Here is a 121896-nt window from a genome sequence, read left to right as displayed (position 1 = left end):
GTTTTCAGATTTTGCAGAATTTTAGCATAAATTAAAACGCGTTTTGTTCGATACTGAGTTGTACTTTCCGAGTATTCTTCACAGACGGAAATATATCAGCAATTTATTTCCGCTCTTAATTTTTTTTTTTTTTTTTTTTTTTTTTTGTGATGTTGGGAGGTACTGGTCATTTGTGTTCTTGAATTTTCCATGGATTTTTCCTTTTTAAACGACACATGCGAATACAAAATACTTCCTTTTCTTAGATGCCACTGAAATTTGATATTCGTTCTGATCAGTTTCATATATCATATTACGACTGATTTCACAAAATGGTTCGCGGTTTTCTTTCTGTGTTGTAGAATTCTTTGAAATACTAGTATAACAATCTTATTTCGTGATCCCATGAGTATAAAAGAAATTATTTCCGCTGTGACTTAAAGAATGCTGCGGGAAATGGGGTTGGAGGAAAGTCAGAATATAAAGAATTTAAGTGAAAAGGCAGCTCTTTCAAATTTACTGTTTATACGCTTTTGCTAACATGAAATTCGTCATCTTATTCCCACTGTGTTTCTGGATCGTACTTATTGTAAGTATACCCTTTTTCTTTTAATTTTAATTTCTCTTTTTTATCAATTTTACTTGGAAAAAAGCCTCAGAAAATAACGTATTGTTTAGCCGACTCTTCGAAATTCGATTTTATTCGACATCTTTACTGAAATGTATTCTGAAAAAATATTATTATGTGTATGCTGCTCCATTAATATGTGTCCGTGACTTACGTTGGGATGGAATGCTACCAAATGTATTTTAAAATTCATTCAAAAGTGTAATTTAATGTTTTGAAATAAGAATTTAAAAAAAATAATCTGAGTGGTTTTAGATTTTAACGGTCCTTCGAAAGTTTTTTTTAATATGTGTCTGTGAGTTACGTTGGGATGGAATGCTACCAAATGTATTTTAAAATTCATTCAAAAGTATAATTTAATGTTTTGAAATAAGAATTAAAAAGTAATCTGAGTGGTTTTAGATTTTAACGGTCCTTCGAAAGTTTTTGTTAAGGTCTTTAACGCACTCGCTGAGCTAGCAGTCTGCGGTTGCACTCACTCTTACTAACTCTTTTTTTTTTTTTTTTTTTTTGTCTTTTTAGCTTTATCATTAACAATAATTTTCTTCGCACTTACGCTATACACAGGTCAACAGCAAAGTTACAAGGATTTTTAAAAGTAGCATAGCAGTTCCTGTTTAGAATTCCCAATGCAGCGTTAAGTGTTGGCAGTATTCATTTTTCTTTTTTTTTTTTTTTTTGCCCTATCTTCCTCCCCCCAGTCTTTTATCAGTTCATCATACCAATGTTCGGTTTTCTTATTAAGATGTCTTTACAAAACTGTTCTTTGTCTTTTTATTATAAATGCTTTATGCGTTTACTTTATTTATTAAATATCACGTTCTTGGCGGTTACGCCAAGTAAACTTTCATTCATCATCAGAATCACGAAATATTCAAAACAGTATATCTTTAGAATTTCTGATAGACAGTCTCGTAGCGCTGGAGATAAAAATATTTTATTCCGCAATCAAAAATTCTTTAAAGTTTTACAAAATATATAATAAAACAAATTCAAAATTCGGGCTTAAAAATTAAAGATAAATACTTTCTTCATTATAAAAGCATTAATTTAAAAGCATTGTTTCGAATTACTTCCTATAAAAAGGCTAAAATCTGGAATTTTATATTTAATGAAATTCAATTTTATACTATTCGTGTACATACTATATGCTTGTTTATATGGTCGCTTCACTTTAGGGGAAAATAGTTTAGGTTCTATAATTTTGATAGTTTTAAATAGAAGCAGGATTCTATATTACTTAATTCGCTTTTATTCCTCCTAAAAGGCCATCGGTAAATTAGAAAGAAATTTATAAACTGGATTTTTTATTACGAGTCTATATGAAAATAAAAATTTCGACCAATTTTACTAAAAATGCCACATGGTAAAATTTGTTATTGTGAGAAAATTTATTTGATTCATAGTTTTACCAGCAGTTTTCTTAATCTATGACTTTTAAATCATTTACTTCATTAATCTGTAAAATATTGCTAACTTTTGGGAGAAAAATTGGAAGATGTTATGTTTTACTGAATGGCAAAGTTCTGAGATTCTTCTATACATCAAAGTCTGTGGGAGATAAAAGTTTTACATTTCGCGCTGTGGTAAAACTTACCAAGGTGAATGAGTGATATATGTTATGTCTTACATATTTTTCGTTAAACTGAAAGAGGAACAAACAAATATAAAGTTTAAAATTTGGCAAAAAGACAGTCTTAGTTTGTCGTAGACTTTTTAATAAAACTATACTGATTTCGAATGCGATCCGACACAGGTCCCTCTTCTTCAAGAGTAAAACAAACTTTTGTATACAGTGACGACCATTTTATGTACAAAGTAATGGACGGAACAAAGTGAAAACGAACAGAGCGCATTTGTCGAGGAAAATAGCATTAAAATATGAAAACTTAAAATTGAAAATTTTGAAAGCGTTCGGAAAAACTAGATTAAATCTTAATCTTCCCCGTTTCACTATCATTTTCCTAGATAGATGGCCCCATATTAGATTTTGTTTTGTTCCGTCCATTGCTTTTAATATAAACTATCGTCTCTTCTCCCCTTTTCGCACTTCTTTTTTCTTTTTCTGAAGAAGAAAGAGGATTTGTATCTGAGCGCCCTCAATGCATAGAGTTTTATTCACAGTGTACACTAGACTAAAATTGCTTTTTGCATAATTTTATATCCTTTCCAATCTTCGCCTGCCAATTTCCGATGCATGATCACGTCCATACGAATTTTATAGTGTTAGAACATATGTTAATTCAAATTAATGATACCATATCGAGGCTTTAAAAAGAAGATTTTAGAATAAAAATTTTTTTACCCATACAACTAAATAAATAATAAAAATAAATGTCAGTGTTATAAAATTTCTCACTTTGCGATTATAAAAATTTGCACTGCCTTGTCGAAAGCTATAAATAAATTAAAATAGTCATTATTTGCTAGTATTTTAAATTCTCTTGACCAAGAAACTACACTATCTTTCAAAAGTTGAACACGCGACCGTAAAATCAACAAAAATGGAAAAGTAAAGATTTTGCACAAGATGTTGCAAATGCACAGGACGTTAGCAAATGCTTTTATGCATGAAAACAAACTTAAGCTCAAACATTATTTAAATTTCGTAATTTATAGGATGGCGTCATATTTGAGTCACTAACAAATTGATGTTTAAAGTTAAAAACAAGTCAAACACAGTTTAAAATGATAAAATATGTGACCCCACCGGACCTTCAAAAACACATTACGGCGATTGTCCATGTTTTGAATGAATTGATCAGCCATCACAGATGTTAATACAGTAAAAGTCCAGAAATCCACAAAGCTTGGGACTAGAGGTTGTGCAGATTTTAGGATTTCAGGACAGAAAAGATAAAGCATAATATTCAGACTAAAAGTGTAAAGTAAATAAGGCGTATTAGATACATTTAATTAAATTATTATATACATTATTGTAATAATTCATTAAATGCATTTAATTATTATTACATATATACATTGATTATATTATTGATTGTATTATACACTGACTACCAATAAGTATTTGGACACCTATGCAAATGACGATATGTACGGTCCCAAGGTACGCCACGGACTCCGCCGGTACATATCGTGTAGGAAACAGCATCGGCTTTAGTCGCATGCAAGATGCCTCACAGTTCGGAGCTCTCTGATTTCGAGAAAGGTATAATTATCGTGTATCACAAATGTGGCCGATCCTTAAAGGACATATCTAGCGATCTGAAGTACCCAATATTGACAGTAGCCTATGTGATTAAGAAGTGGAAGGTGAGGGGTGATTGTCGGAATGTGCCCCGAGTCGGCAGACCAACGAAACTGGGGGATAGAGACCGACGAGTGCTGTTCAGAGAAATTCGGAAGAACCGCACCTAACCGATAGCCCTCATCCACGAGGAGTTTCAACAGGCATCCGGGAGTATTGTTTCAATGAATACCATCCGTAAGGAAGCACATCTGCTTGGGTTTCATGATCGTGCTGCTGCCCATAAGCTTTTGATAACAAAGTCCAACCGCGCTGCTCGGTTAATGTGGTGCAAAGCACATCGAAATTGGACCGTAGATCAGTGGAAACGGGGTTTTTGGAGTGACGAATCAAGGTTCACCCTTTACCGGTCGGATGGCAGGGTCTGGGTCTGGCGTCTACCTGGAGAACGTCTCCTGCCAGAATGCATTGTGCCAACAGTCAAGTTCGGCGAAGGTGGAATTATGGTCTGGGGTGTTTCTCCTGGTATGGGCTGGGACCCTTGGTCCCCATTCATGGTAAGCTCAACTCCAACTCCGATGCCTACTGCACTATTTTGGATGACAATGTACTTCCTACGTTGTGGCAGTTTTACGGGTTGGACCCCTGTTACTTTCAGGACGACAATGCCAGTTGTCATGTTTTGACGTTAACCAAGGCTTGGTATGGTGCCAATGGAGTTCATCGAATGAACTGGCCTGCCCAGAGTCCAGACCTGAACTCTATCGAGAACCTCTGGGACGAGTTGCATCGCCGAATTCAGGGGTGCACTACCCGTGCAAATTCGGTGAAGGAACTTCTATGTCTTCTCCAAGCCGAGTGGAAGAAAATACCACTAGCTGTCATACAAAGACTTGTGGAAAGTATGCCCCGGAGGGTCCACGCTGTAAATATCTCTCGTAGAGGCTCCACAAACTATTGATTTTGAATAAAGTTAGTTTTTCCTTTCTATCACAGGTGTCCAAATACTTATTGGTACTCAGTGTACGTACACAGCGTCGAAGTTTGCCAATTCCGCCTCATGCAAAGATTTCCGGTTTCGGATTCCGGTGTTAGAATCACTGTTGCTATAAAATTTCAACAGCTTTTCTTTATTTTTCCTTATATCATACACAATCGTGTCGCAATTCCATACGATCTTGCTATAAACCGAGGAGTAGCACTTTCCTCCATCTTTTGCAGAATTTACACTTTTTGCATTACCGTCAATGCAACGTGTTTACGTTTTTCAACGTTGCAAGAAGCAGTAAAATCATGAATGAGTTTCTTATCTGTCACTTTATTAAAAACGGCTGAAATTTAAAATATTCTTATCCACAAAATATCCGGATAAAAAAAAGGCAGCACTAAACAATTTCGGGAAATAACAAAGCTCAGAAAATAAAACAACGGGAATCGTGAGCTTGAAAGAAGAGTTGAATCGTCTGCTCTTTTTTTAACCTCGATGCAGATTAGAGGGAAAAAACATTTATCATGATGTCAATAATTTGGTATTTCCGTTATGACTCATTATTATTCGGTAATTATGACGTCATTATTCGGTAAGTATTTTTCCTTCCATATTTTTTCGGTATTTGACTGTAGTGGCCATTCCTCCATGGGGGTAGTTTCCAACTGCCTGAAATTAGTTGGAGGAGTCAAGCGTGCAGCACGTCCAAGCGCAACCCAAAGATTTTTCAAGATTTTAATCTGAGGAATATGACAGCCACTCCATATGAGAAATACTTTCATTCTTCGAATAAACATTAGCGAAATGGGGAAGGGCATTATCATCCATAAGGAGAAAACCAGGACTAACCGTTGCAGCCTAGAGCCTCAGAACCGTTGCAGGCCTTCATCCCGACACTGCGCAGCCGTCAAGGGCAACTAAGTGCAATATCCCATTGAAATTACAGCACACACTCCTATCTCTGAACGCATGATGTTCGATGTTCTGGGCCTGTCCGTGAATCTCGTTCTTTCAAGATTCTTACATGTTTATCTTCGATTCCAAGGGAAATCTGGACTCGTCAGTCAATAAGACATTGCAACAATTTAAGACAGTCTAGTTCAGATTCTGATGACATCACTTTGAGCTTGTTTCTCTGTATTGGGCAGGTTAGTGGAGCAAAAATATATTTTACTCTGCACAGTCCCTTCCTGTGAATCCTTCGACACACGGTTCAGATAGATACTACCTTTCAAGCGACGCTGAAACCATGGATGTTACAGATATGAAGGTCGCTCGTCGATTCCGCTTGGGAACTATAGCAATATACCGATCTTCAGAAGGGATGGTAACCTTATTCGACCGGGCGCAAGTCTCCGAACCACTATTTCACTTGTTTGGAATTGTTTTCAAATTGGAGAACTTGCAGAAGGATCAACGTCAAAGAAAAGAATGATATCTTTGATTGATTTCCTGCTTCAATGCGTCTGATCTCGCGCCAGGGCTCATTATCTCCCACTCGTCTTCTTTCAGCCATAAAAACAGGAATATCATAAAAAACTACACTATGAAAGTTACAAATACTTCATCTCAGCATTTAAATAAACCTCCTCAAACCCTTCAGAATGCTGGTGTACCTTCAGAATGCGGTTTTTAGCCTCCCAAATTCAACTACGTTTTCGAAAATTGCTAATTTGCATTGTGTGCTTAATTTTTGGAAGCCAGTGTGTGTTCTGTCAATGCAACGTATGTAATTATTTACACTTACCTAATATTGTACATACATATGTTTATTTGTACATACATAATATTATTTCTTGTTACAGGATGGTAAACCAAAGGGGTATTACGGTGAGTGAACAATTTTATGGTAATTTTTTCTATACTTCTTTGTGGTTTTAAATTATTTTTTGTGGTATATCTTTACATACCACTGGGCGTTTTAAAACTATGGAACAAACTTTAAGCACTGACAGAGCAAATTGAGGGGAAGGGGAGCCATTTCATTACAGAATGAATGGTCGTTTTCTCGCCCAAGCGTCATTTGCAATGAAAAGACACAGTACAATTCCAAAGTGTAAAATAATTGGTTTTTCGACTCTATTTTAGAGTCATTAGGATTTTTTGAAGGAGGAAACATGAAAATGAGCAATGCCCTCGCCAGGACTCAATCATGGACTTCTCGAATACCCGCCAAGTGTGCTACCGTTACACCATGAAGGCATGCAGAAAGGAGGGAGAAGATACCTTATATATTCCCCCTTTTAAAGAGCGATTGAGGATTAAGGGATCCAATCCCCAAATCCTGGTGGTGAAGAATCATCATCCACCACCCTTTAGTTCGGGCGCTACTGTAGATTCATTAGGATTATCGAAACAGGAGATGATGAAAATGTGCAATGCCCTCGCCGAGACCCTAGCCTGGACCTCTCGAATACGCGCCGTTATACTAACCATTACACCTCGAATGCATGCTGGAAGGAGGGAGAAAATACCTCATATACACTCCCTTTTAAAGGGTGCCTGGGGATTAGGGGACCTAGTCGTCGAATGCTGGTGGAGAAGAATCATCATCCAGCACCCTTTAGTTCGAGTGCTGGATGAAGATCTGTCTGTCATTTGTTTATTTTGAAGCAGGAGACGTGAAAAATGAGCAATACCCTCGCCGGGACTCCAACCTGAACCTCTCGAATACGCGCAGAATGTGCTACCGTTACATCACAAAGGCATGCAGAAAGGAGGGAAAAAATACCTCACAGCATCATTATTATTCGTTTTCCGATCATGTGTGTACATACACACACGCACTCACACATATCTTATATATATGCGGCTTAAGTGCTTGTCGCCGATAGTTTATTGATTGCTTGCGTAACTGTAAATTGTTTTATTCCCCGTGCAGTGCAGCGCGTGACGAATATTATGAAAAAGCTAAGCCAGAAAAATTAAAAATACAAGAGCACGTGCACTTAACATTTAATAAATAAATTTAACATCTGTTTGTCGCCGATAGTTTATTGGTTGCTTGCGTAACTGTAAATTGTTTATTAAATATAAATATATATCTATTGTTTTTCGTGTTAGGCAAAACCTTCTTTCATGGGATAGGATCAGAATCCCTCACTCACTGTAATAAACTGGTTCTTATTTATAACTCCTACTCACAAACAGTAACCTTGATGAAACAGATCGGGAACAAGGGGTGAATCAATATCGGTTAGCAAGGTAGAAGTGAAGAGCGAAAAGAATTGAACGAACCGTGGAATCGGAATAATTGACCCAATCAAAAGGTAACTCCATGAACTGATTTCTTACAACTATATTTTTTTAGATTACTTAAACCTTACTTTCTACATAGTCTAACAATAAAATTCTTGAATAAAAATTTTTCAAAAATTTGGAAATCATAAAAATTAAACTCACTTTTAACCATGGGAGGATAAACATTCTTTTCTTCTCTAAACTGGGAACAGGAATTTTTTGGCATGCTTCCAACAATAGCACCAATTTTTTTCTTTTCGCGAAACAGACTTTCGCTCGCTCAGTAAAGTGAAATAATTCATGAACGAACAGTGGATCACTGTTTCTCGCACTTTTCCTACCAGAGCTCTCCGTGAACTATAAAACAGCTACATTTCTCTCTTCCGGAATCGGTGTAAAGTGAATCGGTTCTTTTAAACACTTCTGGAGCTAAACGACCAACTCTATTAGAGACCTGAAGTAGATCGGTGTACGAATGAGGAAAAGGCGCGTATAGTATCAACTGTCTTTGCGTTGAGTAATGTGGCATATGTGGAGAAATGCAAGGTATCCTCCAGCGTTTTACCGCTTAACGTGCTACCATGCTTCTCTGAATTAAAATTTTGTTTCAGTAAGTTCTACTACCAGTAAAATTTGTTCCATTCGTTTTGAAACAGCCTATATACCTTTTACAATATTGATTCCATAGCTTTTTAAAGTTTTCTTAAAAAATATGTTACATACAGGCCTTTGCACTGTAAAATAATTATTTCTATCAGCCTGCATGTTTGCGTGACATTAGGTTTTGCAGTTGTAGTCCAAATATCCCATTTAAAGAGTAAAATTTTTTATGGAATTATTTAAAGGTAATTGAAGTAACTCCTAAACGTAGTTTTATTTACTTAATTTTTAGTAACTTAATTTCTGAATATTATTAAGGGGTGGGTAAGATTTAAAATAGTTAAAAATCTACAAAAATTTTGAATTTTTCCCTTACATTTATAACATTAACTATATATTAACTTACTAACTTTATAATATTAAAGTTATAGTGTGCAAAAAACCATATTCAAATATTCTAAATCTAAAAGAGGTTGTACAGTCATAAGGATTTTTTTGGAAGCGGGAGATGTGAAAAATGAGCAAGGCCTTCATCAGGACTCGAACCACGGGCCTCTCGAATACGTACCGAGCGTGCTGACAACTGCACTACGAAGGCATGCTGAGAAGGAAGGAGAAATACCTTATAAAGTTATAAAAATTTTAATTTCCTTTAAATTTCGGAAATCTATATGTAAACCAATATGTTATAATTTATATATTTAAATTTTTATAATTCTAGTTATATGTGACAGCATTATCAACTATCAATGAACTGTGGATGTATATATATATATATATATATATATATATATATATATCTACTGAAAGCGCAGAACAAGATGAAGTAAACTCGCTTTCCTACCCATTGCACAAAAGGGTGATCAACGTCGTCAGAACCATAGCGAAAACGTTACCTTGTTTGCGGGGAGGGGGAATAGCAAAAAATATTTTAAAATCCTAAAAGATAATTTCAGTGTTACAAATGGAGATAAAACATGCAATGCTGCTTAATTTTAGGATTTTCAACGACTAACGGATTTTAACGTGCAAGACTTTAGAAAGTAAATTGTTTATATTATACACTGAAGTTCCACTGAATTAGGGACAGACACGGCTATGCAAATTTTACAGCGCAGCGCGGCATCTGTGCTCACGTGAGGAAGTTGTGGTAAATGCACATACAGCTAGTACTATGGTTGTTATTAATCAGTCGTTTCAATTGCTATAGAACTTCTGATTTAGACAGCTTTAATCTCCGGATAGATAGTAGACACTCGACGCATGGGCCATTCAATTTCCAAAATCCTCAGCGGGGTAGGATTTTCAAGATAGACAGTGTGAAGGGTATACCGAGAATACACGGATGGTGGAAAAAAGAGCTAGCCATCGAGCAAATTGCAATGGACAATTAACCTATAACAAGCGTGGTGTGAGATGGCTCAGCTATATTGTACATAGTGAACGAAGCCAAATATTAACTCAAATTACCACCCAGCTGAATCAGGGCGACAGTCGTACAGTCAGTAGAAGGAATATTTCAACGCTCGCTTCACCATATGGGCTTCGGAAGCCGTAGACACACGAGAGTACCTTGCTGAATGCATGCCATCAAGCTGCACTTCTTGCCTGGGCAAAGAAAATATAGAAAATAGACTCTAGTGGACTTGAAATGAGTAGCAAGGAGTCTCGATTTCGACTAATTAATACCGATGGGAGGCTGAGACTATGACGTCAGACTCATGAAGCTATGAACCCTGTATAGCAGATCGGAACTGTACAAGGCCATGGTTGCTTAATCATGGTCTGGGATGTTTTCTCTTGCTAGTGTTTGAGATCTTTGGTAGTTGTACTAACCTCCCTCAATATGATTCGGTACGTAGAGTTGCTGGGCGATCATCTCCATCCATTTATGTTGTCCTGTCATTCACACAGAAATGGAGTATCCTAACAAGACAACTGCACCTTTCACAGGACCACCCGGTTGGCTACTGCCTGGTTGGATGAGCGTTCTTCTAAATTCTCTGTCATAAATTGGCTACTTAAAAGCCATGACTTAAACTCTACTGAGCATCTTTGGTACGTTTTGGAGAAAGGTTTGAAATCTCATCACACAGCACTAGCGACTCTTCCTAAATTATAGACAGCTCTATCCGATGTTTGTCAAGCCATTCCCGTAGAATGCTTCTAGAAACTTATTGAATCTATGCTTCATCGTTTGGAAGCCATTATAAAGTCCAGAGGATACCCAACTCGTTATTGAATAGCTGTACCTAATTCAGTGGCACTTCTGTGTGTTTATTCTATTATATTTGATATTATGAGGCTGAAAATGCTTAAATGAGAAGAAAATAGTACCTAATGTGTACATATTCATATGTAAAGGTAATTTAGTATTTCTTATCAGCGTGTATTAAATATAAGTCTGAAGAAGATCTCTAAATACAATTTTCTCACAATGATTTTTTTTACAGTTCATATGTCTTGAAAATGCTTTATGCGTTGTCTCATTTTTTGTTACAACTGAGTGATATTTGGAAGAAACTATCTTATCATATGCAATCACATCATATGAAATCACACAGTAAATCACATCTCGTATATCTGTAATAAACATTAATATGCTGCAGTGTATGTATTTCTGGATATAAGTTAATTAACAAGTTTAAACTTGTGATAACATTTAATAAAAGGTGAATTTTTTGTCAAACTCGGTTTGAATTCACAAAGTCAAACGTTTAAAAGTTTCATTATTTATCACATTCAAAAATGCATAAAAAACGTCCTGAAACAAATTTGCATAACCAAATTTGTTTCAGGACTTTTTAAGTAATTTAGTGCAAAAATTAGAATAAGGTATTGAAAATTAGTACGCAAGGAACACTTTAAATACTTTTTTATCCTTTAGATCAGGGGTCCCCGACATTTTTGTCCCTAAGAGCACATTCTAGAATATCTGGACGGCGGGCACCGCTTACTTTTTTCAGTGTCAATACATAGTTGGATAGAGTTAATAATACATGCACATAAAAAAAAAAGAGAAATCGGTAGTATTTTGCTTCATGCTGGTATCCATCTGTGTTGGACGCAATTTCTATTTCATTAAAAATTTGAAAACTTTCATATAGAATTATATTGAAAATTGAAACATTTTTATTGCGATCGCACAGCGAAGGCCACATATTAAACGATCGGCGGGGACCATGGTGCCTGTGGGCATAGGGTTCAGAACCCCTGCTTTAGATGTATTATTACTAAAGCCTTTACTGTTAAGATTTTAAGAATTTTAGTTTTGAAATATTTATTTTTGCATTTCTGCCAATACTGGCTGCAAAGAAGTCCTCAATTCACGTGTCTTTGGGGACCCACCAGCGGCCGAGCGGTAAAGTCGCTGAACACTGTTAGTTCGGTCCGAGGTTCGAATCCGAACAGGCTGGCTGCATGGGAGTTTTCGTGGTTTTCTCATGTGTAACGTGTATAAGAGCCAGTTTCCCTTAAAAAGTGCTCCACGAAGCCATCTCTTCCCTTAGACAGATAGCCCTCGAGGCTTTCCCATAATCACACACACACATGTGTCTTTGGCTACTAGAACTTTTATGAGAGTGTCTAGCAACTATTCGCAGGTCTCTTTACAACTATACAAAATAAAAGTCTAAAAGAAGGGTTAAAATACCCTTTTATTCACTCAAACAAACACTCAGAGTCGCCCCTTCTCGGGCTTACAGGGAAGTCTTCATTTGGGCGTTAACTTAAGGTAAAAAATAAGAAACTAAACTAATTCTAACTAGCTAAACTTTAGTCGAAGCTATACAAAGATAACTAACCGAGTTGGACCATAATTAAACCTCACCGGCAAATACTAACAGGCGCTTAAGATTACTGCCATTCATAGTCAGATAGGGTTAAAGAAAAGACGTGGCCCGAAGGCAGAAAACGCTCTACTAAGAACTTCTAAGCTCTACTGAAGTGACTAAATTTTCCCGTTAAATACTGATACTGAAATCTCATTCTGGTAGATGCAAAATAAAAATTTAAAGGAAAGTTTCTCAAATTTGAAAATAGCCATTAGAAAATTAAAATAATCCCTACAGTCTAATGAAAAAGCATTTACTAACATTCTTCCCATTATTAATTATGATTCAGTGGATCAAACCACTCTATCAGTACCTCTAAAACAGTATTTCTCATCCTCTTCTGCTCCATACACCCTTTTTACCACTGCTATAGTATCCACTGCTATACACACCACAGCATACTCCTATTTTCCTAAACTCGAAAAATACATGCGCGTTTATTTAAATTTACATTATTTTTAATGTGCTTTTAAAATTAAATAAGAAAAAGTATAGAAAATGTTGATAAGTACCAAAACTTGAATTAAAAGTAGTTTTTTTTATAGCCTTAACAGATAAATAAAAGACTGAGTGCATGCCCCCTCCCCGAAACTACAAAATTTAGAGAAATTCTCCCCTGATTGAGAACCTCGCTCTAAGATTATCACGTTTTAATAGTTTTCTAATAATAAACATTTTCAAACAGTTCTGAATTTTTACAAGTCACATGAATATAAGTCACATATAAGAATAATTTTATAAGTCACATATAAGAATTTTATAAGGTCAAACTCTCTTTTTTTATATTCTTAAGAGCAATTCGTCAACTATAGACCTGGGTTTGAATTTTCATCCATAGCTACAGTCGCTTCAGTAATAATCGAAAAAATAGAAGTTTGTCTTAAAATTTTATTTGAGACCTATTATGAATTCATTCATTGCTTCATTAACTAAATGAATCAATTCACTTATAAGGTATTTCTCCCGCCTTCTTAGCATGCCTTTCTGGTGTAGTGGTCAGCATACTCAGCGCGTATTCGAGAGGTCTATGGTTCGAGTCACGGGGACCCCGCTGCTCATTTTTCATGTCTCCTGCTTCGAAATTATCTATTGTCTCTACACATTAATTTTTCTTTTTCTCTAGTTCAAAAATACTTCTTGTTCCAGAGTAGGCATTACACTTACGATTTCAGTTATTTTTCTCCTGTCTGTGAACATTTTTTCCCATTTATTATCATTTTGGATTTCATTAAGAAATTATTTATTCAGTGAAACCTAGCTTCGAGAATTTAATTCGTTTCTGAAAGCCGGTAACGTTCATAAACTGGAACAATTTAGCCATTAGGAACTAATGTAAAACTGATTAATTCGTTCCTGAAGCACAGATGATTGATTATTTAAAATTTACAACTGTACTTTGAGCACGCCTTCATAACCGAAAATCAACAGAAATAAGTAAATAGAAATTTTATATTAAAAAGAAGATAAACGCTATATTCAACAGATAAAATAGATGAAAATGTGATTTAATTTCACTAAAGTAAAGAGAGTGAACCTCGTAAGAGAAGAATGATGAGGAAGATGTTACTAGTTGGATACGAAATTCTCCTTCATAAAAAAATCGTGTAAATACCTTTAAGTGGCATCTTCTTTTATCTTTATTTATTATTTTATTATATTTTATTTTGTCTGTGAGTGCCATTCGACTTTGCGTGAGATTCACAGAGCCTCTATTTCACTCAAAATGTTTTCCAATGTGTTGCTATTGTCTGCGTTTTAAAATGATTCTAAAGCGAGACATGTAACAGTCGCTGTGCTGCAACTTGCTTTATCGGAGTTATATTAAATAAAAACATTGCATCTTATCCTATTTTGCACAAATTTCGGGGAACTGAACCAGGATATTTTTCTTTTCTTCCCATTCTTCTGAAGATATTTCTTGTACAATCGTTCTTTTGATGCTACTTCTGATGCTTTTGAAGTTCTTTTTTGTTGAGCTCATTTTTTATAACCTTATAGTAATTTCTTCATTTCTTCCATGTTTATTTCCTAGCCCATGGTTTTGCTTATAGATAACAAAAAATGTCCTAAGCGTCAAAGCGTTCGATGCTTTTGTATACAACTCAATTTCGCCATTTCTTCCAAGCCGAATTCATGGTCCTGTAAGTCACTTGTTGCCAGACTTCGTTAATAATAGCTAAGCAATGGTAAATATTAAAATAATGTTTTCAGAAGTCCCTCTTAGTTAGTCATGAGATACAGGTTAAATCAAAGCACTTTTGGGAGTTATTTGGCCGACTTGAGTGTTCATAACTCGAGACATCTTTTATCCTTCGAGGTGTTTTTTGTCCAGATAATTTGTTCATAAACCGAATAGTTGATGAATTGAGGCGCTTATGATTCACTGTACTTTTCATGTTAAGTCACCATTTATATAAATGGTCTTACTCAGAAGTTCTTTGTTCGTTCATTTTACCAAGCATAGTATATCACATTTTAAAGGATGGTGTGACGTTCAGACGTATGCACCCCTCGGACTTCCAGGTACTTAATGAGAACTATCTGTTTGTCAGAGACAGAATGGACAGCAGACCTTTGGAAGAAAGGTGCAGCGGAAACCCCCCCCCCCTGGTGTGGTTTCTGGACATAAGAGACTAATTAAGTTTCTTTTCCAGGTTGTAACAAAAACGAAGAGAGGGCTTTGTGTAATAGTTTTTGATGTTTTAAACGAGTGAAAGCAGATGCATATCCTAGCGTCATGGCCGCGTCAGCGGCTTTTGTTTGAATTATGGCTGTAATGATATGGTTATTTTTAATATTTATTCAAGAATTTCTTATTAAGTTTTTAAAATAAATATTTTAAAAGACAACCTGTCTTTCCTTTCACCCAACCTGGGTGTTCTGACGTTACAATGGGCTAAATGGGAGTATTAGACTTCCAAAAAAAAAAAAAAAAAAAATTATATGCTTCTAATTCCAAGGTATTTCTAATTAATCTGCATCGGCTAGAATTAATAATCAGGTTTTTCATTTGGAACGTTTGTGAGTTCCCACTGAGTTCATCAGAGATTTTAGCATGCAATTTTAAATTCAATTTTCTAGTTTATTTTTAAAGAATGTGAGTAAGGCTTTTGAAAATACACTTTTTAGAGCTTTTTTAAGTGTCTGTTACCTTGGCGGAATCTGTGAATTAAGATAAACTCAACCAACAATTTAATAATATATGTGCTAGCAAAAAATATTCTTATGTGATTAAAAAATTATATTTACAGTTGTAGTGATTTTTCTGTTGCACGTTTGTTATGCGGAGACCTCTCTTATAAATAAAGGACTACAAAGGTTTTTACAAAATATATGTGGTCTACTTAAAAATTCATTTACAAAATAATTCAACCATTTTGTCATCTAAGATCAAAAGGATACCGCAGTTTTGTTTGTGGATCAGAACCTATGTTTAAAGAATTTTTTTTCCAATTAAAAAAAAAGATTAAGAAATCTACAAATTTTTTATTTTGTACATTTTTTATTTGTTATAGTTGTTTGTTTATTTTATTTGTTTGTTTTTATTTGTTATATTTTATTCTAGAGCAGGCGGTTCTCAACTGGTGGCACGCAAGAGAAAAATAGGTGGTACGCAAAGAAGCAAAGTATTTTTAACTATTAAATTCAAAAATTAAAACCCCAAAATCCTGATTGAATTTTTTCCTCTAACACTCGTAAATTTATGCGATTTGAGATTCTTTGATTCTGATTCTTTGTTAAAGAGTGGTGATAATAGTACTTTGTAGTGGTGGTAGTAGTACTTTGTATTGTATTTTATAGTGGTGGTACTAAAGGTTTTCAATTTTTGTTTAGGTACGCGTTAGTCAAATGGTTGAGAACCGCTGTTCTAGAGGAATAGGCTTTGTAGCTTCTCGGACTCCACTACAAAATTCACCTGAAGGTTATATATAAAATTAAAGAGTTCTCACTTTTATTTCGATGACATATTCTAATTGAATATTTCAAAATACTACTTTTCATAACCATATGATTATATTACGTAGCTTTCCCTTAATTTTCTTAAATTTATATTTCAGGTGGGAAAGGAGTCGCGAAATTGATGGAAATGGCAAATCAGGCTGGCTTTCTCCATTACACAATCCATGTATGTTGCTGACTTAATTTTGTGAAAAAAATAAGATATTTATATATATATTTTTCATGGTGATTTTAATTCTAATTTGTTTGTTATTTAATTGATCAATTTGTAGAGTTTACCTCTGTAATTTACTTTAAAATCATCAAACCTAGTAAGACAGTCAGGCGAGTTTTCGCTCCATCCATGTAAAAGCAATTGTGTCCTGGGAAGGTTTAAACAAAGTTTTTTATCTAAAACTTTAAACTGAACAAATGCACGACTTGTGCTTATAAATTACATAGTCGTATCTTGCGGGATATCATTTAGGAGAAAGGGAATTAAAAATGTACGTTAAACAGATGCTGGAGACTACACGACAAATAGCCTTACAAACGTCGCAAAACGATCTCTGTGCTAGTGGGTTGGACAGAAATTATTTCTCTTCACTTAAACGGGGGCATTATCCAGCTTTGCAGTATCTCCAAGTAAATACTCCCAATGACGTATAGATGTCTGTTTTACTAGGAAATGAGCATATATCGAGTGTTTGAAGAATATTTAAAATGAAAAAAAAATCTACATAAAAATATAACATTTGGATCAAACAGCAAAGTGAATTGGCTTATTGAGATATAAAGATGTTTCATAATTCGCTCCGGACTTGAAAATTTATAATGTAATAACCATAAAAAATACAGCAAAAATGCGCATGTCAATACATAAATAGATTTTTTCAAGTTTTGTGTGTATCTTTCATGTTCTTGGTATACGTATCTCTGATAATACAGTAGACTTTAGTCTCAGTCGATAAGCCGGTCGGCTTGTTCGTTTTTCATTGCACAGTCAGTCTTCCTGCATTTACTATACCGCTCAAGAACTATATTGTTTGTGAGTGCTTCTGTTTAATGTTTCGTTCTAAATATATGCTGCATTATCACAATTGACACGCATTGAGAAATTTCTGAGATAAGGTTTTCTAGTATCATTCTTGCATTATATTGCTCCTTAGCGTTACGGCTGCTACCTAGCGGCTGAATGTAAAGTTGCGTTATAGAGGTTACGAGTATAATTTGGAGAGATTCTTTACGTGTTCTTATTACGGTTATTTTATTATAAATTTTCGAAACCTCGGGAGAAATGATCAATCACCTTGTATGAGCCTGTCAAAATTTAAAAGTGTTCAAAACTGAATTTAAGAATTATATTACATGTATGCAAAGAAATATGGTGAATGTTGCTACCGAGTATTATCCAGCGGAATGACACACATAAAAAGCAGCATATGAAATCTTAAAACAAAACATATGACGAGGTTTAACTTGTTCAGGACAGTTACTAAGTTATGAACAAAGATTGTGTCTTTTAAAGTCTTCTGTAAACCATTGATCAGAAATATAACATTAACATGAAATCTTGCTTCAAACCGAGAGATCCAACATCAAACTGGTGTTAGATCATACTTGTTGACATCGATGGAAATATGCAAGCTAGAGTTCGTCCTCAAGAGCATTATAATAATCTCTGACTATTGTTAGAACTTATTACAACGTTTAAGAAATGCGTACGGAAAATTGAAAGTGGTTAAAGAGGTTACATTTCCCATAACGGCATTGCTATCTGTCACACTTGACTTTTGGTACCGTAGTTTCTGCCAAATAAATATATTATGATGAATACTCATGGATCTTATTTTCAGAGTTAGACAGCATGTGACAGTTTTTTTTCTACAAAATCAAAATGCCCATGAAAGGAAGCATTTCAAATTCATTCAGGATAACGAAGCAACTATGCAGGGCAGCTAGAGACCCACGAAAGAAGAATTTCACAACTGCTTCATAAAGTAAAAGTACAATGGGATAAATGTATTTGAAATGGAAAAGCGAGTATTTTATCCTGGAATGTGTATGCGACAATGTGTTTTCTATTGTAATAATCTTTTTATTTAAACATTCACCATTTTTTCACCGCAGCATGATTATACTTAATTAAATTGAGACAAAATACAGTTACAGATAAAAGCATAGGAAACACATGGAAGCAGAAGTAATGGAGTCACTAGGAATCGTCCCCCCCCCAATGTTATCTGTTTAGGATGAAACGCTCAGTGACAAAAATTGAGTGCCATACTTAGGGTGCTGAATGTAAGTCCACGTCTGTCCATCCCATAGAACAACTTCTTCTTATCATAGAGTTCTAGCCAAGGGGGGCGCTAATTTTTTGTTGCCCGGAGCCGCTGCAAAAGTCCTGACCATACCACTTTTCATTCAATGGTACAAAATTCGTCTTAAATATCTTAAGACCCAGGCGTTAAGACCAGGACTCGGATATGGGCTATGTGAATCTGAAGATGACCGCTTACTTACTATTCATTACCACACCCCGATTAAATCAGTTTGATGACTTGGGACAGCTCTTTTTCCAGAAGCCTTTCATGTCGATTTTCCACAATTTCTTTTTTAATTGTGAATAAGCATTGGATAATTATTTAACCTCAGCTCCGAAGCCTTGTGGGTTTATGCGATAATCAGACTCTGAGCACTCCCGCGTTGCCTAAATTTCTGTTTAAACTCCTAAGTGGCTTTGGTAGTAAAAATCAAAACCATATTACGAAAACAGAAAATTTCCGTATTTTATTTATTATTAGAGGAAGTCAGTTTGAATTGAAAATTAAAAGAAACGTGCAACAAGTGTTGGAAATTATCGGTTCTTATAAAAATGTACTAAAAATACAACAACATACATGTATAAATGAATTAAGGGTAAAACGTAAGGTAACTTGATAGGAATTAACCATCAAAATTCAAATACCGTTTCAAAACAGATCTCAACAACCCTCAAACTGTAGTGTTCCCCCTTTCTAGCAGCAGTTCTTTTCTTTCTGTTTCATTCAATATCTTATCATAAAGTTATTAGTATTTAAGGATTTTACACAATTTATTAATTATTTTTTAATTTGAACAAATATTTTGTTTCAGTCTAATCTCTTATTCATTGTGAAATACTTTCAGAGCTATGATTTTAATCCATTCGTATCATGGGCCAAGTATGTAGAAAGTATCCAAGATAGAGACGACATAGGTAAGCGTTTTGAAAATATTATTCATTAGAATTTTAAAGTGAACTCCATTGGCTCACATTTGTTTTCGAACACTTGTGTATTTCAGTTTTATCTACAACTATCAGTTACTAAATACTATCAAAATGGCTTTATTTTTCTTTCACATATGTCTTTATTTTTGACAAATGACATTATTTTCCTTTCATCTATTTTAAAACCTGCTTGTTTTTAAAAAAGATTTTTAATACATTTTTGGTAAAAAATATAATCTATTCAAAAAGTTCTGAAAATGAACACGCATAAGTATTCGAACACTTTGATCAAACAATTTATATTTAATAAAAACGTGAAAATAACGGGGCATTCATTTTATTGGATAATCTATAACTAGAATTATGCTTTTGACTCACTATGACGTGGATTCAATTAATTTTTTCCTGTAAGAATGTTCCTTTTTGTTCCATTTTTCCGTAAGAACTGCTTTTAGTTTCACTCTGTTCCTTTGTTAATAATTTTGAAAGATGGCATTTACATTGAAGAGATTGATCGAAAACATTAGTATCCAAAAGATATGTTCTGTTTTGAAAGGTATCATAATTGGAAACATTGAGTTTGGTTTTGTAAACACAGGCACATGTATACTGGACAGACAATACATTATGGCCATCTCCTCAATAACGCGCTACACGACCTTTGGCCTGCAAAGAAGCAGCAACTCGCCTTGGTATGAACGCCACAAGTTCTTGGTAGATGACTGGAGATAGGGTGTACCAAATGTCTAAGCAGCGGTCAACACAAAGTCGAAATATTAAGACATGGTGGTGTTTGAGTACTAAGTTGCTGCTTCGTGACATCCGAAATGCGCAATATCAGGTTAAGATCCGGCCAGCTAAGTGGTCAGAACATTACTTGTAATTCATCCTTATGCTCCTCGAACCACTCCAACATAATTCGAGCATTATGACATGGGGCATTTTCCTGTTGGAAGATTCCACTTCCAGTTGGAAAGATAGACGCAGTGTAAGGGTGCATCTGATCTGTAGTTATGATCAGATAGTCCGCGGCTTTCATGGTCTGTTCTACCACAACTAAGGGTCCCAGAGCATCAACACCGGAATAACGGTCACCGCCGGATTATTCTGGTGGTGACGCCCAGAGTTGCCCATTAGAATGTCTCTCAAAGCATAATACCACCACTAACAGCCTGTGTATGACCTGCTGTAGGGGGGAGAGCAACTGTTCGCCTGGAAGACGACATATCCTGACACGTCCATCAACGTGATGAGTGAGAAATCGTGTTTCACCCAACCAGGCAACTGTCTTTCACTTATCTATGGTGCAGTCTCGATGTTACCGTGCCTTTTGTAGGCGTAGTTGACAGTGGCACTTGGTTAAAGGAAGCACACGAGTGGGACGTCTGCTGCGCTTTCCCATATCCACTGAACTGTGCTGGGCTGTTAGCCGAGCCACTGTTTGGCGCCGGATTTTGCTGCACAATCTCTGGTGTTCTTTTATTTGATGACGCGCGGAGACTAACACATTGGCGTCTATTGCTGGTTTCACCATCATTTATGCACTTTGCATAAATACTAACAACGGCAGATCTTGAATAACCTACCAGTCCTGCAGTTTTGGAGATATTCGTTCCGAGTCTTCGGGCCATTACAATCTGCTCTCTATCAAAGTCGCTTAGATCAGCAGCGTTTCCCATCACTCGCAAAAGTTAAAGTGCAAGCATGATTTCTTACCTTTTCCAGCAGTAGTTAAATGCCATTCCCACTTAATCACGTGCCCTCCACGGCATCCAGAAGAGTTCACTTAAAAATAAGGGGTGGTCTTAATGTTTTGGCTCGTTAGTATATACCAACCATAGTATTCTTCAACATAATAAATAATAAGTGAGCATTTTTAGAGAGAAAATATGTTAGACGAAATGCACACTTTACTTTCCCTTACACAATATTTAACTTTCGCATAGCACCGTGTCAAAATAAATATTGATATGAGCTCTGCTTACAAAATTTGGTCTAATGAAAAACGTTCTGAAGATACGGGTAACTATGAAGAAGGTTTTTTTTTATACTCAGAAATCACTTTCCAAAATTTGCTGATGCGCGAAATCGAAAGTGGAAATATTCATTAGCCCCCAAATTTAGAAAGACTCATAAGATAAAAAACTTCTGTCAGAAATTAAACGATGAAAAACTAGTGGCCTAGAAGAAATATAAAAAGTACTGCATGGAACTAATGAAGTAATATACCAGAAAGTTCCTGACAACTGGTTCAAGAATTCCGACTGTCATCGTAATCTAAGATGCAAAATGCTTCTAAAAATTCACTTCTACTAATTTGCCACTTAGACATTTTCTAAAGAATTTAGGAACTGTGATCGGTAGGCAATGTGAAAGATGTCATGAAGACGTTCAGAAAATAGAACAAAAGAATTAAAATAGATGTAATCTAACATGATGGGTGACTACTGCTGATTTCTAGTCGCAGAATGTGACATTGATTACAAAACTAAGTAATAACAGCAGGAGTTAAGAATATTTCTTATATTCAGTTTCAGTTTAGCATCAATGCGTACCATCTACTCTATTAATTCTGATAATTTTTTATGTTTAAGTTCAGTATTTCCATTTGTTATTTAGCATAATAAATGAAGATTAAATGCCAGATGTATTAAACTAATACGTGACTTTTAAATATAATACTGGGATTAGATGTATGTATTGTGTGTTGTGAATACGGCAAAGCACACTAGGGCTATCTGCCTAAGGGGAGGGATGCCTTCGTGGAGGACTTTCTAAGGGAAACTGGCTCGTATACACGTTACGCATGGGGAAAACCACGAAAAGGCCCATGCAGCCAGCCCGTTCGCGGGATTCGAACCTCGGACCGAACTACCAGTATTCAACGATTTTACCGCTCGGCCGCTGGTGGGCCACTACTGGGATTAGAAGGAGATGTTTTAAAAAAAGTAACATTAGTTTATGGTATTCTGTGTTACCTTCTTTGTCAAATGAAAGTATTATTGGATCAGATTTTCAGTTATGTAAGTACATTAGTGCAAAAACTAGAATGATATGTTAACTCAATATTTTATATCTTTTGCTTGAATATACCTCGACAGAATACAAACAAAATGCTATAAATTATGGTTATTCTCGCTTTCAAGAAATTGATTTAACTAAAATTACCCGTTTTTATTCAAGTGGCGGAAAAAATGTTTGACCGATGTAAGTGCATTCGCACAATGATAAAAATATTAGGGATACGAATTTTTATTTCTGTTTTTTTAAGTCTAGAATACAAAAGTAAAAAATCTGATGTGTACACCGCATGACTTCCTTGTACGGAATATTAAATTAAACGCATTTTTTTTCTTGCATTTCATTTAAACTTATTGGATTGAATTAAATGTACTTCGCCGACAGCGCATAAACCACAATAGAATAAATGCATTCTTTAAAATTCACTCTAGTATTTATTTACCATAGCGACACTCTGGCGCTAGATTCACTTAACAGTATTATATTTTGTTCATATTATAACTCATAATGCACAAAATTTATATCATTTAAAGAATAGAATTATCTAATCGTTGCCACATGTTCTATTCAAATACTATAATAAAGCTAGAATGAAAGAAATTAAGCAAACAAAACAAAAAAGAAACAGTTTTTCACAGACGATTGAGCATTTCTCATTTAATTAATTCAGTTCTCACTTCGAGAGAAGGTAAAAATACATAAAAACTCAAAATATCTATATTAAAAATTACGAAGTAAATCTTAAACACTTACTTCCTCGAAAAAATTCCAGAAAGAATTAAGCATGACTTAATTGGCAATAATAAATGAATGCGTTATCTTTGTTGTTGCGAAGCTAAGTTTCTCTAGATTGGTAACAAATCAACTAGTCTCCTGTTTCAAATGTAAACATCAATGGCCGCCATAAAAAAAGGCTTAGAGGCACTTAGACAACTTTAAAATTGTTGATAATTCTAAAAATATTGCATACAGATTTACTAAAGTCATAAAAACCTTAACCGGAAAATAAAAACAGCATAATACAATCATTTTTAAAGCAAAAAATGTACAATTTACAAAGATATAAGAGTAAAGAAACTGAGATCACTAAGCCGGATAACAGAGTGGATATATACGTATATAAATATATTTATATACGTTTGGTTGGGCCGATTGCAACCAAAATACGAGGTGCACATCTATATGTTATAGCAGTCCTATACACAAAATTTCAACGTTCTGAGGCTACTCGTTTTTGAGTTATGCGAGATACGTACGTACATACGTACGCACGCACGTACGTACATACGTTCGTACAGCCGCCGCAAAAAATTCTCTTCAGAATTAATTTTAAAGCAGTTTTATAATTTTTTTGAAGAAAAAGAGTATTTTATTCTGTCCTTACGTACAGATAGCACGCAAAAACATCGTTAAATTGCATTCGATAGCTATCAAAATGGATATTTTCGTTGAAATATGCTGCCTGAAACTTTTCGCGATTACAATACTTCCTTTTTACTTCGTACAAGGAAGTAAAAACATTAATCGGTTATACTTACCATTTAAATAAATTAAATATTTAAATCAAGCATGCATAAAATTACTAATGAAAAATACGAAAAGTATCATTAGAAGAATTAGCTGAAATATTCTACTAATTCTTCTAATGTTAATTGCCCAGGCTGTACGTAGACTGAAGGAATTTCGTTTAGAGGAATGGAGTAGTTTTTCGGTTTTTTTTTTTTTTTTTTTTTTCAAAATCCTTAGGTATACAGTGATTTTTCTCTTATTTTGGTTCAAGATGAATTGTGCAAAATTTTATGAAGCTCAAATAAAACTAGAACATTGTATAACTAACACAATCCCATGTAACGGTTTTAGTAAGAACTGGTACTCACTTTGTTATTGGTATATCTTTTTTCAGAAATGAGCTTTCGGGGGGGGGAGGAACTATCATTTTAGATGACTTCTTAACCGTTTTCAAAATATTCGCAAAAAACTAATAGACAATGCATTTAAATTTCGCTTTAAAAGTTTTATATTGTTCTGGAAAGCTCCACACTATTCTAAAGAGTAAACGAACCCTGCGCTATTTAACGATTTTGTAAGAACTGATAGTGGCAATGGAAAAACGCGACAACGGTGTAGAAATAGTAATATCTTTTTGTAAAACATAATTATAAATTCCTTGCTTAGCCACTGATGACGGGAGTGAAAAATTAGCGACGCGAGCCTAAGTTAGGTGACTTGAGCTCAATGTTTTAATATAAACGCCCTGAATATGGACCTCATGAGATGGTTTTCGAAATCTCATGGCAGTGATCTTCCCTTTGATTTGAAGGTCAAGTGTGCGAAATTTCATCAAGATTGAAATAGAACTGTAGATTTGTATGAATTTATAGTTAAATAATGAAAGTGCTTAAATGAAAAGGAAAAAATACGAACGCAAACAAACAAACGGACACTCTTCTCCTTTTAATTTGATGTTTAAGTGTGTAGAATTTCATCAAGATTGAAAGAGAACTACTGTCTTAAATAAAGTGCTTAAATGAGAAGAAAAAGATACAAACGCAAACAAACAAACGGAACTCTTCTTTCTATATAGGTGATTTTAATAAATCCAGCTAATATCATTTCACAAGTCTAGGCTAGTAATAAATAATAATTAAAAGAACATGTATTTATTGATTTTAAATCTCTTAGTATGTTCATTAATAATAGATTAATTTTGAAAGAAAAAATTAAACATCTTAAGCTTTGCTGAGCGATAAAACACTACCGCAATGAAGATAAAAGCATTTTAATTCGGCAGTGGCAATATATTTCTTTTAAATACCTGAGGTTTTTTTTATTAAATTCGAAATAAAAACGTATTATAAGTGGCAACATACTTCTTTTGCATCGCCGAGGTTTCTACACTCATGTCCATAAATTAAGGATAATTTGGAGTCACGCGGAAATCGAACTCTAAAATAAATATATCACCTGTAAAATCACTACACACATCTTCAAGAATCATATGCAAATTTCAGGAAGAAACCAGATGACACCGATGGTACGTCACAATGACGAGAGTGTAAGAGACTGATATATAAGGAATACAGGAAAAGAAGTAAAATTGTTCGCAGGCGCTTTATAAGCATTTCAGTGCAATAACCGAATAGTTATGACACAAAGGACGCATTTGGATGGTTTTTTACGTGGTAGAATTATAGGCCGTCTGGAATGGGGGCGTACCCAACTGGGAGTATCAGACGAACTTGAAATTGCCCAGAGTGTCATCTCCAGGCTTTAGCAACGATTCCAAGATGATGGTAATGTGAGTAGACGTTACAGCACAGGTCGCCAAAGAGTTACAAAGCCGAATGAGGACCGGTATTTGGCAGTTACTGCCAAAAGAAACAGGCGGAGCACAGCCTCAGACCTGTTTCGTCAGCTCTCTTCAGCCACTGGTACGACAATTTCAAGGCAGACCGTGTACAGATGCTTAGGGCAGATTGGTCTATATGCTCGTAGACCTGTCAGATGCATTCCACTTACTGCAACTCACTGTCGCCTGCGGTTAGCCTGGAGTAGAGAGCACGCATTGTGGACACCGCAACAGTGGGCTTGTGTGATGTTTTCCGACGAGTTCAGGTTTAGCTTGCAGTCTGATTCTCGCCGGACTTTCATATGGAGAGCTCCAGGTACCCGTTACCACCAAGAATGCATCATTGAACGACACCGTTACGGTGGTGCAGAAGTGCTCGTTTGGGTTGGAATTATTCTGGGTTCCAGAACTGACCTGCATGTTCAGATTGGAACCATGACAAGCCAAATCTATCGGGACGTCATTCTGGAACAACATGTACGTTTGTTTCGGGGCACCATGGGCGCACAATTTGCGTTTATGGATGACAACGCCCGTCCTCACCGTGCAAACATCGTAAGCGAATGTCTTTAATCGGAGGATATCACTCTTATGGACTAGCCAGCATTCTCACCGGACTTGAATCCAGTAGAGCACGTGTGGGATATGCTTGGCCGACGAGTTGCAGCCCGTCAACCTCCTTCTACATGTCTACCGGAACTTCGAAGAGCATTGCTTTTTGAGTGGTGTAATATCCCTCAAGATGAGATCGATAATTTGATACTCAGCATGCCTAGGCGTTGTACGGATTGTATTGCATCGTCTGGGAGACATACAATGTATTAACAATCATACCAACCATGTAATATTGGTTTTTTGTATATAGGGTTTTTTTTTTTTTTTTTTTTTGTAATTTGCTTCAGGGAGAAAAAATCGCTAATTTTTTTAATAATATCAAACACATAGCATCTTTTTTTGCTCTTTACCTTTTGTTTAATAAATAAGCTTTACAAATAAGTCAAATTTGTTTTGCTTCTAACTCTTCCTTTGCCTGATTTTGCATTATCCTTAATTTAAGGACATGAGTGTAATTAAATCTGAAACATCCTACGCTTTGCGGAGAGGTAACACAAAGTTCTATCGATGCCTAATGATACACGTCCTTACGGCGTAATATTATTGATAACGCAATATATTATAATTATACGATAGATTAAAAATAGGAAAATGAATTTTTTCAAATTTTAATTTTGTTATTTTTATAGTGAAAAAAATGTGTAAAATTTATGTTTGAAAATAAAGAACTAACCTACTTCGCTTTCTACAACTTTGTGTATAGGTATCTTAAAAGGCATAAGCCGTAAAGAAATTGATGAAATATTTGGAAGTAGCAAAGATGAGAAATCTTTAAAAATCATACATTATTTTGTCATTGTAAGTGAATATTTTTGAATTATTATGAAAAAATGTGATATTTTATTTTGAAATATTTAAAGTGAAAAGTATAATGCTTTTCATCTATAATATATACATTTGGTTACGTGCCATCTTGACATTATATTTAATTGTTATTCTTAAAAAACTTTTGAACCATATCTTTAAGAATTTTCTTTAAACAAAAAATATTTCTCCTTTTAAAGGAAATGAATGTGGTTAACATTGTTAATTTTTTCCTCTTGGTTAACCCTATGTATCTTTTTGTATGTTGCATATTTTATTATTTCTATAAAATAGTTTAGATTGTTAAATTGGTTATCGGATTCATATTGTATAGATATATGTAAGAAAGATAAAAATGTACAATCTAAATTAGCAATGGCCCCTTAATGTTTAATTTAATTTGAGTATTTCCCCTCTCTATTTTAAAAATAGTAGTATCTTTTTCTGCACTGCGTCATTTAGAGACTAATCCATGTCATATAACTCTTACTGTAATGGAATTACATGTTTGGCTGGTGATGTAAATGGAACTAAAACAGCCAATAGTAATTTTACAGCATTATTAATTTATGCAATCAAGTGCATTGAAAACCGAAACTAACTTATTTTGAATTAAGATTTAGTCCTGAGCGCAAGTCACTTGCTTTCTATGCCTCAGGCTAGATGGACCGCTGCTTGCTGCTTCTTATTTTACCCCCAAAAAAGAAATATTTTAAAATAGGCACGAATTAGAGTGACCAGTTATTAAAAACGTTTCTTTAAGATTATCTATAATATCATTATTATATTTTTCTTCATAATTTAATTTAATAATAGTATCTTTGTTTAATTACTTCATTTTTAGTTACTTCTAAATACATTCTTTAAAGAGTACTTTTAAATATGTGTTTGTGAAGACACAGAGAAAGTATGCAAAAGAACGTTGATATCAAAGCATAATATTAGTATTTCCCATTAATCTTTTAAGATTTTTACGTAATATAATATTGAAACAATTTTTATGTTCAATGAGGAATAATGCTCTAATAAAATATTTCAGATTTACGGATTGAAACATTATTTAAATCTTTATTTTGATTCCTAGCTGTTTAAATCTTTATAATTAAATATTTTATGATAAAAATAGTATCAGAAAAATATGTTTTATTTCATTAAATTAACAATTAATTATTAATTCAAATATTTAAATATTATATCTAAACAATTTCTCTTAAAATAAGCCTCCCTCAGACATTTTACTGCTAAAACTTACTTGTTTAAAAGATATACTTGAAGATTCTTGTTTGATGCCCAGAATTAATGAATTGTGAATTGCAGGTATATTTTCTTTTTTGCATACTTAGCTGTTTATGTTTGAAAATGCTTGCTTCAATGTGAGCCCGAAACGGTCAACAATTCGAGCATCTTGGCGTAGTAGGCCGGCTGCACACTATAATCTGTTACTTTAAAATAGGCATATCAATATCTAAAGACCCTCCTCTCTTTTACGATACTAACGTGAGACGTCATTACCGCACAGACGGAATTCCAGCAAATCAGAGGAATCGACCATTTTTTTGCAAAAGTTGTTGCGATGGTTATGAGTCATGGTTTGGGAAGAAGAAATGGCTTTGATGGAAATGGCTACTGTAAAGTAACAGATTGTGGTGGGCTCAGGTTCGAATTCCGAACAAGATGTGGATGTGATTCCATGAAACTCTAAAAAAAACTTCCTAATAAATAAACTATGCAACTGATACTACATTTTATTACGCACAAGTAGATGCGTATCCGGTGAAACACTTCGTTGTACATGCGTACCAACACAGCGGTCGACAGGGTTACTCCATCAGACATACAGTTGAGAAGATCCTGGACTATTGGGTATGAAGAGATGAAAGTACAAAACGCTTGAAGGAATGTTTATACTGTGGTTGAATAGTCATAAGTGGCATAAGCTGTTATACTGTTGCTAGGCAATTAGTAATACAAATTAATATTATTATGGAAACTGCTTTGAGGATTTCTTCTAAATATTCTAATTTTTCAAATTTACGTTTAGATGGCATGAGAACATATCATTCATAGTGAAGCAACAAACTGAAGGCACATTAACGCATGCACACATTTTTCCTGAGTAGCTACGGTTTAGATCCTTTTTGAAAGTTGTGAACAAAGCTAATGATTTTCACCGAAGCAGGTCGTTTCGACGCTGACGGTTCGACGCCAAAGGTTCGACACCAACGTTTCGACGGCGGGGCAGTTCGACGCCGTGCGTTTCGACGCAAGGGCAGTTCGACGCCATATTTTTTTTTTTCGTATTTGTATTTATTTTAAATGTGAAGTAATATAAATAAGTAATATGCCTGATTTTTATTTATTGAATTAGCGATTGTTTGCATGCATATTTGAAATAAATATATGTGTGTATATATGTGAAAGTGTTCTAGATTTTTGTTTGTGTCCCAGATTAGTGAGAAGCCCCCTCGCCAACGTCAAGGCCCCGGGACATGAGGGAGGGTTTTTTTTTATTTATTTATTTCACAAAACAGCATTAAAAAGGCAAAATACACAAATGGTAAATAAACATATGATTACAAAGTAGTTATATTATATTGCAGTCAAATATAATTACAGATAAATAAGATTACACATAAATAAGATTAGAGATAAATAAGATTACATCACAGAACTGTTATTATACTAATCAATTGCAAAGTTATGCGCCACACCTTTCAGGTATTCCATTATTTCTCGATTTTCAAAATCTTCATCTATTACTTTAATTCTCATATCAGCTCGCAGATACCTATTCCGCTTGTGCGGCGGTTAATCTTCACGTACAAATTGTTCATAGCATTGATCAATTGATTTTTGAACACGCCTGACACCATCCATGAATTCCCATAATGTCGGGTGGAAACACCAAATGATGATGACACCAAATTTATTTGAATGATGATGCAAACTTATTCTAAAAATAAATAAAAATACGAAAAGTATGGCGTCAAACAAAAGCAAAAAAAAGTATGGTGTCGAACTGACCCCGCGTCGAAACGACCTCGTGTCGAATTGACCACGCGTCGAAACGCTGGCGTCGAACCGTTGCGTCGAAACGTTGGCGTCGTACTGACCTGTACCGATTTTCACATCATATGGTTGTGACATTTCCAATAAAGCCACGGTGTAAACGCTCACTTATATACACCTTTCCCTAAATGAACAGAATTACTAAATTTTCTCAAAGTTTGTATTTTCCATAGCCTACCTCTTTTGAACAGTACGTTGATTATTATTACAGGGAAACGTATTGACCTACAAGTGTATATACCTTTTTATAAAGACGAGAGCAAGTAGTTTTAGCCCAGGATGGGAAATTGGTTAAGTAATTTTGCTGATTTATGAGGAGTATAGAATGTTTATAATTACTTTGTGAATTTTACTATGAAACCGTGACGCTTCTAACATTTTTACAACAGAATTTGAACAGCTTTTCAAAGGCGAATCAAGCCTTTAGCGAAAGCGAATGTTTATGAATGAGAAGGTGAAGAGGTTGCATTAGTTTCAGTAATACAAAGAATTTTAATTCTTATAGTTTCTAGTGCAATTGCGTCTGTTCCCGTTCATGGGAATTAGTGAGTGAGCTATCTCGAACAGTTAAAAGGTCTCTTCATAAAAGATCACAGTTTAAATTCCCTACTGTTACTTCTTTTTGCTAATAAAACGTTACTTGCTTTACTTAAGACTTAATAATTGTCAGAGACATATAAGCAGATTTCTGAAATCAAGCATACAATTCAGAAATGCATTTTGTTAATTGTTTGTGTGAGTGGTTTGTATCAATGGAAACTGCAGTATTCCTACTGAGAATGTCCACTATATTTCTTTAGAGTTTATTCTGTTGATAATTTCAAAGAACAGTTGGTGAAAAATCACACTTCATTGTTTAGTTTTTTTTCCTATGTTTCTCTCTTGACCTAGTTGGTTTTATTCCTTTTTAACTGATTTTACTGTTTGCTACAGACATTTTGCGAAACTCTAGTATTTTCAACATCCTTTTGAGTTTGATCTGTTTTCTGTCAAGTTATTACAGATTTTGCAAAATCATGTTGACGAGGTTGATCATTCGCAGGAAAACGGAGTTTCTTTTTTAATGCAATAGTGCAAAACTGATAAGTTTACTCACACTTTGAAACCTTTCAAAGTGTACTTTATGCGCCTACTGTTAAATGTATCCAAAATTACTAATTTTATTACCCAGTTTTTGATTCATAAATCACTACTCCTAATTTCGCTGACAAATGTATTCCTAGATATGAGTGTACAATTAATGTATTGTATTTCTTTTACAGTCTTTTGAAGTCCATGCTTCAGATATGTTTACAGTAAATGGTTCTGAATGGATTCTCCGCAGTAATAAAAAAAGTAAGTTTTTCTTTAAAGTATAAGCTTTAAAAAATGAGAAAGGCAAAGCATAAAAGGATATGCAGAAAGTTCAAGTCAAAAGGCACATTACTAGGTCTCATGAGTATCCATAGAACTCCTATAGCAATTCCTATAAGAGTTTTGTATAGAATGAACTATAGTACACTCTATAAGTCATGCATATAAAGAAAAGATATCTGCTATTAAAGTACGAGGCAATGTTTTGAGGCAACGCTTATCATTTGTTAAACGAAATGACTCTGAAACATATGAGCGCAAACATAGAATGGCTTCTTGTGATGAAATTTCTTGTGAATGAAGATGTAAAACAGAACGAAGTTTATACCAGATTTGAAGCACAGTACAATGAAGTTTCCTGGTCAAGTTGTATCAGTGATGCGATCGCTCTTCAAGAAAATTTGATAGTTTCTAAGAAATATAAAGTGAAGGAAGCAATACTGCGAGCAATAGTTTTGGTTTCCAAAAATTGCAATTTGAGGTTTTTTATTTCAATTATGAGAAGTTACTGAAGACATTTTATTTTTTTTTACTGCTTATGGGCTTATCCTGAAACTTAAAGGTCTGCAGATTTGTTCTATATTCACAAAACTACATTCACAAAGAATTTTATAAATGTTCCGTGAATGAAGATCGAGTATTCGTTCTTTTACAACTGGGAACTTGATTTTATTGAGACGTAGGAAACGAAATGCACGTAGTTTGAAAAATTAAAAATGAAGGTTATTAAAACTTGTGATGCTTCAAATAGGAGATGCCAAGAACAAAAAAAAAATGGATAACAATTGGAAAAGATAATCATTTTCAGAATATTAAATTCATTTGTTCAAATAATAGGAGGTGATTTTAAGAGAATTGCAAAAGGAATAAAAGTGTAAAAGGTTGCAGTTTCTGTAGATCATTTACTTCTATTTGTCTTCCATTCATCCCTAAACTCAGACCTATATTTTCTAAATGTTTCAAACAATAAGATTTTGAGGTTTCTTTGAACCCCGTGAATAAAATCAGGTTTTCAATTGTAAAAGAACAAATAGCAGATTTTTCATTCGTGGTGCTTTTAAAAAATTTGTGACTGTGCTTTTGTGTATACAAGAAAATCGCAGATCTTTAAAATTCAGAATAAGCAAACTCATATGGTATATTAAGCCGAAGGAAGTGAAAAGCCTTCAATAGCTCCGCAATCACTTCACCAGTTCCAGTTTTTGGAGTCCAAAATTACTGCTTATACTATTTCACCGCTTCATTTATAATCCTTAGAAGCTTCTGAAGTGTCCTGCAGAAACAGTTTTCACTCCATTCCTTTCGGAAGCACGGGAAAGCCTGTATCGAACTACACCACTCTTCTTTCAACGAAACACTACAACCTATACGTCATGCACTACACGTCTGCCGCACGGCAGCAAACAAGGTTTCATAATGTTGGACTAAGCTCCACAAAACTACAGTAGGTAAAATTTATGCTTATTTTGACTAATTATTGCATTAAATATTTTCATTATTTTACCAGAAAATATGCAGTTATAGGCAATATAACTAACATGATTCGTAAAAATATGCATGTTCGAATAAATCATTTAATAATTGCATAGAGTTTGGTTGATACTCAAGTTATTCTAAATTCTGATTATGTGGAAATTTGTTAAAAATATCCATAATTCAAGAAAATAATATCTGTAAAACTGAAAAGAAATAGGAATCATCCCTTGAATCTTACAAGTTTAATTTTCTTCATAGAAATTGATCTTCAAAATAATGTGGATGAAATTGTTACTGCGCAAAACCCTACTCTAGAGATGAAAGGAGCAGAAAAATTTACTATCCAGGTAAGTTAACAATTGAAGCTATAAATAAATACTTTATATATGCGCTCTAACATAAATTTCTAAAAAGCATCTGCATTTTCTTTTAAAATCTGTTTCAAGTATAAATTTCGGCTTACCTAAATGCTGAATAATTATATCTTTCTGCTATATCAAATTATTTCGCTCTATCTACAAAAGGGTTCTAGGGAGTTCTAGGGAGGTACTCATATGGCGTGTTTGTTAAAACATTAAAGATTATGCTAGGAAACAAGTTGAAAAAGCTGGCAACTAAAGTGGTTGCGACGTGAAAAGTATCCGTTTTTGTTTTATGAGTTCGCTAACTAAAATGATCATGTGTCTGGAAGCGTTATTGTGATACATAATCCATCCGGTCCTCCACCTCTCTGACCATCGGGTCATTTTCTTCTTATTATATTGCTCCAGTGATCAAGCACTAGCACACGTGGTAAGCAATTATGATAATTAACCTTGATATCACAAATTCATGGTAGAAGGTGTTCAAGTTGTTGAACAAAACAGCAAGTATAATCTTGCCTCTCTAGTTGCTGACTCATATTATTTGGTCTCAGAAATGTTGGTGCGTACCATTCAGAAGACTGCGCTGAAGCACTTTTTACTCAGAATGAGATTTTGTGCTGAATGATGCTTTAATTGCGTTTGTAATACATACGATTTCATTTCATACATTTCTTCTGCAGGGTGTATAGTTGCTCAGGTGGGGTAGTGGTTAGTGACCCTGTCTGCCATGCCGAAAGGATTGGTTTCGAATTCAAGAGGAAGCATGGAGATTTGTAAATGCCTGTACGTAAGGAGGAAATAAAGAATCACGGTGAGAAATCTCTGGAGTGGCCGATGGTAGAGGAAGAATCTGCGGAGCGATCCTCGGGATATTCTTCCTCGGAGCGGAAGCTTAGCAACTGGCAAGGCCCGGCAATACTAAATATATCTAGATTGGATGCAGAGATGTCGACCTTGTTTCAACCTTATTATATGTTGCCCTCTAGCAATTTAGGTCAAAAATTGTATGTTCAAGTGCGTGGCATGATTTTCCGGGAATCTTTTGAACAGCTTTATTCTGGAACAGATTTTTTATTCAATTTACATCAAATTACAAGTTGCAGCAATAGATTTTATATACATATTTGAAATTAATTTACTGGAGTAAAACAGAAAATAATTATTGGAGATTACTATAAAAGACAAGTTATTTTTATTCCTCCATATATGGAAATACTTTCAATTTTGATGTCACTAATCCAGAATGAATCGTGTAAATAAGCTTACATTAGTACTACAGTTAGTACTTAGTTAGTACTTTGGGGTACTTTAGTATTACAGTTAGTACTTTTGGGAAAATAAATAAAATTTCCGTCGTACACAATATTTTAAAAATGCCAGAAATCTTTCAAAGAATAATCACGAAATATCATAACTTCTTAGCATATGTATATATTAATACTGATCCACAAAAATTATTCCATTTGAAAGAGTGAAACTTGTAGAAAAAATTACAAGTAATGCATTTTTTTGGCATAAGTCTTGATAATCATTGAATTATGTCAAATGTAACTTAAAGTTTCTTCTCAAGTAATGAGCCCTGTCCTCTCAAAAAAACGTTGAGCGGCGGGGAATGTAAAGAATCCTGAAATGTTTATTATCTGCGAGGCGACATTACTATACTATAGGGACCATTAGATATTTCGGACCTGATTAGTAAAATCCTCATCGAAATTCGAGCAACAGTCTTCCAATAGTTACCTGTATATGCTAATGCAATAATTACTTGCCAACCGAGCTGTTCATAAAGTTAACTTGTAGAAGCTGTAAGGTATTTTGGAAAGGAACTGGATCCTCACTGAGATTCAAAACGAGATTTTTCAAAAATCAGTAGTGCCTTCGCCGGGATTCGAATCATGGATCTGCCAAATACTATCAGAATGGACTGATTACCGCTACCACAAAGCACGCACGGCGGGAAAAGAAGATACTTTTGTTTTAATATTATCTGCCGTTTAAGAATGACTGCGGGAAAGCACGAAACTCAGTCGACCGTCCCCTGTTATCTTCCTCTACATTTTAGCAAGGGACTATAGGTTCAGTCACTGTAAAAACTATTGCGATTTTTCAAAGCATGAAATGTGAAAAATCAACTGTGTTCTTCTCAAAATTCGAGCCGCGGATGTTCCATCTGCGCTAACATTTTACATCCCGATAACACACACAGGTAAATGAAATGATTCCTTGTAATCTCTGATCAAAATAAAAAAAAGGGGGGAATACTCTACAGTATTTTCAAAAAGTAAATTGAAAATCTTTGTAATTTTATAAAATATTTTCATTAAATTATAATCAAATCATTCATTCAGTCTCTTTTGTTTCTGGACTATGCATTTCTTAATTATACATGTAGACTAATGCAGCAGCTAGCATAAATAATAATTAGTTCATTATCGCTTACATTTCAACTGTAGAAGACTATTTGTTCAAATTATTTGTTGTTCAAAACACTATAATCTTTTGTTCATTTGTCTGATGTTCGAAATACTATCATCTTAAATGTTCGGACCAGCAAATTACATGTATCTGTGTGCATTTTTCCTGTGATATCACGTATTATAAAGTACAAATTTTCCGTATTATTTTCAGTTCGACTTGGGTCCCCAACAAGATACGGAGAAACTACGCAGTACTGCATACTACTTTCAAAACCCAGGTATACAAAGACTATCATTTTAATCTCTTCTCTCTTTGTGTTTCTTATTCACCAGAGAAACTTAAAACTGCAATACGAGTGAAGTTTCGTAATTTATATATATCAGTACTGTTAGGAACTACGGAGATACTGCATTCTTATTAGAATCTGCAATTATTTATTTTATGGGATTTTTACTTATTCTGGAACTAATAACCCTATCAAGCGTGAAGAAAATCATCTCTCTGTCTGAAGTAACTAGGAGCAAGGAAAAGGTTTAAATAATCTTTTTATTTAAACAGACTTGAGAAGACATACGCACATTCTTATGGTAGCAACATCAGCCACAGTTAGTGGAATGCAACTAAACAGAACAGTCAAATTTAAGTTGAATGTGTAAACAGCAATCAGAGACCACACAATTAAACTATAATTATAAGTTGGCTCAGTAATTCTAACTGGAACATCAAAATCAAGGTTTCGGGAACGATATAACGCAAATCCGATTTATTACAACTAACAGAGCTGGCAGGAATCGAGCAGCCAGAAACATGCTCTGTTTTAAAATCCCGAAACCTCAGTTTAAATACTAGCTACCTTATTTACATTCTGGTGAAGAATACAGAAAGGAGAAGTGCTGCTTCAAATCATACTAACTGAAAAATAAAATTAGTAACACAGCAACATTTGCTCTTTGATCTGGGATATTGTCAGTAGCCTACAGCGGGCTCCGCTTTTACTACTTATCTTGAAATTTAAGCGTTGGTTACTAGAGTTCAAAGGCGTATACACGCCATGCCATAACGGCGAAGCTAGTCAAGTTAATTTGGAAAATATTAAAGATTGGAAAAGCCGTTCGAGCTGTGAAGATATAGACAAGCAATGAAGAAGTAGATTGGCTGGAGTCTGTCGCGTGAGTGGTCACCAACTCAAGTCCAGACCCCGATTTTGGCGTAGATTTATGTCAAGATCTCAGTCGATTACGAGAGCAAACAGGTATAGGTCCCTCTTTGTCAGGAGCAAAAAAATCTGCAAGATTGGAAAGCAGTTGGCGTAACGGTCGTATTTATGCTCCACATCAGGGATAGTCAACCTGACCCTTACCACCCACTAGTGGACGATTTGAGCTTTCACGTTGGATGATGGAGGTTTCTGTCCGATAATGATCAAGGATGATCGAGACATGCATGGATGTACACCCCTTAAAGTTTAGTTCTCTTCTTGACCATTCCCCTCAGCACAATGCTCTCTTGTTTGCATATATTTATACGGCTTTGTTGTTTGTAAATGAATTTTCTGTCTAGTAAAAGTTTAATATTGTAAGTTATAGTATAAATAAATCCATAAATTTAACTATATATTTTTTACTAAACCTCCACTTAAAAACTGCATTTGCGCTATATTAAGTTATTGTGAACGTGTAGGCGGTATAGAAATTTTACTGCCTACAAAGTGTGCGGTAGGTATATCCCTGTTCCACAGAAAAGTACTCTCCTCTTCTGCTTTCATAATAACTAGTTAGTTTTAAACCTTAACTGATTAGTTTATAACCTTACAATTTAACGTCACCTTCTCAACTCAGTATTTGAGTATTTTTGAGCAGAGTTCGAAAACTGTGAAGTGCTTCTTTTGATAAAGTAAATTTTATCAAGCTATCATCTGTGTGCATTCAATCTATTACGAGCCCGTACGCGAGCAACAATAATACAATAAAAATCTCCTTTTGAGCTTTTGGCAAGGAAACATGGTGAATTAAAAAAGGGGGAGCCAGAAAGGCCTCAATGATAGCACCGATGGGATAAAACAAGTTGGACTACACCTACAGGAAATGAAAGAACTCTCGCATTAATTATTTGCATAAATCCGTTAAGAGTCTAGATATACAGAACTGTATTTTTATAATGCTGTGTAGTAAATAACATAAACATAATCATGCATTAAACTGTATACGTTTTAAAGATACTTCTGATATACACCGTGTCTACGAAAGTCCTTACCTGGTTTTTATTTCAGCAACCATTGCTCGCAGACAGATACTTCCAGACACAAAAATGTTTTCACTAACGCATTGATTCATGTTTTTGTATTTTTTAATTAAAAAATTGTATAAAATATGTAACCTGATGATTTTAACTATTGCCTACAATTTTGTTAAGGATATATTTAGTATGCCGTAGGAATTTTTACACGAGTAATTTATGAGTTTTCATAGTCTTAACAAGAAATTTTATTAATTTAAAAACAGCGCTTCTTAAACTTTTTTCATTCATGACTGTATCGTCAAGTTTCCTTCGCGACTCTAAATCCGCTTTGCCAGAAATTTTGAACTAAAGTAGCAGTAAAAAATGGAAATTAGCAGAAGAAATCAGTCTTTGGCAACTATTAAGGCCAGAAGCGGTGATTAGGGAGACACCTAGTAGGAAGCGTTTTATTACGGAGGCACCTAGTAGGTGACCACCGTTTACTTCCTATGAAGGGACAAGACAATTTAAATCCATGCCTTTTCTGAGATTTGAACCCGGGCCTTCTGTAGAGCAGTCAGAGCCACTAACCGCTTATCCGTCTGGGCGGCAGTCTCATTAATGTAATTTTAAATTCACATATCTGAATTTAAGACCCCATCATTTCGCTGTGTGACCCCATTAGGAGTCGCGACCCACAGTTTAAGAAAAGCTGCTTTAGAATCGTAATAATTGTAACAATATTTTAAAAATTCATTAAACGACAACTATTTATCAATTTTTAATTAAAGTAAATAATATAACGAGTTGGCTGAGTGACAATCCTAAAGCCTACCAGTGTTCAGTAGAACACGAAATCTATAAAATGCAAAAAAGATCTTCATTTTGAATATATATAATATGAACTAATAAACCCAAGGAAAAGACGGAATACTGTTGATGCGTGATAGCTATATAGGGTAGATCCATACTGAAAAGGAAGAATTCTGATTGCGTAGTGTACTAATAATGTTGAGTTCGTAATATCTAAGAAACTTGGCAGACGAGGCAGTTTCATTCGCATTAGCAGCTGACTTTAGTGGACACAATCACTTGGCGCTCTAGTCGTGCCTATTCACAGAACATTTACACTTTTGATATTATTGCGCTAGCAAGCAAGACAGCGAGATTATATCCTAACGGTAGAGGGCGAACCTGAAGTGCGTAGTTATGCAAGATGGAAGCACAGGAAGATGAAGGTTTTGGTTTGAGTTAAAAAGCTTCAGTTCCCAATTATTACGTCATAAGCGTCGCGCAAGCCATGCAAAATTGAATGATCTAGGAATGACGCACTCCAGAGAACTTATTAAGATTTTTAGAACAGAGAGAGAGAGAATTAAAGGGTTACTGTTAGTTTAAATTATAATTTTGATTTATATATTTTTTATCTTACATATTCCCCCTCCCCCTTCAAGGAGAAAACGGCTTGGCGACTGAAAAGCCTTTTTAGAAAAAAGCATCATAGCAGTAGCGAAACAAGGGAAATATTATAAAATTTGATATAAATAATTTTTTAAATAAAAAAATCTTGTAGATATCTTTTTTAACAATAAATGCAAATTCAAAATTCTATTGAAATTTAAAAGTCTTCAACTGTAAAAACACTGTAAGGAATGTCCTAATTTTTTCAAGAAATACTGGAAAAGTTCACAGTTCTGTAAAATATTTGCTTGAATATTAATCATAATATTTTTCCAGTCCTTAGCTGAACGTCTCTCATAAAAATTGATGTTGCCAATATAAAACCAAAATTTTCTTTTACAAATTCATGAAATTTAAATTGATTATTTTAAAAATATTACACATTTTCTTAATTGTAGAGCGATGTAAAATGAAATTTAGAACTTAATACATAGTAACAAAATTCAGTACAACAACAAAATAAACTTTGATGAAAATGGGCAAAACAGCGTGACTAGTTGCTGATGGCTGTGGTATGCTTAAATACAATTACACAATAGAAGCCTCTGTTCCTTAATAAAGGTAACTGGCTTCCAGTATTGTATAATTATCAAAGTTTATATTTCTAATTTATAGCCATAAAAATCTTCAACCTAGTTTAATGAAATGAAAAACAAATATGCAAAAATTAAAGATATATTAAATTCTACACTACCCTACAATAATAATATGGACCATATAATGCTGTGAACATAAAATAAGAAAATTAATTTCACAATTATAGCTGTTTAGAGAAGACTTTAAAACTTTTCAAATATAAAAATTTCAAAACATCCATTACCATTACAAAATTGCAAAAAATTTCAAAATTTTATAATGTAATTAAATTTTTATCTGAAACATCATTTGAAATAATATACTATTATTATCGAAATTACTAACTTACTTATTTTGTACAGACTGGAAGACCCCACAGCTTTTTCTTAATACGAACATTTCCATCTTATGGGCAAATACACAATAACGAATTAGTGTATGAATTTTCACCAGTTGTTCTCGCGGCAGTTATTTATAAAGGCCTCCGTTCCTTGTTTTAAAGGCAGCTGCCCTTTTTTAACTGCACTATAACATTCCATTTATTAAAAAATTACCACACTCCGTTATATTGGGGGGAAAAACCCTATTATATACGGGGGGGGAACTGGGAACCTTCAAAGTTTACCTGAACATATTTTGATCCGTAAATTTTAAAATCAGTAACATAATTCCACACTACTTATGATTCCTATAATACTACTCAAAAACACTATTTGTTTATCATATTTTATACTAATTTTCAAAATTACTTCAAGAATTCTTAACAACAACTCAAAATTTTCAACATAAATACAAAAATATAATTATTTACTTTAATATCCTTCCCTATAAATAGTTTAAATAGCTTAAAAATTCGTTACTTAATTTGCTCACGCATACTTGTGAAAATTTAGAAAAATTAATGAACAAGAATTGTCCATTTTTGCAGTAACAGCACAATTAAATTGCAGAAATTTTAACCAAAATTGAAATGAAAAGTATGGAATCCGCAGCATATTATATAATTTTGTCTCGTTATGAATTAAATTCACACGAATATAACAATTTTTCAGCTGTCAATTGACGAAGTACTATTCGAAAAAGCGGAGCACAAACTCAGATCGACCTTGAACCCGTTGTAATGCTGAATCTCCTTAAGCGGTAATTCACAGATTATTTACAGTACTTTTTTCCCCCTAAATACTATAGAGATGGCCGAAGCAAATTCAGTATTCCTTTTCACTAGACTTTCGACTTCTGAATTTATCGGGAGATTAATTTTATTCTGTAAACACTACTCGTGATTATTTTTTGAAGCACTTGCAAAACATCACAGCAGAAGTATAATAGGTTATTTTTTAAACACTGAAAAAACAAATTTGATTATTCAATTCTTTCACATTTCCTTTGAATTATCACAAAACGATGATTTGAACAGCTGACTAAATAAATTTTCATTGAGGTCTCAGGCTGCAGGAAACTATACTACCGGCTAATTGCAATAATAAACGCAAGGAAAAGACAGAATACTGTTGATGCGTAATAGCTATATAGGGTAGATCCAAAGAATATGTATCGTTCATATTGAACATGACGTTCGTTGGGTAGATCCATACTGAAAAGGAAGAATTCTGATTGCATAGTATGCTAATAGTATGCTGAGTTCGTAATATCTAAGAAACTTGGCAGTCGAGGTAGTTTTAATTCAATTTTTATTTGAAACTGATTTTTGTGGCTACAATCACTTGGCACTTTAGTCGTGCCTATTCACAGAACATTTATATTTTTGATATTATTGCGCGAGCAAGCTAGACAGCGATATTACATCCTAGCAGGGTAAATAGCGAAGCTGAAGTGCGTAATTATGCAAGATGGCAGCACACGAAGAGGAAGGTTTTTGTACGAGTTAAAAAGTTTGAGTTCCCAATTATTACGTCATCAGCTTTGCGCAGGCCATGCAAAATGGAATGATCTAGAAATGACGCAATCCAGAGAAGTTATTACAATTTTTAAAACAGAGAGGGAGAATTAAAGGGTTACCATTAGTTTAAATTATAATTTTGATTTACATATTTTTTATCTTACATACATACATATGTGTGTGTGCTTATGTGTGTCGGTCAATATATTTTACAGTAATCAGTATAAAAATGCTCGTCACGTAATCTCTTAACATCAGAAATGTTTTTCTAAGGAATATTTTGAATATTTTATTTTTACTTTGGTACACACACACACACACACACACACACACAAAAAAAAAAAAAAAAAAAAAAAAAAAAAAAAGAGGCTACTCAGATCACAGAAAAATTCAACATCCTTGTGATCTTTCCTTTCCCCAAAAAATGTCTATCAGGAACATCACAGGTTGAATGTTCATAGTCGAGCAACACACGGTAAACTCTGGTTTCACTGGTGTCGAAAGTCAGTCTTTAGATAGTATACAGTGCATTATTGCTATATGTATACACTGTGTAATGTCGAAGTTTTGAGTTCGATGAGTCCACTATTTTTCCCACTTCTAGGAAAGTTTATGTGGGGACATAGGGATGTGATTTGGACTGCCTTCTGCGCAGAGTGAAACATGGAGGTGATTGATGATGGTTTCGTTTTTGCGGTATGTTGAAAGTCTTGAGTAACATTGATTGCTGTTGTCGGTCTTATGCCTATCAAAGACTGTCGATGTATTTTAGAAGACCAAATCGACCAAATTGTTCAAACATTTTATCGCAAAGGAGTGCCATATGTATGAGAATGATAATGGGCATTTCACACAGCAAAAATAGTGACAGAGAGGTTTGAAGAACCTGCAAAGAGCGTAAGCATTTTTTGTGATCCTTTAATCTCAATATCATTAGGCTTTTCTAAAGTATGCTAGAGAACAGACGCTTTCCTCCTCAAATATCCTGGTAGTTCGGTCCGAGGTTCGAATCCCACGAACGGGCTGGCTGCATGGGCGTTTTCGTGGTTTTCCCCATGTGTAACGTGTATACGAGCCAGTTTCCCTTAGAAGGTCCTCCACGAAGGCATCCCTCTCCTTAGGCAGATAGCCCTCGAGGCTTTGCCATAATCACACACACACACCTCCTCAAATATCATGAATGAAAAGAACCGCAGTTCTGCAAGAGGGCATGGTTAGAAACACTTCTTATGATAGCGCAAGTATTGCATCAGATATTTCCAAGAATAATCACTGCATTATTGTCTTTGTCTTTGTCTTTTGAATGGTTAGGAGGCCTTACCACCAGTAACGATTCCGGAGCTTCGATTGGCGCTGCAAGACGAATGGGCAGCAATGCCTCAACAACTCATTGACACCCTCATTCTCAGCATGGGCAGATGCTGTGAGATGCCTAGCAGTCAGGGAAGATCATATCCCCTATTAAAGACCGGATGTTTCTTGCTAGACACCCATCACAGGGATGTTTCGGCCTTCAGTCGCATTGCGCTCCATGCTACTTTTTCAATAAAGCTTATTTTTATCCCTCTGATTTCTCTTTTAGTAAGTATTGCTTACATTACTCATGTCCTTACGTATTGGGGATCTTACGGTATTAAATGTGTTGATTTGGAAAGCTTTTGTACAAAGTTATATTGAAAAAAACCGTCTCGTCCTTAATTTTTGCACATCAGTGTATAATTGAAAAAATGGGCGTGTAACGCCACGCCTACTAGGCGAAGCTGAAGCAAATACAAAGGTATGTAGAATGAAAAAGCATCTGGGAGCTGTTTGAGCTGTGACAAAAGATATAACTAGCTGAAAAGTTTGCTTAATAAAGCATTTGAAAAAATAAACATTAAGTAATTTAAATTAAGTATGCTTTTGAAACAGGTTCAGAATGAAATGGATCGTAATTATACTGGTGGGAGTGGCTCAAATGAGGAATAAGTCAACAGTAACATATTTCTGGTGAATTTCAAGAGTTCTCGTACGAGAAATGTTAAAGTCATATAAATTAACAGTATTCACTAGCCTGTAGCTTCTTAATAAAGTATTCGAGATGCAGATTGACTCAACCAATCAGGTCAATCAGTTCTCCCAACCAATCAACGAATAATTTCATAAATAATAATTTTCGAATAATTTCGACCAATCAATTAACAATTTCTTTCTTCATGCTCTGTCGTATTAGATTTTTTGAAAAATATCCCTTAGGAAAAGTCTGTTACAAAGATTTTATTGTAAATATATATATATGAATGAACCAACAATTAATAAATTTCCTTTTTACAAAATTCACATCTTTATAATTACATTCAAAACAAAGATACATACTAGCTAACGTGATTTTTTTCAGATAATAAAGAAACTCAATTTGAAGTTATGTTATTGAATCCCGCACTTCACGTATACGTGAAAGACTCTGTTCAGAGTATGAAATACAGAATTATAGTAAGCGGTCTAAATTTCTTCATTCATTTAATAAGATTAATACTTAATATTTATTGCATTAAAACATTATTTTTTAAATCTTTTTTTTTTTTTTTTTTTTTTAGATGTATATTCTGGAAAAGGATGAAATGCTGTTTCCTGGAGCCTCGACTGATCTAAAAAATAGTAAAGGTTTGTTAAATTTTGCGAATAAATAGCATTTTTGTTCATTTATTTTATTATAAAATTTGCATTTCTTAAATGTAATATCAAAATTAAATGAAAGGATTTAAGACTATTCTTAAAATAAAATTATTTTATTAAAATAATAAAAAAATGAGGGGCATAATCTTGATTAAAAAATAAACCTAGATGTGTTCCAATTTAAGCTACTCATATTCTCATAGCATATAACAAATCAATGATTTATGCCTTCTCGCATTAAAGGCAACAGTGCAATTTATTCTTTTTTCGTCCAAAATACAGCGTCTTAAATCTTGTAAATTACTGTTTAATATAATGTAACATAAAAACACATCTGGTTCTATTTTTTATTTTTGCATTTTTGAAAATGATAAGAACCTAAGTGTAATGGAGTTATTGCAAAATTTATAACAGTTATAAATGCAATCATTTTAAAAAATAGCTTTAGTGTTGTCTTGCTTCTCTTTAAAATATACGTTGAGGAAATCAAGAAAGCCTTAAGTAGCCTTGGGTATCGAATGCTTAAAGGCAATATCTGTACTGCAAAAATAACTTTTTAGTCTATTTCAAACTTAAGCCTACATTATTGGAATCTGAATTTTATATTGGTTTATAGAAACAAATTTTAGTTTAAAGATACATGCTTCTTAGCTGTTTATGTAACTGCTTCCTTCCCATGAAGGTTTAGGAGAAATTCTTAATATAAACCAAAAAAAATGTTTGCAAAATTAATTTCATTATTGTACTGGCGATTTCCCCATCAGTTTTATTTTTTATTCCGGAATAAGTTATGAACATAAACTACAAAACAACTAATATATTGTAAAATACTTGGAAGTACTTCTGATGCATTTAAATATTACATTGTAAAATGAAATATTTAGATATGATATGAATTGAAATGTCATGATAATCATGAAAATGTAATAATTTAAAATGCTCGTATCTCTAATAAGAGCTGCTTTTTCAGTGATTCCTGTGCTCACAGAAATAACACATGAAATCTTGAAAGAAACTAGAAATCTGTATACAGAAAGTGCAGTAGAAGTATTGCACTCCTATGAGGTGAGCATCTCTAATAATCTCTAATTAGCATCTCTAATAATCCTATGAAGACTCTTAATGCACTCCTATGAGGTGAGCATCTGGCGCTTCTCTTTGCCAGACGTAAAATATAAAAACCTCTGATAAAAATATCCCTTAACGTGTGCTAGATGAAAGAAGCTTTGTTCATCTAAACAAACTAAGAAATTTTTTTGGATGATAATATTCTTAAAATGATGTCCCGTATGCATTAGAACTTATTATGCATAAGGTGGCGTAAATTACTTATTGTATATAAGAATAAAAGCGCAGCCACTAGCTTTACTCAAATTTATTTTTATTAGTAAATAGGTTAAAGATATTGCACTGGCTTTCTTTAATATGACATTAAGGTTCGAAATCTGCTTAACTGGCAGTGATCTTTCGCAGCAAAGATCCACAGCTTATGCAATCTGGTATCCTGATGCCAAGGAATAGTAAACGTTATTTGTTACAAAATATAACCTGTGTGTTCCAAGTTGAACTAACTATAATATAGATTCTGCTCTTGATTGGATCTCTGCTCAGTTTAATATACTAAATATAGAATAAATATACATCGTATCTACAAAAGTCCTTACCCGGCCTTCATTTTTGCAACTGCTGGTATACTTCACGTTATAGAAATGTTTTCAATGACGCAAATATTCCTGTTTGGGCATTTGTTTTCGTTTTGCGATTTTGCGTTGGTTTACTATAAATGTCCGCTTCACTTTTCAAACTGTTGCCACAAAATGTTAGTCAGAGTCCTGCATTATATTTGAAGAAATTAAAAAATGAAAAATCGGCAAAAATCCCCAGGGAGTGAGACTGCGTATCGGAAGTTCTAAAGATATGCTCAATTTGACACTATTTTGTAATAGTGTTAAATTGAACTGAATTTTATGGTTTAAGTACGAACAGCGTGATATTTAATAAATAAAGGTAAACAGAGAAAATGTTAAAAAACGTCCATTTGGACGTAATTTAAAATCTAAAACCTTTCAGTTTTTTTTTTTTTTTTTTTTTTTTTTGTTTTTCTATGATAAGGAGTACAAAGTTTCTGTAATATAAGTATAGGCCCAGAGAGAACGTATAAAAAGTTAGATTTAGTATTTTAAACCGACGTTAATTTTTCATTTAAAAATACGAAACAATAAGTATTTGCCTCATTTTAAACATTTTTTTTAATTGGAAATATATGTCTAAGGTCAACGGTTGTGATAATTAAAGCTGGGTTTGGACTTTTATAGACACGGTGCCCTCTGCGCTGCTGGCACTCTCCTGCCTAGGCTATTGAAATAAATTATTTTATAAAGTTCAGCCAAAAATAAAGAAATTAAGCTAAGGTATAACTTTAAAATGCATTGGATTGAAGCTCTTGTTGATTTTGTGACAGTGAAGGAGGCAATTCAGACGGATGTTTAATTAATTGCTTTCCAGGTTCAAAAAGAAAAGCTTTATCGCCAATGAAAAAAGAAATTATCGAAAATTGAAGCCAATGCCAGGAACCGTCCTAGAATACTAAACATTATTTAAAACTTATATTAGCTCTTAAGACTATGACAATATGTAATGATGCTGATTTAAAACAAATTATTACTGGTTTTGAATGTTTTCCGTCTTATTTAAATAGATTTCTTCTCCAAGATTCTAATCAATGCATTAAAATTTGTGATGTTTTTGGAGAGAGAATGTATTTTTTAATCATGTCCCTTAAGGCACCGGGCAAGGCATTTACAGCCTGATTTTAATGAAAATATAGTCTCAATATCTTACTGAAAGAAGTTGCTTTTTTTCATAAGAAATGACGAAAATAACTGAGGTGTACTTATTCAAATCTAATAGGTTATCCTTTAGATCTATTTTATGTATTATGTTACGTAACTTGTAGGGACATTAGGATTTTTTTGGAAGCAGGTAGGATGAAATATATGGAACTCCTTCAGCGGGAATCGAACCGTGGACCTCTGGAATATGCGCCCATCGTGCAGACCATCACACCACGAAGGCATGCAAAGAAGGCTCGAGGAACTTTAATTTTAATCTTTTTTATTACTCGCTTCTTTCACCCTATTTTTCCTGAGCTTTTAAAACTATTAAGTTAGATAAATTTCAGATATATATGCCTTTAAAATTTCTGTAATGTGCAAAGGAATCATGGCTGACCGAATACGTTGTTATGGCTAAGCGATGATGTATTTAGGCGGGTCGGAGTTTTGCTTTTAAATCCTATCAACTCAAATCCTGACATCAGAGCCAATATTAGATATATAAACAGCTTTAAAGATAAATAAGTTATTCTGCAGTAAATTTGCTTCTGTTTCTAAAATTGAATGAACGACAAAGTTAAAACTACTCTTCACAAAATATGAAGCATGTGATACTTATGATGTTGATGATCCCAGATTATTTGACCGAATGGTGTCAGATAAATCTTTACCATTTTAAAATGAGAAATAATGTACACGAAAAATAGTAAAGATAATTTATTTGACAGCTTCTTTCTTGTTGTATGGCTTCTACAGTAAGAGAAAACTTGTTGCAATTCTAAAACTAAGAAACTTGATTTATTTGAAAGAGAACTCTTATAATGTGAAAGAAGAACCGCACTGAACTACGACTGCCATACAGAATTAAGTATTATATATATATATATATATATATATATTCTTTAGGCGTGTGATTGAAATTCAGATGCTCCAGAAACAAAACTACACTAGGTATTTGAAAAATTTATAGAAAGCTATGAAGTTCTTACTTTAATTAACCAGTTATTATGATATTGATCTTTGTAACATCCGTTATCGTCACCAGAATGCAAATTAGCTGTGCGAGTATATTAATTGAGGGTTTTGAATCTCAGAAAAATAGTGAACTTCTAGCACTCGCATCGCATTGTTAGAATTTCTCGCCAGCTTTGTCTAAAAGCGATGTTCCGGCTTTGACATTTTCTAGCTAGCCGATGTTTTAGACTTTCGTGCCGGCAAAATACAGAACCAGATTGTAGCTTATTTCACTGAATGTGTAGTCTTAAACTACATTACCCGCATTTGATTTTAATTGTCTGTCATTGCTTATTTTCGAAGTCTTCTTTTTTTTTTAGTATTTGGTGAATATTTGAGACGTAGCGATAACTTGTTGTCTTGTCTTGTAAGGTCTGCAGGACTTAATTTGCATATCAATAGAAACCGTACTTCCTGTTACGCAATTTCTAAAAATTAGATAGACACTTTTCTGAGCGCAGCTGGTCCGCTTCAATCTAATTGTCTCTTAATTACCTCGAGTTTAAGCTCCTTGTGCTATATGCTACTTAATTGCATTTTCTTTGAAATAGGCTGAACTAGTAATCCAGAATTCTAAGAAATAAAGAGATAAGACTAAATTAAAAGTTTATTTACGCTACGACTTATAGTTGCCAGTAAAATTTAAAAAAACCTTTTTACGGCTCCTTGTGAGGACTTGGATTACAATAAAGCTTATAAAGTAAATGTAGTAAATAAATTTAATAATTAGAAAACTCAGCTTCAGATTTTTCGCAATTTCTAAGCATAAATACTGTTAAATGTCAGAAATCACTTACTAAAGCGAGTTTATATCGAAAGTGGGCAGGAAATTCATGAGAAAAAGGGCTATCTTAACAAACTGTCTCTCTAAATTTACATTTTGTTTATTATTTAAATCCCCCCACCTATTTTACATTCTGGTGAAGCTGACGGAAGAAATAAAAGCAACAGGAAAGAATTAACATAAAAATAACGTGTAAATTAAAATAACCTTGCAATTTTAAGAGAACATAAACGTTGGTTTAAACTAAATCTAATAAGATGGCGGCAAGTCTAACGGTATATAAAGCTCCATGAAAAGAATAACTATTTTTATAACATGTAAATAATATGTATAATATTTAACACGCACACTATCAGTACTGTACGCGATGCCGAATTTGTACCATTCTGCGATTTTTTTTAAAGCAAAAATAGATGGCTGTGTATATGGGGGAGTATGAAACTGTTGTTTTCCGTATGTACACAGCGACCAATGTTCTCTTAAAAAACATCGAAGAACTGCGGAAATACGTCATCGCGCACTGTTTCGGTATTGCCCACAGTAAACAATTTATACATTATCATTGCACATATGCCTCATGAGGCGATATAAATAGGCTACCACGTTTGGCGCTTTGGCGCACATATGGCGACTGGCATCCCGTTAATAGATAAATACTTAAAAGTATTCAATAGCTAGAAAATATTGAGTTCCGTATATCAAAAATGTTCACTATGAACATATGTAAATACAGAAGTAGAAGCAAATTAAAATGCGATGTAACATGCACGCAGTGGAACATTTCAAACTATAGAAGTCCTAATTAAACATATCATTTTTCAGATAATACTTTCCGAAGCAAATTACCGAATAGCTTCTTTACTAACACTTCCTGCATTAAAATAAAATTCCTTTATTTTTAATTTTTTTATTAGGACATAGCCATCAGCTTGCAAGATTATCGTTTTTATGATTTTTTGAGAAATTGGATCACAAAAGAGGATGATAATTATGGTACGTAATTTTGTTTTGTTTGTTTGGAGAGCATTTATATTTACCCTTAAACTCTAAATGCATTCTGTAATTTTAAAAAAATTTGTTATTAATTATAAAACCTTATGTTGCGAAAAAAACTTAGTCTTCCCCCTTTTTTTTTATGTTTTCCATTAGAGATATTGTGATTTAAAATTTGTTCATTTATTATAGGGCTTCTATTATATATATGTGATCTCATATTTATTTTTTTTCCCTTGCAGAGCTTGTCAGAGTTTTAATTAGTCTTTAAAAATAGCTATAGCCAAGGCCTGGATACCATCTAGGCCCAGAAGTTCCAGATCTAATGCTTCAGATTTTAAGTGACTACAAATCAGCCTGTTAATCCATATAAATTCCGTTTTAAGGAGACATCGTAGGTCCTCAAAAAATGTTGCATCTAAGACCTTGATCTGTTTGGATAAGCCGTTGGTCGTTACAATGGCTTTATAACGAACGTTACAGTGTAACATTACAACGACAAAAAATAAAATTAGCTATAATCTGTAATAATAATAATAATAATAATAATAATAATAATAACGTGAAAGAATGTAAAAAAGAATAGATTTCCTTTTACCTTCCATTTGAAATTAAAGACTGTTTACTCGCCTTATTTATTTTTCTTACTAGCCCAAAAGAGCTATTGATCTGAAACACGATTTTACGTCGATTCGCTTTAAATGTCGTTCACTGCAAATGTCACTGTTCATTCCAATCTGTTGTCATTCTGTAGAATGTAAGACTTTTATCCTTCAAATTTAATCGGTCTGTTAGAGATTAACAGCTAAGCTATTTAAAAAACACTAGATGTAGTTTTTAAGAATATTAGTATTTTTTTAATTTTTAACCTTATTGATTTAAACAAAAATACATTTAATTCATGATTTGTCTAACATTAAACATTTTCATAGAATTACAGTATATATTTTTTCACTTTTCAGATTTACAGAAGATGTACACTCTTTTGCAAAAAAATCGAAGCACCAAGAAGGACCTTTACGATCGTGACGAAATTTGGTATGCAAAAACATCTTGATCGAACATGCAAATGATCAAAGTTTCAAGGCAAATGAACAGGGATTGCGATCATAGCACGCGTTTCTAGTGCACAATTCACAAAGTGTAAAACCAGTAACAGTAGCGGATTTATTTATTACTACCATTGTAAATCCGTAAAGAAGCAACTAAAGATGCCATTACGACGATATCGAAGACGTTACAGACAACTAAACGACTTTGAACGTGGTCGCATTGTAAGGTACGTGAAGCTGGGTGGTCATACCGAGCAATAGGCATCCTGTACCTGCAGTGTACAGACACTGCTGTGCAAAGATGTTGGCAGCAGTGATTGGCTACAAAGAAATTGCCGATGAAATGAAGGCTCTGGAAGGCCAAGGAACAGAAAGAAGTCCGAGGCAAGATAGGATGATTGTTCGCCAGGCCGGAATCGCCCCAACGGTATCATTGTCGACTATTCAACGCACTACAGCCACGTCTATACCTCCCAGCCCACCAGCAGTCGAGCAGTAAAGTCGCTGAACACTGGTAGTTCGGTCCGAGGTTCGATTCCCGCGAACGGGCTGGCTGCAAGGGCGTTTTTGTGGTTCCCCATATGTAACGTGTATACAAGCCAGTTTCTCTTAGAAAGTCCTCCAAGAAGGCATCCCTCCCCTTAGGCGAGATAGCCCTCGAGGCTTTGCCATAATCACATACGCACACACTATATCTCCCATGGTACCGTCCACCATCTCACGACGCTTGTTCTGACGCGGGGTTACGCTCACATAGGCCTTTAAAACTTTTGCCTTTGACCCCACAACGAAGTGGTCTGGAGGGGTGTCGCAGCCGATTATCATGGCTGCCATAAGACTGGCATCGTATAGTGTTCAGTGATTAATCCCGCTTAACTCTTGAAGCAGATGACCACCGTGTTCGTATTTGGAGAGGATGGGGCCAGCAGGTTCCAATCAGCTTTTGTTTTACAAAGGCATACAGCCATAACTTCTGGTGTGATGATGCGAGGTGCTATTTCTTATGACAGCAGATCATCTTTAGTTATCCTCCGTTCATCTTTAACGGCTCAACGATATGTTGATACCATCTTGCCGCCGATTGCATTACCCTTCATGGCACGTTATCCTGAGGCCATTTTCCAACAAGATAATGCCAGGCCACATATACTGCTCGCATATCTCTGGACTATCTCCATGCATTGATACTCTTCCTTGGCCAGCAAGGTCACAAGAGTTTCGCCAATCGAGCATGTCTGTAACATGGTAGATCGCCAGATTCTGACACCACAAAATATCCCCGATCTGGAGCAACAACTGATGAATGCCTGGCAGAATGTCCCGCAGGATGACATTAGTAACCTCTTCCACTCCTTGCGTCGACGAATTTAAGTATGCGTTGCCGCCAAGAGCGCTTCGACTAACTACTAATTTGAACACTCAGCGGGTGATTGTGAGCCTTGAACAGGTACTATGACCTTGATATTTTAATCATTTTATTATCTGTGTATGAGCTATACACATATTCAATTTCATCAAAAACAACCACTTCCTTCATGGTGCTTCGATTTTTTTGCAAAAGAGTGTATAATGTTGTCATGTTAATCCAAATATATTTTCATCTTTGATATCAATACCTTTCTTTTGCGGAGAAATTGTTTGGAATTAATAAACATTTGTCTGAAAGGTTGATTTTGTTCTATCCAAATCAGAATTAATTGAAAGAATTATGTAATTTATTTTTGAATAACATTATGCCTTTCGGATGGAAATAAGCATGATAAAATTCTTTCCCACCTGCATCATAATTTCAGTAAAATATTCTTATTTCTTTACATTATGCAGTCCTACTAATAACCCAAGTACGTTTTGGAGGAAGCCTGTAATGGAAACAATGAATTTTTCCGAAAATGACATTTGTTCAAATGTACTGGATGAAATTATATTTGAAAGTAACTTTCTTTTTTTCTCTCTCAAAGTGGAAATCTCTTTACACGGAGCAGTTAAACAAGCTGTTCTTGATCCAGATTCCATTCTCAGATTTACTTCGTCGAAACTTATACCGCATGATATACATGTACGTAACTTTTTACAACTATAATTATTTATTTTTAACTTTATTTTTGGGACAATGAATATTATTATAATCTGGATGTTAAAACTGTATCAGTTACAAATATGAGCAACTTTTATAGCTTTTAATTTAGCAAATTGTAGATCACTCTATTGAGAAAGTGTACTGATATACAACGATATAGACTTATCTGAATGGCTCAAGAGTATTCCTCTTTGTATGCATGAAGTTCGCTCTGTATATAAGTACTGAAATAAGTTTACATTGCTCAATGTATGGAGCTATATATAACGAGTTCTTCTGCTAATGAAAATATATGTTAATATTATTTATAAAGTTTATATATGAAATCACCTTAAAAGAATTTATAAAAAGAACATGTTTCCTTTCAAATCAAAAGTAAATATTTTCCCAATTTTAAAATAATTAATAAATAGTTTTAAATTTTAAACAAACTTCTGTTAGTATAAGACAAGAATTCGGAATTTTCTGCAAGTTATTAGCTTTTTTAAACAATCAATAATTTTTCGTATTTTGATTTTTATCGTAATGACAAAATCTTTTCCCAAAACAAACAAAGGAATGTAATGAACTCGATTCATATTTAATTTAATTTATTTATTTAATATTAATACTAATTTTATGATTGCAATGAGCTTTAATTTTTAGATAATTCTTTAACATAAATTATTTGGTTTAATGATATTTTAACAAAATGAAAAAGTTTGAAATATTATGTGAATAACAGGATGAAACAGACATAAAAATGAGTAAATGTATTTAGCAAAATGGTACCAGTCAAAAAGCTTAATACAGTCAAAAGTCTTTAATCCGGACTCGTCGGGACTTCGGTGATTCCGGATTATCGATTTTTCCGGATTATAGATCATCAGTTTAAATCTGGTAAGATGGCATGCAGAAATTATAAAATTAAAAATATAAAACCGTAATTTATAAAATAATGAGCAATTATGATCTAAAGGGTATCAAAGTTTACAAAAAAAAGCTTAATATTTATTTGTTTACTTTATTAATCATTTCTTTCAACGCGCGCATGCGTAAAGCATACATTATGCATAGCCGAAATTAGAAAATTGCAACCAGAAAACTATTTGATTTGTATTCGTGATATTTATAATGACCAGGAATTTGATTTAAATCATATCAAAGACGAAGTACATTGAGATGAAATACTACATTTAATAAGGAATTATAAGCCGAATAAAATAAAAACATCTGCCCTGAAGATAACGATAGTGTTGACAGATCAACTTCCAGTTCATTGCGCGCCGCCACGTTCCCCCTCCCCCCCCCGCGCAGAGCAGCGTGAAATTGATAAACAGATTTCCGAACGGTTAGATAAACAAAGGATATGCCTTTATCCATTTTTTGGAGCAATTCCACTTTTTGTTTGATGGACATCGAAACATACTTTCGTTTTCGTAGATCCTTTGGGAGCTCCAGCATCGGAAATTCTATTTGACATAATCGAAAGTTCAAGCTTACTTTTATAAAATTGCTCTTACAGTCTGCAAAAAATAATAAGCCGGATCCAATTCGAAGATTAAGGAACAACGCAATCATCAACATTAACTGAAATAGACAATTAGATAATTTTAGCTTATACCGTCCGTTATACATTAAACGCGCAGTGAAAACGTATTCTGCGCTTGTGCACACGCAAATGCGCAGTCGTAAAAGTCTTACGCGCACTCTTAAACGCTTATGCGCATGCGTCAACGCGGCGCATGCGCAGAAAGTTCTTAGCTTTGAGGTCCGGATTATAGATTATTCCGGATTATGAGTTTCCGAATTAACGACTTTTGACTGTACTGGTTTGTAACAAACCCTCTGCTAATAATAAATAGAAAAATCTGCGAAATGCAATAAATAATATGAGGTATGCTCCCGCCGGGTAAACAATATTTTTACTGCTGTATCATCTTTGTTTTATTAAATGGCCTCCGTACAAAAATGTTGTAGGAATCCGGTTGATAGTTACCTTATAATTGAAGAAAAACCACAAAAATCCGTCATTAAGCTAGCCTCGTTGCTGGGTACTGAACATGTGAGTACTACTAGTGTTAACTGGTCTTATCCACTGGGCCATTGGTAGGCCTGCTTTTTAAGTATTAAGCTAATACATCAGAATCCTAAGAGAAAAAGAACGTATATTGCAAATACAAAATTCGGAATATTGGTAAACTTGTTATTAGTGTTACTGATCTTCTTGAGCTAAATATAATCCAGATTAGATTCATGAGTTCATCGGGGTCTAGAAGAAAAGAGTTACGTCTGTTGTTCAATACCTTTGGCATCTTATAGGTAACAGAAAGAATTTGTCCATATCCATCCCAATTTTGTGGGAGCAATACACCGGACAAAAGATGCAAGTCTTCTACTAATAACCACTCGAGAAGACTTTCGGCTCTATGGTATTTTTATACCCCATGCCATGAAGACACTAAACATTTACACATTCTCAACGATTCAAACCTGAATCGCCGTGATATGGGTCCGCTAAGCACAGTATTGATCAAAGCGCACATTATGCTTTGTCATACTTCGGTATGGTAGATGGATATCACTTTATACATCGTACTCCGGGTTGGAAGTGACTACGATCGCTCTTCAACACATTATTTGGAGATAGAAGCATTACTAACTGATTTTTTTCAGTTTATGTTATAGTTGAAAAAAGACAAATTTGTTTAAATAGTTATTATTGAATAATAATCCGCAAATTTAAATATTCTTTAAAATGTGCTGTTTTGCTTATTTATTCATACTCAGTAGCATTATACTTAAACTACTTTTTTGGAAACTTATATACTTGTTGTACGTTGTCTAATAATTTGTCCAAGAGTTTTATATTTCATTTATTTATTTATACGCTCATTTATTATATTTAGTAAATTAAGGATATATAAGAGAATCAAAAGTATAATTATGGAGACTACTTTTTTTGCCCAGTTTTTTAAACTTCAATATATTGCTGATAATTCAGAAGAATTTTTTATCTTATTTTTAATCTTTATTGTTTAAGGAAACAGAGGCACCTGCACCTCATAGATACTTCAACGTAGATAGAGAGATATTTCCTTTACGTTTAGGAAACACCACAGGTAAGTATCAACATTCCGTCAAACTAACAATAGTTTTCATATGGAAGAAAAATTACACAAAATATGACAAGAATTTTCACTCTGGAAACAGTATGCGATTAAAGTTATTTAAATTTAACATCAAGACATTTAAAAAGTTCTGCTTCTTTTCTACAGTCCATTAATAATTAGCTGATTTCTGACATAAATTGCACATGTTCGTGGATCATCACATGCAACATATTAGATAGTTCATATATTTTTGTAGTATAGTATAAATCAAAGAGTTTAAATTGAAATCCCATTAAGTTCCTTGATGAAAATAAACGCTTTAAGTCAATTTTTATTCTGCAGAAATGAGTTGACAAACTAACCTTCCCATAAAACCTACCCTGTTTTCTTTTGACCTGTACTTCGGATGCATATGAAGTTTTCACATTTATAGGAGTACGAAAACGTTCCATCACACTTCATTTTACAGTAAATCATTTAAAGCCTTTCATATCGGTGTTATATTTCCAAATTAATCGGGCCCTGTCTAAAAAATCAAATTTGCAACGATAGAAAAATTACTATCACAAACCATCAGAGTAAAAGAAAGCTGTCTAAGAAATTGAAAAAAAAAAAAAGGGTGGGAGAAAAGTGCTTAATAATAGCAGTGATAATCAGATTACGTCTGCCAGATAACTCTGCCAAAAAAAAAAAAAAAAAAAAAAAGATTTAAAAAAAAAAAAAAATTCGAAACGTTTCAGATTTTAAATTACGTCCAAAGGGGCGTTTTTTAACATTTTGTGTGTTACCTTTCTTTATTAAATATCATGTTCCTCGCACTTAAACCATAAGATCCAGTGCAACAGCAATATCGCAAAATAGTTTTAAAACGAGCATATCTTTAGAATTTCCGATACAGAGACTCACGCGCTGGAGATAAAAATGTTTTTTCTGCACAACGTTGCCATTGCTCGCTTTGAAATCCTTGAGTTTGTTAATCAAAAATTCGTCAAAGTTTTAAAAAATAGGAAATCGATCATAAAACAAATTTCAAATTTCAAATTTGGTCTTCCACATGCTCATATTCGTTGGAGGATTACGTTATTCAAAATTCGATGACTCTATGTACCGTTATTTTATGACAATGTGAGAAATATACATACATTTACGCAGATTTTCATTATTTAATTTCTTCAAATATAATGCAGGACTCTAACATTTTATGGCAACAGTTTGAAAAGTGAACCGACATTTATCCGTCCGACGCAAAATGCCAAAACGAAACTAATAGTCCTTCGGGATTCAAATCCCTTTGGACTAAAAAAAAAAAAAAAAAAAAAAAAAGTAAAAAAGGTTCTAACCGACTTTTATATGCGAAATTAAACTCTTTTATTGATTTTCATATATAACACAATTTCTTTATTTCTAATTATATTTATTCTTCTATTTACTATAATGTGCTTTTTCTATTCCATTTGCGGTGTGTTCTTTTTATCTTGAATACCGACCTCATTATCCATATTAAACAGTGAAGGCTTGTTAATGGCATTGGTCATCAACAGCCTTCACGTTGACCTTTCGACCATCACTGTTTCCGTGACGTTGAAGAGGCTAGGTCTCTGTTCTGGTCTCTACTGCCTCTTTCGATGATAGACTTTAAAAGCAGTGTCTTGATATCAAAGGACCACCGATAGATGGGCATCTGGCTCATACTCCAGTATTGTGCAAACACCTACTCATGGTTTATGTATACGCTGCTGGGCCTCCTGGCTTCAGACTATACTGACGTCCAACCCAGGTGTACACCTGGCGTCCAAGATCACTCGTTGTAGAGTAAGGATAACCAGAATCGTTCTTCTGATTCGTCCAAGGAAAAGTTTCCCTCTGGCCACCGCTTGCTGTCATCCGAACTCGCCTGATTGTCGCAACCACTGTTATATACAAGATGAACAGTGCTGACATTTCGGCCTAAACAGATAAAGATTTTTCGAAGTGATAAACCAACATTTCCGATTTCAAGGATTCTATTTCTTCCCTTTGTTATAGGTGCTTTCCACATACCAAACTGTAAGACGTAATTCGATTTCTAATGTCACATGTGGCCAAAAACAAAATTGCATTCTACTAGGTTTTTATCCATTAAAGGACACTGGAATATAAAATATACCGGAAGTTTGCAATTTTTTTATCCTCCTAAAAATGCTAACTTTTTTACACCAAAATCTGTGACCTTGAGTTTCTGATATTTTCTTTTGACTCTAAATGGCAAAACTGGTTAGTACTGTGCCTTAATGACAATATGCATGGAAGTATTACAAATACAGAGTATCTGACGTGCTATAGTCCGTTTTAGAACTCAACATATAGACGTGATTTAGATTATTCTGCTTGAAAGTCCCCAACACATTCTGGAAGCACTTGCACTGAACGTTCTGTGAACGTTCTTGTGCTAGTTGGGAGCCTATGAATGCCCCATATTTTGCAGTTATAAAATTAATGTATCTCGTTTAAAGATCCCGTGTTTGAAGATTCATAAATCGTATTAGAGGGGGGAATTCAAAATCTGCAATTATATGATGTATCCATGTCTCTTATATATTTACTATATTTCAATAAAAACTGATAATTAAAAGCAATTAAAAGGGTTAATCAGATAACCTAAAGATCAAATACGCTACTCAACACTGAAATTACAGATTCAGCATGGGAAAGCCGTAAGATTATGCAAATTTGGGATGTCGCGCACATTAGTTAAGACAAGCAAATTATCAAATCTCAAGTGCCTTAATTAAAAGCGGGGATAGATGAAAGAGGTTTAAGTGGTTTAAAGGAAAAGCATACGAGAGGTACCTAAGTACGAGATGTCACCACAAAGACCCTTTAAAGATCATTGGCTTGCATTTATGTTTATATATGAGGAAAACTACAAACACGTTATGCAACTACCCGTTCGCGAGGTTTAAATCTGGACTGAATGACCAGAATGTTCAGCGGTTTTACCTTCGATTCTCGGTAGGCTTTTTATATTTGGTTCTTAAGAATATAAAATATCTATTTTTTTTTATATACCTGTTTTCCATAATGAAACTAAAATTGAAACAGTTTTACTACTCAACCTCAAAATACGAAAAACACGTCAACCTTATTATTGGTGTCCACCGAAAACGTCGCGGAGAAAACAACGCAAGGAGAAAACGTCTTGGTACAAAACATCGTGGGAGAAAATATCGCAAAGAGGAAACATCGCAGTTCTAAAACATCGTGGTACAAAATATCGTGGTAAAAAATAAAGCGGTTCAAAAACTTTGCAGCTTAAAAATATCGTGGCAAAAAATAAAGTACATACAAATCATCGCATGACGATAACATCGCACACATACGTTTTCATGTTTTGAAAGTTGTAAATGCATGTTCGTATAAAGATCATAGAGCGCAAGAAGGAAAGAAGGATTCTTTTACTTCTATATTTCATATATTTGAACAAACTAATAAATTTTTGCTGAAAAAATAAGAAGGAAAGTTAAGCATTTAAAAATTGAAAATGAGTAGAAAATTAATGCCACTTAAAAGCTTAGAAGAACTTTGAATTTATATAGTTAATTAACAATAGACATTAATAAATTAAGCTTTTTTTTATAATGTTTAACTGATAAGTTTTCTTGAAAAATACAGTCTAAAAATGCTTCGAAAAAGAAAGATAAATAACTGCATGAGGTTATCTCTATAAAAATTGCTTAGTTAGTGATCATATTATTTTCTTTCACATTTGTTAATCTGATATTGTTTTAATGAAAATTATATATTGTTTTGTTTCCGTTTATTCTTAAAGTGTCGTTTGTCGTTTGTATATAGCGTGCAATCAATTTTTTAGATGTCGATTTGTTAGTTATGACGAAAGTCAGTTACATAATATGTCACTATGCGGTTTGAAAAACGCATGTATGCGATGTTATCGTCATGCGATGATTTGTAGGTATTTTACTTTTAACTACGATATTTTCGTCGACGTTGTTTTTAAACTGCGAAGTTTTTGAACAACTTTATTTACGACCACGATATTTTAGAACTGCGATGTTTTTCTCTACGAGGTTTTGTACCACGACGTTTTCTCCTTGCGTTATTTTCTCTCCGACGAATTCGTCCGCGATGTTTTTGCCGCGATATTTTCGGCTGTAACCTTATTATTCGCGTGTTAGATGTATGACAGATATCTGTCTATGCTATTGGTTAAAAATCTATCAATATACATTTAGAGTTTTTAGTAAAATGTACTTAATAGCTAATTATTTATTTTGCACTTTATAGCTCCACCAGGACATCTGGAGTCCAAAGTTCCATCAATGTTGAAACATCTGGAAAAAAACCGTATAAATGAAAAGAAGTTCGAAAATCTTCGACAATGGTTGCTTAATGAAATTAAGGCAGATTTTGAGGTAAGATAAAAACCGCATTTTTTCCCCCTCTAACCTAAAAGGATAGCTATCAGATTTTTCAATGAAAAGGTATTCGCTATCGCTTGCAACCTCCAGAATAAGGCATATAAAATAAGTATTCTATCTTATCAAGTCCCACGTTATTCCCTTTCTGGAATTTGAAACCGATATACCGAGGAATTCGTGCCACTTTGTATTCCATTGCCTCAAATGCTAGGCAATCTGTGACGCTTTATTCTGTGCTGTCTCTTATTTGGGATAGTTGTTGCTGGAGGTGAGCAAAAACTCTCTTTTATGGGCTCAGATCAGAACCGTTCGCTCATTGAAATGAGTTAGTTCTTTTTTATGCCGCAACGCTCACTAACAATAACTTAGATGAAAAAGATCCGGAACGATGGTGAATCAACAGCGGGTTAGTGAGGTTGGAGCAAAGAACAAAAGAATCAAACGAGCCGGCCGATCGGAAGTCAGACGACGCTGATACCTGAACTGGTTTATTTCGAATTACTTCTGTTTCCGAGATTCCTCTTTCCGCGTTTTTTTCAAAATTCTTCTGTGTGTGTGTGTGTGTGTGTGAATAAGTTAAGTCTTTGTCAGATTGAAGACGTGTCTTAGTTTAGGCTCCTCTCGAAATCTTTAGCTTCATTCCATTTATAATTCTGCTACAATATTAACTGTTATTTTCCCATCTTATGTTAATCAATGTGAATGTTTTAGACATTATTGAAACTAAAAAGAAGCTCAGTAATAAAGGTTATCAGTATCGAATTCAGAATAAAAATAAGGAAAACGTAGTTTATTAGATTTGTATAATTGAAAGAATTAAAAGCGCAATTAAGACCAAAGAAGTCGTCGTTTCAGAAGAAAGAACGCCGTTTTAAGAGCGAATATCTATTCTCAAAGAGTCCACCAGCAGCCGAGCGGTAAATTCGCTGAACACTGGTAGTTCGCTCCGAGGTTCGAATCCCGCGAACGGGATGGCTGCATTGGCGTTTTCGTCGTTTTCCCCGTTTGCCCCATGTGTAACGTGTATCCGAGTCAGGTTCCCTTAGAAAATCCTCCACGAAGGCATTCCTCCCCTTAGGCGAGATAGCCCTCGAGGCTATGCCATGATCACACACACACTATTCTGAAAGATTATAACTCTCCTTTATGAAGATTTTGGAAGAATATTGTTTTTTACTTAGGAACAAATATTTTAGTTCATTGTCAAAAATCATCGCAGAGTTTGAACACCTCTCTCTTTCCTTTTAAATACAGTATTAGCTTCATTCATGCAAAGATCTGAGATGGTAAGTATTTTTCGATTATTTCTTTCAAAAATTCTTTTTTTTTTTTTTTTTTTTTTATTTAAAATTTTTTTCTCTTTACATTTCGAGAGAGGTCAAGGTCCACTCGGCACCCTACTATGTAACCCCTTTAGGAAGAGGGGTAATGAAGATTGATGATTTCGCGGAAACAGGAACGTTTTTGACAACCGCGAAAACAGGAATCGCGAAAAAAGGGACACCATTTATTTAAGCTGAAGTTTATATTACCTAAAACCTTCTTTCTATACAGAACTAACAATAAAATTTGAGAATAAAATTGTTTCGAAAAGTTCAAAAATTATAAAAAATTAAACTCATTTTGATATAAGAGGATAAACATTATTTTCTTCCCTAAAATGAGAAGTTGGAGCGTCTCCAACTTCCTTCCGCTCTTTTTTAGCCCAAAGGGTGTAAGCACAGAAGGGCTATTAATTTCGTTTTGACATTTTGCATTGAAAATTTTAGATGTCCGTTTCATTTTTCAAATTATTGCCACCAAATATTATCGCCCTGTGTTATATTTTAAAAAAATAAATAATGAAGAATCTGTATAAATGTTTGTAGGTTTCTCGCATTGTGATAAAACAACGGAACGTGGAGCCATTCAGTTTTGAATAACGTTATCCTCCACCGAATGTGGGCGTCTGGAATATGGAATTTGCCTAAGCCTTTTCAAGGCTTATGCTTAGGCAATTATTGAATTTGGAATATGGAATTACTTTGGAATATGGACTTTGTTTTATTATCGAATTTCTATTTTGTAACACTTCAACGAATTTTTTATTAAGAAACTCAACAATTTAAAAGTGAGCAATGTGCGGATTCCCCCCCCCCCTCTCCAGCGCGCGAGACTGTGTATCGAAAATTCTAAAGATATGCTCATTTTAAAATTGTTTTGCGATATTGCTGTTGAACTGAATTTTATGGTTTAAGTGCGAAGAATATGATAGTTAAGAAATAAAAGTAACGCAAAAAACGTTAAAAAAAAAAGGCTCCTGTGGGCGTAATGTCAAATCTGAAAGCTTTCAGATTTTTTTTTTTTTTTTTCATTTTTAATTTAATTTATTTATTTATTTATTTTCCCAATCAGGCTTTCGTTCGCTTAGCAAAGTGAAAATGTTTGTGAACGAATAGTAGATGTTTACTCCTGGAACTCTTCCAAAAGAGCTGCTCATGAACTAAAACAGCTGTAACTCCGTTTTCTGGAGCAAATTCGATCAGTAAAGTGAATCGGTTTTTGTAATTTTCATTTTATTTTTAGTCAAAAGGGGCAATTTGCCCTGAAGGACTATTAATTTCGTTTTGACATTTTGCGTCGAAAACATTAAAAGGCTGTATCACTTTTCAAATCGTTGCTACCATATATTATTGCTCTGTCTTATATTTAAAGAAATTAAATAATGAAGAATCTGCATAAACGTATGTATGTTCCTCGCATTTTGATAAAACAACGGTACCTAGAGCCATCAAAATTTGAATATAACGTAATCTCCCATAGAAATGGCATTTGAAGCTCTAAATTGAATTTGAAATTTGTTTTATTATTGATTTCAGATTTTGTAACACTTCAAAGAATTTTTGATTAAAACACTAAACGATTTCAAAACGAGCAATTGCGAATCACCGTAGAAACAATTCAGAGAATATTAGAAACGCTACCAATGTCGAAAAATGCTACAAATTTATTAGTTTTTATTAGTTGTATAAGTATTTAAGACATCATTCTGTGAGCATACAACGTTTTGATTCAGTTTAGGAAGAGTCTTCCCAGTCTTCCACGATGAAACCTCAGTTGCCTTGGTCATTGTTGCAAATCTGCCCTTGGTATCTTGAGGCGATCATGTTTCAGAAAGTTCTTTAGTTTTTCCTGAAGTAGTGCAGAGAACAGATCTGACGCTCTGTTCCTCTCAGTTTGACTGAGATGCGATTGCTTGACTGCGAATATGATGCGAATTTCTCACTTCTTCAAAAGGCTTAGCAATTATTGCAATAGGCATGGACGCGTTGTGCTTTCCTCATCCCAGAAAAAACTTCTTACTGGATTAGGATTTTCATTTTCTGCCTAAGGAGAACTTGCAATTCTTCGAACGAAATATCATATTAATAAATATGTTTGTTTACTTTTTTTCTCTACCCATTTTTTTCATGCATAGACGCAGTTTCTGTACTTATGAGCCCTCTAAAGTAGAACAAATTTATCTCCGCATTTAATGTGTCTATGAAATGCAACAATATTCGCATGCATTTCGTAATGCGGTACCGAATTTGTTATATAGGGGCATTTTTCAAGCCATGTACGCATCTTTCAAGAAGAACGTTCTGTATGGAAGCACCACTGTATAAGATGATGCTAAAATACCTGGTAAAATTGTAAAAGCAAGTACAGGGGACCCAAATAAGCGGATTTCGTAATTTAATATGTGGTCAGAAACGGCACCTGTGAATGCACATAAGGAAGGTATGAACAATAGGTAAAGCTATGTAAAATCAAAAGAAACGAATATTTTAATAATTCATCTCTTTACAAAAGTTGCTTGAAAGTGCATTAATATAAGATGATATAAGATTCAGAAAAGTGGCGCGTGGATTGGCGTATTTTAGTAAAACCTCAAACATTTTATGCACATTCCAGCAGCAATGACAGGGCAGCCACCAGACCTTCATCGGACTTGTGTCCATAGATTTCGTTGCTCTTAATAAATTTCTAGAAGAGGCATCCATGGTGGCCAAGGGATATCTTCAGCCATCCAATGCAAACCACCAGTCCGGCAACTAGATCTTCATCGGACTTTGGTAAATATCCATAGATTTCGTTGCTGTTAATGAATTTTCAGAAGAAGCATCGATGATGGCTAAGGAATATACCCACCCAATCCAGTTCATTGGGTTTGTAAATAGCATCGAAGTAGTTTTCGATATTACTGCCGAAATGAACTTGCGCTGCAACATACTGGAACTTGAATCGTATGCAGCTGGAGCACTGTCGGAAAGAAGTTCATGCAAGATATCTTGTAGACAGATGAATGCTGTTGTTCAAGCAGCTGGGTAGAATGTATGATCCTACCAAGTAGTTTTGTATCATGCCATCGCAAACGTTATGGGGGAATCTTCTTTGATGGGCATGTGATCTCGTGTTATGTAGATTACCATGTACTCAAAGATGAAAACTGTGGATATCTAACATACCGCAACTTGCAAACGTAGCCTCGTAAGTGGATGATATGTACCAAAAGAAGTCCAGGATTTCTTGCAGCCAATTTTAGACACCAGCGGGCAACAGTGAAACGAAGATGATAATCGGCAGTTTAAATGCCTACACTCCCTGCAGCTCATATCAATGCATTTTTTACTCATTTAATATCCTCCAAACGTTTGCTTGGCTCTCATCCAACGCCTGTACAACAGCTCTCATGTGTTATATCAGGATGGCTTTGGAGTTCTGCGATATTTTTCTCTTTTTACGTCACACCTGTAAGCACGGAACGATCCATTATTGCATAGTTTTCGACGATATTTGATAATTAGGCAGTTGTTTATTCAGGAATCGTTCTCTATACGTCTGAACAGTTGCTGCATTTCCATTCATAATTCCATTGATAACATGCATGGCAGCGAGACAAGAGTGTTTTTCATTCGTGTTCCAATGCAAATCGCTCGAAATCCGCGCATTTACGCCAACGGACTGCTTTAAACTATTATTTTAAAAGTGCCCTGCATTACATCAGCGCGCCATTTCTACCTGTAATATTTCATTACAAAATACACTCTTTTGCCCCCCCAAACAAAAGGCGGCGTGAAGAAAGTGACTGTTTTTATAGAAATTAAATATGGGTAAATCTCATACACAGGTAATGAATAATTAAAAAATTCAAGACCATAGGACTTACTAGTGATGCTTATGTCAGTAATTGATGAAACATCCTTTTGGCGGCGATGCATGCTTGTAAACTCGTTCCTCAACTGTTGCTCTAGATTTGCGAAATTTTGAGGTGCCCGAATCTGGCGGTCCTCCATATTCTATACATGTTCGGTTAATGAAACTTTTGATGACCTAGCTGGACAAGAAACAATATCAATCGCTCGGAGAAAATCCAGAGAAATGCCAGCCATATCAGGCCCAGCATTATCCTGCTGATTCAAATCAGGATCCTGCTGACTGTCGTGTGGACAGTCAGTGCGTTCGAGTGACGTTTGCAGTATTTTAGTTTGGCATGCGATTTATAGAAATTTGATGAGTGTAGCAGATTGCGTGCCAATATAATTTAAGCAGAGTAAGAAAATACACGATTCAGAAGCAGGCGATATTTGCATGGTTGATGAAATTGTTATGGACAGTCAATATTTATTCTAGCATCCGGTATATATTCATCCAACTGTTAATTCAGGAGATTTGAAGATATCATTGTTTAGTGAATTGGTGAAATATTCTGAGATTACGTTACTGATGGATGAAGAGTTTACTGCAGGCACAGATGTTTCAATTATTATGATAGGAGATTTCAATGTAGACGTCGAACTAAATGAAAAGGAATTTGATTTTATGAAACATCATTTTAATATCAATATGGTGCCAAGTAACTATACGAGTACACTTGGCAATTCATTTATAGATTTAAGATTTACTAGGAATATAGGTAAGTACAGAAATATTAAAATTATATATCTTATTTCTCACATCATCGACGAATTTTACATAAGGCCATTTTGAATGAATAAATGTAATAAATTTAAAATAAAATAAATTCTATGTGTGTGTAAAATCTTTTATTTGTTTTATAACATCCTCGAAGTTCTTTTAATAATCCTACGCATTAAACATCAGCGATTCTTTAAACTAAATGAGAGAGCCTACCGTCAACTTTTTTTTTATCAATGATTATTTAAGAAAGTGCAGGACACAAAATGTATGGCAATCATCTACCGAATTTAAAATTCTGTTAGATTTATAAAGAAATTCTATAAAACTTAATCTGTTATTGCTATCGTGACATTTTTAAAAGTAAATACAATAATGTGAATTATTCCAAGTATTAAAAGCAAATTTAATACATGCTGCCTTTTATGGGGTGGTATCAAAAACTTTCAAGATTGGGTCTACGACAAGTCAAGAGATGGGTTATAAGACAACAAGGTTACGCACATAGTCACAGGGAACATGGACTTCATAAATCAGTGTGCCAAGAGATATTGTATGCGTGTATCGGTAATTGCGCCATTCGTGCTATTACGGCCATGTACAATACCACTTTTACGATTTCAACGTAAACAAACAGGGAAAGTGAAATTTTATGTTCATAATTTGGCAAATCTGCCTCCCAGATGTTGCACATGATGCAACAAATTTATGGTGACTTTGCATGAGACGTGCAAAGTGTTTTGAATAGCAAGTGAGCTTCAAAAGTAGAACATTGCTGGATGTCAACGAAAGATCAAGGCGCTAATTTGACACCATTGTGAAGATCCAGTGCGAATCACAAAACGTACTTCTCATGCTTCCAGAAATGGACTTGAGGACACATTCCAGAAATGACAAGAATGCATCGAGACTGTTTTGAATATGTAGGGTGCACAGGTACATAAAGAAAGTAGTTTCTTGTTAATAGCACTAGTGTAAACACTGCTGTCATCGTTGTTAATTTTATCTTTCTGCTGCCTAATCATACTTCTATTTCCTTTCAGTCATATCCAGGTAGGAATACCAAAGTTGAATTTAAAAAACTGGATCATCATTTCAGTGTGCGGACTAAGTACCACATAGATTCAGCTTTCAAAGATATTGGTAAGTATGATTCATAGTTCTTAAATATTTCATGATCAATACAAATTGATTTATTCTTCATTGAGTTTGTCTATGCTATGCGCTTTAACAGCTGATTTAATTTTCAGAAACATCATACATGTGTAATCTGAGGTTCAACAATTTCTGTTTTGTTGAAAATTTCTTCAATCATTCATTTATTGCTGTCCATGAATACATTTGAAAACAATCTGCTTCGGTTTATAATGATTTGTCAATTTTCATCTAATGATATTGGCTTAGTTCTATGTGCAGGTGCAAGCAGTAAGACATATTCGGATTTAACAAGAGCGAGATAAATAACATTTTCTGTTTCAGGAAAAGTGACATTCAGTTTCGCTATTTCTTTTTTATATGATTTGCGTGGCCAGCCGCCCGAAATGGTTATTATATGAAAAAGAAAGCAATATATATAATGATTTTTAATAAATCTAGCTGACAAAAATTCGAGAAACCAGCTAGTAATTAATAAAAACAGAAATGAAGAACTGCATTCTTTTGAAGTGCTTAGTTTGTTAATAACAGAATAAATTTGAAAGAAAAATTAAATGTTATCTTATGCTTTTTAAACGATAGCACACTTGTCATGTGGAAGATAAAAATATTTAATTTGGCAGTGGAAACACGTTTCTTTTAAACAGTTGAGTTTGTTGATTAAACTCCACATATAATGTGTTTTGTAGAGCGGCAACACACCTTTTTTATATCGTCGAGTTTTTGATTAAATCTGAAAAACAAATCTTTTACTCTTTATAGTCACAATGCCAAGTTTTTAATGCGCAGTTCCTTAGATTCCCACAAAATATGAAATAAATAAATAAATGTAAAAAATTCAAAATTCAGGCTTCGAGGTGTACATATTTGGGTGAAAGGCTTTGTGTGTTCAAAACGTGGCATCGTTTTAACAAAATGCGAAGAACATATACTTGCAGGTTCTTCATTATTTAATAATAGAGAATAAGTGGTCCTTTTTTCTTGACCATCCCACATGTATATGAAGCAGCAGAATTTAATCCTAGTCATAATCCAAGTAGAAGAGCTATCACTTCAAGTCTTCACGTATCTTCCAATAATTCTCTATATAATGTTGAATAACAAATAGCAGAGGCACATAAATTATATATCAGCTATAGGCACTTGATAGGTTTTGATTCTACTGCCAAACAGCAGAGCTTTCAATCTTGCTTTGAGAAATTAATGAACAGACATATTTTTCGAGCTTTTGCTCAGTCCTAATTACACAGATTTTTCAACACCATTGCATAAAATGAGTCCTCCTTATTTAGGATACTCAAATTCTGCCCATTGTTGACAGAAGAAACATAATTTGATCTCCTTCTGTAGTAGGTTTCAGCCTTTTGAATCTTGATATGAGTAAGTCTGATTTAGATAAATCAAAATTACAAACCTAATCATTTATATAACTAAGAGAGGCTCAGAAGCAACAGCACTTTCTATAAATACTGGATCACATAAGTAATGATGTAACGCATCCCTAAAGTATCACAATTTTTATATCTAAGTATCAAGTTCTGAGGGCATGAGGCACTAGTCTTAATTGCTGATGGACGGACATTGATAAATATTATATCTATAGGCACTAAGGATTTTCTCGATATGTTAGTGATATAGAAACAAATATGTGATTACGGCAGATTATGTGATTACGGCAAAGCCTTCGAAGATATGTGACTAAGGAGAGGGTTGCCTTCGTGGATGGCTTTCTAAGGGTAACTGATATACATGTTACACATGGGGAGAACCACGAAAACGGCCATGCAGCCAGCCCATTTGCGGGATTCAACCTCGAACCGAACTACCAGTGGCCAACAACTTTACCTCTCAACCGCTGGTGGGACCGAAATATTGGATAGGTACAACATATCAGATTTTGGTCTAGTCTGCTATAAAAATACAGCTCATAAGCTTTTTTTTTTTTTTTTTTTTTTTGGGTAAGTATGCAATTGATTAATGGTTTCCGGAAGATTTGATGCTAACTCAATAAACAGTATTTCTTCTATCGAATACCTAGAAATTTCTAAAAAGATAACTTTTTTAGCACAAAATTTGGTCACCAAACTCCAGATGACACCTTTCAGTAACCTTTTGTATTGTCCTTACTTTATTTGTTAAAATAATACAGTCAAAAGTCATTAATCCGGACTCGTCGGGACTTCGGCGATTCCGGATTATAGATCATCAGTTTAAATCTGGTAAGATAGCATGCAGAAATTATAAAATTAAAAATATGAAACCGTAATTTATGAAATAAAGAGCAATTATGATTTAAAGGGTTTCAAAATTTAAAAAAAAAAAAAAGCTTAATATTTATTTGTTTACTTTATTAAACATTTCTTTCAATGTAAGTTGTTTAAATTGCTTCGTTTTTTATGTGCAAATACATTCTCTTTAGTTCTATAAACAGACATAATTTCTTGTTCAGTTACAAAGTTCCGCTGTTCAAGTCCTATAATTGCTGTGTCGAGAATACCGACTAATTTGTCAATCGAAATTTTTTCGTTTTCAATAAACTCTGTCACTTTCTTCGCTATCGGAAGCGAATTATAATAACGAGGAATTTGATTTAAATCATATCAAAGACGGAGTACATCGAGATGAAATACTACATTTAGTAAGGAATTATAAGCCAAATAAAATAAAAACATCTGCCCTGAAGATAAGTATAGTGCTGACAGATCAACTTCCAATTCATTGCGCGCCACGGTGTTAAAGATAAACAAATGTTAAAGTTTAGATAAACAAAGGATATGCCTTTATCCATTTTTTGCAGCAATTCCACTTTTCGTTTAATGGACTTCGAAACATACTTTCGCTTTGTAGATCCTTTACATATTAGTAAATATATATGAGAAATTCTATTTGACATAATCGAAAGTTCAAGCTTACTTTTATAAAATTTCTCTAACAGTCTGCAAAAAATAATAAGCCAAATCCAATTCGAAGATTAAGGAACAACGCAATCTGCAACATTAACTGAATTGGATAATTTTAGCTTAGCTTATACCGTTCGTTATACATTAAACGCGCATTCGTAAACGTATTTTTCGCACGCGCACAAGCATATTCGCAGCCGTAAATGTCTTACGTGCATGCGTCTACGCGACGCATGCGCAGAAAGTTGGTAGCTTTGAGGTCCGTATTATGGGTGTCCGAATTAACGACTTTTGACTGTATAAGGTTAGCCTTAAGGCTAAAAAAGTAATAGTAGTAAATTTAAGAAAAAGAATGTGGGTACCTCAATAAATCTGATTTAATTTTTGTAATCAAAGGTGAGAGCCAGCATAAATTATATAGTTAACAAAATCCCTGTCGACATGTGTTATATTAATATGCACTGTCTCCTTCTCAGTCATATTAATTGTTCATATTTACCTTTGAGATTAGACACCATCTAAGATAAAATACTAATTTTTATACAAAGTTTCATTTCAAAGAATTTAGTCAGCCCACTGGTAGGAAAGAACTAAAAGCTACAGAATGTTGGCAGTCCATCTTAAGGGCTTTTCTCAAATGCATACTCTCATATAGTTACTAAATTTTTAAAATATTGATCAAACAAATATGGCCTTTTTTAAGTACTTAGATTTCAAATGTTTATATAAGTCTGTTTAATATACAACAAACATAAAAGAGAGCATCAGTTCTTTAAATTTTGGAAAAAGAATTTTTAATTCGATTCTGAAGATATACCATAATAAAATTAAAATAAAGAAAGCTGGAAGCCTTTATACTTTACATCTAACTGCTATATCATTTAATCTAGTTAAAAATGTTGAAAAGTTTCACAATTCCAAAAGCAATTTTAATATGAAGGCTAGCCAGCATCTTCTTAATCACATTACCTGAACTTGTATTGTGCTTAAAACAAAATCCTTTCAATTTATAAAGCAAAAGAGTCAATTAAATTTCACAAGGACTGGAGATAGCTTTTTTATATTTGATGTTTCTAACAAGCACATTTTAGGTAAAACTCTTTTACAACATACTGAGGTCAAATGGCTACCATTCACACAAAGGCCAACATATAAATTTTACTTGCATCTTTAAATAATTAAACAAATATGAATATATAATACAAAGAATTTACTTGTTGCTTTTTGTACATTATCCAATTTAAAAACTAAATTTCTCAAAGTAAAGAATTATTCCATGGATTTCCATGGGAGCAGCACACAGGATACGTGACCCTGGTCCTTGTATAATATTCAAAATATGTAAAATATCCCAAATTTAGATTTTAAAAATATAAAATTACAAGTAGGAATAAAATGTTAAATTTTGTATTTCATGCCTTTCCAGATATTGACAATTTATCTTACTGGCTAGCAATATCATTTAATACAGTTAAAAAATATAATACAAACCTGGAGAGTTTGTTACTGTTGTTATCAGGGTATAAATGAAGTGTGTAAAGAGAGTACAGTAAAACCCCGCTTAACGCTGTTTCGGTTTAGCGTTCTTTTATTTCAACCCGGGGATTCCCCGAAATTGTGCGCAGCACTACACCGAAAGAGTGCAGTTGTGTTTCTTGTTTGGTGTGGTGCTGTATGGACGCATTTTTATGATTGGAAACATTTGTTGACATTATTGTAAGTATAAATTTATATAATACTATAACAATTAATACAGTGACAAATATTATGATCTTTAGTTTTTATCATGGGTGATAGTAAAAAACAAGGGAAAAAAAAAAGCAACCAGAAAAAGCATTTCATTGGAAACTAAAATGCAAGTGATTAGAAGATTAGATTCTGATGAACGTCAATCTCAAATTAGTGCTGCATTGAACTCGGCAACTTCAACAATAAGGACAATTCTTAAGAATAAAGAAAAATTCTGTCATCGGCAACTGCAACTGCATCAAGCTCTGCAACTAGAATTACCCGTTCTAGGAATAACATTATAGAGGAAATGGAAAAACGACTGTCTATATGGATTGACGACGATGAATGCAATATGCCATTAAGCCAATCTATCATAATGCCTTCTTGACAAAAAGGCAGAAAATTAGAAACACAGAATAGACTAAATGATCTGACTGACTTAGAATTTTGTTTGTTTTTATAAGTATATTAATTTATATTGCTTTTATTTTTGTAAGGAATAAATGTTTGGTTTTATTTTTATTACAAAAAACATTAGTGAATTTAATACCTCACCAATTTTCTATCCATCTTTTCCTAACTCCATAATTTACATGTTAAGATAGCCTCGTTTAGCACTGTTTCGCATTACGCTCTACTTTGAGGGAACATATCCCCGGGTTAAGCGGGGTCTTACTGTATTTGTAACAGACAATTTACAAAATAAACTGGATTAAAATGATGTGAATTGTCACACAAACTTAAAAAAAAATAATAATAAATAAAAAATAAACAGCTGCAAAGAGGACCAGAAAATCTAATTTTGTAGTACATCAAAAGAATGATTTCTTTCACAATTCAGGAAAACTGAGTTTTTTAATTCTACTTTATTACTGAAATGATAATTAGATGCAATTAATTTGCTGAAATCTCTAACATACGGTTTGGAAAAAAAATAAATAAGTGATATTGTTCACCCCATTCTTTTTGGGCCGGGGGGGGGTAGTTCTTATATATAACACATTAAAATGAAGCCATGAAAATGTACAAAAAGATGAAATATATTATAAATTTACATATTTAAAATTTTAGATTATTTTTTAAATACATAAATGAAAAATGTTCCATATATGGTTTTCATAAAAATACTCTATATTAAATATATAATTTACACTGGTGCTAGGTCAGCTCCATGCATATAATCACCCAGAGCATAGATTTTCAGAAGATGCCAAGTGACAATAAAATAAAAGTACCTTTTACTTTGAATTATTAATGTGTTTAATTTATAACAGATGCTAAAAAAGCTGGAGATAGGCTTGTGTTAATGACATCTATGTTGAAAAAACAGAAAAAGGGGGATGCTTTATAACAAGCTTTACTTCTCCTTCAGTTTTGTAAATTAGGCCATGCAAGAGAAGAAGCATTCCGTGGACCAATTTTGTCTTTGAATCATAAAACGTATGTTGTCATTTCTTCCTTTGTGACTGGAAAAAGTCACATCTATATTGGCTTCAAATGTCTATAATAGATCAGCATAAATGATCAAACCATTCCTTTTTATATGAGGTGAAACCAAGAAAATGCCATGCAGTCAGCCTGAAACTAAACCTAAATTGAATTACCAGTGTTCAGCAACTTACATAACTCAGCAGCTGGTCGGACCACATGATGCACAGTGCACCATTTTGCAATAACTTAAGTCTTCCAGTATTTTTTGTACTACACTGTTATGACAGGCCACATATATATTTTTTTTAAATAACTTTATCATCCATTCATGATTTCTGCTCTTAGTTGCAGTTAATGCATAGGGTCTTCAATTCTTCATTTGCACGAGCATATAACTTTTATCAATTGGAATCATCTTCATTAACATCTTTTAGCTTTCAGTCAATGCCAAGTTGAATGCATGATTTTTTTATCAGGAACTGTATAAGAGCATACAGTTTATACTTCATGTCTATTACTTACTTACAAAGAAGAAAAGGATTATTACATGTTCATATGCAAGAATACTAAATTCTGGCAATATATAGAATTTGAGCACTGTATCCTAGTTAATATGAAATTTAATTGAATATTGTGTTAATTAAACAGAGTTCTCCTACAAGGGAGAAAAAAGTAAATAAATAAATAACCTAAATATCATGCTTAAAATAAAATCAAGCTAATATTTTCCAATATAAAGTTAATGAATTTGATAAATGATGTTAACACATATTTTTTTAATTTTAAGCTGTGCATTTAAAAAAAACTGGACAATTTTTTTTTCTTGTTCTAGTGAAAGTTTACCAAAATTGTATATAATGGCCTATCAGTAGTGGAATATTAAAAAACAACCAGAAAAGATTTCAGATCAGATTGTGGTAGAAATTAAATATGATATTTTTTGTAAATATAAATTATTTCATATATTTCTCAACAATCAGCATGTATTTGCAAAAACATTTCATCTAAAGTGTTAAAGATACTTCAAGCTTAATATTTCTTGCCTACTTTATTAGCATTAATTTGTGTTATATATTTTTTCTCCCAGTTATTCAGACATCAACACCTGGAGTAGAGATAAAACGAAAATGCATTAAATTGACATCTGCAGATGCTTGTGAGGAAGATCATTAAATTGTGAAAAAAGGATAGAAAAGAACAACAGGATCTTCAATCATCATGTAACATAAAATAAAGAAAAGAAATATATTAATGAAATAAAAGCCTTATAATTTTTTATTTTACAATGAAAGTAAACTACAAAGAAAATATATTTAGCAATACATATCAAAATATGCAGAAGTACCAGAATTCAAAATAAGTCATCTTGTATTCTTTGGATAACTAAATGAGAAACTAAGCTCTAGGGCATGCAAAAGTTATTTTAATAAAAGGAAACAATTTTGAAAATTTCAAAATAAGTACATCATTTTACATTACATTACATTTTTTTTTTTTTTTCATTATCACAATATACAAATGTTGATTATAATGCTATTACAAAAACAAAAATTACACATTCACATAAAAAGGGAAAATACAAAGGCTTTACTTCATAAAATATTTTTCGGAGGAAAAAATTCTATACAGTAATGCAATAAACATCACTGAATGATATACTATGAGATTATGACACGTAATTTTTTAGTACAATGAAAATTACAGAATATATGTTAAAACATGTCACTGATTCTTTGTCGCTTGCCGCCTCAGAAGAATGTAAATTTTCTCCTTTATCCAATCCTTGTTGTATGGAGCATATGTCATAGTAGACTTCTGGAAGCTTTGGAAATAATAAAAAATTCAGTTAATGTAGAATTCAAACAGATTTTAAAATCTAAATATAAAAAATTCTTTAGTAGTAACGGAATCAACTTTGGAAGCAAAATTTTAAAATACTCTGTTAAGAATAAAATATATATGCATATTTAAAAAACTCAGCTACAGTAGCAAAGATTGACATGCAAATATTGTTTAAAGAACTGTATAAATGATCAGTTTCCACATGATGTTATACAGCTTGTTCATTATGCATACGAGAATCATGCATTGCAAAGTATTTAAAAAAAAACCAGTGTTCTATTTCATAGATAGATAAAAGCTACTTATTGAGCGTAAATAGGTAGTTTTCGTGGCTTTTTACTTCTTTGTACAAAGTAAAGAAGTATTGTAATCACGAAAATCTTCAGGTGTCGTATTTTAATGAAAATATCCATTCTGACCACTATCAAATGCAATTTAATGATGTTTTTGCGTGACATCTGTATGTAAGGACAAAATAAAAGAAATTTTCCTGAAACAGGTTTGTGATATCATCCCCCTCTTCATCTACCGCCTCATAGCGAAATAACTCCAACATTTGTTGCACAAACACAAAACTAATACTAACCACAATACTAATAACTGAAATATATACAAAGTAATAAAAGTTAATTTCGGTTTCATTAATGGCTCCCACGAGCCTTCTCTATGACCTCTCTGTCGGGAACCCTCTTGGAAACTAAAACTTTTGGCGCCTTCAGATTAAGAGCCAGCACCCTCTATACATCTCGTTGGTTGGCGTCACCCATACATCACAAGGTTGCAAAAAGGATTTAAAATGGATTCAGAACAGACTTTTTTTTCATGATGTACGTATGTACGTGTCTCGCACAACTCAAAAACGAGTAGCCTCGGAAGACTGAAATTTGTGTTCCTGCCAAATTTTGTGTCAATCAAAGCAGTATTTGTTGATTTTTTTGCATTTTACATCTTCGTGCTTAACTTTTGGAAGTGAGTGTATTTTTCAATATTTTTCTATTTTTAACAAAAATATTTTGAGGTTTTGCATATTTGTTCCTTCTGGCGAAGTGAAAATTGAATTAATTGAATTAGAAATATATCTCTAACGAAATTTGACGCAAAAAGTTTAAATGAAATGCAGGAAAAAATGAGTATAATTTAATATTCTGTATAAGGAAGTCCCGTGATGTACATCAGATTTTTTTAACAAAGATTCCGAAACTATCGATATTTATCTTAAGTCGGTAAACATCATCAACATACAAAAAAAGAGAACATACTTTATCAATTTAAAATATAAATTTGAATTATTAAATAAGGATTAAATGATAAGCCAAAAAATAAAACCCAAACAATCTTCTTCAAATCTTTCTGTAAATTTTTTTGTCCTATTCTTCTCCTGTTTTTACTTCCAAAAACAACAGAGAATCACAAAGCTTCATGTAATCCTAAGCAAAAGCGACTATCGAAGAAATGTTCATTTTTCCCCATTGTTTCTTTGTTCATTTTTCTTCACTGTTTTATTTCATATTTCCTTTTTTTTTAAAGAAAATTTTCTGCAAAATTGTAGAAATTTTACTGCACTGCTGAAAAATTCCACAAGCTCATATTTTAAAACTAAGTTGAAGGCAAAAATATCACGATTTGTTTATAAAAACAATTTGAACTCGAATACTATGAAAAGAGCGAATATGAAAATGGCATGACTAACCATGATTGTCAGAAGAATGGTTATGTACATAGTTACCAGAATTTGGCATATTCTGAAAATTCGGCAATGTCTACTAAGGCAATTTGCATTAGCACGTAAGTACCTTTTGTTCTGAGTAAGATTATCTTACATTTAAAAAATTGCTACTGGTAATACTGCACTGAATTTAAGCTTAATTAATGCACAACAGAAGCAAACAGTTTTTGGCAATATGGACAATAGATGGATAATAAATCCTCTTAAAATGTACTCAATACTATATACGCTCACGTAACGTCTGCACTTTTTCCCCTAAAATTATATCACTAAAATGCACGTGTTGACATTACACGGGTTGTGCAAATGTCACACTTTTTCTCGTGAGTAATTTTGGGTGTAAATTTCATTTCAAACAGCCAAGTTAAGTTCTAAGTGGAAGAAAATAGCATAAGCAGTAAAAGTATCAAACTTAATGTTGTCTAATAGCTACCTAAAATTTACAAACATATATTAATATAAATTATCCTGCTTACGGTATCAACACTAGGCGCGTATCAGTTCGCACAGGAGCACAAATTAACCAACACTTGCAATTTTAATATTTACTTTTACACAAATTAAATAAACATTGGATCTTTTAATATCTTGCACACATTTTTTTTAAATCTTTTCTGACGCACTGCATGAAAATCAATTTCATTTCATCATTTACTGCAACCACCTCTCAATCACCTTGAATTGTGATGTAGGAATGTCTTCTACTTGTGCTATAGCAAGCGCTCTTATTTGGCACATTTCCCGTGTTACTGCCTACCCTTGAACACACGTAATCATGAACATTCATAACTACTTTTTTTTAATTCAGAAAATTGCATTCCGAACCACGAAACGCACATCTTGGTTTTGTTCTTTGATGCCAGTTCATCACGATATTAGCTCCAATCACACAAACACTTTTTGTCCTCCTTATATACTCTTGCTGCTGCTTTTTCCATTTTCCTGTGCTAACTGTAAGACTTTCAGTTTAAAAGCCGCTGTATTTTCGCTTTTCAACCACGCTACTTGCTAACTACCATGAATTCTAAATGATACTATGAATGAAAAGAGAAAGCTTGAAATATGCAAATGCTCTGAGGAGAAAGAAGGGGAAAGTAATTTCATTACAAAACAGTATTTCCTGGAAGCCAGTATGGTGAAAACCTGCTTGGATTGCCTTCGTTTATCATCACGTCTGCTGAGTGGATTGCTGGGGTCGATGTTATGACTGAAGAGCTGCACTAAAATGCAAGGAAAGTCTCTGCTTTCCATCCTGGTGCCAACCAAAGACAAAACAAATGCATTAAATATGTTTACTGACTATAGGGGGGGAAAGGCGATGTTAAAAAAATAAGTGAGAAATTCTTTAGTTTTTGGGGTGTGGACATTGTGTGGGTTACTTTTTTTTACATAATTTTTATCTGTAAAGTTGAGGTGCGGACATTACACGAGCGCATACGGTAAAACTTTGTTATAGCCTTCCGCAAGACTGAATCGGCAATCAACCAAATTATCTTGCCAAAAATCTGGCTGTGTTCTTATACGTCGCTACGTAACCATATATTAACAACAATGTTGCGCTTTCGCTCTCACTGTGTGTTCCAGGCACACAGCAAGAGCTATTATGCATTTTTGATGACGTTTTCAAATTTACACTGTTTATTCAAAAATTTAGTCACTGCTCTTTTGTGTGAATATAATAAATATTAAATTTACCAAGTAATGAGGTAGAGCCATATCATTTTTTTAAGAAAGAGGACTTTTACCTGACAAACAAGTACGTGAAAATGGCTCCAACACGAACTATGTTAACAACGAAACCATTTTAAGGGGCAATGTTAAAAATTCCATGACAAACCCATTTCAAGTTGCATTGTTAAAAGAAGGGCCTCCCTCCATGTTGGAAACTGGTACAATGGTTCTAGAATATCATTCGTCACTGATATTAGATTTATGCATTCTTGAGCAAGGAGTGATCCATGAAATAAATGTAACAAACAGCTTAATATATATTCAAAGTTGGAAGTTTGATAGAAAGTGCAAGTTGACTGGAACAATTACATGCAATATAATGATAATAAGGATTCTTTAAAATAATCTTAGGAAAACAAATGTGAGTATTAATGTTATTATTATAGTGTTGTTTATTTTTTCATATGCACTTCAACAGCATCATTGAAACAAATTTAAAATCGCCAAATATGGTTGGGTTGGCTATATCAAAGAAATACCAAACTAAGAAATATTAATGGCATGATAAAACTTAAAAAATAAAAAGATTAAAATGCAGAAAAACACTTCTGCAAAAGCATGAAACATAAACAGCATATTCTACCAGTAGTGATCTTTTTTTTTGGCATTCGGTTTACAGTGTTACGTAACATCAGGAAAGCATGGAAACAGGCTCACAATAAAAAAGGCAAATGAATAAAGAGATGAACTACTGTTTGACTACTGTTTTCATAGGAATTTTAATTTATATAACTTCAAAACAAGACATACAGACACCCACTACTTCAGACATACAGACGCTGCTGTACGACCCTGCTGACAACAATGGTTGTATTAGCTAGGAAGGCACCATATGATGATAGAGAACTACACGACAAGATTGGTTCACTGTGCTACAGGCTTTCAATGCTATAATAGTGTTGCTCACATTGTGATGCACAAATATTACCTATGTGCAATTAACAATAGCTTTAAACCCCATTTCACACCATCTGCAAAAGTAGAGATTTGTTTGAACAATGACTCATCACCAATCCAGCAGATTTCAATTACGCTGGGCTATTTACAAGCAGCATGATTTGGTTTGGTTTATTTGAGTATGGCAAAGCACTCGAGGGCTATCTTCCTAGGAGGAGAGATGTCTTTATGGTGTACTTTCGAAGAGAAACTGGCTCGTATACACATTACACATGGGGAAAACCATGAAAACGGCCATGCAGCCAGCCTGTTCAATTCCCGATTGAACTACCAGTGTTCAGCCACTTTACCACTTGGCTGAGGGTGGCCCTATTTTAAGGCAGCAATCAATATCTAACAACTGGATCAGCCACAGCAAAACACCTAATAAATTCTCTGATAGGTTAAATATTAAAATTTTGTATATCTCAATGCCAAGGTATCTAGAGAGCTAGAGCATGCTTTACAGTTATTTATTCTACACAGTCAAAAGTCTTTAATCCGGACTCGCCTGGACTTCCACGATTCCGGATTATCGGTTTTTCCGGATTATAGATCATTAGTTTAAATCTGGTAAGATGGCATGCAGAAATTATAAAATTAAAAATATGAAAATGTAATTTATGAAATAAAGAGCAATTATGATCTAAAGGTATCAAAATTTACAAAAAAAAAGCTTAATATTTGTTTGTTTACTTTATTAAACATTTCTTTTAACGCGGGCATGCGTAAAGCATACATTACGCATAGTCAAAATTATTCGTGATATTTATAATGACGAGGAATTTGATTTAAATCACATCAAAGACGGAGTACATCGCAATGAAATACTACATTTAGTAAGGAATTATAAGCTGAATAAAATAAAAACATCTGCCCTGAAGATAAGGATAGCGCTGACAGATCAACTTCCAGTTCATTGCGCGCTGCGACATTGGAATGGTTAGGTAAAATGAGAAGATTGAGGTAAACAAAGGATATGCCTTTATCCATTTTTTGCAGCAATTCCACTTTTTTTTTTTTTTTTTTTTTTTTTTTTTTTTATGGACATCGAAACATGCTTTCGCTTTGTAGATCCTTTGGCAGCTCCAGAATCGGAAAATCTTTTTACATAATCGAAAGTTCAAGCTTACTTTTATAAAATTACTCTAACAGTCTGCAAAAAATAATAAGCCGGATCCAATTAAAAGATTAAGGAACAACGCAATCTGCATTATTAACTGAAATAGATTAATTAGATAGTTTTAGCTTAGCTTATATCATCCATTATACATTAAACGTGCATGCATAAAGGTATTATGCGTCTACCCATGCGCAGAAAGTTCGTAGCTTTGAGGTCCAGATTACAGATCACTGCTGATTATGGACGTCCAGATTAATGACTTTTGACTGTATATGATTGCTGTTTATCAATAAATTATCTCACAAAGTTCAAATTGTACACAAAAAGCTAAGATTCTGCTTACACCAAACAGCTGAGATCATCCAGATTATCAATGAAGTCAAACAGCTGACTTATATCATAAGTGATTGAAGCTGTATTCGGATTCTGTCTTTTGAGATGGTCTTCAAATAGATGGCAAACACCTAGATGGGAAAATATTTATGTAACTCAAACTGAATATTAGAAAGTATACATCACTATAAAAGAAATTAATGTTAAAATTTCTTTGAATTGATTTTTTGACATCTGCATTTCATATGAACATAAATATACATATAAAGTATCCATATAAATATTAAAACAAAACAAAATGTCACAAAAAGATATCAACATTATTAATCATAAAGTTGATTTCAATTAGTAAGTTTGTAAAGTTAATTTATCCACAAATATAAAATATTTATTTGTACTTGTTTTTGCATATACAAGTTATATCATGTTTTGGCATTAAATATTTTACATATACAACAACCCACAAACATCTAAACAGATTTCATAATCTAAAATTATATGAATTTTTTATGTCTCAAGGCAGAAAAATAATCTGGAAATTCTGCATTTGCTCTTGATTTTAGCAATTTATTTCTGAGAAGTCAAGTATTCTTGACTCCATTATTATGGAGTACATATGATTAAGTGTGAGAACTAGTTCCACCTGTCTAGCTATGTGAAGTTCCAATATGTTTATGAGGATACTGTGACAACTGAAGTTCACATGGAACTGTTTTGAGAACTTGTGAATGAGTTAGATGATAGGAACAAACACTCGGCTGCTACCAACAAGATAGCATGTTATACAAGTGGGAATATACTCCTCAAGTGGGAATGGTTGAGGCAGAATTATTTTTCTTTGAAAACGTCATTTCAAAAGGATTGGCCTCCATCACTAGATTTGAAGCCACCTGACATTTTCCTGTACAGCAATCTTAAAGGTTAAGGTATAGAGGAACAAATCACATGTTCTTGATGAACCATGGCAGAATATCTGCTAAGATACAGGCAGTAACACCTGATATTCTGGCAGCAACACTCATGAATTTGCAATGGCTTGTTGAACTGTGTTTAGATGTTTGGGAAGATCATCAGCCATCTCTTATAATTTATTTTCATTTCTTACATACACAGCTTCAAATTTCATTTCCGTTCCATTTACCTTTTTTACACTATGTCTGGAGCCCTTTTCAAATCAGACACCCATTATTTCAGGCAGTTAAATTTCACAACAGTAACTTTAAACATTTCACAAATTATTTTTTCCCTCTTGAAGTCAAATATGCTATTCTCTTTTTTTCTGTCATCTTTTGCAACACAATGTTACTATAAAATGTGTCTAGTCTATGCATGTATTATAATTACACTTATAGCTTGCATATAGTATGCCACCCAATCGGTATAGTGGTTAGCATCGCTGACTGCTTACCCCCTTTATCTTGGTCTGCATAATTTACCAAAGTTTCACATCTGCATTTTGTTTCAGCAAATAAATTTTTGAAGAAAGTTTTATTACATCTAATTTAACAAACAAAAATAGCAATATGATCTTAATTACTTGCTTTCAAATAAATTCCGTGCATAAGTGCTATAAAAAATAAAGGCGGCAAAAAATTTACACAGATGAGGTGTAAAAATATATACTCCAAATAAAAAGGCAGGAAACATGAGTAAAAAATCATATATTATCATCCATACAATTAAAACGGATGCAGTAAAATCAGGAATCTTATAATACTGGTGCTGATGTCAGCCAGCACCAGTACTGTAAGAAGTTGCCTTCTGAAAGCTAGATTAAAAGCTAGTTGAAAGCTTGAAGACCACACAGAAAACTACAGCTGATACTTTCCGTCACAAAAAAAAATTATATTCTTTGGCCCAACTCATGCCACATAGCCCTCTCAGAACTGGAGCAGGATATTTAATTATAAATCCAAATACTTTAAACTACTCACCTTTCAATTCCTACTCAACTTTTAAAGCCTCTTACTCTACTGCTTTCTAATTGAGAAATATTTCTGTTAGTATTTTTGACAAGATAATTTTTTTCTGATTTCAATCCAAATACTTAAAGGCAAAGTTTGGCATGTTCATAGGAGGACAGGACACACAATGGTTGCATTTTAACTAAGGTGAAGTACCCTACATCTACAATGACCTGAAGTTGCACATTTAAAAATAAAAAAAGCTGCAGTACTGAATACATCAAAATAATTAAAGGGAAAGTAAATTCACAAAATGCAAAGAGATCTAGGGAAAATATTTCTTTCCATAGTTCAGTGTTTTAAAAATTTCAGCAGGTGAAATTTTTAACCCCCTCCCCCCCCAAAAAAATAATTAAAAAAAACTCATGAACCTCCTTCTTCCTTCATAATATAATCAGAATCCTGAAAAATTATTTTACTTCTAAAGAGTTTCAAGTGTTAACTTTACCTGGTAATAGTCTTGATGTGAACATTATTGAAGGAATAGGGAATATTTTCAAAAAAAAAAAAAAAAAAAAAAGAGTTCCTGAAGAAGGAATATTAGATTTGGATAAACTAATTAAAAGAGTCTAGAAAATATGGGATCATGATAAAAATCTGTAGCAGCATTACGAAGTCTTTACAGAAGGAATGCCCAACAAAATCTAGGAACTATTAAAAAGTCAAAGCTTCATACTAAAAACTGAAAATTTGATTAATAAAATTAAAAGCTTTATACTAAATATTAAAATATATTAATATTATTTAAGCCTTTGGCGGAGGATGCCTCGGTCACTGAACCATTTTCTTGGGATGGCATGCTGACAGAAAGCACAGTAGTGTTGGGACAGGCATTTTGCACTGCTAAGCCTAACTTTCAAAAACAAATTTGCATAAATTAAATTTGTGATCAAATTTTTCCAATTTTTGGCACATTATAAGAGGAACACTCAGGTAGTCAGAATAAACTTCAAAACTTTATATTTTCCTTGCCATTTGAAGTATAAAAAATGTTTTGCTACATGATACACAAAATACTTCCCTCAAATGCTAGCCAAATTTCAAAAGGAATGAATAAAACCCCTAAAACAATAGTGCATATACCCCCATATCACCAAAAATAAAAATTTAAATGTTCAGAAGCAGAGAACATCCCTATGTATTTATTCAGCCGGCACAGTTAACAGTCAGCTCTGTTTATTTACATTACTCAACCTGACACCCCCCATAAAAAATATAAAATTCTGCCTTGATCCCCCCATACAAAAATACTGCAATGGAATGAAGGTCAATAATTTTCATTTTTGGTAAATTCTACTATAACAGACATAAGGATACATCTAGTGGCAAAAAAAAAAAAAAAAAAGATACAAACTAAACATTCTGTCTAAAAATTCATATGTGGTATAGTTCAGCTTTGAGAAGGCAGCATTTCAGTTGTAGTTTCAGGAGACAATTCTTCAAATACAGTGAGAGGTAAATTTTTTAGTTGTAACAAAACCACAGTTGTTTCCTGATTTGATTTGGCACCGTTAGCACTTTTTATTTATTTTTTTTTTTGTTAGAAATCATGATCTCTGCTGAAATAGGTAGCAAAGAGGCAGTCTGGTACAGCAAAAGAATCATTTGAAAAAAGTACTATCGGCAAATATCATCTGTTTTTTAACATTCCTAAGGTAGTAGTCCAAAATTAAAAATGAATGGCTCCAAGGTCATACACCAACTTACCGCTGTCATACCCAACTTACCATTTAAAGGACATTTCATTAATGGCATACCTGGCTCTGTGATACAGTTGACAGCCAATACATATAACCCACCTATTTCAAAAGGGTTAAAATATATTTCATTATAAGTTTTTTGTTTGGAAATATCATTAAATGTAGTTAATGTATAATAAATTACCCTTAGTCATAGCACTGTGTCTTAAGCAACAAGGTTTTTCAGATATCCATAATAATTTGATATATCCATAATGTCCTTTTGTACCTTTAATTTGAACACCCCTAATAAATTATGCAGTATATTGTCAAATCATAATAGATTTACATGGTTACAATTGCATTTTTTTTTCTTTCTAAAAATATTCATTAAAAAGCACTAAGAACATTTTACAGCAGTTATAATTAATGATACTTTTCTAAAACAATATTTTTATATTTATACATTAAAAGCTAGAAAACATTTATGTTTTGTAGCAACAAACTAAATATTTGTCTTTTTAATTTACAAATTTTCCATATATTTTAGCTAACTTGCATGAACCTCCTTCTTTTTAAAGCATCTTTTCTAAGTTGTTTCAATAAATAAGTTAACGTTCCCACTAATCTCTGCTTTATCTCCTAATTAGTTAATGCCTCTCTGAAGCTTCAGCCTATTTCCTCTTCATTTTAGAATTTCCAAATTTTATTAAAGCATCTGTTATTCTAAAGAACTGCTTGTACTTAGAATGTATACAAGAAAATGTTAATTTTACTTCTTTAATAATATGAGTATTGATATTAAATATGAAACGATATAAAGTTAGGGCCCGTGCCAGAGCCAGCATGGGTGAATTTTTTAATAAGTTGTTGGTTTTCAACTTCTTTGTTTGCTTCAGTATGCATGTCTAGCATAAAGATAAGAAAATAAAGGAAAGGCAAGCATATTAAGAGAAACACTTCTGAGATCAAAAGTAGAAGATTCCAAGAATTTTTTTCACTGTTCTTTCAAAAATTTTCCATGAAACACATCCATTACATGTTAATACCATGAAGACATTTTTCATTTTATTAAATTTTCCCGGAATTGTAGGTCTTGACTTTAAATCTAATCTAATTTTAATCTAAACCTACCAACTCTGTAAGAGCAAAAAGGTAAATGATCTGGTGAAGGGGGAGATCAGAAAAGAAAAGTGCAAAGTCAATTCTCAAAACAGAGACACGTTTAAATATTCTGACACGATTATATGGGGTAAAGCTCTTATTATGAAGAAAATATAAAAGAAGACAAATGAAGTTAATTTTAAAATAACTACAGAAACTTTTTTCCTTAATCTCAAAAGTGATGCTGGGAAACTGTGCTTTATACTTACACCATTTAGTCACCATTTTCCTAAGTCACAAAAACGAACAGTTATATCACTTTAAAATAAGGCAGGAGAAAATAAAAATGTTTTATTTTAACGGCCTTAAATATAATTTTAATATATTATCATTACTTTTCTGATATTCATCAATATTACTATGTAAAAAATCAGGTAAAAAAATTCGCAAATCTTAGAAAAAAATGTATAAAAACTGATCTTGAAATCGCCAAAACATTGATTAAGTTGCCAAATTTAGTGCCACACAATAAAAGAACTCATAATCCAAAAAAAGGGAAAAGTTTTTTTAGCATAATATTTTATGAACTCTTCACTCACAAAAGAGAAATAATTTAGAAACATTTTTGTTTCAATTGAGGCAGCACTTTGTGCCTAAAACTCAAGTATCCACCATCTATATTAAGTAGTAGTAAAGAATTCAAATGTTAACCCATCTAATACATATCTGTCAATGCATTGCCAAAAATTACTCCTCTAAAATGTTAAATCACACTCAAAATATCAGTCATAAAAATTGCACCGAAATGTCAGATAAGTAAAAATAAGGATCTTTTGCGGATTTTGCAAAAATTGTTTCCAAAAAACCTAAAGACTTTTAAATAACTTATGAACCCTGTTTCAGCACTCTGCACTACGCAAAATCTTTTCACATAGCTCTTTTTAGCCTGCGAATTTGGCCGTAAGAAATGCTTTAATTATTACTTGCATCCCTATCAAAAAGTCACAAAAAAAAAAAAAAAAAAAAAAAAAAAACATTATGAGGGAAAGCAGTATGCTCCCAAAATACTTATGTGGCACACTATGATACTGCAAAAAGTATTTATGGGGAACCCACATATGCATGCAGCACGTGTCTCCTTCCGCTGGTAAACAGTACCAGTGTTGAAATGCTGAGTGTATGCAAGCCTCAGATTTTTTTTAACGAAAACAGATCAAAGTGCAAAAGAAAACAATGCTAAAAAAAATTATTTCTCAAAAAAGGTACAGTATTTTCTGTTCTGTTGTAATTGAAAAAAAACCTTTCAAAAAATTTATAAAAATTACTAAGATACAAATTTTAAAAATAAATTCGAAAATATCTGCGAATTTTATTTGGATTGAACCTAAATTTCAAACTGTGAAAGAAGGACTCGCGCACGTTTACTAAATAAAAAAAGATATTAATAAATATTTAACAAATTCAGTTAACAATGAGGAGCTAAAATTATGAGAGCTTTTTTAAAAACTACTTGTGCAATTTCTACAGAGCTTTCGCATAATACGAGTCGTAGAATCAAAATATGGAAAAAAAATATAGTAATCCGGACTCGTCTGGACTTTAGTGATTTCAGATTAGCGGTTTTACCGGATTATAGATCATCAATTTAAATCTGGTAAAGATGGCATGCAGAAATTATACAATTAAAAATATGAAACCGTAATTTATGAAATAAAGAGCAATTATGATCTTAAAGGGTATCAAAATTTACCAAAAAAAATATTTGTCTACTTTATTAAACATTTCTTTCAATGTAAGTTGTTTAATTAAGTTGCTTCATTTCTTGTGCTAATACTTTCTCTTTAATTCTATAAACAGACATGATTTCTTGTTCAGTTACAAAGCTCTACTGTTCAAGTCCTGTAACTGCTGTGTCGAGAATACCGACTAACTTGTCAATCGAAATTTTTTTGTTTTCAATAACTTCTCTGTCACTTTCTATCGGAAATGCGCATGGGTAAACGCTTTACGCGCATGCGTAAGTTTGTGGCTTTGAGGTCCAGATTATAGACCATTCACGATAATGGATGTCTGGATTACAGACTTTGTACTGTAGTATTATGTTGGTTACTTCAGAAAAAGTCTGATTTTGGATCAAAATATGCATGTCTGAGAAGTGCTAGAACTTTCCTCCCCCCCCCCAGAGTATATACAGTGACCTGTTTTCACTAAGGAAATATCAAAGAACTGCAAAAATTTGGCACCAGAATATTAAATGAAAAAAAAAAGGGGGAGAGCATTATGCTTTTAAGTGAATTACATTACAGTCTATGCATGCAGAAAGCTAAGTACATGTTTCACCAAAGATGATAAAAACTGCACCATGTAATCCAACGCTACGCTAAAATACAGAAATTCTAATAGGAGAAATCATATTCTGCAGCTGCATTGGTAAAAATGGAAAGCTATGCACATATATGAGTTGCACACATAAATACTTTTTCATGACACCACAGGCTGATACATAAATACTTTTTGGTACATTGCATTATCAGTATTTTTCCATAGCTTTTCACTGAAGGTATGGATAATCAGAATACTTTTTGGTACTTTGCATCCTAAGTATTTTTTCATAGCTTTTCATTGAAGTGTGGATAATCAGAAAGTAACACAAAATTCTACCATGCACTAGTCATGATGGAAACTGGTTTCATGAATTAAAAAAAAAGAGAGAGAGAGAGATCACATACTTTTATCTACAGTTAAACAATAAAACACTTGAAATATCTTTATGAGAGAAATTTGCTCAAACACATTCTAAAAAAACCCTCAACTATCATAATTGGCAAATCTTCTCTATGTAGGAAAAACAATGCAGTAAAGATCTTAACTAAACAATGATTACTGCGAGACTTCTGCCATAAAGTAGAAGAGTGCATTCTGATTAATGTTCCTAATGCAGACACCAAAATGCTTTCGGTACACGGCACCACATGACAAGATTCCCACTCAAGCAGGAGAATAAAATTCTCTGAATTTTCCAAACATGTTTTCAAAATTCCAGTTTAGACATGTAGTGCATGTTAGCTCTGCTGAGGGTAAATTATGGTACCACATGAAAACAGAAAAATTTGATAATTAGATATGACTGATTTAAAAAAAAACCTTACTTTTGAATCTCTAAAGCATTACTATTATAAATATAATGGGAATTGTTCTCCTCAGTAACTTTCAAATTAAGTTTCTGCCAAACTAAGAAAACTTCCTATACAACATTTACATACTTAAACCAACATTCTCTTCAGCAATCAACTGTATTATAAAATTGGTTAAGTCCAAATAAATCCCCTTTTTAATTAGATGAAAAGAGTATATATACCAAAAGTGATTATTAGTGCATCCAAAATACACCGTGTTTCAAAAAGAATATACATAATACAAAGTGTTATTTTGTCCAAACTATCAATCCCTGCGCCTCGGCTCGGCTATCAATGAAACGAATACATAGTCTAGTTTATATTAATAGCTGCTAGATGTCAGTTGTCTTCTGTTTTGTGTGATAACTATCACATGTTTAAAATGGCTACTCCGAAGCGGAAATCATTTTGTGTTCTCGAGTTTGACACCCTGTGACTTCTTCCTGTGGGATTTATGAAACACAATGTTTATGTAATACCACTCCCATAGAACCGAACCTGGAAGAGGAGAAGAACCGGATCCGTACTGTCATAACATCAGTGACGACGGACATGCTTGCCCAAGTATGGGAGGAATTTGCGTATTGATGTGATATTGTTCATGTCGCTGATGCAGGACATACTGAACATCTGTAATCTGAACTTAAGAGGTTCGTACATATGTGTTTAAAGTTTCATATGCGTATGTCATACAGTTTAATAAATATATGCATTCGAAATACATATATTCTTTTTGAAACATGCTGTATTTGCAATCACTGGCACTTAAATACATTTATAATAAAATGTTAGCACAAATATAATTAGTTAGAAGTAATTTATTAATTTTAGATGTATGAAAGCATATATTTACAAAAGAAAGTAAATACCATTCATTCCATGTATGTAATAAAAAAAATAAGAAATGAAATTCATCAATTTTTCAACGCTATGTATTAACTTTTAAAAAATTTTTTCTACCATTAATTGTGATAAAATTATGTCATGAATGAGCTTTACTGTTTTAAAAAATATCACAAATAAATTCTGGAATGGAAGTTATTGTTTACAAAATGGCAATGGGAAAACAGCTATAGCTATCCTATTATATGAAATAACACAGTACAAAGTCTTTAATCCGGGACTTCGGTGATTCCGTATTAGGGGTTTTTCCGGATTATAGATCATCAATTTAAATCTGGTAAGATGGCATGCAGAAATTATAAAATTAAAAATATGAAACCGTAATTTATGAAATAAAGAGCAATTATGATCTAAAGGGTTTCAAAATTAAAAAAAAAAAAAAAAAAAAGCTTAATATTTATTTGTTTACTTTATTAAACATTTCTTTCAATGTAAGTTGTTTAAATTGCTTCGTTTTATGTGCTAATACTTTCTCTTTAATTCTATAAACAGACATAATTTCCTGTTCAGTTACAAGGTTCTGCTGTTCAAGTCCTGTAATTGCTGTGCCGAGAATATCGAATAATTTGTCAATCGAAATTTTTTCGTTTTCACTAACCTCTCTGTCACTTTCTTCATGCCTTTATCCATTTTTTTGCAGCAATTCCTGTTTTTTGTTTGATGGACATCGAAACATGCTTTCGCTTTGTAGATCGAAAGTTCAAGCTTACTTTTTTATAAAATTGCTCTTAAAGTCTGCAAAAAATAATAAGCCGGATCCAATTAGAAGATTAAGGAACAACGCAAACTGCAACATTAACTGAAATAGATAATTAGATAATTTTAGCCTAGCTTATACTGTTTGTTATACATTAAGCAGGCATGCATAAAGGTATTATGCACATGCGTAAACACATAATGCATTTACGCATGCGCAGAAAGCTTGTAGATTTGGGGTCCGGATTATAGATCATTCCGGATTAAAGACTTTGTACTGTATATAATTGCTGAATAATCACCTCTTAATACTACAACAGTTGCTAAATTCTGAAAAAGTATTTAATAAAAAGGTAAAAAAAGTTTTTTTTTTTAAGAAGTTAGCAGACTTTTGATGAAAAGCTTTTAATATTATATCTAATACAAATTAAATATAATTTTTTATTAGAACAGAAAAAGGCAAAATATTTAAATAACTACTACAAAATAGGCAAATATAAAATTATCACAAAAGTAGATTTGTGGTTTTGATTCTGCAGCTTGCAAGTCTACTGAAGAAACATCTCTGCTCAATTTTTGATTTTTTGACTCCAAAGTTCTAATCTGTGTATATGCTTTCCTTTTGTCCGATATATATATATATTTAATCTTCACTATCACATAGTTTTTTTGTGTTCGAGTACTTGATGATATGCACCAGATCTGGCATATCATAACATATCAGAAGTTCTATCTCCACATACTTTTATGGCATCATAAACAGTTGGCATTGCTGTTAAAGAATTTTTCTGAAGGTTTACTATCAGTCTATCATTAATAACTGAGAAACCACTTTCTACTGTGGTATTGTCATGTGATGAAATTAGTACAGTCAAAAGTCGTTAATCCGGACTTGTCCATATGCGCAGTCGTTAAGGTCTTACGTGCACGCGTAAACGCCTATGCGCATGTGTCAACGCGGCACATGCGAAGAAAGTTTTTAGCTTTGAGGTCCGGATTATAGATCATTCCGGATTATAGGTGTCCGAATAAACCAACGAGATAATAAACTGGTAGAGAGCGTATTGCAACCTTCAACCGGTTCCAACATTAGTGTCACGTGACTGCTGCGCGAATTCCGAAAGTGCGGAAATACTTTACATTGCTTTCTATGGGACGAAAGACTGCTGCTCTGCTTGGTCACATAAAATTTAAGTAAAAATGGTTATTCGCTGCAGCGCCTACGGATGTAAAGAAAGTTTCGTGAAAGGAGGACTTGTAACCTTTCATAGGTAAGTTAAAACTGCATGATTTATTATTTTATTTTCAGTATTTTTGTCATTTTACTATCTCTGTTCTATTGGTTGGAAAGTTTCAGCCATATTGTATAAGAAAATTGCCGCCGTTTATGACATTTTCAGCATGTATTATTAGCATCAAAATGCATTAAATACTGTGACACTATTTACTGGAATCACCCTTTACAAATAATTGAATTTTATATGTTTTTTCCGTGTATTCCGTTGAAATAGAAAGCTGCGCCAATTGGCGTTAACCTTTTTTCGCCAAGTCGTACGCGTTTTGATTTCATAAACAATTACTGCCTGCGATAAAAAAAGAAAAACGCTATTATTAGCCTTAAATTATTGAGAAAAGATTGTGCGATATGTTTACTTTGTTAAATAAAAAAAAAGCTAAAGATCTTGATTCATGCAACATTGAACATAAACAGTTAAACAGCATTATTTTAAAAATCAGATTACTTTTATAAAGCTCAATGCTTTATCATTATTTTCTATAAAATCAATTAAAATAAAAATAATCTGGATTATAATTCTGTCTCATCTACGATGCTGTTAGAAATTTATTGTAATTGAAAAAATGCGATGTGAAAAACTTACCATATTTTAAATAGTATTTAAAAAAAAAAAAAAAAGAGTGAGAGAATTTTTAACTGTAATATCGTTTTGATCCTAATAATAAATACTGAGTAGAAGTTTGTTACCGTTTGATACATATTCAATATAAAATAATTTTTATAGTTAATAAGATGTATTGATCCCCCCATGACATACACATGAGTGTAGAAAATCAGTAATTAAAATTGCATTATTTTGTTCCAGTAATATAATCTCAAGAAAAGAGTGCATTATTTTGTTCCAGTAATATAATCTCAAAAAAAGAGAGGCAATCAATGGCATAAATACATATAATACAATGTGATTTTCTTTTTCTCTTTAGGATGCAATGCATTAAAATTAAACGAGATTTTTTTTACCTTCTCAAATATTATAACAGTAGTGCAATTAATTTTTTAACGTTATTCAAAATTTAAGTTTCCATCTCAATTTTTTATTATTTATTTTAGATTTTCTTCCTAAAATTATTTAACCTAAACATCTTAAACAATGGTGCAAATAATTTAAAGCAATTATTAAAAATATAGATAAAATATTCAGGAAAAAATGGGTTAAGTTATATCTAAATATAATTGTAAAAAATCGAACAACCTAATTCGAGGCCGTTGTCTGCTGACTACTAGCAGACGGAAATAAAAAGTACTACCTGCCATATCAAAAGCGGGCCAAACTGGCGATGAACAGCCTAAGCTATCACTCCCCAAGAGCATTAGTCACGTGATATATGCTGGAGACCAGGGGGGGAGCCAAGAGCGATGCGCAGTGCAGGAAGAAAGTTATGCCACATACGCATGACGTCATGTGGGTGACAGCGTTAGTTCTTGGCGTTTGTTTACTTTCGTTGCATCAACAGTTTAATTTGATTTGTGTTGTTAATTTGCTATTATACCTAGGCGGAAGTGGCAAATTGTGCTATAGCGTTGTGTCAGAATTATACACGTTAATACGTTTTTTGGCGGAAAGCACTCTTTACAACCAGATAAAATAACTATTTTTTTAATTAATTTATGTAGTTTTCATACATAACTGTGATGTAATTTTACATTTTTCATTTTAATGCTATTTTACATTTAAATTGAAAAATTTCTCATTTTAAATCATTTTTTATCATAATCTTCATTTTGTGTATGAGACTTATATCGTAGTGAGATATTTAAACTCAGTATCATGTTTACCAATACTGAGTACCTGAATGATTAGTTAATAAATTCGCGTATCCAACTTCATTCACATGTTTTGGTTACTTTCTTTACATCCCAAACGTAATTCTATGTATTGAAGCAGCGTCTGGGTTAAGCTTCGCGAACTAAGTAAACTGATACATGCCTCACCGTGAGGAAAGAACAATTTCTCGACCACACTATGATGCACGAATGAGTGAGTGACATATTTCCTTCAGTGTTATTTAACTGATTCATACGGGTATGTGTGATGTAACTTAATTGATATAACTTACACATGCTTGAACCTGAAGGAAAACAAATCTGTGTATAATGCTAGAATACGAATAGCGAAAGAGTAAGTAAGATATTCTGTTCAGTGTTATTTAACTGCTGCATATGTTTTAATTTTGATTCCATATAACTTGTTTCTAATTATAAGAGAAAGAAACATAATTCAATATTGAACACATATTTAGAGTATAACAAAAGTATTTTAAGAAACAACCTGATAAAAATACATTAGTAATTAAAAATATTTAATTTGTGTACAGGCTGAATTGAAATTAAGATGTGGGTGTATTTAATTATGGCAAAGCACACTAGGGCTATCTGCGTAATAGGTGTGATGCCTTCGTGGAGGACTTTCTCAGGGAAACAGGCTCGTATACACATTACGCATGAGGAAAACCACGAAAACACCCATGCAGTTAGCCCGTTCGCGGGATTCGAACCGAACTACCAGTGTTCAGCGACTTTACCGCTCGGCCGCTGGTGGGCCGAAACTAAGATGTAGGGCAAGTTTATTATTATTATTATTATTGTGCACATATGTGTAAGAAAATGTATTTTAATTGTTCCATTTTTAATGTTTGGAAGGAAGAATAGGATGCCAATATCAAAGATTATTTACTATAGCAAATAATCACGTCAGGATAAATGTTATATAGAAATCTTGGGAGTGTAAGAGATTATAAGAGTACTTTTAGATTATACTGAAAATATACGCACTTCTGCTAAAATCTGAAGTGAATCAGTATGAAGTGACTTTTCACTTTAAAAAGAATGTGATAAGTATACTATTTAAAAGTATAATGACGGATATTAAGAAATTTGTAGAATTTTATGGTATTTAAATATGAATTTGTCAAGTCAAATCTTTTTATATATATTTTTGCTTGAGATATGTAATTTAAACTGAGAATCACGATCATATATTTCTCATGGAATGTCAAAGTTCATTTGTATTAAAAAAAAGTGCATGAGCAATGAAAATAAATAGAATAATACTTTTTGATTATGTTTTTACCATGGTCTTAGCATTTATGCCATCATGTGTTCTGTTCAACAAGATTTATTTAGTGCAAACAATACTATGAAAAAATATTGAAAAATACCTTGTTTTACAATATTTATTTCCCTTAATTAACTTAAATATCATTTTTCATTTTCTAATGCTTTCCTTTACGAAAAGAATTTAATGTTTACAATTATTTTCAGCATTCGTACGAATTCTGTGCATAAAATAAACATTTTCTTTAACAAAATACTTAATCGGAAAGTATATACCCGGTATTTCCGGTGTATCTACCACATATAAAATGATCATTTTGCTTTAGTTTAAATTTTTTCCATTACCAAAATCATGTAGCAGACGCTTCGGCCGATGCGTCTTGTCTCCCGGGTGACGTCACTACCAGCAACCAATGGCACGCTTTTTCCGTTCCTGGCCTAACCTCAGTATATTAAAGAACCTTGGCTGGAGACACCCTAGCAGACGAATTCTCTGTGGGTGAGCCGTCTGTTATATGAAGTCGTTGGAATAAACGACTTTTGACTGTACCACTTTTACAGCACCCCAAAGTTGTTTAAAATCTGAATTATAAATAAAGTCCTCATAAAAAAGGTGAAGCTTAGTTTAAAAAAAAGTGTCTTTCCAAGCACCCTTACTTTTGAATAACAATTCTTGAAGCTACACTTTTGATTTTTCTGCAACTGGATAATCCATTCACTTTCATACAGTATATGCTGTAAACTCTCTATCCTTGTCTCAAATAAAAATTCATTAGACATAGGATCTCGTAAAAAAGGTATTTGACTAAATTATACTTCAATGGACTACACTGAACTATTTTTGACGCAAGCTTGGCCAAAAAGGTTCTGCACCGAGTTCTAAATTCTCTTTTCTTTATATCAGATACTCCAATTTTAGCTAAACTTGGACCAGTAGCAAATACCTACATCTATTTTCTGCAACATCTCAATATATGGTTTGATTCAGAATATCTATTTTTTATAAGTTTTTGCCTCTCGCAGCAAATCTCTTTTGACAAATTCTGAAAAAAGCTGATTTAGCATACTATGGAAAGTTGTGTATAAAAAAGGGCACATAGGATCAGCTGTGTGAAATGATTTTAGAAATGGAAGTAGAACTCCCGCAACAGGAAAAAAAAAAAAAAAAAAAGAGAGATTTTTGCCAAAAAGAAGCTTACATTTAACAGCTTTTTTCAGTCTTTCAACTAAAACAGTCTTTGGCAGTTCAGATGATTCTATATACTTTTTCACATAAGGAAAAATATCAATAGGCAGGCAGGAGACAGACACACTAATTGAGTAATTGAAGAGTTAGGTTTGGAGGCAACTTCTCCTTGATAAGTCTGTCTCCTGCCTGCTCAACGATTATTCACTTATGCAATTTAATTTCGGCTTAAAAATGAATTCCTTTAATTTTTTTTTTTAATTTTTAGATTAATTTTTTGGAATATTATATATATTGTTTCATAGTTTTAGATACGTGCACTTAATTTACATATGCCCTTAGAATTTAAATGATATTGTAAATTAGTTTTCAGCAATAATTAATTTTACTTTTATTTTTACAATTAAAAATTTAATTAAATTTAAAATTTATATTAACTTTATAATGAATAGAGAATATTTGTTAAATTCAAATTTACATATATATATATATATGAGGGAGTCGGAGTCTTTAAAATTCCAGGAGTCGGACATTTTCCCTACCGACTCCACAGCCCTGCTATTTAATAGTGCAACCAACTCATTTCTTATTCACAGTTTCTTTACGGCTTTTCTATGTTTGTTTATTCAGATCTGGGTTAACAGATAGTATAAACTGTCCTTATTTCAGTAAAATATAGAAGCATGTCTTGCACTATTTTTCATGCTCTTTTCAAAGCTCAAAGATATCTGTAGTTCAACTCTCAATTCCATGAGACCAACTGCTTGACCTTTTGCTAGCCATACATCCCCCAATCCGATCCAGAAAGAATCTCGTAGAGAGTATGTTGTTTGTTGCCAAAAAAAAAACTGAAACTAGCAAAAAAATTCATAAAGAAATGCGAATTTGGGTAAAGATTGCAAGGTAGGACTTTGCTTAACCCTTGTTCCAGAGTTCATCACACTAAACTTCCTTTCTAATAAATGTTTTATAAGTATTTCACATACTTTCATTGGTACATACGTTTTACCTTTGTATTTCATACAATAAATCATAATTTAACCAAGATTAATTTTCAAAATTTTGCCTTTATATGATTATTCTTCAATTTAAATTTTTCAACAACCTTTTTTTATGATATAATTCCGTATTGAAAACAAATTTTTGTATGTTTTAACTCTAATATATGAAGATTTTGATAAAAAAAAATTATGTTGCAAGGGATAATGGAAAAACATAAAAAATGCTTTAGGAAATTAATTCTCTTTTTAACAACTCTCATAAATTTTATAACATACTGTAAGATTTTTGTATGGTCAAAGAAACTGAAAGCACTAGAGAAGTTTTTCATTTACATAAATCTTTAAATTAACCAACATTTTCCTTTGCAAAATAACTCATTATAGTATAATTTAAAACCTAACACACAACAAACAAACCTTTATTTTCTAACTGCTGAATTTTATGCCAGCCTATTACAAAACCACCTAATCACAGCAAGGCAAGTACAAATTTATATTCAGTCTACACCATTTCGCTGCTGCACATTAACCTTCACTAATTATTTATAATTGATCTGAGGCTTGAGTAGCAGAGACTACAATAACAGGCAAGAAATAAAGTTACAGAGAAGTAGAAATGATGATATTTTATTAGATACTGTAATATTAATATTACAATGCATTCTAATTAGAATTTTTCTTTTATAGAAATAGTATAGTAAAAGTTGCCTGTAGTTTAACCATGACTACTTTCATTTGTTATATTCTTATCATAACCACGTACTTCAGAAATTAAATTATTTACATAATTTTTCTCTCTCAATTTTCGGATGATAACATTAATGAAAACAGGGGAAAAATACAGAGGAAAAATAGGGTATATTAATGTATTTTACTCAAAATGTTATATAAAAAAGACATATTTTTATTCTAGTTTTCATTAGATAGTAAACTACATTAAATTGTTAACACGTATAACAGCTTTATCAGATAATTATCGATAGTAACATTAACATATAAACTGGCAGCTGATTATAAAATTTTAAACTTTTGCTTTAGTAAAAAGGGCGATTTCTAATGGCAGATTACATTCACTAGTTTAACCGAATATTCATCTAAGCAAAAATTTTAGAAAAGCAATAGAGATTATTCCATCTTTAATAAAATAATATTGAGAATCAAAACAAAAAGACTTACCGGTTGATCTTTACAATATGGTAACTGGTAGTTTGGCGACATTTTGGAGGCGATAAAGGTTACTACCTGGGACTTTGGTAATAATGTGAGCAGCACTCAGTTCCGATTACGCATTATTTTGCGTGAGGGAAATGAGAGATCATGGGATATGTCATGTGATATTAATGGACGAATTACGGTTCTTTAATCGGAAAAGGGGGCAAATCGGGAAAAAATGTGGAAATTTTGTATTTAGCTTTATTCTGTATTGTGTGAAACAGTGTTGTTTAATTTTTGGATCCCATGGCCCTAACTAAAGTGAATTCGAAATGGGTATTTAGGCATTGTGATAAAGAGAAGTTTGCTTTTTATTTAGCGGAGGAAAAATTCGCAGAAAAAATCTTTCAATAATTTTATTGAATGAATTAGAAAAGTATGTCCGCCACGTAATCAAGATTCTGAAGATTAGGTTAGTTAGTATTTTTAATTATTTGAGGATATTTTTATGCATTGTTCTAAATGTAAGGTGGAAAGGAATTTGGTATTATTGGGAAAATTGTTATTAGCAATGATTTAGTTTAAAGTAATTAGGATTGTAAGGTAATTTTTATTAATTTAATGTATGTGCTCATTTATATTTTAAGTAGTGTTTTTGAATTTAATTATATTTTAATGAAATGATAGTTATTTTGTGAATTTTATGTTTGTAGGAATTTGGTATACGTTTTAGTTGAAATAAACGTGCATGAAAATAATTTAAATATTTGATACTAAGTATTTGTAATGCTTGCGGTATGAATTCGTTGGTGACGTGTATAATGTAATAGATGATTTAGAGGTAAAAGTTTTTGGATATTTTATTTATTTTATATGTGGAAATGTTCATATTTGTAAAGGGTAAATACTTTTTCGCGATCAGGTAATTTCATATATGTTCTTTTTACCGGGTTTAAAGATTGAGAAAATTGTCATGTATTTTCGTGAAATTTTTCTAATTTATGAGAAAAAAGCAGTGTACATGGATATAGTGAAGAGTGTGCACAATGCCATTTCTGTGCAATTCTGAGATGTTTTTTTTAAGTAAAAATAAGTCGACGTGTACATGGTTTAGTGATATTTTAATTAAATGATAGTTATTTTGTGAATTTTATGTTTGTAGGAATTTGGTATAAGCTTAAGTTGAAATAAACGTGCATGGAAATAATTTAAATATTTGATACTAAGTATTTGTAATGCTTGCGGTATGAATTCGTTGGTGACGTGTATAATGTAATAGATGATTTAGAGGTAAAAGTTTTTGGATATTTTATTTATTTTATATGTGGAAATGTTCATATTTGTAAAGGGTAAATACTTTTTCGCGATCAGGTAATTTCATATATGTTCTTTTTACCGGGTTTAAAGATTGAGAAAATTGTCATGTATTTTCGTGAAATTTTTGTAATTTATGAGAAAAAAGCAGTGTACATGGATATAGTGAAGAGTGTGCGCAATGCCATTTTTGTGCAATTCTGGGATGTTTTTTTAAGTAAAAATAAGTCGGCGTGTACATGGTTTATGTGTATGTGTTATTTTGAAAAACGCGTAAGGAGTATGGTATTGTGCACTTTTTCCCAATTTTGCAGTGAATATTTGTCATGATTAAGCAGTTTTGTTTGATAAAATTTCTAGCATAAGTGTAATTCAGCTAGTAGATTGTTGGAAGAAGTGTTCAGTAGATAAAAAGACAAGAAACATGTCTTTACTTCGTGAAGACAAAATGGCGGCGGGGAAAAAAAAAATAGAGGGTTGCTGTAGGAGAGTTGGTTGCCAAATTTTCGCCAAAAAATCGCCAAGTTACCATAATGTAAAGATCAGCCGACTTACCTTCCATGCACTCATTCACCGATTCAAAATCTGAATAAGTCCTGGTTTCTGGTTTACCAGGCTGAACTAAAAGAATTGTATGCGACTGAGGAAAAAAAAAAAAAAAAAAACATTAATTACTTTTAAGTTTAAAAAAATAGGGTGCAAAGAGCAATATTAAATAATGTTAAAAAGTCAACATAAAAAGTATATCTACAAAATACATTAACACACCATGTTTAAAATATATACAGATTAAATCAATGACAAAACTCGTTCAGATTCTTATAAATGCTGTAACAGAGAGTCAATATAATAAAAGAATTTTAAAATAACAGCACTTAACGGGAAATTAATGCAATAAATTACAATCCAAAATACACAACCATTCGCTTTGATGTGGTTTCAACAAGTGTTGCCAGATTTTTGAATACTAAGTTTTATACAACTGGAACATTAATTTGGTAAAAATTTTATTTAAATAATAACAACAATAATAAAGAATGAATACTTTATTGTAAAAAATATGCGCCATTTTCACTAGAAAGGTATTATGTTTTTTTTAAAAAAAAGACAATTATTTGTCACATTCTAGGTGGCCGATCAACCAACTCGTGTTTTTTATCTCACTAAAGGGCGAATTAGGCACCTTGCATAAAAACAAAAACCAAAAAAAAAAGGGGGGGAAGGATGGTTAAGGGAGTTAGAATAACTGGCGGCTAAAATCAAAGCCAACAAAATTCAAAATATTAATTGTAAAAATTAATCTCACTTGACTTTTGTATTTGAAATAAAAAGCTGCGTGCGACATAAATCAAACAGTCGCCTGCGTCTACCGTAGGAACTAAGGCTACTATAAAAAATGTCTCTAGAAGGAACGATCGCTTTCGATTGTGATGTCACAAATCTGTAGATCAGGCCTATTTTGTGTCAAAATACCTATATTAGAACAATGCTATATATAAATCTAAAGGTCCGTCTACACGTAGCGATTTTCTCGGCCGACCAAGGGCCCTAGCCAACAATATCTGAGATAGCTCGCCTGTCCACACGGAACGATTTTCTCGTTAGTACAGGAATTCACTCAGGTAATCACTGTGAAAGGAATTGTTCCCGCCCTCTCCAGCGTCACACTGTCTATGATTTGTAAACAAAGCTTACGGTGTTGTCAAATAGTCTAAATAATGGATGACTATTTTAAATTGCTACTATAGATACAGTTACAATTTTGAACTTAGCTATTGCTACAAAAGAAGAAGGAAAAAAAAAAAAAAAAAAGAAAAAAAGAAAATGCGTTTGGACCAGAAATTGGGTCAAACGACGAGGAATTCATGGTGCCTTCGTAATACCCTGTTCCGGGAGTTGCGTATTGAAGACACGGTGGAATTCGGAAAGTATTTACGGATGATGTCGCGTGATTTTGATTTTTTGCTAAATTTAGTTTGCAGTAAAATTTAAAAAAAAAAATATGCTTTTCTTTTGGGTACTGAGTGCACAGATTACTCCTTTTTTTATTTATTTTTAAAATTCATTTTCTGGCACTCCTGTTTGTGCACTTAAATCTGGAAATAATAAAATAACCATGTTTCAGAAAAAATAAATAACTACTGTGCTTTAAATCAAAACCTTTATTAATGAATAAATAGACAATAATGTCACAAATATCAAACCAGTATGAGTAAAAAGTAGTAATAAAGAATAAAGATTACTACATTACAAAGGCACAGTGTAATTTCAGGGCAAAAATTTAAAATAAGAAATATCATAAAGGTGCAAAGTCTTAAACGGTATATTTATTGAACATTCAAAAACTAATATCAGCATAATTAAATAACTAATACAGTCTGAAAACTATGATCACATGACTCTATCAGTTAATCAGCTAATAAAATTTAGCAATTTTGTATTGAATTAGGCTGTAATTTATTTTCGCAAAACTCAATTAACACAAAACTGAGTTACAAACTCAGTTTTGTGTTAATTGAGTTTTGACCATTAGATCTAAAACACGTGCCAACGGCCATTCGAAAAATAAAAAGAAAGGCGCTAAAAATCAATAAACACCACACCCGTAAACGAAAAAATAAAAAGTGACTTTTAAGTCATGCAGCTCGAATTTAGTAATAGAGAAGAGAAATTAAAAGGTTCTTGCAGGTGCAGAAAAAGTCCAAGAGGGAGAGGATCGAACCCACGATCTCGATGTATGGAGAAACCTGCTCTACTCTTTACCACTCGGCTATGATGTCATGTCAAAGGTATCGGAAAAGCTATGTACTTAGTCGCCTGATTAACTCTCATTTTCGGCGAAGTCAATGAGTTTCTGCGCTGCTTTTAATCGGCCCGTAATTTCTCGACTGAAGATTTTGCTTTCTGAATTTTTTCAATAAATGCGACCACAGTTTCAAGTAGTTTCTGAATATTTTCATCTAGTACCCATAACATGGTTTCATTAATAGTTTTGGAACTTTTCTTGGGGGAGTTAGAATAATTTTCACCCCGAATAGAAAATTTTTGAATATATAAAGTAATGGGGAAGACAAAGCTTACCAAAATAAGAGAATCCCTTAATTTTTATTTTTTAAATTTACATTACTCGTGTCCCACGACACAACATTTTCTCTATAGTTGAAAATTTTTAGTTTCGCTCTAACGAAATCCGATCGATCCGATCCGAACAAGTATGGCTGGAGTAGCGCGCGAAGCACGCTGTTTTCAGCTCATGAGGAGAGCCAGTAGGCACATGACGGTAGGAAGTCTGACGTGGTGGAGAATGAGGTGAGGCAGAAGGGGGGCGAGCAAGATGCCGCAAGCCTAAAAATTAGGCCAGACGAGAAGACGCGCCGCAGACGGAGCTGTGCAAGGTAAAGCAATAATGAGTTTTGAAGATAAGATACTGTGAAACTATACTACATGACAGAACGAGTTTGTAAGAATACAAACTCTCAAAGGCATACATTTGCAAATATAGAGTTACAGTGCCAAAAATGCAGTTTGGAAGATCAGAAATCATATAGAAGTTTCGATGAAATAATAAGAAAAGTATTCATAAAAGCTATAAACAATATGTACAACCATATACAGGGATGTTCTACTTTATGTAGGAAAGTTCAAATCTCTGGCTAGGTGGGCTGCCACCGGTCGTAACTCTTTATCTTCCGGTAGTGGAATGTAGTCAAATACATATAATTTTGTCATGTGAGGGCATGTAACTGCTTTCTGGAAAAAGCTGGAGTTTAGGCGATGAAGATGCTCTATGACAGTTTCAATTTTCAAATCTTTGTGTAAAGTCCTATTATATACAAAATAATGCACATTCGTGAAGGTGCGCAGCAACTTGTTCTATGTAATATGTAAATTAGATATGTCCCTGTCTCTAACTGATGCCCACGCAGGGGAAGCATACGTGAAGATTGGCCGTATAACAGAGATGTATAAGTGCCGTTTTCTTCTTAAGTCCAGTTTACAGTGCTCGTTAATAAGTGCGTTGAGACTCTGAATGACTCCTAGTGTTTTCCCCCTGACATGAGTCAGGTGATCGTTCCAGGAAAATTTATCATTGATAATAACGCCAAGGTAATTCGCCCTGCGTACTCTAGGAACTTCTGTATTAAATAGTTTAAGCTTTTCTGTGATTTCAGTGGCAGAGTTCTTCTTTCGGATAATGAGCAGCTTAGATTTATCTGCGTTAATTGAAATACGCCATTTGGTACACCAAATTTCTATTTGCGGCATGGTTTGTTGAAGTTTCCTTACAGCTTGATTAGGACACATAGATTTTACAGCAAGCGCCGTATCATCTGCATAACAGCCAATGAAGTAATTGTAGTTAAAGCCTGTTTTAGGGAAGTCAGTCACAAAGAAAAGATATAAAATCGGACCTAAAATTGACCCTTGCGGGACGCCGGCGTGAATTCTTTTGACTTCAGATATCTCATTTCCAATAGAAACATGAAAACTTCTGCCTTTCAGGAATGAATAGATGAGACATGTTAACGTTTTGGTGAAGCCAAGGGAACGGAGCTTGAAAATTATACCCTCGTGCCAGACGCGGTCAAAAGCTTTGGCCACGTCTAGCATGAGTAAAGCCACATTTTGTCTGTTATGTAATGCACTGCCGATGAATTCAGAAAGTCTGACCAATTGTTTCGTGGTGGAAAGCGTTTTTCGGAAATCAAACTGTTCTTCTGTTAGTTTCTCTAAGTATGGATGGATTCTATGATAAATGATGCGTTCAAAAATTTTCCCCAAAACGGGAAGCAAACTGATAGGTCTAAATCCTTCTGGGCGAGTGGTAACCTTGCCGGCTTTAGGTAAGACAATCATTTTGGCTCTTTTCCAGGCAAGCGGAAAGTATCTGATAGTTAAGCAAGCATTTAAAATACTGGCATATCTTGCAATACAATTTTTCGGTAAGTTCTTGATCGCTAAATTGGTTATTGCATCATAGCCCGGTTATTGCATCATTCCTGTTTTTTTTTTAGTTTTCGTATGATTTCTTGGATTTCATGTGGAGAGGTGAGTTCCAGATTGTCTTCTAAGTCCTCCTGTGAGGTAAACCAGTCATTAATGCAGTATCTTACATCATAAGCGAAGTCTATGTCACAAGGACTCTCGTTCGGTTTAAACTGATTTTCAAAATGTTCTGCAAAGGCGTTTGCTTTTTCTTTATTAGTGAGAGCCCCGCAATTATTGAAGTGAAGTGGTTTGTTCGCTACAGCCCTTCCTTTTAGATTTCTGACAAATGACCAGAAAGCATTGTCTGGTTCATTAAAATTTATGATTTTCTCGTCCCAAAGGTCATTTCTGAGCTGAAGAATTGATTGCTTGATGTCACGATTCAGTCTATTAATTTCCGTTTTAGTACTCGGGTTCCATGTTCGATTTCAGGCTTTTCTTAATCTATTTCTTTCTCTGATTTTATCTTTGATGTGGGGGGGGGGAAGTCTGCCAGATGTCTGTTTAATGGGAATGCTCTTGGTAGCAGTATTGACTGCATTAATGATACTATTAGTAAACAAGTGCACAGCTAAGTCTGTGTCCTGCTTGGTTCTTAAAGCTGTGTTCAGGAAGGTACTATTACTTAAGATTAGATTATACTGCTTCCAGTCTGTGAACTTTTTCTCCTGCGTCATTTTGTCTTTTAGGATTCCAAGTGTGGCCATTACAGGTAAATGATCCGAGCTTAGATCATTAACAACTTCAAGATATACTGGAATTGAAGCGGAGGTAAGTAGTAGATCAAGAATGTCCCCTCTGTTCGGGTCGTGTGCAAGCTAAGTGTATTCCTCAGGCGCAAAGAAATAAACAGGTCCGTTGTTTATAAATTCAAAGAGTTGTTCTCCATTTGGGTTTGTTTTACCGACAGTTCCATTCCTCATGTTTCGCATTAAAATCACCTGCTAATATAACAGGAAGATTTGTGAATAATATGTCCTTTAATAATTCAGCTTGTAAAGGGTATCTGGGTGGGTTATAGAAGGCTGTGAAATATGTGTTTCCATAACCTGGAAGAAACATGGAGACAGTGACATATTCTTGCCCATTATTTCTGTACTGCTTAATCATGCATGATTGGAGAGAGTTCTTTACGTATATCGCTACCCCACCACCACGGTGACTAAGTCTATCTGTGCGATAGCATCTGAAATTCATTATGTTAATACTAATACCAGGATTTGCATGTGTCTCTGTTACCATAGCAATGTCAACATCATTGTTTTGAATAAAGTCGGTGAGTTCCAATAATTTTCCATGAATGCTATAAGCATTCCATATCATCACATTTAAAGGCGCTTTCAAAGTCCTATTTTCCCCATTGTTAGAAGATTTGGAGGGAATGTTTTCTTGACTTATTTGCGATAACTGTTTGACCTGTTGAGTAAGTTGGAAGCTTGCGCTTTTGATGACGGTCACCAATTCCGCCAGATCAGCGAAGACTTTTTTAGCCTCGGTTCTTGATAGATTCCAGCTGAGAGAGCCTTAGCATAAGATTTATTTTCTACAACTCTGTTGCTGAAAACTTTCTCCTTGACTATTTTTGGCTTAGTGAACCTTTCGCATCCGCGAAAACTTGAGGTGTGTTCTTTTCCGCAGTTTACGCAGCATAATGGTACATCTGGTTTTCCTTTATCAGGACAATCTCTAGAGAAATGATCCTTAGCACATCGGACACATTTTGGAGGATACTTGCAGCCTTCCTGAGTATGATTAAAACCTTGACATCGGAAGCACTGCAAGGGCCCCTGACGTCCTTTATACTCTTGGATTTTAATTTTCATATCACAAAGAAATTGCTCATGATAAATCTTCTTTGAGTCTTCTTTCTGACTTAGGCAACGTGATAATGAACAGAAGTAGTTTTGTGACAAAAACCCTCCTTTCGGCGGGTCATCTGTTTAACATCCTCTACTTTGTAGTGTAATTCTACCAGGTCTCTTTTAATATCCTCAATTGGAGTTCTGTAAGTTAGTCCTCTCACTACAGCTTTTAAGTTGCGCTCTTCTGGCAGTTTAAATGAGTGATGTTCAACTCCTAGATCATTTAAGATTTTTACCATACCCCTGTAATCATCGGGGGATTCTGCAATAACTTTAATTCCATCTGGAATTTGCCGACCAAAAAATTTTAATTTATTTCTGTGAAAAACTTTACTAATTTCTCCCCAGTTCAAATCGGTCTCCCTGAGAGTAATGGGTGGGATTTTAGTACGAGATAAATTTACATTATTATTTGAGGTTTTAGCAATATTTGTAGTGTCATTCTGAACACTATCTGCGTCATTTGTGTCCATATCATGATTATCTATATGAGTTTTGTTAATTTGCTATGTGATTTTCGTAACTGAGCTATCTGTGCTTGATTGTGCATTTTTATCTGAAGCAGTGGTGACATTGGACGTGATAACGTGACTATCACTTATCTTTTGCTTTTTATACTGCAATCTGTGATTTCTAGTCCTTACAGTGTGATTTCCTCTACGCCTGTTTTGTGTTTCGTCTTCTGAACTAGTTTCTTGATCAAGCGTTTTTTCATTATCTGAGTTTAAGCGTGAGAAATCATTAACCTTGATTGGGCTTCTGCCCTATCATTATCCTCTAAAGTTTGATTCGTATTTCTAATATCGACTAAGGTATTAGTGTTTTCGTTAGTGTTTTCTTTTTCATGATTAATTTGCTCATTAAACACTTTCAACATATCAACAAGACTATGCAAGAATGTGTAAAGTTTGCCTTCTGTGTCAGTGAATTCTCCATTTTGCTCTTTGACATGATCGAGCTCGCTAATCTGTGCTTTCACTGCACCTAGCACTGCATCCATCTTCGCATCGAAAATCAAAAACCTGCGCCCTGAACATACGAGTCCAACACCCCGGAATTAGGCCCACTCGATGGTGTCCTAACAGGCGGATGTGTTGGCGAAAATTCCCGCAAGGCCCCTGACAATCACCTGAAGCGAAAGCTTGGGAGTAACTATGCGGGAATAAGCAATCCAAAATCCAGACAAATCACTGAGTTTTAAAGTTAGAATGACCTGGAAAAGACGAAATTAATTACTTACTAAAAATGAATTTAATAAGCAATCATATCGAGAAAATCAATCACCAAAACCAGCAATTCGCTAACGAAATGCAGCCATGTTAATTATTCCAAATGAGTAGAAAAGCACGTGATCACTCAAAGAAATCTTATTGGCTAGAGACTCCGATTTTATCGTACGCTAGTGAGCAATGTACACCAGTTGTGAAATCGCGGCAGAGAACATGACCGATTTTTGGCGCATGCACAGATCCTTAAAATTGTTGCTCTACGAGAAAGAAAATGAGAGAATTTCTCGAGATGAGAAAATGATTAAAATTTCAGAAAAATTGAATGATTTACTTCAGATTTACATAGTTACAAAGAAACGAACTCTATAAGGTGTTGACCCACCTCTAGCCTGGGTGCAAGTTGCCACACGGCGTGGCATAGACTGATAAAACTCGTGGTTGGTCTCCTGCGGTATTTCTTGCCTAATTTGCTCCAATTGTCGGGCTAGGTCATCAACATTCCCTGGTAGATGCCGTCACCTTTCCATCATTTCCCAGACATGCTCGTTGGGAGAGAGATCTGGAGATCTGAATGGCCAAGGAAGTCCTTGACAAGATGTAAGACAGCTCATAGCAATACATACCGTATGTGGTCTGGCATTACCTTGATGAAAAATAAGGCCAGGGTGTTGCAAAAGGAACGGTAGCAAAACAAGTCACCGACGTGCCGCTGTGCAGTAATTGTGACTCTAATGACGACCAAAGGGGTCCGACTATCAAGGGAAACGGCACCCCAAACCATAACTTCTGGCTAAGTGCCTGTGTGGCGTGCAATAGTGAAAGCAGGATCGGCACGCTGCTCTGGAAGTCTCCAGACACGTCTTCAATGATCGTCACGACACAGTTGGAAGCGGGATTCGTTCCCAGTCAGCATCATTCCAATCTGATCGAGCCAAACACCACTATAATCTGGCTCGACAGTGTGCAGGCGTGAATGGCAGGTGGCGTAATAGTCGGTACGAGCGTAGAATTTGCTCTATTAGCCGTCTGTGAATGGTCATTTTCGACATTCGTGAGCGGGTCGCGCGTCTGATGGTTGATAACGATGACTCAGGCGCTGTGACACCTAATCTGACAATCACTCTGTCCTACCCATTTGTTGTGGCCTTAGGTAGACCGCTACCGTCATGACGAGGAAATCTGCCATTGCCGATCCATTCTTGCCAGCATCTTCTAATCTCCATATCGCTTCGACGCATATGACAAACGATTCTCCTTTCCCTTTAAGAACCTTTCCCCTTAAGAAGGGCAACAAATCTGTGAGAGTTTGTTTAGGAACGCGTAAATTTCTCGCCATGCTATCTTATCTAGTGTATTGTTATCGATGGTTAGTTATCTTCGTAGGAAGGAAAATGTGTGTTCTTAAATGTGCGTTAAGTGAGAGCGAGTATTACAATAAGAGTGAAATACTGAGATAAACTGCTCAAGCATCGTCTTCCCACAGTATTCACTAATGTAAACAAATACGGGGGCGAAAAGTGTAACCAGCGACTTTACATTCACCCTTAGGAGTCAGATTCAGGATCATTTTTCCTCTGACACACATCCGCTTGATGGCTATAAATATATCAGCAGACAGCCGCGGTCAAAGAGAACGTTCTCTCTCACCAAGATTCCCCTCATTTTTTGTTTCCACCCACTCATACCCTCGTGCTCTCATTCTGTTTCGCCCTGTTTTAGCATTACCTTAATTTTCATCAGTATAAATCGTCTTATTATATATTTAATTTTTGTGATGATTTTCCCCTACGATCAGAGTTTAAATTGGGCCAGAGCTCACCTAATCCCGGCTCCTATGCTTCTTAGTGTTTGTAATAAATCACAATTCTAGCAGGAGCGCCCCAGAACCCTAAATAAGAAGGCTGGGGTACTTCATTTATGTAATTGAATAACAATTTCAGTAGAAATTTTATCTCGAAAATTTTAATTTTAGCAATAAATTTATATTAAAAATCGCATATTAAAATTTTAATTTATCTCTTTACATTTAATTTTATTTTATTATTTAATTACTTTAATCTTCAATTATTTCAATAAATGATAATTTAATGATAAATTATTTTAATTAAATGATAATTAAGAATTTCCGATACAGTCTCGCGCGCTGGAGATTTTTTTTTTTTTTTTTGAGTGTTGCCATAAAAAGATTTTCTCGCTTTAAAATCGTTAGGTTTTTAATTAAAAATTCGTTAAAGTTTTAAAAATATGAAAATGATAATAGAATAAATTCCAAATTTGGGCTTCTAGATGCTCAATATTCGAGTGGAGGACTATGTTATCCAAAATTTGATGTCTCTAGGTATCGTTGTTTTTTTTCACACTGCGAAAAACGTACACACATTTATGCACATTCTTCATTATTTAATCTCTTTAAATATAGTGCAGAGCTCTAATATTTGGTAGCAACAATTTGAAAAGTGAAACACCGTTTTATAGTGGATGAAGTAAAATTAAAAAACGAAATAAATAGCCCTCCTCGGAAAAATTAGCACTTTAATCTTAAAACAAAGACAATTCTGTATCTCCCATTCTTGGGCCGATTAACAAAATTTAACTTGCGTTTTTCATGTCTCGAAAGCACGACTTAGGATATGTATTAGATTTATATATAGCATTATTCTAACATGGCTATTTTGCTATTTCTCGATTTTCTGAAGAGTTAAGTCTGCTTTTGCTATTGAAAATTACTTAAAACTGGTCTTTGAACCATTAAAATCTTGAACGTTTCTTCAAATTGTTGTCATAATAAAACTAATTTACGAGAAATTGCTATAACATTGGACTTTTTCTGAAATAACATACCTATCTTTTCAATATTTATCATTTATTTAATATTTCTAGCTCATTTCTTTGTGTGACTCCCAGCCGAAGCGATCCTTGTAGGGGGTATTAAAAAGGAAGTACTCTGACGTCCTACGACTGACTTCGCCTGTTTAAGAATGTAGTTCCATTCTCCTGCAAACTGATATTCCAGCAATACGTGTGATTAAAATTAATTTGGGATTAATTTGGGCATTGCAAATTGATTTTAATCACATATATATTGTTTTCTAGTAAAGTCAAATTTCTAGTAAAATCAAGTTAAATTGGCGGCCTACTGGCCGCATGCGGCCCCAAAGTAATTTTATTCTGCCTGTGAATATATTTTCCGTAAATTAATTAGCATTATTATGACAAGAATTTGAAGAAAACGTTCAAGATTTGAATGCTTTGAAGACCAGTTTTAAGTTATTTTGAATAGCAAAAGCAAACTGAACTGTTCAGAAAATCGATACATAGAGCTAATTAATTTACACTGTGATATAAATCTTGTTCAAAGATTTTCAAGATACAAATTTGATCAACTTTCATTAGTACTTGACAAAAGATAAATATTTTAAGTTACGAAGTTTCGCACTACTCGCTTTGTTTTTTAGTACATTTACGTGATAACATTTTTTTTCCTTTGTTAAAAATTAATAAGTCTAGGAAAAGAACCAGACTGCCGATGAATATGTACAATTTGTGATGATACATTTTAGTAATTTCCCTCTGAGATTACAAACTTCATGAAAATCGAAACATCATGAGATGTTGTACCTGAAAGGTGTAGTAATAAATAAAAATGGTTACACTAATTTACATAGAAATATTTTTTCTGTTTTGAGCAGGGCTTAATTTTTAAAATTAGAAGTACCGGAGCCCTGTGAAAAACCGTCAGCAAAGAGGAACAAGAATAAGTATATAAATAAAATGACTATTAAACTAAGTTAATTTTAAAATTAACTAGTTGATTCTTATCGAATTAATTAATTATAATTTAATTGATAATTAATTAATTATCATTTATTGAAATAATTGAAGATTAAAGTAATTAAATAATAAAATAAAATTAAATGTAAAGAGATAAATTAAAATTTTAATATGTTATTTTTAAAATAAATTTATTGCTAAAATTAAAATTTTCGAGATAAAATTTCTACTGAAATTGTTATTCATTTACATAAATGAAGTGCCGCAGCTTTCTTATTTAGGGCTCTGGGGCGCTCCTGCTAGAATTGTGATTTATTACAAACACTAAGACGCACAGGAGCCGGGATTAGGTGAGCTCCGGCCCAATTTAAACTCTGATCGTAGGGGAAAATCATCACAAAAATTAAATATATAATAAGACGATTTATACTGATGAAAATTAAGATAATGCTAAAACAGGGCGAAACAGAATGAGAGCGCGAGGGTATGAGTGGGTGGAAACAAAAAATGAGGGGAATCTTGGTGAGAGAGATCGTTCTCTTTGACCTCGGCTCTTTGCTGATATATTTATAGCCATCAAGCGGATATGTGTCAGAGGTAAAATGAGTCCTGAATCTGACTCCTAAGGGTGAATGTAAAGTTGCTGGTTACACTTTTCGCCCCCCGTATTTGTTTACATTAGTGAATACTGTGGGAAGACGATGCTTGAGCAGTTTATCTCAGTATTTCACTCTTATTGTACTCGCTCTCACTTAACGCACATTTAAGAACACAAATTTTCCTTCCTACGAGGATAACTAACCATCGATAACAATACACTAGATAGGATGGCATGGCGAGAAATTTACGCGTTCCTAAACAAACTCTCACAGATTTGTTGCCCTTCTTAAGGGGAAAGGTTCTTAAAGGGAAAGGAGAATCGTTTGTCATATGAGTCGAAGCGATATGGAGATTAGAAGATGCTGGCAAGAATGGATGGGCAATGGCAGATTTCCGCGTCATGATGGTAGCGGTCTACCTAAGGCCACAACAAATGGGTAAGACAGAGTGATTGTCAGATTAGGTGTCACAGCGCCTGAATCACCGTTATCAACCATGAGACGCGCGACCCGCTCACGAATGTCGAAAATGACTATTCACAGACGGCTAATAAAGCAAATTCTACGTGCCGACCATTACGCCACCTGCCATTCACGCCTGCACACTGTCGAGCCAGATTACAGTGGTGTTTGGCTCGATCAGATTGGAATGATGCTGACTGGCGACGAATCCCGCTTCCAACTGTGTCGTGACGATCATTGAAGACGTGTCTGGAGACTTCCAGAGCAGCGTGTCGATCCTGCTTTCACTATTGCACGCCACACAGGCACTTAGCCAGAAGTTATGGTTTGGGGTGCCGTTTCCCTTGATAGTCGGACCCCTTTGGTCGTCATTAGAGTCACAATTACTGCACAGCGGCACGTCGGTGACTTTCTGAGACCTGTTTTGCTACCGTTCCTTTTGCAACACCCTGGCCTTATTTTTCATCAAGGTAATGCCAGACCACATACGGTACGTGTTGCTATGAGCTGTCTTACATCTTGTCAAGCACTTCCTTTGCCATTCAGATCTCCAGATCTCTCTCCCAACGAGCATGTCTGGGATATGATGGAAAGGTGACGGCATCTACCAGGGAATGTTGATGACCTAGCCCGACGATTGGAGCAAATTAGGCAAGAAATACCGCAGGAGACCAACCACGAGTTTTATCAGTCTATGCCACGCCGTGTGGCAACTTGCACCCAGGCTAGAGGTGGGTCAAAACCTTATAGAGTTCGTTTCTTTGTAACTATGTAAATCTGAAATAAATCATTCAATTGTTCTGAAATTTTAATCATTTTCAATTCTGCATATAATCTCCCTATCCACCAATTTCTGTTTCCATCGGACAATTCCTCCTTGGTGAGTAGATCATTTTGCTTTATTACGCGCAAAAATTTTTAAGACCAAATAGGTCTTACGTCTAACTACTTGTTTGCTTTACATTTTCTTTTTCAATTATATATATATATATATATATATATATATATAATTTATTTTCTAAACAATATTGATTAATTGATTATATTATCTTCTAAGTTTAATTAACGTAGAATTATTTTAAAAGAGTGAATCCATACTGGTAAGTTATATTTTGAAAAATGTTTTGAAGTAACTTGAAAGAAGAATGTTAATAATGTTTTAACGGAGATTGGAATTAAATCATCATGAAGAACAAAATTTCATTTGTAAAATGAAAAATTAAATTAAAAACATGTAGTCCCCGTTAAAACATTATTAACATTCTTCTTTCAAGTTACTTCAAAACATCTTTCAAAATATAACTTACCAGTATGGATTCACTCTTTTAAAATAATTCTACGTTAATTAAACTTAGGAGATAATATAATCAATTAATCAATATTGTTTAGAAAATAAATTATTATTAACTAACTTTGCAGCAATTGCGCAAGTAGTAGTAACTTGTTTTCGCACTAAATGAATTTAAGATCATACAACATTATATATATATATATATATATATATATATAATAAAACAAGTTTAGAGAAGTTCTGAGGTTGGAACACTGAGACGTAGAAACGCAGGAATACGAATACTTGATAGCTTAGAATGTATATCCATATTGAAGAAGAAAAATTCTGATTGAATAGAATGTTAAATCCTTAATGACTAAGAAACTTGACAGTCGAGGTGATTAAATTCCAATTTTTATTAAATTGGCATTTGCGATCACAATTCACTTGGCACTCTAATCGAGTCTATTTCCAGAACATTTACATTTTTAATACTGTTGCGATAGGAAAAGAGCACAGCGAAATAGCGTCCAAGCAGCATAGAGAGAGAAGTTAAAGTACGTATTTATCCAATACGGAAGATCTCCGAAAGGAAGGTTTTGGTTGAGGTTAGAAAGGTTTCAGTTCTCAAATCTTGAGTTCAAGTTCCCAATTATCCACGTTATGAGTGTAAAGCAAGCCATTTGTCACAGATTGATCTAGAAATGACGCAGTCTAGGAAAGCTATTGCAGTTTTTAGAATACAGAGAGGAAATACTAAAATTAAAAGCCTATTGTTAAATTGAATTATAAAGCTGATTTACATATTTTTATCTTGCACACATATATATATATATATTAATACATTTAATATTCGATAGTCCTAGATTTGATTCTTGTTTAAGTTGTTTCTGTAAATAAAAACTGATTTAATTTATAATTTTTTTTAGATGTCGAACGATACCTTTAATTTTCTGTGCAACTTTATGAAGCTTTATTCATAGAATTTTCAAAATAGCTTGTGTTTAAAATACTAGTCATTTAGTTACTTTTAGTACTTGCTTTACATATATTGTCATAACAAAAGGTGGTCATAAAAAAACTTCTCCAATATATAAACCCTTAGCGGTCTATCAGTTCAACCAATAGAAATAAAATTTCAGATACTGTTACTAAAGGTAATTTTGATATTGCGATGATTTAAAATAATAAATCTTTTACTATTAGGGTAAAAGTGAATAAATTTCAAAATTTTCAAATGGCAACACCCATTTTTTCCCTGGGTAAATGGATCAGCACATTGAAAAACCATAAATAGTCTTGTAACGATACACACACATGAGAAAAATTACTTGCGTAAAACATATGCAAGGAATAGCATTGTAAAGGACCAATGGACGCACAAGTTGCATGCAGGAGATTGTTGACAACAATGACGAACTTAACATCGCAGGAAGAATCTGTATAACTTTTATTGTATAACTGTCACGTTTTATGGTATCTTTCACTTCCGAGAAATCTTGTGGATTTTCAGATGTTTCAGATAACCCCAGAACCAGAAATTCATCGGAGTAAGATCGAGTGATCAGGGAAGCCACGAAACTTCAGAATTTCACGAGATGAATCTGTATCCAAAGTGCTGTTTCAGCACTTGCCGAGCACATGTGGCGAAGTGTGGAGGACTGTAATGTCATTAACGACATTTCGCCGCAACTCTAGAATTACATAATTCTGCATCAGTGTTGCACACCGAGTACTTGTGATGGAGCACGTTTTCATACTTGTGGAAGTAATCTCTTCGAAGAAATACGGATCGAAATCGAATGAGCTTATGGTGCCACACTACACACTACACACTCTAGCTTCGTGTAAGGAGCTGTTGCCACATTGTGAAATTTTCGTCAGGCCAGTGAATGCAGTTATTAACGTTTAAGCTCACAATTAAAAAGAAATGCACCTCAGCCGTGCGGTAATATCCTTATGATATGATGAAGCCACCTGCTGTCTTCATCATATCTGATGAGGGAAAAATTTGCAAAGTCGGCATACTGTTGCGCCTCTGTGTGCTGTCATTCATACTTCATTGTGCTCTCTTTGCAGATGTTTTACGCCGTCAGTTTCTGTCATATGTGTATGGTTCCAACTCCATTTATGGTTTTTCAATGCGCTGATCAATTTACGCAGGAAACAAAATGGGTGTTGCCTTTCGAAAATTTCCAAATTTTTTCACTGTCACAATAACCGTGAGAGTTCTATTGTTTTAACTCATCACAATCTAGAGCGCGTAAAGCATACCTTCAAATAACAATGTATGACATTTAATTCTGACTGGTTGAGCGGAGAGACCGCTAGAGGTTCATATACCAGAGTTTCTTTTTTTTTTTTTTTATTACTATCCTGTATTTATCATCACTGCTGTTTTTATGCACAGCCACGGAACGCCTTTTTCATATAGCTATTTTAATAATTTCGTTTTAGATTCACAAAAATAAAATTGTAAATGAAATTAATTAAATTTGATTTTTCAGACAATAATTATTCACATTGAATGACAATATTAATACTAATAAATAAAATGAAAGTGTTGCGAGAAAAAGGTGAACTGAATTTTAGTAATTAAAGAAGCACTTTAACTAGAATTTCCACGTACAGCGGCTCACATTTACTTTCGGACACATGTTTTTCAGTTTGACTTGTAAATAGCACTTATTAAATATTAGCATAATGACTTTAATTTATTTTTCTTTCACATATACTCTTCATCGCTAATTTTAAAACATGCATAATTTGAAAAAAGTAATTCAAAAACATTATGCGTTTATCCAGTTGCGTTTACAATACGCAATACGTTTTTTTTTTTGGGTTCAATTTTTATTTGACTTCTGCCGTATACTAATTCATCTGTCGGACCCAAATATATTAAATTTTCACTTTTCTGGAAACATTATATTATTCCAGTATGATAAAACTTTGTTTACTATAGATTTTGCGAATGCCAGGAGCAGGTCCCTTCTTTTCTTGTTAACAGGGAATTTCCTTCTTTCTGATCACCTACTGAATCCGTGCGTCCTAAATGACTCTTCTAAAAGTTTGAGAATTAACTTTTATTGCAAATCATTCTTCTAAACCTACTGAACATTTTACAGATATAAGTTTTGGGTCTTTTAAGGTCTTGATTTTTCTTAATATGAATCTGCGATCTCTAGGCGTCATTTTGGTATGTGGATTCCTTGGTGTTAGTGAATTTACAACCAGTTCCACCAATATTTTCATCGTTTTATAATCCATCGTTTCCACCGTTTTTCCATCAAAGATAATTGAAAGCTTTATATCAATATTTTCGATATTTCGAATAATTTACCACCTTTAAAAGGATTTAATTAAATTTCTAATAGAACTTGTTATTAATTTGTAACATCTTGCCATGCTCACATTAGTATACTTTAATAATCAAACTACATTTTTCAAATGTAGGCTATAATTCTTCTGAGATATTTTCATTTAAAACGAAAAATTATGACAAGAAACATAATTAGCCGAAACACTCATTGTTGTTCGCAGCACGTGAGAGATCTTTCGTGATATTTAGATCACATATGACCAAATAAAAATCAAAGTGATTTCTCTTCTTTTTCTGAAGAACGCTTTTTTTTTAAACCGAACTTCAAGTTTCCTTGAAGTATTTGTGCGCGCTTGCTTCGGACTCCTTAAAATAAAGTTTGAGGTTAACACTAAGATACTGATAACCTGATCTTTTAAGCATGCGAGTACAGTTTCTGTTAATCAGACTAATGAAGCTTAATAAGTAATCTTTACGTCTCTGTAGCAAAATTAAAATAGTATGTACTACTTCTTTTAACCCCTTGTAACAGCCATTTTGGTTCCATACATTTTCTTCTATCATATTTCCTTTTCTGGAGGTACTGCAGAAACTTCTTGAATTTACTTGTCTATTATTACTATTTCAGTGGAATATCATCTTCGCCAAATTCATTCATATCTTTCTCACAAAATACCATTGAAAAGATAATTCTAATCGGTTATGATCTTGCTGCTCATTTTCAACTCGCCTACCAGTGGTACCAGATTACTGGTAGTTTCACCCAGAAGTTCAAATCTAGAAGAATAGACTGGCTGCATGAGGGTTTTCGTGGTTTTCTTCCCGCGTAACGTAGTTACGAGACAATGTCTCTTAGAATGGTTTCCAGAAAGGTATCCCTTTCCTTAGACAGACAACCAGAACGTGCTTTGTCGTAATTAAGTAAACCACCACTTGCAACTTATGCATAATTGATTCATTTAGAATTTTCAGTTCTTCCCAATAACACGTTGACAAAAGTGTCTTAAACTTTAAAATGTACCTTTGGAGAAACCCATGTTCATTCTAACATTCCGTTTAATATCCTGAATGCAATTTGTGATAATTAGACGCCATTCAACGCTGTCAGCTTTCTTTCCGTCAATTTTATGCCGCTCTCACAATGCAGGCGGTTATATTTGCTTGCAAGCCAATCCATATTCACATACCATTCAATTACACTTTTATTTCCTTTAGAATGAATAGAATCCTTTAGAATCCTGAATCACAATTTAAATATTTTGTTTAAATTTATTTAAACAAGGAGAAAAACAAAACTAAAAAGATCTCCTTTGTTTGTATATTTTATTTTCATGGTTTCAATTTATTATGTAAGATCTCGTTCGTTTAGTTATCATAAAATATAACTAGATCTACCTAAGTATTAATCCTTGTGAATTCTCCCACAGGCTTGGAGATAAAAACAACCAGAGAAGGGGATAAAAGACTCTTTTATTGAACACAATATAATTTACAGACAGCCCGAACTTACGTGCTTACAAAAACCGAACACTTGCGGCGAGAAATTAAAAGATAATGGAAGACTAAATTTAAAGGTAAAGAGTAGTGCGAGACCACACAAATCAATTTACGTTAATGACTCAGAACCTACAACGGCAGAATAATAACTGGGCGGCAAGAATGTGTAGCCGATAGAAGTTGGAAGAAAACAGCAACGTGCGCTCCCAGAGGAAAATTACGCTCTGAATAAACTTTTCGTTCGAACAGTTTAAATACTGTCTTTCACCCTAGTTCATTTACATCCTGACGAAGAAACGCGAGGGAAGTAAGAGAAATCAGGAAAGGCTCACAAATTAAAGTAAATATTAGTAAAAATAAATGAAACCTTACAATTATGTGTTGCATAAAATAAGCCTACTCATTTTAAACCAGACTTTTATTTTTTTTTTTTTGTCAGCGACTAGTTAAATTAGATCAATAGATTAGGGACAAAACACACAAGGGCTGTCCACCTCTTCTTCTTCTTCTTCTTCTTTTTTTTTTTTTTTTTGAAAGAAACTGAAGTAAAAGTAACTTTCTTTTAAATTCTTAAAAATTTTCTTTTGTTTTTACTTTTAAACCTAGAATCACCTACACTCAAACTCATTGTTGTATATTAAAGGCAAAGCACTACAGTTCTTCCTCTTACGAAAATAGTATTTACTTAGAAGTGAAACAACAAAAATCAGCGTTATACCTGCAAAATTTTCACAGGACTAGTTTCGATGGTTTTACCGAACCATCATCTTCAGCTGCAAAACCGCAAATGAACAAGATAGGAAATAATGATTGCGGTTTTGCAGCTGAAGATGATGGTTCGGTAAAACCATCGAAACTAGTCCTGTGAAAATTTTGTAGGTATAACGCTGATTTTTGTTGTTTGACTTCTGAGTATGTATTCGGCGTGTTATTGTGTCTTAGTATTTACTTTTTATTGTTAAGCTTCTTCATGAAATAGTTTGTACTTCTCCAGAATGAGCTTTTAGCGGGAATCTGGAATATTGCGATAGCATGGTTGAGATTTGATTTAAGGTCCTAAGCACAGCATCTTTTCGGGAATTCACAGTGCTTCCTTTCCTCTTTTCACGAAATCGAAATGAAATTACGAGAAATTATTCAACGATTCTTAGGCCCTTAGAACTCTAGTTCTGGGGCTAGTGAATATTGACGGCAACCAGGCTTTCATAGCATCCAAGTAATCACTTTTGTGAGGCTGCGCTAATGAATAATTTGTAAGATTCTAGCTAAATTAAAGGTATTTTGTTGGCTCGATCTTTACTTGAACTGCGAAACGACTATAAGTTCAAAGTGTATCAAATACAAGCTATGCGAAGGGTGAAAAGACTATTTTATTCAACTCAAAGATACAGTCGGCACTACGAAACTCAGTCAACACTTTTGGCTGTAACTCAAAATAGAAATATAAAATTAAAACTAAATAATTAGTCTAGTTGAACAGTAACGCGAGCTAGTTCTTAGTCTTACCATCGACGTAGACAAACCAGCAATTAATATGCACGGCCGTAAAATAGCAAGCAAAGTCAGAACATGCACTTCCTGAAGTAACTCAAACACTAGCTTAAATTCTACTTTGCATAACGTTCAAAACTGAAGCAAGAAATGGACATGAGAGAAAACAGAAAGACAAAATAACTGAACAAAACTGTTTAGTTTGAAACTAAATAAGTCCTTACAAATCTACATATAAAAATGTGACCAATCAAATTCAGTAAAATTTAATATCTGAGCTAATTAACTATCAGAGATAAAATATTCCCTTTAATTTAAGTATGAAAGCATTATTGCTACGTAATTCATTAACTTCTTTAAATGATATCAATTAACTGCTAGAAAGGATGGACTTATACGCCAAGTCACAGGAAACAAAAGTCCCAAATCACTTCTCTTACATTAAAAAAAAAAAAAAAAAAAAAAAAAAAAAGAAGAAGAAGAAAAAGAAAAAAGAAACTGTGCTGAAGCATGAAAAACACTAAATGTGTCCTATGAATTAAGGCGAGGGGTCCTCCAAAAGTAGGCTCTTTCCGTTTCGCAAATCTGCCGTTGATTACTAAGCCATTATTTGATGTTTTGTTTATAGCTGACTTTGACAACACAGTTTTGTCAATAGCTCATTTTGCTCCAAAATAAAGATTATTCTTTATATTGTAGAGACATTAGGTATTTTTTGGAAGCAGGCAAGATGAAAAATATGCAACGCCTTCGGCGGGAATCGAACCACGGACATCTGGAACACGCGCCCAGCGTGCAGACCACCATACAACGAAGGTATGC

General features: G+C 33.6%; 2 protein-coding genes across 2 annotated transcripts; one reads left to right on the top strand and one right to left on the bottom strand.

Annotated features, from left to right (window-relative positions):
* Nucleotides 1–353: 353 nt before the first annotated feature.
* On the top strand, nt 354–76187 carry LOC118203198 (uncharacterized). The gene is made up of 17 exons (XM_035375468.2): nt 354–568; nt 6609–6633; nt 16535–16602; nt 19584–19653; nt 27354–27448; nt 31786–31858; nt 33611–33699; nt 36346–36412; nt 44667–44761; nt 44866–44932; nt 45915–46009; nt 50491–50569; nt 53580–53677; nt 56721–56799; nt 61075–61202; nt 68192–68291; nt 75453–76187. The coding sequence occupies exons 1-17, from the start codon at nt 521–523 to the stop codon at nt 75536–75538; spliced, it is 1362 nt and encodes a 453-aa protein (XP_035231359.1). The 5' UTR covers nt 354–520; the 3' UTR covers nt 75539–76187.
* e(r) (enhancer of rudimentary) lies at nt 75614–101550 on the bottom strand. Its single transcript, XM_035375481.2, has 4 exons — nt 101503–101550; nt 101138–101222; nt 82067–82187; nt 75614–76187 (listed from the first exon to the last, which is right to left on the bottom strand). Exons 1-4 carry the CDS (start codon nt 101503–101505, stop codon nt 76088–76090), a joined length of 309 nt encoding a protein of 102 aa, XP_035231372.1. The 5' UTR covers nt 101506–101550; the 3' UTR covers nt 75614–76087.
* Nucleotides 101551–121896: the final 20346 nt, after the last annotated feature.

Source organism: Stegodyphus dumicola, chromosome 12 (genome assembly GCF_044657685.1).
Source record: "Stegodyphus dumicola isolate Sdum_Otavi_A_Nest chromosome 12, ASM4465768v1".
NCBI classification, from domain to species: Eukaryota; Metazoa; Arthropoda; class Arachnida; order Araneae; family Eresidae; genus Stegodyphus; species Stegodyphus dumicola.
The sequence above is the reverse complement of the archived record's forward strand: the minus strand, read 5'-3'. Positions and strand labels throughout refer to the sequence as shown.

Coding starts and splice junctions, on each gene's coding strand:
- LOC118203198 (XM_035375468.2), top strand. CDS start 521: ATGAAATTCGTCATCTTATTCCCACTGTGTTTCTGGATCGTACTTATT. Junction 27,449..31,785: donor TCATACATTATTTTGTCATT/GTAAGTGAATAT, acceptor TTTCTTTTACAG/TCTTTTGAAGTCCATGCTTC. Junction 56,800..61,074: donor ACGTTTAGGAAACACCACAG/GTAAGTATCAAC, acceptor TGCACTTTATAG/CTCCACCAGGACATCTGGAG.